The sequence below is a fragment of the Saimiri boliviensis genome, chromosome 2, assembly GCF_048565385.1.
Source record: "Saimiri boliviensis isolate mSaiBol1 chromosome 2, mSaiBol1.pri, whole genome shotgun sequence".
NCBI lineage: Eukaryota > Metazoa > Chordata > Mammalia > Primates > Cebidae > Saimiri > Saimiri boliviensis.
The window spans coordinates 132,118,037-132,225,686 of NC_133450.1; the positions used below are offsets into that span (position 1 = coordinate 132,118,037).

General features: G+C 55.2%; 2 protein-coding genes across 7 annotated transcripts; one reads left to right on the forward strand and one right to left on the reverse strand.

The window, feature by feature from the left end:
* Positions 1 to 30,663: 30,663 nt before the first annotated feature.
* On the reverse strand, positions 30,664 to 96,408 carry BRF1 (BRF1 general transcription factor IIIB subunit). Of its 6 annotated transcripts, none has more exons than XM_039462783.2 (18): positions 95,819 to 96,408; positions 85,487 to 85,567; positions 78,011 to 78,184; positions 64,740 to 64,771; positions 61,650 to 61,722; positions 49,975 to 50,124; positions 48,762 to 48,855; positions 46,888 to 47,014; positions 46,485 to 46,524; positions 46,303 to 46,395; positions 40,868 to 41,134; positions 39,205 to 39,263; positions 38,407 to 38,488; positions 38,256 to 38,311; positions 36,804 to 37,060; positions 33,374 to 33,425; positions 32,433 to 32,604; positions 30,664 to 31,945 (listed from the first exon to the last, which is right to left on the reverse strand). In XM_039462783.2, exons 1-18 carry the CDS (start codon positions 96,000 to 96,002, stop codon positions 31,908 to 31,910), a joined length of 2,031 nt encoding a protein of 676 aa, XP_039318717.1. In that variant the 5' UTR covers positions 96,003 to 96,408; the 3' UTR covers positions 30,664 to 31,907. The 6 variants fall into 6 exon arrangements, with proteins under 6 accessions (XP_039318717.1, XP_039318716.1, XP_010342193.1 ...); XM_039462782.2 differs by having other exon boundaries at positions 39,205 to 39,266; XM_010343891.3 differs by lacking the exons at positions 85,487 to 85,567; positions 95,819 to 96,408 and adding an exon at positions 85,461 to 85,478 and having other exon boundaries at positions 39,205 to 39,266.
* On the forward strand, positions 57,713 to 60,294 carry BTBD6 (BTB domain containing 6). The gene is made up of 4 exons (XM_039462784.2): positions 57,713 to 58,221; positions 58,302 to 58,392; positions 58,495 to 58,613; positions 58,777 to 60,294. Exons 1-4 carry the CDS (start codon positions 57,848 to 57,850, stop codon positions 59,807 to 59,809), a joined length of 1,617 nt encoding a protein of 538 aa, XP_039318718.1. The 5' UTR covers positions 57,713 to 57,847; the 3' UTR covers positions 59,810 to 60,294.
* Positions 96,409 to 107,650: the final 11,242 nt, after the last annotated feature.

A 107,650-nucleotide genomic window follows, 5' to 3' on the forward strand; every position in this document is an offset into this window, starting at 1 on the left:
GAGCCGCGCGGGGTGAGAGCAACAGTGCCAGCTCCCCAGGGCTGCCCACCCCGAAGCTGGGAACAGCACAGCCACGGCCCTCCAGCCCTGGAGACGGTCCAAAATGCACCTCACCAGGCGAAGGTCAAGGGTCACTGCGTGGGCTCCCTCTGAGGGCTCCGGGGGAGGATTTGTTCCTCATCTTCTCCAGCTTCTGGAGGTGCCCCGGCCCCTCCTCACCTTCAAGGCCAGGGGCGGCCCCTCCATTCTCTCCCTGACTCTGCTGCCACCCTCGGGTCTCCGCCCTGAACCTCCTGCGCCCTCTCCTGAGGCCCTTGTGACCACATCTAGGGTCCACCCGGGTCATCCAGGGCCATCTTCCCGTCTCGGGGTCCTTGTGTTAGTCAAACCTGCTGAGTCCCCTTTGCTATAAAATGTCCATACTCGAAGGTTCTGGGGATCCAGGTTTGGACTCGGGAGGATGCTTCGGGAGGAGAGCAGCACCAGGGCAGGACCCTGTGGGGCCGGGGTGCGGGGCCTGGGGCCTTGCCCTGCAGCAGGCGGGGGGGTTTCTTGCAGACCTGAGGAGATTGCCATGGGCTCCGTCCTCTTTCCTCTGTAAGGCAGTGTAAGGTCCCCCGCCAAGGATGAGATGGGAGGGAGGGATCGAAGTGGCCTCCGGTGGCAGGGGCTTGGGTACAGGCCCAGAGGGGGACTGGGGAGCAAGGCTTCCTGGTGGTGCTGGGCCGGGGATGCTCCTGGGCCATGCTGGATACATGGCAGGTGCAGGGGACACTGGGTTCATCCCGGGATCAGCTCCTTCCCAGTAAGCTCACAGGCAGCAGATGGGTCAGAGAGTTGGGGATGCTGGGCAGGGAGCTACAGGCATGACAGAGCCGGGTGAGAGGCCGAGGGGCTAGGAGAACGTCCGGGAGTCTGAGGTGAGGGCAAGAGTGTCCTGAGAGAGGCTGGGCTGAGGGTCGGGGGGGTGGGTCAGGAGGTCGGGGGGGCAAGGAAGTCCACTGCGTGTGGGCAGGAGTTGGGTGCAGGGTGCTCATGAGTGAGCAGAGTGGCTCCAGGGCTGGCAGTGGGGCTGGGATACAGCAGAGACCACACCAGGAGGTACGGGAGGGGGCTGCACTGTGTGTGTGTCTGAGTGTGTAAGGGAGAGTGTGAGAGAGCATGTGTTGAGTGGGTGTGGGTATCAGTGTGTGTGTGAGTGGGGTGAGGGTGTGAGCATGTGGGGGTGTGTAGAGGTGTGTCTGAGTGTGTAAGGGAGTGTGAGGGAGCATGAGTGAATGTGGGTGTGGGTGTTGGCATGTGTGAGTGAGTGGGGGTGCTTGTGTGAGTGTGGGGTGTGTAGTGTGTGTGTGTGTCTGAGTGTGTAAGGGAGAGTGTGAGGGAGTGTGTTGAGTGTGGGTGTGGGTGTTAGGGTGTGTGAGTGGGAGTGAGTGAGGGTGAGTGCTTGTGTGTGTAAGTGTGGGGCGTGTAGGGGGATGTGAGTGTGTCTGAGTGTGTAAGGGAGAGTGTGAGGGGTTGTGTTGAATGATTGTGGGTGTGGGTGTCTGTGTGTGTGTGAGTGGGGGTGAGTGCCTGTGTGAGTGTGAGTGTGGGGGTGTGTAGGGTTGTGAGTGTGAGTGTGTGTGCAGCTGAGCTTCTGCACCAAGTAGGAACAGGGCAGCTTTCCTAAGCAAAGGGGCTGAGCATGTGGGAGCGCCTGCAACCCAGGAATGGCCGCGGGGGAGGCCGAGAACAGAAAGGCTCCTTCCAGGTGGAAGGTCCTGCCTTGGTGAGGTGCTCAGCAGGGAGAGCTCGGGGAACTGCTGGTTTTTCCAGGCACTGGAACAGCCTTTTCTTTTCCCCTGCAGTAGGAGTTTTAGGGAGGGTTAGGTTTTGTGGTGTTTTGGGTGGTAGGGGGCTGGTTTTTGTGTCAGGGTCTCACTCTTGCCCAGGTTGGAGTACAGTGGCACCACCTTGATTGACTGCAGCCTTGACCTCTTGCGCTCAGGTCATCCTCCCACCTCAGCCTCCTAAGTAGTGCGGACTACAGGTGTGCGCCACCATGCCCAGCCAATGTTTTGTATTTTTGTGGATCTGGGGCCCTAGGCTGGGCTCAAGCAGTCCTCCTCCTCGGCCCCACAAAGTGCTAGGATTATAGGCGCAAGCCAGTGACCCAGCCTGTTTTGCATGTCCTAAGCTATATTATCTTTCGTCTTACCTCACCTCACAGTGGGCTCAACCTTACCCTGTCAGCTGAAAGTCTCAAGAGAACTGAACAGAGCCTGGGGTCAAGGTGTCTTCAGCCTCCAGGTACTTCACAGGAGCTGTTCAGGGCCATCAGTGGGCAGGGACTGGGGGATTCTAAAGATACCCAGGTCCCCACAGTCAGGGCATCTGACAAGGCTGGTGGGGACTGCTCTGCAGTTGTGCTTCTAAATCCCCACCACCCCGCCACGGTCTCCCAGGTCCCAGGCATGAGTCACAGCACATGCAGTTCGGAAGCAGCATCCTTAGCTGCAGCACAGGCACCACCAGGCGTCACACTCTCTACTCTAAATGGCCAACTACCACGTGGCCACAGCTGGCCTTCAGACACCTCCCTTCACAGCCCTCTGAAGGCTCCCTTCCCCTTGCTCTGGTGGAGCCCATCCTGCAGCTACTTCTTGAGTCAGGATGCATGGGAGACACATTTTGAACACCGTGCCTATCTGAGAATGTCTATTACACTCTCATCCTTGAATAATAGCTGGGCTGGGTATAGAAGTCTAGGCTGGGGCTGGCACCATGGTTCACACCTGTAATCCCAGCACTTTGGGAGGCTCAGGTAGGTGCATCACATGAGGCCAGGGGTTTGAGACCAACCTAGCCAACATGGTGAAACCCCGTGTCTACTAAAAATACAAAACATTAGCCAGGCATGTGGCACACACCTGTAGTCCCAGCTACTTGGGAGGCTGAGGCAGGAGAATCCTTTCAATCCAGGAGGCAGAAGCTGCACTGAGCTGAGATCGCACCACTGCACTCTAGCCTGGGCAACAGAGCGAGACTCCCTCTCAAAAAAAAAAAAAAGTCTAGGCTGGAAGTCACTTTCCTCTGGCATTTTGCAGGCATTGCATTGCTGTCTGTTTGCCTCCAGATGTTGCTTCCACGTCTCAAGCCATTCCAAGGCCTGTTTGGGGACCTAGCATATGTCCACGTGGAGAATGCTCCATATGCCCTGGGAACAAGCACGAAGTCTCTGTTCGCAGCATCATAGCATTGTCGCATTGTGGCTTGTGGATGCTTGCGCTGGCAGTTTCTGAGAGAGAAGTTAGAGGTAAAACTGAAATAGGAGGTGACATCTGGAATTGACTTCAAAATAATTGCATTGTTGGAGGGAAATGAGATGGTAGAACTGGCCCCACGCTGAAGACCACCAAGGCCTTCTCAAAACCAAAAAAAAAAAAAAAAAAAAAGAGTAGAGTGCAGAGAGGAAGTGTGGGAGCTGCAGTCAGCCCCACAGTGCTGGTGGGGGCATGTGGCTCTCACTCCTGTGGCTTCGGCCGCTGCGTGGGATAGAAACCCTCAGAGCGGGGTGGTCCCCACACTGTCTGCCACAGGGCCCGTGATGAGCTGCGGCGGGGTCCAGGATGTGTCTCAGCAGCAGATCTAAGAAGAGTTCAGTGTGCAGGAAACAGGAGAGCCAGGGATATTCCCCAGGTTTTCCAGCCCAAGCACCTGGGAGGAGGGCCCACCTGCAGCAAGGGCAGATGTGGTTTGTTTGTTGTGGAGCTGGGTAGAGTGTGAGGCATCCTTGGGGAACTGGGTATCCACAGGCAAAGGAGGGAGCTGGATCTTCACCAGCCACCCTCATCAAAGGGTAACTCCAGCCAGGCGTGGGTGGGGGTGCACGTCTGTATTCCCAGCACCCTGGCAGACCAAGGTAGGGGCTGCAGTGAGCAGAGATCACACCACTGCACTGTAGCCTGAATCACAGAGTGAGACTTGTCTCTAAAAAAACCAATGGATTAACTCAGAATGGATGAAAGACCTAAATACAAGAGCTGCAAGCATAAAACTCTTAGAAGGAAACAGAGGAAGAGCTTCAACACATTCCATTTGATGGTGATTTTTTGGGACATGACACCAAAGGCAGAGGCAACAAGGCAATGAATAGACAAATTGGGCTTTATGAAAATTTAAAACTTGTACATGAAAAGGCTCAAGTCCATCAATGGAGAAATGGATAAGCAAAGTGTGACCTACACATACAGCGGAAGATTAGGTAGCTTTAAAAAGGAAGGAAATTCTGACCCATGGATGATGCTTGAGGACATTATGCCGCGTGAAATACACCAGTCCCAAAAAGACAAATCCTGCTCAAGTTCACTTATGTGAGCTCCCTGGAAGAGTCAAATGTACAGAGACAGAAAGCGGGTGGTGGCGCCAGGGCTGGGAGCGTGGAAGGGGCGCCGGCGTTGTGTGGAACAGCTTCAGATTTGGAGGATGAAGCTCTGTGAAGAGCTCTGGAGATGGATGGTGGTGAAAGTTGCCCGCCATCAGTGTTCCTTAACACCACTGAGCTGTTTACTTAAAAACGGTTAGGATGGCCAGGCGTGGTGGCTCATGCCTATAATCCCAGCACTTTGGAAAGCTGAGGTGGGCACATTGCTTGAGCTCAGGAGTTCAAGATCAGCCTGGGCAGAATAGCAAGACCTACAGTCTACAAAAAAGTAGCCGGACATGGTGGTGCACCCCTGGTCCCAGCTACTTGGAGGCTGAGGTAGGAGGATCTTTTGAGCCCAGGAGGTCAGGCTGCAGTGAGCTATGGTATGCCACTGCACTCCGGCCTGGGCAACAGAGCAAGAAACAAAAAGAAAGAAAGGGTTAAGATGGTAAATGTTGTTACTGCATGTTTTAACACAACGTAAAGTACACAGCACTGTTAACAATGCCGGCTCTGCCCATTGCATACTTATAAGTACTATTTACGTTTTACCATGGCATGTATTATGCTTTCAATTTAAAAATACTTTTAAAAAGTGGTTACGGTGGTAAATTTTACATTGTGTATCTTTTACTACAATAAAAAAAAGATGGGAAACCTTGTGAAGCGTCAGCAGTACATACATGGAAGCCGGAGTGCGTGCGTTGGCCCTGCATTTGGGGAGGGCCCTGAGCCACCGCTCCAGGGGCCTCCTTGGCTGAGACGAGCTGGGGAGCCCACAGGAAAGGTGGAAGGCCCCAGAGCAGAACCCAGGAGCAGCAGCATCGGTCGCTGAGCAATGGGGAGGGGAACAGATGGGCCACTGAGCCACAGGGACTGGGCCACTGAGCCACAGGGCCTGCTGCCAGATGCCGAGATGGCTTGGCCCCCACCCTCCTGCTTGAGCTCTGCGCCCTTCCTGCCCGAGTCTTACGCCTTTAACCTAGGGAAATTCTGACTTTGCATTTTCAGAGACAACTCCTCCACCGACCTCTTCTCCCTGGGGTATACAGGAGGATGCCCACACCTCCCTGGGCCCGTGCCCCTGCCCCCACCACCGTGCGTTCTGGGGAGGTGTGGGCATCCTCCTGTATACCCACACCTTCCAGCCGTGTCCAGCTCTGGCTCCTTCCTTGGGGCACCTCCAAGCCTCCGGGTGGTTCTTCCCGAGCCTCTGCCCTGCCCCCGTCCCTCTGTGCACAGCTAGTCCACCTCTTCTTGCTGGCACGGGCAGGCACTTTGCTTCTTTCTCTTCTAGGGCTGGGTACCTGCCATGCCAGCCGCCTCCCATGTCCCATCTCCCCGGGAACGGACCTATGGCATGGGAGGTGAGAACACCCGCCGGCCACACACAGGCCCTCCGAGACCTGCAGAGCTGACAGTGCCTTGGGGGCCGGGCCTGGTTCTCGCTGCCCACGCGCGCTCTAAGCCTGTGGACAGTTCACACTGGGTTTTGTCTCCTCTGTGGGTCTGTTTTGTTCCTGACTGTGGTTTCCAGGTACTACAAAACAACACGAGGCATCGTGTGCATGTGCCCGTGCGTTCTGGGTGTGCTCCGAACACCCCATGGCTCCTGGGACACCAGGGCAGCGAGGCTCACAAGAGGGTCCCCGTCATGGGCTGGGGAGTACTTGGGGCAGGGCCCGCGGGTGCACCCCAGGCCAGCAGAAACCACCCTCACTGGGCAGTGCCTTCTGGAGAGTGGGGCAGCGGGCCCGGTGGCGGATGAGGTGCCAGGATGGGCCTCAGATGCCAGGCACAAGCTTGGAGGGCAGAGCTCAGAAATGAAGCGGCTCTGGCCAGGGCCAGGGAGTGTGGCCGAAGCAGAAGACCAGTCACTTCCTCTCCCCAGCCCAACTCCCAACCCCCATGGAGCTGGGAGGGCGGGGGTGACTTCTTCCTCCCACACCCCGGCTGCCAGGTGCTGCTTCTCCTGGGCCTGCGCACCTGGCACCCTGGTCCACCCCCATCCGGCATCGCCCTAAGGATGAGGGAGTGGTGCCCGCTGCCCCTGGCCTTTGCAGATGATGCCCCGGCTCTCTGGGCAGCACGTCAGCTCATGACATTCCCATGCCGACCCGTGCATCCCGAGAGGACTCTCCGGTTCCCCCTCCTGCTCAGCCCGGCAGCATTCCCCACATGAGGGTCTCCCAGCAGCCAAACTGACCCACAGCAGGGTGGGGGCTGCAAGCCTTGCCTGGGGCGAGGGCTGGGCTGGCCTCACAGTCCTAGGGGAGGCCTATGGTCCCTTCCTGGGAAGGAGAGGGAGGGTGTGTTGAGGCTTCAGAGGACACACCTGCCCTCCTCTCCCCGGCCCACCCTGTACATGGGGACTCCAGAAACCACCGTCAGGCATGAAACGGACATGCCTGCAGTCAGGCCCACCCAGCCCCTCCTTCCATAGGCCCCTGGCCCTGCTCCTGCCGACACCCCCCTTGTGGACGTGCTATCACCTGGGGCTGGCGGCTGCACCGAGGCCCCACGTGCCCGGCCTCCAGGCGCCCCTGGGTCTCGAAGGGAAACAGCTCAGCCCAGGGCCCCAGCTCCAAGCGAGCCCGGCCCCAGTTACAGAGCAAGCCCACCCGGAAAGCACTGGCCTAGGGAACAATGCCCTTCGTGTGACAGACTTTCCCCTCTGTGAGAGAAAATAGAGTTCAGTCGAATGGCAATTTCCTGCATTTGTGCCTGCGCCCAAAGGGGTGATTTACACAGGGACCTCCCACAAAGAGAGCCCTCACCCCGAGCCCCAGCCAACTCGGCCAGGCCCAGTGTCCCACAGCCTGCTCCACGGCTAGCTCCCTGGGGCCAGGCCAGGGTCTGCCAGCCTTTCAGGGATCCCTGCCTTCTTCCTAAGTTTTAGTTCCACACCCAGCAGCCAGAACACAGACATCAACACAGCTGGTATGAAGCATGGAGGGCTTCCTGAAGGAGGCAGCCCTAGTCGGTGTGCTGCCACCATGTGGAGTCAGGAGACATGGGGTGGGCTCCATGGGGGACAGAGGGTCCCTGACACTGAGGAGCCAGCACAGGGCGCTGCAGGCCTGGGTACTGAGGGGCTGTGGTGAGGGCAGGCTGTGGGTGCTCAGGCAGAGGCAGCAAGGACAGGGTGGGAGGGGCGGGCTTGGAGCCCACAGGGCTGGGGAGTGAGGGGAGTCCCTGAACATGGGGAGGCCCATGGGGCCACTGTACAGGGGCTATGGCTGCAGGTGCCTGAGGCCACCAAGCCAGCTGGGGCACCAATGGGTCCCAGAAACCGTGTGGTCCTGAGTGGCCCCAGAGCCCATGGGACATGGGACATCTGACCTGCCAGGGGACGGTCCCTCAGGGTAGAGGTTCTTCCCTTCTGGAGAAGAGAGGTGGAGGGCAGTGCCCCAGCGGGAGGAGACAGATGAAGGCGCGGGAGAAGTGAGTAGGGGTTCCTGCCAAGCGAGGCGTGGCTCCTATGCGCCCTCCCAGCTTCCGGGAGAATCCGCCCAGCTCCGATGCTTTCCTCTGAGGGCCCAGCCGCCGCCAGTCTCTCCCCAGCCCTGTACACAACCTGCGTGTGGTCCCCAAGCCTGAGGGGCCCACTGCCCTCCCTGGAACCGCTCACCTCCTGCCCTCTCTTGGGCAGGGCCCCGGCCAACCACCCTGGGGCCTCTGGTCTTTGGGGTTCTCACCCCACTCCCGTCTTCCTTCCATCACCCAAGTCTACCCTTAGGAGCCCCTCAGCACAAGAGACTGTGGGCACCCTGCCTCCGGAGACACACGTGCCCTCCTCTGGGCACCCCTGCCACCAGGTGCCAATGGCTGTGATGAGGCTCTGCGCTGACATCCTGATGCAGGAGCCAGCGAACAACGCCCCGCTGCCAGCTCTGGCCCTGCATCACACTGGCACCGTGCCCAGGCTGCCCCAGCTCTGAGACTCCTCCCACCCAGCCCTCTTCTCTCCATCCTTCCCAGTGCCCCTGCATCACGGCCAGGCTCTCCCTGCTCCTGTGCCTCCTCCCTGCTCTATCCTTCACCTCCATGTCCCCAGCTAAGCCACACCCACCCAGGATCCTGGCGTCCCCTTCTCAGAGGACCCGAGCTAACACAGGAGACTTGAATTCAGGCCCCCATTCCATCTCCCAGGCTGTGTGGCCTCCGGATCCTCGTGCCAAGGGCTGCCTTCCCCCTTCTCTGGTTCACAGGCAGCGTGGCTGGGCTCCTCAGGGTCCCCTGATCAGTACCAGGCCCTTCACAAACACATGCTGCCACATGTAGAATCCCCCTAAGCTCTGGCACCTCCTCGCATCTGCCTGAACTCCCCAGGAGCCTCAGAGACAGACTTGTCCAAGGGACACTAAGCTGGGCTGGGGTGGCCACTGGCTTGATCTCATCAAGTTCCCGGCAGCAGCTGGAGGTGGGAGTTCCGAAAACCATGTGCACACGGCTCCCAGGCCCACCGTGCCCGTGAGCTGGAAGGTGGGGGGCGTCTCCTCTGCACCCAGGCCCACCATGCCTGTCGGCTGGAGGATGGGGGGGTCTCCTCTGCACCCAGGCCCACCGTGCCCGTGAACTGGAAGGTGGGGGGGGTCTCCTTTGCACCCAGGCCCACCGTGCCTGTCAGCTGGAGGATGGGGGGGTCTCCTCTGCACACAGGCCTACCATGCCCATGAACTGGAGGGTGGGTGCCCTCCTCTCCACCCAGGCCCACAGTGCCCGTGAGCTGGAGGGCGGGGTCTCCTCTCCACCAGGGAAGCCTGCTTCTCCATCCCCCACAGCCTCTTGCTGACTTCCCTGGAAGCTCTGTCCAAGGAGGGCCGGCAGGAGGAGGGACAGGCCATTTCTGTCCAGCAGTGGCAACCTCAGGTGATGGTGGTGGCAGCAGCCATGGGAACAGAAAGAGGCAGTGGTAATGGTGGCAGGGACATCAGCAAAAGGAGACACACCACACCACTGGCCAGGCCAGGCCTGTGGGGACACAGCAGCAGGGGGGCCTGCCTAGCCATGCCACCCCCTACCCCCTCCACATGCCTGCTTCTTGCAGCAGGAAGTTGATTTCCGGGTTGCCAGACTGTTCTCTGGGTGCCCCTGCAGCCCCCTCCAGCCCTTTGCATTAAGTTCTGCTGTCTGAAATCCCCGTGGTGGCTTCCGTTTGCTGACTGAGTCACCTGAGTCAGGGCAGGGCTTTGCTGGGAAGGCACCGGAGGTTTCTGGAAAGGAACTGCAGGAGACCCCAGGGCATGTGGTGGAGAGTTAGCAGCGCCTGTGGCCACCCTGCGCCGGCTGGCTTGGTGGCCTTGGGTGCCATGGTGGGCACTGGTGGGCTCTGGCACGGGGGCCAACTCCCCACTCCCAGCAGCTCCCATAGATAGACCCGGCGTCAGCTACGAGTTAGGTACCACCGAAGGCCGGCCAACAGCGTGCTGCGCTGGGCTAAGCTGTGGGGCCTGGCGAGTGAGCGGCCTGAACGCAGGGCAGACAGGGGACGGGAGCTGGAGTCGGCCTCAGATGGTGGGGAGCTCCGACAGCCCAGGGGAAGGAGGGGCACACCTGGCCGAGCAGGGTCCCTCACCCCGCCCAGGCTTCAGCCCCTCTTCCTGGCCCGCAGTCCTGGGCGGGCGTCTTCTGCACGGGAGGCCGCGGGAACTGGATTTCCACGACCCTGAAACTTGAGCCTGCCCTGCCCTCTCCCACCGTGTCATCCAGCAGGGGCAGAGGAAGACCGCAGGCCTGGGAGGGGACCCCTCTGTCTCAGGGTCTTCCTCCTACCCCGCCGCCCCCAGCGCCGCAGGATCTGGAGTCGGGAGGCCCCCGCCCTCACGATGCCGCCCCAGGAGGGGACACCTCGCCCGTGCCCCCGCCCTGCAGCCCCAGCCGCACCCCGCACCCCTAGGAGCCCTGGGCCGGGTCCGCCGCCGACCCTGACCCCAGGCTGGGCCGGCCTCCCCGTCTGCGCCTGGGCTCGGAGGGTTTCCTGCCCGCCCGCCCCAGCCCCGCAGGAAGCGGACACCTCAGAACAAAGGCACCGGCGGACAATGGCCATTGAATTGGGCCGGGGCGTTCGCGCAGGGACCGGCCGCCAGCTGCCCGCGCTGATAAGACCCTCCCCGCGGGGGCGAACGCCCGGCTCGCCTTCCCTCCTCCGCAGCTCGGCCGGGACTCGGGGCCGCGGGCCGGGAGCGGGAGGCTCAGCCGCGGTGAGGCCGTGCCCGCCCGTGGGGGCGACAGGAGCCAGCGCCCGGGACCCATCCCAGGAGCGCGCCGGGGGCCACCTTCGCACCTACACTCGACCCGGAACCCCGATCTGGCCCCGCCCCTGCACCCGACCCCGCCCTGCGATGGGACCCCCCACCCAGATCTGGCCCTGCCCCGCGATGGGACCTCCCCGATCGGGCCCCGCCCCGCGATGGGACCCCCCAGATCTGGCCCCGCCCCGCGATGGGACCCCCAACTCCCCAGATCTGGCCCCGCCCCTACTGCCACCCACGAACAGAACAACCTGGATCCGGCCCCGCCCCTTGCACCTGACTCCGCCCCTTGCACCTGACCCCGCCCCGCGATCCCAACCGCCGGGAACGTCCCGTCCCGCAGTCTGGACCCCCTGTGGTCTGATCCCACCCCTGCCCCTGAACCCGCTCGGGTATCTGGGGGTCCGGCCCTACCCTGAACTGGCGGGGAGGCGGGAGATGCGGGGGCTGGGGGATGGGGTGGGCGGACTACTCCCGGCTGCCTCAGAGCCTGGCCCTCGTGCAATTCGAGGAAGCCACGGTTTTAAGAGGGCGCGATGTCTGATATTTCCCAAAAAATGCACCAGACGTCATGATACTAGAGAACGTCAGCGCTTGGCAGCGTTTCCTTCACATTGTTTGGGCAGAATGACAGCAGGGAGGGCTGGCCAGGTGGGTGCAGCATCTCCTGGCTTTCTGCACCGTCAGGTCACTGCTGCCCTAGGGGCCACCTGGGCCTCACGCAAGGGGACACAGCTGCTGGGGAGGGAGGGTCTGCTCCAAAACCCATCCTCCCCCGCTGGGCCTCAGGGCAGGGCCGTCGGGACGGAGAGGCCACATTCCTCCCTCAGGGACTCTGCCGGACTGTCCGACAGCCTCCCAGGCCTGAGGGTTCTATTTCCTCAAGACCCTCCTTGTAGATTCTACCTCCTCCTGAGGCCTGGGGCAGCTCTGTTTGCAGAGGCCGGATCTGGGACCAGCTTCAAGTGAAGGGGTGGCTCCCCATCCCCCATCCCCAGGCCTGAGCACCCGGGGAAGTCAGGAGTCAGCACTGGGCTGGCTCCGGAGGGCCCAGGGCACTATGTTCCCACCCTAATCTGGGAAGGCTTTGTGCGGGCAGGTGCAGAGCCATCTTTAGGGCAAGGGCCGGGAGGGGTTGGGGTGTCTGAGCGTTTCCCGGCAGTAGCCGGGCACCTGGCTGCCCCAGTATTAGAGAATCACTTGGGAGGGGCCGAGGGCTTGGGGCTGAAGGAGCAAGAACTTAAGGTTGGGGAAACTGAGGCAGTCCCTCTCTTCTGGGCAGGATGAGATAGCCCAGGCCCACTTCTGGTCTTGGCAAGCCCCAGACAGATGTCCAGGCGCAGGGAACTTCCTGCATCATCTCCACCGGCCATAGACCCCTCCCTAAACAAGCCACTGGCCAAGACAGGGATGACACAAGGTGGGCAGTCAGGACAAAGAGACACCTGCCGGCTGCAGAGGTCCCAGAGGGCTCTGGCCCAGCCACGGGGGTGAGGGTGGCAAGGAAGGCTTCTTGGAGGTGGTGCTAGGGTTCAATTTGCCAGGGGAGGAGGTGACAGAGGAAAGGCTTAGTAGGTGGGAGTAGCTGGCCATAGCCCACAGTCAGGAGAGAGCCGGGTGCTGACAGGGAGAGCAAGGAGTCCTGGGGCACAGGTGGGGACAGCAGGGGCTGAGGGCATGCCAGATCAAGGGCAGGAGCGAGGCTCTGGAGTGGCCACTTGGAGGTGGTGGGCAGGTGGGTAGTGGTGACCGCTTCGTTGCTGGGGTCCCCAGAAGTCAGGTCAGAGGGGGTGCCAGGTGGAGTGTCCTGGGGCTGTGACCTGGTTGGTGACACAGGACCACCTTGGCAGTGGTGGTGGTGAGCATGTTCATGCTGGGCCCCTGCTGGTGAGTTGGGGTGGTGGCCACAGCATGGCAGAAGCGCTGGGGTGCTGCAGGCTGTCCCCTGGTTCAGGGCCATCCAAGGAGCCAGCCCCAGCCTGCCCTACCATGTGCTGTGAGCACCCCATCTCCTGGGTGCCGCGGAACCCTCTCTGAAGCCTGGTCAAGTGGATACCCGCCTGCCATGCCCTCCTCCACCTCGCTGGCCTGGCCCTGGTTGTGTCCCTGCTGGACAACCGCCTCCACTCCGCCTGATCCCCAGCCCTTCTGCGGTCTCCTTCCTGCGGGAGCTGGAGCCACCTGGGTCTCCTGCACCCACCGGGACAGATCCTGGCGCACCCCCAGTGCACAGCGAGGCAGGTCATGGCGCATGCGCATTCCGTTTTCTGAGACGTCCAGCCCGGGCTGTGGACACCCGGTGTCCAGCCCCAGCACTCGGGCCGCAGGAAGTGGGAGGTCCAGTGGCTTCCATTCCTGCCCTTTATCAGCCCCTGCGGCTTCCTGCGGCCAGGCCCCCCTTGGCGCCGGGCAGCCTGGTGAGCAGTGACTCATCCAGAGCCCAGCACCGGGATGTCCCACTCCCGGCTCTCAGCAGAGGACCCCGCCCCCACCTTGCTCTACCATCTGGCCTGGGCTGCAAGGACTGCTACAGCCCAGCACACAGCTCCGCCTCAGTGGCCATGCACCTGCTCCCATCCAGCGACTGGGGACCCCACTGTAAATGGCATGACACCCCATTCTCAGGGACTCCAGCCCCCCACTCAGAGGCCCTCACTGTCCCTGGCTGTGGGGCTCTGTCCACCTCTGCCCTGCTCTCCCTAGAGCCACCAACCCTGCCCTAACACACCCTCTGTCATCTGGGGCCTCGGAAGGCGTACCTGCCTCTGTACACCTGGGACCTTCTGTGCCCCATTTCAGCCTGGCCAGCTCTGGGAAGCCTTATGGGCCCCCAAGGGCCTTCTCAGCCAAACTTCGTGAAGGCTGCCTCCACCCCATGGACCTTGCCTTTGAGCCTGGTGTGTCCCCAAGGCAGAACTCACCCTCCAACCACCCCCCGCAGCTCCACCCTCCACGGGCCAGGTGAGAATGGACATCCGGCCAGGGAGCAGAGAAGGCTCTGGGGAAGCTCCCCTATGCACGGTGCCCTGACCCCGAACCCAGGTGGCCACTTCACTTAAGTGGCAAAGGAGCCGGTCACTTCAGTGGACTCCTTCCCTCCCTGGAGGCCTCTGGTCAGAGGGGTTCCTGCCCTACTCATGGCACTGTCACACACGCCCAGCACCCGCAAGCAGGCTGCACCCACACAGACACCGCGGGCCCCCAGGCTCCCATCCCAACCCAGCTGTCCCACAGTGCAGTGCCTCCACTCCAGCTTCCCGTGCATGGTTTGTGCAGATGTACCTGTCACCCAGGGGCCTGGGCCATGAGACCACACCCCTTGTGGGTGACAACCTCCACAGGCACGGAGGAAGGAGCAGACCCCAGGCACAATTAGTGCCTGAAGAATATCTTAGTTTACAGTGGTATTACTTGGCTATGTCCTTTACATAATCCTTTATACATAATCATATATTAGTCTGTAGAATTAGTGCCTAAAGTATAACTTACTGCTTACATATACCTAGCTTATATCATCATACTCAATACTTATATCTAGCATACTTAGTTCTATATAATCTTTCTATATAATTATATAGGTATTGTAGTCGGAGCTGTATTGACACATTTAGTGCTGATTTATAGAATCCTCCTATATAACCATATAGTACTTTGTAGTAGGAGGAATGCCTAGAGCAGTCACAGAACAGAAGCAGTACATGGGAAAACGGCCAGACCAGGACGAGAACCCAAGACCCAGGCGGTGGCGTTCCTGCCTGAAAGGGCGTACGCTGTATGGCAGGCTTGGAGCAGGAGCCTCTCCTCCTGATAAAGGAGTTGTAGTATCTTGCATCCAGTTCCTGTGGAAAGTCGGCCTCAGGCCTGAGGTCCTGGAAGTAACCGAGGGAGAAGAACCCCTCTGGTGTGACCAGTCACGGTGGCTGGACACCCTGTCAGACTTTTCTCGCTTCTGTGCTAGCCCAAATCATCCTCCCATAAATATCTTAAGAGAAGAGCACAAGTCTGTCAGCCCCCACTGCATTGGCTTACAGTATCCTTCTATTAGAAACCCTTTGAAGTCTCCAGCCCCCAGATAAGAAGTGTTGCCCACGACACCTGTTGCACAGAGCCTGCCTCCTTGCCTCGGTGACCTAATGGGGGTGGGCCTCTTTTCTGTACATGACCCTCTACTACTGCAAATGGCACGGCCCCCTGCTGCACATGGCCCCACCTCTCTGCCCAGGTGAGGTAACGGGGTGGCCCCCTCACTTGTGACTCATGTGATTATTTATGCCCTATCACTAAGCCTATAGATGACGACCTCACTCGTGACCCTGCTCCCTGCTTGTAGGTAATAAACACAGATGCTTCTGGGCATTTGGGGCTCTCGCTGGTCTCCGCTCACAGGTGACCCCTGGAGTCCAGATGCTCTTCAGCAGTTCTTCAGTGTTCTGTCTCTTTAATTCTTGGATCCCGCACCTCAGCACAGCATAAGGGACACCCCACGACCCTGTGGGGCCCAATAGCCCCACACCTGCATTAGACCCCCAACCTCCTAAGCCTACCGCTGTCGTTTCACCTGCTTCTACACCTAACACAATTTGTCCTCGTTGTCGGAAAGGTTATCACTGGGCCACACACTGCGGTTCTCTTAAGGACACAGAAGGCCGAATTCTTCCTCCCCTTCAGGGAAACGGGAAACGGGGCCGGCTTCAGGCCCCAAAAAGTCTTGGGGCGACTTTTCCTCGCAGACCCAGATGGGAACACATGACCAATCCACAGAGTCACCAAACATTTCAACCCACAGCTCAGAATCAGCACCCTCAAAACTGCATTCCCAGTACAGACCAGCAATGTGCTTCCAACCCCCCGTCACAACCTTCACAAACCTGTCCGAATTCTCTTTCGCTTGCACTCTCCCTCCTTCACAGGGTCGCCAGCAGTCATTCTCAGCTCTGTTAAACATATTTCCCTGTTGCCAGGTGAGCCTCCTCAGGGGGTACCCACAGGTGCTTTTGGCCTCTTACCAGCTGGCACCATTGGACTTATTCTTGGTCACTGTGATGTTACTTCACAAGGTGTCCAAGTGCATCCTGACATTGTGGACCTGACCACTGCGGAGAGATTGACGTCACCCTCTCCGCTTCAGTCCCCGGTCTACGGCGGCTGGAGATCACACTGCTCACTTACCCCGACTGCCTTATCTGCCTGTCGCACACTCCTCTGCTTCTCATACAGGCAACTACACAGACACTCTCAACAACAACACTCAGAGAAAATTGGCTCACTGGGCTCGTGTTATTTCAGATTCCCGCCCCACGTGTACTATCAACATTCAGGGAAAAAGGTTTCAGGGCAGGGTGGACACAGGTGCCGGTGTTTCCACCCTTGAACTCCATCAGTGTCCTCGGCAATCGCCCAAGGAGAGGGCCGTGATTGCTCTTGTAGGTGTTGGTCAAGCATCTGAGGTTTATCAAAGCTCTTTAATCCTCAGCTGTGTTGGGCCTGAGGGACAAACGGCTACTATTCGCCCCCTAATCACTCCCATTCCTGTTCATCTTTGGGGACGTGGTTTATGACAACAATGGGGTTCACGTCTCTCCTTTTCTGAAGCTGTTTATAGCCCACAGAGCGCCAATATCATGGCCCAGATGGGTTACTCCTGGTCGAGGCCTGGGAAAACATGGGCAGGGCAGTACAGGAACCTGTATATTCTATTCCGAAAAATAAACACCCTGGGTCTCGGTTTCTTCACTGGAGCAGTGGCAGTGAGGCGTCCAGAACCGAGAGCTCTCACTTGGTTGTCAAATCCCCAATATGGCTTCCCCAAGGACCGCTGTCTCTGTCAAAGCTGGAAGCCCTTCGCTCTTTAGTACAAGAACAGTTAACATTAGGACACAGTGAACCTTCCTTCCCCCTTGGAATTCGCGTTTTTCTAATACAGAAAAACTTGAGGAAGTGGCGAATGCTTGCTGACCTTGGTGCAGTTAACAGAGTTATTCAACCCATGGGAGTGTTACAGCCTCGTCTCCCATCTCCCTCAATGATACCAGACTCCTGGCCTTTACTTATTATTGATTTAAAGGATTGCTTTTTCCACATTCCTCTGGCTTCACAGGATTGTCATAAATTTGCTTTCACAGTGCCCTCCATAAACAATGTTGCCTCGGCAACAAGATTCCAGTGGAAAGTTTCGCCACATGGTATGATCAATGGTCCTACAATTTGTCAACTCTATGTGGGAAAAGTTCTTTCTCCAGTTAGAACTCAGTTTCCCCAATGCTACCTGATCCACTATGTGGATATTCTGTGTGCAGCCCCCACGTGTGATATTCTGATTACTGTGTACTCTATGCTGAAGCAGCTGGCTTAAGTCTCTCTCCAGAAAAGGTTCAGCTCTCTGCCCCTTATCAGCATTTAGGAATGCAGTTAGAAGACCACAAAGTTAAGCTGTGGCTAGTGGAGTTGCAGCAGACAGCTTACAGACCTGGAATGATTTTCAAAAACTTCTCTGTGGCATTAATTGGATCCGACCCATACTAGGAACTCCTCTGTATGCTCTCTCTAACCGTTTTTCTACCCTGAGAGGTGATCCTAATTTAAACAGCAAACCAGCCTCTCCCCTGAAGCAGAACAAGAATTATGTTTTGTGAAACAAGGAATCCCCGAGGCTCAGGTATTTAGGATTCCACCCACTCAGCCTTTTGTTATTTTATTTTCTGCTACTCCCCACTCCCCTACAGGGGTAATTACACAAAATGATCATATTATTGAATGGTGTTTTCTGCCTCATGCCGCCATAAGAACATTATCAGTATATTTGCATCAGTTTTCTGCCCTAACAGGACAGGCTCGAACCAGACTTTTACACTTATCAGGCCTAGAAGCACACAGACCAGTGGTCCCCCCTCTCAAAGCCAAGTCAGCCAGGCGTTTGTTCATTCCACTTCTTGGCAAGTTAATCTGGCAGGACTCTCACGCATTATTGACAATCACTGCCCCAACGTGAAGCTTTTTCAATTTCTCCGGTTAACTTTTTGGATGTTGCCCGAGGTTACCCGGGATGCCCCTTGGAGGGAGCAGCAGCGTCTTCACTGATGCCTCCTCTAATGATCAGGCTGCTGACATGGGCCCCAAAGAAAAGGTTATCCACACTCCAGCCGCTTCTGTTCAGCTGGCAGAGCTGACAGCAGTGACTGCAGCCTTGGAAGATTTTCCAGGCCCTCTTCACATCACTTCAGAGTCTGCCTATGTAGTATATGTTACTCGAAATACAAAAACTGCTTTTGTAAAATTCCTGCCTGATGATTCTCTTAGATCACGCTTCCTGCACTTGCAAACCGTTGTCAGATTTAGGGCCTCTCCCTTTTACATTATACACGTTAGAGCTCATACATCTTTGCCAGGCCGGTTAACTGTGGCTAATTCTCGGGCAGACACCTTGGTAGCTGTGGCCTCACAAGAGGCCCGCAACTTTTATGAATTAACTCATATCGACGCCTCAGGTCTTAAAGAGCGTTATGCCAGCCGGGCGCGGTGGCTCAAGCCTGTAATCCCAGCACTTTGGGAGGCCGAGGCGGGTGGATCACGAGGTCAAGAGATCGAGACCATCCTGGTCAACATGGTGAAACCCCATCTCTACTAAAAATACAAAAAAAATTAGCTGGGCATGGTGGCGCGTGCCTGTAATCCCAGCTACTCAGGAGGTTGAGGCAGAAGAATTGCCTGAACCCGGGAGGCGGAGGATGCGGTGAGCCGAGATCGCGCCATTGCACTCCAGCCTGGGTAACAAGAGCGAAACTCCGTCTCGGAAAAAAAAAAAAAAAGCGTTATGCCATTACTTGGGAAGAGGCAAAAGGGTTGTTTGCAATTGTCCTTCTTGCCAAACTATCTCCCTCCCCTCATAACCAGCCGACACCAACCCTACGGGGCTTGCTCCCACTGCCTTATGGCAAATGGATGTAACTCACTATCCTGCCTTTGGAAAGGTTTCTTTCATTCATGTTTCTACAGACACCTTTTCCCGCTGCAGGTGGCCTACCTGCCCTACTGGGGAGCCTGCTGCTCACATTAGAAGACATACGCTCTCATGCTTTGCAGTTACGAGTAAACCCACAAAACTAAAAACTGGTAAGGGGCCAGGATACACTAGCAAATCATTTCAGTGTTTTCTAGAGGAGTGGGATATTCAACATACCACTGGCATTCCTTATAATTCACAAGGACAGGCCCTGCTGAAGAGAGATAATAGAACTCCCAAGGAACAGTCAAATAAACAACAACAACCAGACAAGCGGGTTTGCTTTCCTCCCCAGGCCCGACTAAATCTGGCGTTGTTCACTTTAAATTTTCTCACTCTCAGCAGATCTCAGCCTTACACACCTGCCGAAAAACACTTCACAGCAGTTAGACACAAAGGCAGGCGAGTGTGGTGGAAAGACTCATCTGCAGAATGGATGTCAGGAACTCATAACCATGGGCAGAGGATTTGCTGTGTTTCCAGATAACTCCTCTGATCCTGTCTGGATTCCTTCAGGGCATCTTAAGCTCATCCCTGAAGAGCATCATGAGCTCACAGCACAGACCCCACAGATTTCAGAGGAGAGTTCCGCCCTCCACCAGCCGATTTCTGCATGAGTGTAACACCCACCCCTCTAATCCTCGCACCCCTCACCACCATGCCTCGTTTTACCCCCGTGACTACTCCACCCCCCACCCCCTTACTCTCCCTAATGATGATCACCTGCCTGTATATGAGAATGAAGAAGGCGACCATTACAATACCTCTCTTGGATTTACAGTTCATCTCTCGTCTTGGTTACACCCGGCTGTCTCCCTACAGCCCCTCAAGCATGGTTACGGCTGTGCCTGAGTTCAGTAATGCCTCTTTTCGGACACAGTATATGTTCTGGTCTCTTTCTCTACACACAGCAGCACCTGACCGATCTGCTTCTCTTCTGTCCTTCATAGCAAGACTAAAGGAGGGCCCCGCGACTCCTACTGAGGGCCCATCTGACATTCATGGTGTTTTCTGGGACCACTGCATTGCACCCACTGGAGCAGTTCTGGGCTGTCGAGAAGGCTGTCATTGTTGACTGGGCCCCAAAAGGCTTTTATTGTATGACTGTACCGGACAAGCCTCGCAGTGTCTGCAGCACCCTGTCCCCTCCTCAGATGACACAGCACCCTCACCACTGCCTTCCACTCCTCGCCTGAGGGCAGCACCTTTTCCTTACACGTGGTCTCACTCTGGCATCATCTCACCTCGTCCGAACACGATTCACCCCTTGGTTGGACGCGAACACCCGGAACTGTGGAAACTGGCTGCTGCCTGAACCGGACTGCAGTGCCGGAACCTTTCCTCTACCTCCCACCTTCACGACTCCAGCCTCCTTCCCAAGAACTTGCTGCCTATTCGCAGCTGTTAATGGTCGGCAATTTTTCTATTTCTTTTGTTATTGATCTGACTGATTGTACTGATTGCGACTTGTTTTCCTGCTTGGATGCTACTTTTTCCCCCACCTCAAATGTGCAGTTGTTAAGAGCGAGGGAGGGGGTTCGGATTCCTGACTTGTAATGCCGTCCGTGGGAACCCTCTCCCTCCGCACGTACTGTCACTCAAATCCTCACAGGCATCTTCGGTCGCACCCACCACTTCATTTCCACTGACAGCAGCAGTCATTGGACTCACTGCCGTCACAGCGTCAGCCGCTACTGCTGGTGTGACCGTTCACAACTCGATTCAAATGGCTCACTTTGTTGAACATTGGCAAAAGAATTCCGACACTCTCTGGAATTCTGTCTCAAATTGATCAGGAATTGGCTAACCAAATTACTGACCTCCGCTGAAGCATTATTCGGTTGGGTGACAGGGCACTGAACCTTGGACCCCGAGCTCAGTTACAGTGTGACTGGAACACCTCGGACTCACTCCACTCATGGGACAGTATACGTCGTCACCTGCTGTCCTGGAGGGATAACCTCATGTTGGACATAAGCAAATTTGTGAGGCCTCTCAGGCACATCTTACTACTGTCCCAGATTCAGAAGCCACACAAGGCATTGCTCAAGGTTTATCTGATTTAAATCCCTCTATTTGGTTCACAAAGTGGTCTACACCCTTTGGTGGCCTCTCTCTGTTCATGACCGTGCTGGTCATTGTTTGCCTCTGTACCCTATTCATCATTCGTTACCGTGTTCCTGGATTCCGTAGAGACAACCGTCAACAACTACAAGCCATGATGGCCATGACTGTTTCCACAAGTCACAAGAAGTGGGGAAATGTGGGTGACACCCCGCCATGGGCACCGAGGAAGGAGAGCTGTGCAGACCCCAGGCACAATTAGTGCCTGGAGAGTATCTTAGTCTATAGTGGTACTACTCAGCTATTTCTTTTATATAATCCTTTATATATAATCATATATTAGTCTGTAGAATTAGTGCCTAAGTATAACTTACTGCTTACATATACCTAGCTTATATCATCATACTCAATACTTATATCTAGCATACTTAGTTCTATATAATCTTTCTATATAATCATATAGGTATTGTAGTCAGAGCTGTATTGACACATTTAGTGCTGATTTATAGAATCCTTCCATATAACCATATAGTAGTCTGTAGTAGGAGGAATGCCTAGAGCAGTCACAGAACAGAAGCAGTACATGGGAAAACAGTCAGACCAGGACGAGAACCCAAGACCCAGGCGGTGGCGTCCCTGCCTGAAAGGGCGTACGCTGTATGGCAGGCTTGGAGCAGGAGCTTCTCCTCCTGATAAAGGAGTCATAGCACCTTGCATCCAGTTCCTGTGGAAAGTCGGCCTCAGGCCTGAGATCCTGGAAGTAACTGAGGGAGAAGAACCCCTCTGGTGTGACCAGTCACAGCTGCTGTACACCCTGTCAGTCTTTTCTCGCTTCTGTGCTAGCCCAAATCATCCTCCCACAAATATCTTAAGAGCACAGTCTGCCAGCTCCCACTGCACTGGCTTATAGTATCCTTCTATTAGAAATCCTTTGAAGTCAGGCCGGGTGCGGTGGCTCAAGCCTGTAATCCCAGCACTTTGAGAGGCCGAGGTGGGTGGATCACGAGGTCAAGACATCGAGACCATCCTGGTCAACATGGTGAAACCCTGTCTCTACTAAAAATACAAAAAATTAGCTGGGCATGGTGGTACGTGCCTGTAATTCCAGCTACTCAGGAGGCTGAGGCAGGAGAATTGCCTGAACCCAGGAGGCGGAGGTTGTGGTGAGCCCAGATAGCGCCATTGCACTCCAGCCTGGGTAACAAGAGTGAAACCCTGTGTCAAAAAAAAAAAAAAAGAAAAGAAAAGAAAAATCCTTTGAAGTCTCCAGCCCCTAGATAAGTGTTGCCCACGACACCTGTTGCACACAGTCCACCTCCTTGCCTCGGTGACCTAATGGGGGTGGACCCCTTTTCTGTACATGACCCACTACTGCTGTGAATGGCACGGCCCCCTGCCGCACACGGCCCACCTCTCTGCCCAGGTGACATAATGGGATGGCTCCCTCACTTGTGACTCATGTGATTATGTATGCCCTATACTAAGCCTGTAGATAATGACCTCATGCACAACCCTGTCCCCTGCTTGTACCTAATAAATACAGGTGCTTCTGGGCATTTGGGACCCCCGCTGATCTCTGCACACAGGTGGCGTAGACCCCCGAGTCCAGATGCTCTTCACCAGTTCTTCAGTGTTCTCTTTACTTCTCGGATCCTGCACCTCAGCACAGCATAAGGGACACCCCGCAACCCGGTGGGGCCCAACAGTCCTACACCCCTCCTTTGAATTCTCAGTCTGGGCTTAGGGTTGGTGGGCTGGAAAATCTATTCTCTGAATAGCAACCTCCTGGGGGCCAGGAAGGGACACGCCAGCCCAAGGACATGCCCAGGGCCCTCCAAGGCCACCAGCAGGCTGCTGAGCCCCTTTTCCCACCTCCACCATCCCAGACTCTTCCCGCCCCAGCCCCTCCTGAACCCCTTCCCCCCACTGCACCCTCCCCTAATGACAAATTCCTGCTCAGAACTTCACCAGGGAGCCAGCCTCACCTCCTCCTCCATTCACCTGCTGGGCCACCCAGGGGCACACCTGGCCTCTGTGCCCTTCACTCCTCCCGGGAGTACTCTGAAATTGATGAAGCATGCACTCCGCTTGCAGCCCACTGCCCACTTCTCCTCTGCCGACCACCATGCCTCATGCCCTGATTTCTCTGCAGAAACTTGTGCCTATGGATCTTGTCGGGGAGGATGTGGCTGGAGAGGTCGCCAGCCTGAGGGCAGAGCTCCCCGGTTCCCCACGGCGGTGTCCTCACCGCCTCTGCACACACGCTTGGCTATCAGGCTTTCTCCACACTTGCTGAGTGAGTCCGTGAACAAATGAATGAGAAACACAAGTCTGCCAGAGTCCATCTGCAGCCGGAGGGAACGCTCTGGTCAGGGATTTGCAGGAGAGGAACTCGGAGGGGGTGAGGCCTGGAGGGTGTGGTGATGGCAGCCCCCTCCCTGTCCTCCTAGGAGCTGTGAGGCAGAGCACAGACTTGGAGACTTGAACATGATTTCCATGCTGGGCACTGGTCTCCTAGCATGCTCTTGTGCCTCCGGGCAGGTGAAGCTGCAGCCTGCAGGTGCTGACCCAAGCTCAGCCTCAGCCCAGAGTGCTGCCTCCGCCCACTGGGTTCTGCAGCCCAGCCCTACACTCTTGCCCAGGACCCCTCGGTGGCCAACTGAGCTCTCAGGTGGTCAAGGCCACAGCAGGGGCAAGGGGGCCACCCCCTGAGGTGTGCTGGCAGCAGGGTCAGGCTGGGGTCATTTTCCCAGGCTCCACCAAGGCGGGCACTGGTAGACAATGCCATTGTCCACAGGGAGGCGGCAATGACTCCGTCGGGCTGGTGCAAACGCCCCCGGCCGCCAAGGAAAGGAGGGTCCCCACATCGTCTGGCAGACTGGGCACCGCCTCCCTTGGGCAGGCATGACTGGGCCTTCTGCCCAGTTTCCTAATCCAACCTCCATCCAGCTAGGGCCTCCTAGGCCTCTACTGACCCGCAGGGCTGGCCTCTGGTCCCAGCTTTGCTGTTAGGTGGGTATGTGTCATGACGGGGATCTGCCCTCCACACCCTCTGCAGACCCTCCCTGTCTGCAAGACGGCCTGAGCTGAGGGCCCTTTCCCAATCTAGGCCCCCAGCACAATCTTGGACTGCCCAAGGGCACCCCGGCCCGGCTATGATTCCGGGAGTCAGGTGGGGTGGCCGTCCCAGAGGGCACGGTGCAATGAGTATCAGACATGGAACAGGGTTGGGGCTGAGGTCAGGGTTGGGTCCCCCAGCCTAGAACCCCTGACCTCACAGTCCCAGCCGTGCTCATTGTGTGGGGACAATGGCTTCCTGAGCTAGGTTCCTCTCCCTCCGGAAGACCACACACAGCCTCCTCTTTGCTGCCGCCCACGGCCCCTTTGAAGGGGCTGGGCTGGCCTCAGGCAGACTGCGGCCTTGGGGCCAGTCCTCCGGCGTCACCTCTTACCAGCCTAGTCCAGGCCTGGGCCTCCCCAGGGCCCCGCCAGCCCTCCAAGCACGTAGCACAGGCAGCAGGGACAGGTACTATAGGCCCAGGAAGCCACCGCCCGGCCTGTGCAGGCAGTGGCCTCCTCAACATTGGCACCAGAGCTCGAAAGGACGCAGTCCTGGGCCAGGACTCCCCACAGGCTGGAGACGAAGGCAGCCGACACCTCTCGGTGGCCCCCAAGAAGCCAGGGGGTATCTGCAGGGCGGCTGAGCCTGTGGGGGCTGACAGCCAAGGGACCCTGGAGGGTGCTGGCCCTAGGGCAGGTGCCCTGAGGCTGGGAAGGAAGGAGGGTCCTGGCATTCAAAGCCCAAGAAGGGCTGTGTGCCCTCATGCAGGACGGGGGACTGGAATGGGGGCTGCCTCAGGACATGTGTGTGCCTTGCCTCCCCAGCCGGTCCTGGGGTGCCTGTGGAGACGCAGAAATTGGGGCCAGCCCTGAATGGGAAGGCATGATTGGGGCTCTCTAGAGCCACAGGTGGGAGTGGGTGTCTGGCAGAGCTCTGGGCTGAGGCCTTGGCACATCTGCTCTGCTTGGTGGTGGAAGTCGTACACCCCAGGCAGAGGAGGGTAGGAGGTGCAGGCCTGGGGTGTGTCCAGGCCCTCACTGGGGTCTCCGGGGCCAGGACTGGGACCGTGACTGGGACGCTGCAAGGGTGAGTGATCTCCTGAAGCCCCCAATGCTCAGGGTTCTTTTTCCTCTAAGCCTGTCTCCCTGTCTTGTTGACCAAGGAGTCCTGGGACCCTGACAGGGAAGGGACTGAGAAGGAAGGCGAGAAGACCTTGCCTGCGTGGTGTTGGGGGGCCCAGCAGGGCTCCAGGATTAGAGACACCTGACACAACAGTCAAGAATATAAAGGCATCTTCGTGGTCCTCCGGATTCACAGGATGGGGTGTGAAGTAGGCTCGATGACCCAGGGAAAGGGCGGGTGCTCCAAGGACGTCAATGTCCACCTCCAGATGGTGCTGCCCGTGGCCGCCAGGGGGCAGGCCGGTCCTACAGGAGCCTGGATCCCGGGTGCCCGTCCCTTGGTGGGTCCATGTCAGCCAGCTGAGTCTGGCTACCACCCCAAAGCTCCATGGGAGAATGGCATGGTGGCCCCCACCCAACATCAACCAGCTGTGGGGCTGAGAAGGGTGTGCTCCCTCACACCAGGGGGGTGGGTGGTGGGCCCAAGAGCGGGTGGCAGTGCCTGGTGGCACTCAAGACACCAGGCAGTGACAACAGAGCCCCCCATTCCTGGCCCTAGGCCTAGCAGCCCCTCATGTAGCAGCCCCTGCCCCACCTGGAACAGGACCAGAGGGCAGCAGAAGGGCCTAGAAGAGGGTGCAGCCTTCTGTCAGTGCCTGCGAGGACGCTGGAGACAGACGGTGGAAAGAGGGGCTGGGAAGCAGGAGGTGGAGGGAGGGGCTGAGGGGCGAGAGGCGGGGGGGGGGGCAGGAGGCGGAGGGAGGGGTGGGGCAGGAGGCGGAGATGGAGGGTGGTAGGTGGAGGGAGGGGCGAGGGCGGAAGGCAGTAAGTAGAAGGGCAGGGTAGGAGGCGCAGGGAGAGGTAGGGGCATCCTCAGGGGCTGCCACATCTGCCCTTGCCGAGCCTCAGACATGCAGTGGGAAGCAAGGTCGTGGGGCAGAGGCCACATAGGTGCCCCTTCCAGCTCCAGTAATGCTCAGCCCAGGCCCTTCCTGACCCACTGTGCCTGGGCTGACCAGGGACCTGTCTGGTGGAAGAGCAGACGTGGGCAGCAGAGGACCCCTGGGGGTGAGTGGAGCCTCAGGCTGCCCTGGGCCCCTCTACTGTCCCCTCTTCCAGGGGCCTGAGGAAGTAGGGGGCTACACTGGAGTGCTCACCCACCCTGGTGCCACCTCATTCCCCACTCCCTGCCCTGGCAGAAAGCTCCCCTCACTCCCCACTCTGTGGCCAAGAGACGGAACGGGTGCCAGGTCACACAGCACTGGTACGGGCTGGGTGGCCAACCAGTGCTGTGTGACCATCAAGTGACAGTCACCAGACACAAACCCCATAACCATTCCTCCCCCACACCCCGCATCTGTGGGGAGTGGCTGCAGGAGCAGGCCTGGTGATTCCCAGGCCCTGTCAGTATGCCCTGCAAGGAGAAACTCCCAGAGCATCCCCAGGACGGTGGGGGCAGTCCCAGCTGCTCTGGGGGCCAAGGTGGGAGGATCGCTGGAGCCCAGGAATTGAAGGCCAGCCTGGGCAACATAGCATGACTCAAGCTCAATGAAAAGATTAACAATTAAAGAGGTAATGCACAGGCCCACAGGTGTCTGAGGGCTCTGCTACCAGATGGGTGTGGATTGTGGCCAGTTGGAAGCACTCCTCTGGTCTTCCCAACATCCTGAGCTGGTTCAGAGGCCCCAGGCCTTTAGCATCTGTGCATCCAGGTGTGGGTCAGGGCACACACGCTCGTGCTTGTGCACATGGCGGTGAGAGATGAGTGCAAGCAGCATGCATGTGATCAATGTGCACACATGTGTATGTGTGTACTGGGTGCACATGAACGTGTGCTGTGCCTGAGTATCGAGCCTGTGGGAGGGTGTGGTGTGCACGGAAGGGCATGCGCACGTAATGGTGTGCACAGGCACATGTAAGAGCATTATGCATTGCTCTGTGGATGGGCATGTGCCTGGACATGTGTGCCCCCGTGGCTGCGAGCTCCATGCTCACTCTGGCTGGCTGACACTAGCTCAGCAGCCAGAAGCCATGTGGCCCTCGGGTCCTGCCCTGCCTTGACCTCCCCTGTGGCATTCAGGCAAAGGTGACTTGGACTTGGGGCAGGTCAGGAAGCTGCCCAGGAAAGCTCAGTGGCTGCCTGAATGGGCCAAACCCGCCCACTATGCCCCACCTGAAATTGGGCTGGACACTGGTGCTTCCTGCCCCCTTGCCCTGAGCAATGTGTGCTGAGCTGGGGGCTGAACAGAGGGGCCTGGCCGGCCTTGGGTCCTGGCCCTTGGTCCCAAAAAGTTCCCAGTACACAATACCAAATGCCATGACAGGCCAGAAGTCCAGGACACTCCAAGGCTGTCCTGGCACACACTCACATGCAAATGTGCTCAACCCCCATGGAAGGCCAGTTCCTGGCTGGTACACGCCCAGCATAGCCACATCAGGGGCACATGAGGCATCCTGGGGACTGTGGAAGGCTGGGGAATTTGGGTATCCCTGGCAGAGACAACAACGGCAGGCTGCCAGTCACACTCCCAGCCTGAAGCAGATCTTGCCACATCTGGGACAGCCCCCAGCCTCAGGAGAACCTCCAGGGCCTGGTCCCTCCAGTGTCAGCAGAGGCTCCCCAGAACACAGCTCTGCTCACCCAGGGTTCTTGGGGTTCCTTGGCCCCGTGCCCCTCCCCAACAGGGCCAGCTGCTGTCCTCTGCCCTTGCAGAGCCTCAGACATGTGGTAGGAGGCTGGGGGTGGGGAGAAAGGCCATGCAGGTATCCCCCTGCCACCCCAACAATGCCCCGGCTGCGCAGCCCTGAGCCTGCCAGTTGGGACCACTCCCCAAGACACCAGAGGGAGAGAAGCCGCCCAGGCCAGCAGCTGGAGGCGCCAGACCCCAGGTAAAACATCAGCCAGCCTCCATGTGGACATGCTGCCACGGCTGGGGCCACTGCCTCTGCAGTCCCTACTCCCCTGCCCTCCTTGAGGCCCTGCGTCTGCTCTTGGCAGCTCTGGGAAGATGCTCGCCTGCCTCAAACACAGCCTGCGCAGGCAGCTTAGGCCAGTGGGGAGGGGAGTGTCTGGCCTTGAACACCACACTGGGAGCAGCAGCTGGGCTGGACCTACCCCCAACCTCACTCCAAGCTACAGAGTCAGGCTCTAGGCACCCACCCAGCATGAGGCAGCCAGCTGCGGAGGGGAGCTGGTCACACTCGCTCACCTCTTCCCCCACTCCTCAGCACTAGACAGAGCTGCTGGGTCACCCACTGTCAGCTGGGTTGGGCACGGGGGTTCCACTCCGGCACGGTCTCCTGCAAAGCACCTCCACTCAGCAAGGCCTGTAGATGACCAGTGCCTCTGCAGGGACTCGAGGAAGCCAAGGTCAGGGACACAGATGGCCAGCCTGTCCCTCCCCTGGCCAGTGTGCCCCCCAACATGGTCAGGCCACGGGCACGTGGGCAGGCATGGGCAGCCCCTCTGCTTGGGGCACCGGGGTTGTAGGGTGTGGCCCAGCTTGTTTTCTGGGTCAGGGAGTGAGGTCACTGGGCAGACCTCCCAAGAGATTTGGCGAGGAGTTGAAGGGTCAGACCTCATGCCCCACTTTCTAACTCTGTTGCTTCAGGGGATCCCCCCTGGGGCCCTCCCCACCCCAGCTCCATGGGCTGCACAGGAGGAGCCATCTGGGCACCAAACAGCTGGACCAAAACGACGGCACTCAGGGCCGAGCTTCGGGCCTGACCCCACCCCGAGCCCACAGGCCCACCTCCTCGCTCTATGGAGCTGTGCAGACCACCACTTCCCCTGGGCACCCCCACAGGTGGACACACGCTCTGACAAAGCCCTGGAGCCCCAAAGTCACGGCACCCAACTGGCTACTCTCTAGTCCTGTCTGGCCTGTAACCTGGTATCCACAGGGTGGTGGCGGCCACCGAACACCAGGTCCCTACACCAGCTGCCAAGAGTCTCGGACAGCCCCTTTGAGCAGGCAGCAGGGGGCGGCGGTGGCCACTCAGGGCTGGGGTGTGCCCACCTGGCAGGCCCAGCCCGGAAGGCAGCGTTCAGGGGGACAGCTGGCAAGCTGAGCTGAGCCAAGCTCCCCCTTCCCTGAGGCTGCAGCGTGGTCTGGCTGTGGCACTGGAGAAGCCGCCCCAGGTGTTGCTGGGTAGACTGGCAGGCCCCGAGCAGCTGCAAGCTCATAGCTGGCCGTGCAGCACTCCCAGCCTGCCATCCTCTGGGCTGAGATGTGGTCCCCAAGCCACCTACAGGACAGAGGGGTACTGACCCAAATGCACCACCTGGGCTCCCAAGTCGTGGCAGAGAAGGCCCAAACATGGGGCTCAGGTCAGCACCCAAAGGCGTTCAGACACTGGCTGTCCACTCCTGGGCCGCAGCCTCTCAGCACCTCGGCCACCCAACTGTCCATGTGGCACTGGTCCCCACGGCTCCGGGACCCAAATCATGTGTTCCTCACCCCACCCTCTGTGGAGTCCTCTCCCCACCAACCCCGAGATGTCCCATCGCCCTTCCAGCCACCGTGGGGCTTGACTCTGGCACACTGGTCACCATCTGGCCCCTCAGCCCCATAGCCGAGCCGTCCCCTCCAGTGCCCAGCCCGAGCCCCACCCCACTTGCACTTCCCAGTGTGATAACCCCTCCCCCTTCCATCCCCAAAGTGTGGACAGCCACTGCCTCTGGGGCCTCTCCTTCCCCTGGCCCTCACCTCCCACCCACCTCTCTACTCCTCCCTCTCCCAGCCTCAGGCAGGCCTTTCAGCCAATATCCTAAACCACCTGTGTGCCAAGCCACTTTAGCACATGCAACCTGGAAATCCTTTCCCAGCCTCCCAAGCAGAGGTGCTCAGCCAGGGCCGTCTGTACTGAAAAACCCCCTCCAACACCCAACTGCCCCTAAAGCAGCTCTGCCTGGGAAGGGGTTCATTCCTTCCTGCGGAGCTGTGGCCCTCCTGTGCCTGGGGCCCCAAAACCTGGCAAACACGACCACCCAGCACCCAGGCCGAGGGCTGGATCCTGCACAGAGCACTGCCCACCTCGTCTGTGCCCCTCAGCCGCACACTTGGTCTCCCTAAATAGGATCCAGTGGCAGGTTTCACCCACCCCCTAATCCACCCTCTTCCAACAAAACCTCCACTCCATGCCACCTGGCTGTCATCTCTGGCCTGGCCCAGTAGCATCTGCCAGGCCGGGAGCCCCTCCAGCTGGTCCTCAGGACTCCTCTAATAGCACCCTCTCCAAGCTCCCCCACCATGAGGCCCCATGGCCCACCTGCAACTCCCTCAGGGCCTGCGGGTGGCAGCTGTGTCCCCCAGGCCCATCCACCCTGGCCCAGTGCAGCTTCCTGTCACCACAGCCTCAGTGACACCCCTGTGGGCTGGTCCTGCAGTTTCCCCTTCTTCACAGCACTCACCACCCAGTGCCACACTGCGCTGGGGGTCCACGCGGGAACTTGTCCACTCAGTCCCCCGTGGCACACCCACGTCCAGCCCACATTCAGCCCAGACCGATACACACCCACTTACAGCTGCTGCAGTCAGGGTAACCTACAGACCCTGCACCCCTCACTCAGGGCAGCCTCTGGGCCTCAGGGGCTAATATTCATGCCAAACCAGGTGGCCAACAGCCCCAGCTCTTGACCTGAGAAACGGGTTGGGCTGCAAAGTGCTGGCTCCAGCCTGGCGCTATGTGGCCCCTGCTATACCCAACCAGACAGCTGGACACAGATCGCAACATGGAATCAGACAGGCCTCACGTGATTTCTGTCAAGTATGAGTTCTGCTTTACTAAATCTATTCTTCCCCTGAGCCTTCAAGACACTCTGGCAGGAACCCGGCTGGCTGCTAAGCTCTGGGCAGGGGCAGGGGGGTCTGGCCTGCTTCGGGCCAAGTGAAGGCAGGATATACAGCCCATTCCATGTGGAGCCTGAGGCCCCCCGGGGGTCAGTGCAGCACAGCTCTGCCTCAAGACCACCCTCTCCTAGGGGCACAGGGTGAAGCCCCCTCCTCAGCCACATTCAGGGCAGCCATGCCAGAGCTGAGACCTCCTATGGGTGGTACTGGGGCCTTTACACGAGGAGGCCTCCGCTTGCCCTCCCTCCTGGATGGGGGGGACCTGACCCAGCTCTGAGAGGGAAGGACACTGCTTTCTGGACAGCTCTGGCTCTGTCCACAGGGCACCCCCAGCGCCAGGGCACTGAGCAGGCTGTGCCTGCACCACCTGCAGAACTATGCACAGTCTCAGCTCACCTGCTGGCAGCTGTGAGGCTCCCAGGCACACAACTCAGGTGGACCTGGAGCAGGGTCTGACCCCCTTGTCTGTCCTCCGTAGTGCTCTGGGTGGTACAGGCTGTAGGGAGGGGAGGGAGCCTGGAGGAGGCAGGGTGCGGGTGTCTGCCTCGGAGGAGGCCAGGATCTGGATGCAGGGCCACAGCTGGAGGCAAAGGACCTTCAGACAACCTGCCGCCTCTCAAGTGCTAAACCTTCAGCTCCCACTGCCATGCCACTGCCATGCCAGACACAGCAGGGCTCCAGCTTCCTCTCTGGCAGAGGGCGCTGGCGCAGTGCCGCTCGGGAGGGGACGGTGCGGAGGGTGGGCTTGGGGCTCCAGAGCTGGTCCTGAGTCGCAGGGTCAGCACACGCAGCCCTCCACACGCACCTGATCAGCGGTGGGGCTGCCCCGACTGTTTCCCTACAGTAGCAACGCCAAAGTGCCAGCCTTCGAGGATCCTTGGGGGCGTCGACGGCAGGCAGCAGGACCCAGATCTGGGCACGCCAGGCCCACAGCTGAACAGACGCACGGAGACACTTGGTCGGGTTTCCCTTGCCGGAGAGAAACACGATTCCAATGGAGAAGTCCACGTGGGACGAGGGCCACGGGGCAGGCGCCACCTGTCACCAGGAGTCTTGGCACTAGAGCCTGCCTGCTGCGGCCCTGGGGGTCCGCCTGATGCGGAGGAGACCCGAGAGGCCCCCCAGGACGCCACCTGCCTGGAGGCTGCGCTTCAGTAGCCGTCGTCCTCGTCGATGTCACAGCCGTAGTCTGCAGAAGAGTGCAGTCATGAAGCCAAGGGTCTCTTAAGGGCCAGGAGCCCAGCCCCACCCCTACCAACCTTGGCCCCTGTGCCCTGCTAGTGCCATCTTGGGCTCCTCTCTGCCTCCCAGGACTGGCACCCAGAGCAGGGCCTCGCTCCTCATGGAGGGCACCTGAGAGCAGCAAGGGACCCCTCGGCCTCCCTCCCTAGGCGTGCAGGTCCGTGGCCAAGTGTACAACCCAAGAAAGAACCCCATGTTGCTGGCTGCGCGGACCTCATGGGAGGTACCTGACCGTCCCTAACCTCTCTGACCCTGGCTGGCTCCAACCTCACAACTGACATGACCAATTTACAGAGTGTCTTAGCTCAAATTTCTTTCCAGAGAGAAACAGAATTTCAGTCTGAAGCTGACAGGCCTGCGTTCAGGGATGCTGAAGGGTAGCAGCCGATGCCTTGGCTTCCCTGGACCCCTCTCTGCCGTCAGGCCACACCCACCGTTGCCACCCATCATCTGCAGGGCACTGACGCACAGTTCCCCGTCCTCCTCGTCGGCTTCCTCCTCCTCAGCCTCCTCATCAGCGTGGTATGACACGGGCCCACTCTCCACCAGCACCGCCTGGGGCCTGGCAGGCTCAGCTCCGAGGGCAAGGGAGCTCGGGAGCAAACCCTAGAAAGAAGCGGGGCTCTGACACACGCAGAGCGGGGCTGCCTTCCCCGGCCCCTGGAGGGAGGACTTCCGCTCAGCAGACCCCTCATGACCCCAAGGGCAGGCCAGGGCACTCAGCCACTCCTGCCACTCAAGCGGGTCCCAGGGTTGGCCAGGGTTCCCAGGCCCACTGGCCACTTGCGGCCTCCTGGGGGCTGCACCATGAGCTGTGCCAGCATCAAGATCCCACCCTCAGGCCTCTGCCAGCCCCTCTTCCTGTATCCCTGGGGCCCCAGACAACTGTAGGCCAGTGTCCTCAGCCTTAGCACCTGGGGGCGGGACCCCAGAACACAGCACTCCAGAAAGGCTGCTGCTCCAGCCCCGCACCACTGCCCCCGCCCCGGCCACCAGCCGGCACCTTCAGGTGCACCGGGACCCTCCCTGCTGCTCCCTGGTTTCCTGGGCTAGACCAGGCCCTGATAATGAGTGATAGCCCAGGTAAAAAAAACCCTGAGCCCTGGAGGGCCAGGCTCTGTAGCCTGGCAGCGCCTGCTTCCCACACAGAGGCTCCGTGCAGGCACCAGGCCCACCCTTGGCCAAGCGCTGAGCAGCAGACACACAAATGTCCCCACCTTCCTTGGGCCCCGATTCTCTGCCCATGCCAGGCCAGTGTGGGGCAGCAGGGGTGGGTGCTGTCCCTGGGTTCACAGACTGAGCATCTAGGCCCAGGAAGGAATGGGTGGGCTGCCTCCCGAGGTCCCCCTGCCCCTGGCTACGTGGGACAACGCACCTCTCCCATGGCGGCCTTCTTTGCTGGCTGCGTAGACACCAGAGGCCTCAACCTGCAAAAGGAAGCACAGCGCAGCGGCCTCAGCCTGGGCTCCCGGCACACCAGTCCCACTGGCTTGCTCTTGCCCGTCTTCACTCTCCTGTGTTAACTGACTTCTCGCTCCCTCTGGAAGTCTGGGTCTGTGTCAGCCTCTGTGTGCTCCATCAGTGCTCACCGCACAGCAGCACAGCACTGACCCACTCATTCTCAACGGGGGCACACTTCACGCAGACGCAGATGCCGCAGACGCCCCCCCGGCCTCCTTCCAACAGTGCACGAGCCCCCAACAAGCCTCCCTGGTGCCCCACCTCACCCACGGATGGGGGAGGATGAAGGGGGCACTGTAAGACCCGAGTCTGCTGCCCCAAACCCGCCAGGCCCAGGGCACTCCCTACTCCTGCTGACAACACTCTGCACAGGCCCCTCGACAGCCCGCCACACACAAAGGCCAAAGGTGCCTTCCACATGCCAGTCTTCTTGGAGACTGCTGGATCCCCCAGGGAGACGGGAACCCACGGGAGGCATCCCTCCCAACCCCTGGCATGGCCACACAGGGCTGTGGGGTGGGCAATGAGAGGCCTCAGTGCCTGTGGGGATAACTAGGAGGGGGCAGAGCCCTTCCCTCCAGGCACAGCTGTGTGGGAACGTGGTAGGGGGCCTGAGGCCTGGCCCTGCCTGGCTATGACTTGCCAGATGAACCCTCGGGACACTGGGAATGGACCCCGTGACAGGTGGACATTCGCAGAACACCTAGCAACGGATCTCTGTGCGGGGTGAGGCCGACAGCAGGTGTGGGCCGGGCTGAGGCCCCAGGTTCCCCATGAGGCTCCCCAGAAGCCTCAGCTGCTCCACTCCTCCCCACAGTCTGCAGGCAGTGGGTGCCTGAGTGCCCCTGCTTGGTGGTGCTGCAACCGGGACCTGCCCTTCTGTCCCCAGGCAGCCCCCTTCTCTCCCCTGCCCAACTGGAACTGCCAGAGCCGCCCAGGCCCAGGTGGGGGTGACGGTGCAGTGAGTCGGGGTATCCCCAGCCCTGAGGTCTTCATGCTTCTTTCTCAGAATACTAAACATTCAGGAATCAGATCATGACCACTTGGGGAAGATCAATGGGTTTCTAATGTAGGAAGCAGTGCACAAACACGCAGATATGTGTATACACACTGCACACATGCAGATACACAGATGCACGCATTGTGTGCACACTCACAGACACGCACACATACTGCAGACACACATGCCCCATGCACACAGAGAAACAAACATGCACTGTGTATACAGAGACATGAATGTACACAAGTGTACACACAAGACACGCACACACTGCAGACCTACAGGCACACATGCATTGCATGTACACACGAACACACACTGCCTGCACAGAGAGACACAGGCATGCACACCTGCATATCACACAAAAATTTACATGGACGCACACACACTGTGTGCAGACACACAGATGCATGCACACGCTGCATGTCGACATAGGTACACATGCACACACACATGCACTTAGTGCACAAATGCACTGTGTGCACATGCACTGTGCACACAGATGCGCACAAACACTACCTGCATACAGACGCAGGCACACACGCACACACTGCATGCATACGGACAGGCACACATGCACTGCATGCATACAGAAACAGGCACACGTGCACTGTATGCATACAGACAGGCACACACACATCCTACATGCATACAGACAGGCACACACGCATACCACATGCATACAGAGGCACACGTGCACTGCATGCACACAGACACAGGCACACACACACACTGCATGCACATAGACACAGGCGCACGCGCACTGCATGCACACAGACACAGGCGTACGCGCACTGCATGCATACGGACACAGGCGCACACACACTGCATGTATACAGACACAGGCACAGGCACACGCACACACACACTCTGCATACTGACACAGGCACACACACACACTGCATGCAGACAGGCACACACACACGTACTGCATGCATACAGACACAGGCACATATGTACACAGAGACACAGACACACAAAAGCACACCCAGACACTGTCTGGGCCAGCTGGTCAGATGAGATAGACGGGAATGTGACCCTGTAACCAGGCACCAGAATCACCCACACCAGGACAGGACAACCCCAGCGCTAAGAGAGGCTGGCTGGGCAGGCAGAGGACACTGAGACTCAGGCCTCAGATCCAACCTGAGTGCTGGCCCACAGGGGAACCAGGCCACCGGGCCTGTGCCGACTTCACCTCTGCCCCACTGGCCTCCTACACGTGCCAGGAGCTGTGCTAGGAACGAACCCCCAGAGGGCCACCATTGGCTGATGTGGAGGAGACAGCCCACGTGGCCCTCTTGAGGGGATGAGATGCCAGCTAAGAAGCAGCAGGCTGCAAGGAGGTCAGGCTCCCTCAGGGAGCAGCACCTGGGCATCCTGGGGCAGGGGCAGGGGCAGGGCCACAACACAGTCGATTCTTACTGGGGATGGAGTGGCTGGCCTCACAGCTCAAAAGGCCAAGGAGAAACCGCCACGAACAACAGGAGGCCCTGATGGGCTGCAGAGGCTCAGCACCGCCCCATGAGAGGAAGCAGCTGGAAACAGCTCGAGAGATTCTGAGGAGGAGCAGCAGGACCAGCGAACACTCTTGGCCCAGAGCCAAGCCTTGGGGATGGACCCAGGAGCTAAGCTGCCAACCCCATCTCCACTGCCAGGGAAACACATGGACCAGCCGTGGTGTGGTGAGCACCTAAGATGCAGCAGGTGAGCCCAGCCACTCATGGCCTCGTCAGGATAGCCTGCAGCTGCCACCCAATGGCAAGCCAAGCACAGAGGGCAGGCTCCCCACAGGGCCACTTGTGGCCAAGCCACCCCACGGCGGCCCTGCATGGAGCTGCGGAGACCCGTGACTCCGCACACCGAGGCCAGCACATCCCACCTTTGATCGTCCCTCAGCCCATGTTCTCTACGCACATCCTCCCTCCTCAGCAGTGGGCTGCTGTCACCCACCACCTTGGCAGAGATGGCAGTGGAGCCAGGGCGCACAGAGCAGGCCCACGGCAGCGGGGCTGGGGCTCCTCCAGGAACCCAGGCTGCAGAAGGGGCCAACCCCACTGTGAGTGTCCCGTCTCATCCTTGGGACAAAACAGAGCCTGGCCTGCAAGACCCCTCTGACAGCTGACACCTCCACTTGGATCACAGTCCGCCAAGCCACAGAGAGTCGAGACCGTCAATGTGCCCGAGGCTGGACCACCAGTCCCCAGCATGCAGGTGGCACATGCCACTCCAGGCACTTCTGTGGCCCCAGCTGGCCCCCAGCACCTCCAGGACCCAAAGCCTCGGCTCTCTGCCTACCTTCAACTGCTGCCCCGACACCCAGCCGCTCAGGACAGGATGGTACCTTTTCCCCGTACTGGTCATAGGGTCAGCTGCACCTGTGCTGGCTGGCGTCCTCCTCCGTGACAGCTTCCTGGCGCTGCCGCTGTGCTCGGGCCGTGCCTCCTCCCTGTGCGGGCTGCCCCCGCCGACGTTGCTGAGGCCCCGCAGCACGCTGTAGTTGATCTTGCTGGAGATCTTCTTCTGCTCCAGCATCTTCTCAATGGCTTCTCTGGCGGTACTGGCCTGAATTGGCTCCCGTCGCTTGCAAGACTTCTTGGGCTTGATGGAAACACACAAGAATGACTCCCATGAGTCACGCCCCCGTGCTCAACCATCAGAGGCTCCGTGTTAGGCCAGGAGTGCAGGCAGGGGAGGCCTGGCTCAAGGCCTCCGAAGGGCTGCTCCTGCCTCCTCCTCCCAGAATGTGGGCCAGCCTCGAGCTCTCTGAGTGTGCCCACATCAAATCCTGCCCTCCCAGGTGAGTGGTGCATCTGGGCTGGCACGGGGGCTGGCACGGGTGCTGGCAGGGCCTCCAGATTGCAACAGCAGCAAACCTGCCACAGGTGCAGCCCTCAGGGCCCTGCCACACCTGGGTCCTGGGTCACACACACAGCAGGTGACGTGCTGCTGCGCTGTGATGTGATGTGAGGGCCGTGGCAGAGCTGTTACCCGGTGAAGACAGACAATCCATCCCAGCACTGCTGCCCAGGTCAAAGGCCTCAGCTGCCCAAAGACCCTGGATCTCATTCTAGGAGCTAGAGCCACAGACCACTTCAGGGCAATTAGCCAGCACCACCCCTACTGCCCTCCCTCCATGTGGCCCAGCACAGCCTAGGATGTGCTGCTGGGTGGGCGGAGACCCTGGGCTCCTAAGTCCCTATCACAAGCTCCCCGGGTCCTCCCAACTAGGCAGGCCCCATATCTGCCCTCCCCACCACCTACAGCTTGGTCCAAAGGACGCTGTCTCGCAGGCAGGGGCCTGGCTCCCGGTTTTCTCCTTTCACTCACTCAACCACTGCTGACTGCACAAGGCTGAAGTCACACTCAAACCATGGAGCAAGCAGCTGAGCCACGTCACCGCAATGTGGGTGACGGGCAGGGAGGCACCACATTCAGACCTTCCCAGGTCATCAGAAGAGCAAACCCAGGTTACAGAGGCAGGGCTCAAGCCCAGGGACCCCAGTGACCATCCCCGAGTCTCAGCACAGTCTGCCCTGTCGCTGCGTCTGGAAGCTCACCCCAAGGCTGAGCACAAGCCCTCTAGAGTGAAGCCGGCAATTGGGCGCCTGTGACCAGCACGGGGCAGGACTCAGTGGTTAGGGTCATGGGTCTGGGGTCCAGAGCACATGGCTTCCAACAGCCTGCCCTGGGACCTGGCCCCTCCTGTCACATGGGGAAGGAACACCCAAAGACATTTGTCCCCCATAAGCCTGGACACCCCCGAGAAGGCCAGGCCCGTGCCACAGGCACCCACCTTGTGCTCCTTGTAGATGCCGAGCTCCTTCTCTTTGGCTATTCTTGCTTCTTTTTCTAAAAGTTCAGAAAAGGGGCCAGCGTCACTAAGGGCCCACACCCCAGGCCTGGGGACCTCGTGTCCTGTGTCAGGGTGGGCGGGTGGCGCTTACCCCTCTGCTCCCGCAGGTACTCAGCGTTCTCCCTCATCCACAGCTCAGCTTTCACGCGGGCTTCTGACTCGTTCAGGATGTACTGAGCACAGGAAGTGGGGCATGCTAAGGCCGCGCCGGCCAGCGGGAAGTCTTTCCACCGTTAGAGGAAGGGGAACCAGGGCCGCCTCTATTTAGTGCAGAGCCCGGGCTGAGGCCTCACCGCTCAGGGTGAGCTGGGGACCCATTGCCCTTTGCCCGTCCCAAGTCCAGCCATGCAGGCCACCTCTGTGAGACCCTCTAGGGCAGCTTGCAAGCCTCACTGGCACCAGGACCCTGGCCAGCCAGAGTGCAGGTCACAGGTCCCCACAAACGGATGAAGTGAGGGTGTGAGCTGCCCACTCAGGAACAGAGGGGCCAGGCTGAAGGGGCCTGAGGCACCACGTGGCAATGAAACCAGGAAGACTTCCTGCCTGACACAGAGCAAATCTGTTGAGATCAACTGCAAAGAGCCAGTCCCAATGGCTGGAACCCCTAGGTTCTGGGGGCACACAGCACATGCAGAGTCAGAGGGCCAAAGGGCCAGGTGCGAGCTGGGGGCCTCTCAACAGCCTGCCCTGGAGCCCATACTGGGTAAGAGGATCTGGGGGTGGGTCCCAGGAACAGTGGCTAGAAGGTCATGAGCCCACTTCACCCAGCAGGGTGGGCACTGGGCACTGGGAAGGGCAGATGGCCAAGCCTGCCCAGCCACTTGGGGCTCCCTGGGCTGCAGTGCCCTCCCAAGCCATGCTTCTGCTGGGAAGGCGTGCTGCCACTTACCCTGTCAATCTCCAGGTCGTCAATGCCACTGAGGTCCAGCTCGCCGTCTCCCGAAGCGTCTTCTGGAAGGAAGCGCAGCATCAGCATCGCTCGGGGCCAGCTCTAATTACGGGAGTGTGGCTGCCACCTGGGCTGGCTCAGGACTGAGTCTGGGCCGAGGGCCTTCCAGAACCCCACTCCCTCCTCTGCACCGGTGGGTCACGCCGTTTCCCCACATGGCCACGTCTCTTTAAATGCTAAGCTCAGGACACTGAGTGAAGACAGCAGGACGCTAAACTGACGCCACAAGGGGAAACCCAGCACTCCTGTGCTTTCTGTAAAAAAGCAACTTTTTAAGATTGGGAGACGCAGGCTCTCTGGCCCCAAAGACCGAGGGAGGGCACGGAAGCTGGGCAGGAAGGAGAGGCCAGGCTATGAAGAGAGATGCGGGTCTGTGCTGGGGGGAGCCAGCTCCCCATCACTGAGCACGTAGGTCTTGGGATAGAAATGATGGAAATGATTCCAGAGTCCAGGCCCGAGGGAGCCTTCCATGATCATGCTCAGGAGACCCCAAAACCTGCCTGTCACCCTGTCCAGCCCCACGCGGTCCAGACAGCAAGTGCACAGCCTGGAATTGGGACAGCCCCTCCTCACCACAGCGCCCTGCCATAGCCACCTGCCCTGTGCTGCCAACTCAACTCCAGCACCGGGCCAGACTATCTGGGGTGCCCTCCTGCCATACTGCTCCATGGCCAAGGCCCAAGATGACTCCTCTCAGCACTCACGAGCAGTCCTCAAGGCCCCCACTGCCCTTCCTCGGCTCCAGCCAGAATGGCCCTTTCTACTCAGCGTCACTGTGACTTGGGCTGCCCCAGGGCCTGTGCACGTCCCCTCTGCCTGTTGCTCTGTGTGACCCACCCATGTTCCACCAGCACAGTAGCCCCAGCCATCAGGCCAAGTGCACAACCATCTCCACCCCTGGCCCAGAGGTCACTCGATAAACACACGCCTGGTGACCCTGCAAAGGCTCCTCACACAGAGGCCAGGGCCTGGTGCCCAATGGGAGGGAGGGCCTGAGGGTGAAGCGTCACAGAGGCAAGGGCCTGATGGTAAAGCCTTGCAGGAGAGTCCAGACTCTCAGCCAGGGAAGCCTGTCCTGGCAGGGATGGGGGACAGGACCCACCTTTCTCCTAGAGCTCCCAAAAAAATGGGCAGGGTGAGGGGGGCAGGACGGGCATGGTGGCCTGGCGTGGGCCCTATGGGACAGGGCTGCTTCATTATTGCTGTGCTCAAGCTCAGCAAGTGACGCTCCCCTAACCATGTTGGACAAGCGGAGGAGGGGTGGAGCCATGGGTCCCTGCCCCAGGGCCCTGTGGGACTCCTGGTGCAACCTGTGGGCTCCATCCTCATTTGGCCCCTGCGGCCTGCAGGCCATCGCAGTGAGGGTGACGAGACCCACCACATCCTGGCGTCGGCACACACCCAGTTCTTCACACTAGGACCACTGACGCTCACACAGTCCCACTGGCCATTGGGGGGGCTGGTGGTGTCCTCACCCAACCCCACCCTTTGAGAACACCACACCTCCCAATAGAGGATGCAGCACCCGGGTCTTCCCATGAGAGGAACAAGCCGGAAAGCTCTCCCATTGTCCCCAGCACCCCCATACCACATCAAAACTCACTGGGGTCGCTGCTCTGGGAGGAGATGCATTCGCGGATGGAGTCTGAGATGCCCAGGCTGGCTGCCGTGGGCAGGGGGTCCAGCAGGGACTCCAAGGCCGGGGGTCTGCCACTCCACTGGGGGCTTCCTGCTGCTTCTGAGCTGCCGGGGGTGGCACCCAGGAGCTCCCGGTATAAGTCCTTGTTCAGGTGGCTGGCCGCAGCCTCCAATTCCTCGTCCTCCGTGTCCTCCTCGCCACACACACTGGATGCAGTGTCCTCAGCAGAGCCTAGGCATACACAATCCAAACACTACCTGTTAACCAGGCAGAGGGCCAGGGCACCCACTTATGTCACAGGAAACGATGCTGCCAAGCTGCCAGGTAACCCGGAGAACGGCTGTTGGTGCACGGTGCCTGGCAGCTGTGTGCCAAAGAACGAGCCTCAGCCCATGCCACGCGCCGCACACGTTAAGACAGCTCAGGCCGGGCGCAGTGGCTCAAGCCTGTAATCCCAGCACTTTGAGAGGCCGAGACGGGTGGATCACAAGGTCAAGAGATCGAGACCATCCTGGTCAACATGGTGAAACTCCGGCTCTACTAAAAAATCCAAAAAAATTAGCTGGGCATGGTGGCATGTGCCTGTAATCCCAGCTACTCAGGAGGCTGAGGCAGGAGAATTGCCTGAACCTGGGAGGCGGAGGTTGCGGTGAGCCGAGATTGTGCCATTGCACTCCAGCCTGGGTAACAACAGCGAAACTCCGTCTCAAAAAAAAAAAAAAAAAAAAAAAAAAAGACAGCTCAAAGCAGATGACAGACCTGGCGGGGCTACAAGTACAGACATTTCAGACAAAAAAGTAAAAGAAAAAGTTTGTGGCCTTGGATAAGGGAAAGGTTTCTAATGGCTCTAAAAGCAGAATCCATAAAACACCGATAAAACAGATTTCCAAAAAATTAAGAACTGCCCTCTAAAAGCCATCGTAAGACAATGAAAAGACAGTGACAGGCTAATCTGCAAATCTCACAACTGATAAAGGACGTAAATCCAGAACAGATGAAGAATTCCCAAAACTTCACAAGAAAACACAACCCAATTAAAACGTGGGAAAAGACCTGAACAAAGACTCCAGCAAAGACAGGTGGTAAACAAACACATACAAAGACCTTCTTCGGTCCTTAAGGAAATGCAAATGAAACCACCACAAGCTCCTACTTCACAACCATCAGAACGTGTAGCCCTGACCAGATTCCAGGCCATGTCTCCAGGACGGAGGAACGCAACACCCCTGCGCTTCCACGCAATGGCGCCACCCCTCTGGAGACAACAGAGGGGTATTAGTAAAGACAGGCAGGTGAAGACAGGCAGGGTGTGGGGGCTCACTTGAGCCAGGAGTTCCAGACCAGCCTGGGCAACATAGCAAGATCCTGCCTCTACGAAAAAATTTTAAAACTACCTGGGCATGGTAGTGCCTGACTGCAGTCCCAGCTACTTGGGAGGCTGAGATGGAGGACTGCTTGAGCCCAGGAAGTTGAGGCTACAGTAAACTACAATCAATCCACTGCACACCAGCCTGGGTGACAGAATAAGACTCTGTCTCAAAAACAACAAAAAAAGACAAACACTTGTTTTCCACATAAGCCAGCAATGTCACCCCAGCAATTTACCCAAAAGGAAATCAACGTCCATACCAGGACTTGCACACGAGTGTTCAGGAGCGCATCAGAAACAACCCCAAAAGAGAAACAATCACTAATGAATGCTACTGCTGTAAGCCAATGACAATTCCTGACAAACAGCTCTGTATGCATCCAACCACGGTCCCTTTTTGCCTTTAAAAATCCATTTGTGGCTGGGCACGATGGCTCACTCCTGTAATCCCAGCACTTTGGGAGGTCAAGGTGGGCAGATCACTGGAGGTCAGGAGCTCGAGACCAACCTGGGCAACACGGTGAAATCCAATTTCTACCAAAAAATATAAAATTAGCTGGCCTGGTGGGTATGTATGTAGTTCCAGCTACTTGGGAGGCTGAGGCAGAATTACTTGAACCCAGGGAGCCTAGGTTGCAGTGAGCCAAGATGGCACCACTGCACTCCAGCCTGGGGACAGGCGAGACTCCATCTCCCAAAACCAAAAAAGTCCACGTGTAAGTGCTGCTCACCAGAGTGTATATTCAGGTGCGTAAGTGCTGCTCACCAGAGTGTATACTCAGGCGTGTCAGTGCTGCTCACCAGAGTGTATACTCAGGCGTGTAAGTGCTGCTCACCAGAGTGTATACTCAGGCGTGTCACTGCTGCTCACCAGAGTGTATACTCAGGCGTGTCACTGCTGCTCACCAGAGTGTATACTCAGGCGTGTCACTGCTGCTCACCAGAGTGTATACTCAGGCGTGTAAGTGCTGCTCACCAGAGTGTATATTCAGGCGTGTAAGTGCTGCTCACCAGAGTGTATACTCAGGTGTGTAAGTGCTGCCCACCAGTGTATACTCAGGTGTGTCACTGCTGCTCACCAGAGTGTATACTCAGGTGTGTAAGTGCTGCCCACCAGAGTGTATACTCAGGCGTGTCACTGCTGCTCACCAGAGTGTATACTCAGGAGTGTAAGTGCTGCTCACCAGAGTGTATACTCAGGCATGTAAGTGCTGCTCACCAGAATGTATACTCAGGCGTGTCACTGCTGCTCACCAGAGTGTATACTCAGGCATGTAAGTGCTGCTCACCAGAGTGTATACTCAGGCGTGTAAGTGCTGCTCACCAGCTCACCAGAGTGTATATTCAGGTGTGTAAGTGCTGCTCACCAGAGTGTATACTCAGGCGTGTCACTGCTGCTCACCAGAGTGTATACTCAGGTGTGTAAGTGCTGCTCACCAGAGTGTATACTCAGGCGTGTAACTGCTGCTCACCAGAGTGTATACTCAGGAGTGTAAGTGCTGCTCACCAGAGTGTATACTCAGGCGTGTAAGTGCTGCTCACCAGAGTGTATATTCAGGCGTGTAAGTGTTGCTCACCAGATTGTATACTCAGGCGTGTCACTGCTGCTCACCAGAGTGTATACTCAGGAGTGTAACTGCTGCTCACCAGAGTGTATACTCAGGTGTGTAACTGCTGCTCACCAGAGTGTATACTCAGGAGTGTAACTGCTGCTCACCAGAGTGTATACTCAGGTGTGTCACTGCTGCTCACCAGAGTGTATACTCAGCAGTGTAACTGCTGCTCACTGGAGTATATGCTCAGGTGTGTAACTGCTGCTCACCAGAGCGTATACTCAGGTGTGTAACTGCTGCTCACCAGAGTGTATATTCATGTGTGTAAGTGCTGCTCGCCAGAGTGTATATTCAGGGAGGGCAATTTGATGTGTTCTCACAAGCTGCAATCCTCAAGCTTGACCCAAATAAATTATGTAGATTAGCTTTTCCTCAGTTTCTTCCTCTTAGGTTGGCAAGACTCATCTTAAAATATTCCACTTTATTTTTTTGTGTATGTAGCAGGGACAGGGTCTGGTTCTGCTGCCCAGGCCTGAGTACGGTGGCTCAATCACAGCTCACTGCATGTCAAACTCCTGGGCTCAAGTGATCCTCCTGCCTCAGCTTTCTGAGCAGCTGGGACTACGGGCACGTGCTCCTATGCCCAGCTAATTTTACTTTTTGTAGAGATTGGGTCTCACTATGCTGACCAAGTTGGTCTCTAACTCCACTCAAGCAATCCATCTGTATTGGCCTCCCAAAGTGCTGCGATTATAGGCATGAACCACCATGCCTGACTCACCCTAAGACTTAGATTGCTTTCTTCTGAATGTGTTCCAATACAAAGTTCCTGGCTAGCACTGAGTCCCGGAGGGGTCCCCCTGGTGAGGAATGGCTCCTTTGGGGAAAGCGCCCAATCCCCAGAGAGCAGATGTCAGCGGGTGAGGACCTCTAGACAGAGCAGCCTCTTAGAAGCCCCTCCCTGGGCAAGTGGGTCCCGGCTGCAGGTGCCAGGAGCCTTGGGGGCTGCAGCTGCCACAATCCCCTGACATGCACATTCCCAGGACTGTTGGCTCTGCCCTGAAAGTACCTCTAGAGTTCAACCAGGTTGGGCCAGGTCTTTCACCCTGGGTTCCTGTAAAAGCCTCCCCACCACCTGCCTCTGCTCTCAGGCCCTCTCGTGGCTCCTACCACCCCCAAGTGGAAAAACACAGTACAGAATACAAATCAAAAATAAAATTCTAAGCCCTAAAAACAACTGAACGGACCCCTTGTCTTGGTCAAGGAGATTTCAAAGAAACCTGAAAAGCTAGTTCAGACCACGATGGGAAGTGGGGCAGGGTCAGAGATGCCTCATTATACTCTCTTACAGCCCTTCCCGTTGGAGTCCAAGCACAGCTGATCAGCATTAACATCAAAACAGAGATCTGAAGATCGACCAAACAATAGCAATCAGATACCAAACTCCAGCCTGACTCTAGCAAAGCAGCATATGACAGATGGCAGGCCCTCAAAGAAATCAAAATATGTTACTCCAGAATATATTTCTTTGACATATTTTGAAATGGCCCTGCAAAGCTATCTTTTGTAGGGGAAACTTATAGTCTGTAGAGAATCCCCTTCCCTTTCCAGGTCTTTTTCTGATCCTGAAAAGATTTGCTGAGACTCTAGCACATTTTAAAGGTCTGAATAGGAATCATTTGCCTGAGGGCAGTGGCTCATGCCTATAATCCCAACACTTTGTGAGGCCAAGGCACGTAGATTACCTGAGGCCAGGAGTTCAAGACCAGCCCCACCATCATGGTGAAACCCCGTCTCTAACAAAAAACACAAAAATTAGCTGGGTGTGGCAGCAGGTGCCTGTAGTCCCAGCTACTTGGGAAGCTGAGGCTCGAGAATCACTTGAACCCAGGAGGCGGGGGCTGCAGTGAGCCAAGATCTCGCCACTACACTCCAGTCTAAGCAGGAGAGAGACTCTGACTCAAAAAAGAAAAGAAAACCTCCATCTATTGCCTCTGAGGGCAGCCACCTACAAGACTTCATCTATGTAACAAACACCTTGGTCTCCACAACCCCTGACCTTAACCCAGACACTTCTATTGACTCCAGGTCTTTAGATAGTAACTCTTTCAACCAATTGCCAATCACAAAATCTTTGACTCCACCTGTGGCCGATAAGCCTCGCTCACTACTTCGAATTGTCCCACCTTTCTGGATCAAACCAATGTATACCTTACAGGAGCTTCTGAGGGGACGGGATGAGGTGGGGACAACCTGTACAAACAGCTGGTGGGCCAGAGCCCAGCGTGGAGCCTGAGCACCTGAGGAGGGAGGAGTGCCATGCAGGAGGCAGCCTCATCCCCCCAGGGCTGTGCACATAGACCCGAGGGTCCAGGAAGGGTGACAGGAAGGACAGGGTCAAAGGTCAGCTGGTGGGAAAGGTGTCGGCAAGGGGCAGGCGGATGGATATTGAGTTCTGAGGCCAGGGCTGGACTCACCGTCTTTCGCCAGGTTGGCCAGGCCCCCCTTGGCCTTTGGTCGGCTATTTTCCAGTTCAATCTCAATTGCATCCTGGTAACTGGATATTTCACCTGAAGTCGTAAGATAAAAGCAAAAAGTCTGCACAAAATCAACTTTCCCAACAAAACAGAAGCATTGTATGGGAAGATCGGTTGGTTACCTTCAACCTCCTCCAGTTTTTTTGACAGGACTTGTTCAAGCTGAAAGGGAACGGGGCGAGAGGCTTAGTGAAGGGAGGCCCTGGGACACAGCACAGCCTCCTGGGTGCCCCATGGGCCCCACAGGCCGCTGGAACTTAGGGGTACGCAGTGGTGGAGGCGGAGCTGTGGGCCTGTATCCCCCACGGGGATAGGCGGCACTTCCCAGAGTCTGTGCAAGGTACGTCCCAGAGCCTCCTCTGGCTGCTCACAGCACTGATGAGCAGCTACGAGGCTTTGGGATGGCACCAGCTCCACTACCACCCTAGTCGGGGGTACAACTTCCCTCCTAAGCTAGGCCTGACCCAGCTCCGAGATGCAAGGCCTGAGGAGCCCAGCACAGCCAGACGGCAAGGCCAGCACTACCTGCTTCATCCGCAGCTTCCTCTGGCCAGCTGTGTACGAAGGGGGGTCGCACTCCTCCTCCAAGTCAATTTTCATGAACTCATCAATGGTCAGCTGACTGGTGGGGGTGTCTTCAAATTCCGTGAGCCTAAAATGGAGCCAGACATGTGAAACAGAGCTGGTGATCCTGAAAACAGCTATTTAAAACTGAGCTTCCAGCTGGGCGCAGCTCACACCTGTGACCCCAGCTTTGGGAGCCCAAGGTGGATGGATTGCTTGAGTTCAAAACTTTGAGACCAGCCTAGGCAACATATTGAGACTCCATCTCTACCAAAAAAAAAAAAAAAAAAAAAAAAAAAATTAGCCAGGCATGGTGGTGCATACCTGCAGTCCCAGCTACTTGGAAGGCTGAGGTCAGGGAGGATCGCTTGAGCCCACGAAGGTGAGGCTGTAATGAACTGTGATGGTGCCACTGCCCTCCAGCCTGGGCAGCAAGCAAGATCCTGTCTCAAAAAATATATAACAAATAAAATAAAAGGCCAGGCACAGTGGCTTATGCCTGTAATACCAGCACTTTGGGAGGCCGAGACGGTAGGATCACCTGAGGTCAGAAGTTCAAGATCAGCCTGGCCAACATGGTGAAACTCCGTCTCTATTAAAAATACAGAAATTAGGTGAGTGTGGTGGCAGGAGCCTGTAATCTCAGGTACTAGGGAGGCTGAGGCAGGAGAATCGCTTGAACCCAGGAGGCAGAGGTTGCAGTGAGCCGAGATGGCGCCATTGCACTCCAGCCTGGACAGCAAGAGCAAAACTCTGTCTCAAAAAAAAAAAAAAATCAAAAACAAGCAAAAATAAAATAAAAATTGTGCTTGCCAGACAGTTCCTCTATGGGGCCTGGTGCTCAGGGCTTGCTCCTTGCCGCCCAGGTCCTTTCTGGTGGCTTCTCCATCCCCACCTGATCCTGCCAGACCTCTGGTCCCGGGAGAAAAGCCCACAGGCACCCTTGTCACTTCCACAGAGAGACCCCCGATCCCAGACAGAAGACTCAGAAGGCTTGAAGAGAGGAGGCTGAGCCAGGACCGCCACGCCTGGCAGCCAGCAGGAAGGTGCCCTGCCCACTGATGACCCAGGGGACTCAATTCTTACATAACGCCTCTATACATTACACCATCTCCAAAATGTTTAATCAAAGGCTTTTCACAGAACCAAAGGTCAGATATTTAAGGTCAAATACTTCCCAGGTGCTTTTGGAAACTGCCACAGGACATGATCTCAGCTGAAAAACCGAAGCCGCATGTTTAAGATTTGTGATAAAGATCTTGGCAGGTACAGGTCGCAGCAACTCCGCTGTCACACTGACCTTGTCAAGTCTGTGAAACAGGGCTGCTGTGCAGGCGAGCCGAGGAACACAGCAACCGCCACAGCAAAGCAGCACTGCAGGCCCCGCCCACCCCAGCCTGGCCTGCTCTGCGGCTCGTTTACGTTTACGTCGACGCAGGGACTCTTACGGAACTCTGGCTTTTCACTTGCACACGGGTCACCTGGGCTTTCAAAGTCCAGGACGGGCCGCACCAGAAAGGAGACGGACCAGCTTCTGACATCAAAGACAGCCTCCGGCCTGACTGTGACTCACGGCAACTTGACACATCACCCTCCACCACAACTTAGAAACACAGGAATCAGAAGGAGGGGGATGCCTCCACGGGACAGGGCCAGCCCCAAAAGGACTAGCAGGGAACTCTGGAGGGAGGCGAGACAGCATGTCCAAGCCCAGTGGGACAGGGGCCAGGCTGGGGACAGCAGGTCCCAGGAGGCACCGCCTGCTCCAGTAAGAGGCCTGAGCCGGACTGATGAAGCGTCTGCGTGGTCCCCATGCCCTGAATGAGAGCCCCTACCTCTTCCGCAGTGTGGACTCACACACTTTGACTACGCTGATGACCTCTTTCACGGTCCTCCTGAAGTCATGCATTCTGGCTGCAACGAGAAGTGCTAGAAAGCAAAGAGACAGGCCTAGTGAAACGCCGCGTCTGGGAAACATGGAAGCAGCGCGTCCGCGGAGGCCGGACGGTGTGCAGACCCTGCTCGGGGAGACAACAACCTGGAAAGGGGTGTGTGTGCCCGCACAGTGAGACCCTTGCCTGGTGTGGCCGCTCCAGGACAAGGCCCTCTCTACCTTACTGTGGGTGGCAGCTGCATCTACTCCATTTTCAAACACAAGGAAAATTAAAATGAAGCTTTCTGAGAACTTCATGTCATCTCTCAAAGCAAACAAACTAAGATGACTTGTGCGGGAAACACAGGTTGTGACAGGAGCTGGGGGGCTCTGAGGATGCAGAGCCAGGCTGGGCGGGAAGCGGGCGAGGTCACCGCTGGCAGCTGACACAGGTTCACCAAGGCCACGGCAGGCCCAGAACCTCCAGTGCAAACGTGGAGACCGTGTGTGCAGATGGAACTGACCCTCAGGTGGAATTCTGCTATCCTATCCCATCCTAGAGTGCAGGGATGCTGGCACCGGGCCTGCTGGGAAGGGTGGAAGCTGGGCACAAGGGTGGGGGCCCTGGAGGAGAGTGAGATCCCAGCCGACGGTTGGGGTAGTTGACCAGACCATGGCCACAGCCATATCCACGCACTAGCACCAAGGGTAAAGTGAGAGTTTGAGTGACAGCTGCAACCTGGGGGGCCACAGAGGTCCAACTAGAACAACCGCCCAGCTGGGGCCGGGGTTCAGCCCAACAGCCCTATAGAACCCTCACAAGCAGCAACCTGGTGTCTCAAGAGAGAGGCCACACCACTATCTGCATCAGGAGCTGGGCCCTCCAAGACCACGAACAGGGATGGCCATGCAACCGCTCCCCAGAAGCAGACAACCTTATCAGGTCAGGGCCCTCTGGGACCCTTATCCCAGGACATGAAGAGGACAAAAGGGTCGTCAGGAGGTCCTGGAGGGCCAAGGACCCCGTAGGCCAGGCCAGTGTCGGCCACGGGAGGCTGGAGGCAGCTGTCAGTACTCTGGAAACACATGCCCTAGCCCACCAGCGCTCAGGAGTCCGGACGGTGTGATGCCAGAACCCAGACCATCATCCCACAGACAGGCAGGGGCCACTGTACCTGCTCCGCAGAGGCCCGAGGGGCGCCGGCCTGTGTGCATCCAGTCCCGCTTCATTCTCTGCAGGAGCCTCAGGGCCGTCATGGACACCTCATGGTTCTTCTCCCCGAATTCCAGCAGGTGCGCAAAGCGTGGAATGTACAGGCACGGGTCTGCGGCAGACACAGCGCCTGAGGGCCCACCTCGAGGTGCCACAGCATGTGCACATGCAGCCCACCCAGCCCAGGGGCAGGGGACCTGCACTTGTTTTTCCAGGCACACGGGATCCCCCACATCCCCCTCCCTGGACAAAGTCTCTCTGACCCTCAGCTGGGACAGCCACGGCACTGAACCCAGGAGAGGTCCCGGCCACCTGCCACTGACCACCTGCTGCAGCCACGCTGGGGCACTAGGCAGCGTGCCCACTGCATGGCCATCCTGCTCAGGGCACAGAGGGGCTCACACTCAGCAGCCTTCCCTCCAGACCATGCAGACGGCAGCACTCCTACAATGGTCCCCAGGACTCTAAAGCAGGACAAGCATGGCTGGGCACACAAGCCATCAGGCGGCTGGCATCTGCTGACACTCATGGTTGAGTGTAGGACCCGCTTCCAGCACCTCTACCAGCATGGCTGTGCCCTGGGGGCTGTGTGCACACCAAGGCCTGGCGTTGTGCACCTCTCCCAGCATGGCACAGTGCCACAGGGGACGTGCCTGGAGCAGGACAGCCCTGGTGCTGTGCAGCCTGGGCCGAGCGACTGCGTGGACCCAAGCAGCGCCCCCTACACTCACCACAAGGCCGTGCTGTGAGCACACGGGGCTCTTGCCGTGTCCCAGCAGGGCTCAGTGGCTGGTTCACACTCACGGGTGCAGCCCCCTATCCAGGTGAATGCAACGTAGCATGAGGTGTGCCCACGGCCACACGGCCACCATGGATGGGGTGGACTCGGGATTAGTCTGGGCAGTCCAGAGCCACAGCTCTTTTCCACCATTTAAACAATAATTTTTGGGAAATGGGGATTAGTGAGTACAAACACACAGAGAGATGAGTAGGATCTCGCGTTTGACACACAACAGGATGGCGCCAGGCAACAATTTCTTGTACATTTAGAATTAACTAAGTCAGTATAATTGGATTGTCCGTAACACGAAGGATAAATGCTTGAGGTGACAGATGGCCCATTTACCCTGATGTGATTGTTATGCACTGTATGCATGCATCAGAACACCTCATGTGCCCCACAAATATACACATCTGCTATACACCCACAACTAAAGATAAAAAATAATTTTTAGTGATTTGGCTGCTAAAACAGATCTTATTGGAAGAAAAAAACAAGATATAATTTAAATTAACATAATTGTTAAGATTTTTAATGATTTCCAATAAGAAACAATCATTGGAGCTGGAAATGTAAAGAATGATAAAAGATATGTTTATAGGCCAGGTGTGGTTGCTTGCGCCTGTAATCCCAGCACTTTGAGAGGCTGAGGCTGATGGATCACCTGAGGTTCGGAGTTCGAGACCAGCCTGACCAACATGGAGAAACCCATCTCTACTAAAAATACAAAATTAGCTGGGTGTGGTGGCACATGCCTGTAATCCCAACTACTTGGGAGGCTGAAGGAGAATCACTTGAACCCAGGAGGTAGAAGCTGCAGTGAGACGAGATCGTGCCATTGCACTCCAGCCTGCAAGAGACCAAAACTTTGCCTTTTAAAAAAAAAAAAAAGGGCCAGGCGCAGTGGCTCACACCTGTAATCCCAGCACTTTGGGAGGCCAAGGCGGGTGGATCATGAGGTCAAGAGATCGAGACCATCCTGGTCATCATGGTGAAACCCCATCTCTACTGAAAATACAAAAAATTAGCCCGGCATGGTGGCGCGTGCCTGTAATCCCAGCTACTCAGGAGGCTGAGGCAGGAGAATTGCCTGAACCCAGGAGGCAGAGGTTGCGGTGAGCCGAGATCGTGCCATTGTACTCCAGCCTGGGTAACAGGAGCGAAACTCCGTCTCAAAAAAAAAAAAAAAAAAAAAAAAAAAAAACATATGCTTATAGACTGGGCAATAGCAAGACAAAATCTATACAAAAAAAATTTTTTTTTTAATTTGGGGCTGGGCACTGCGGTAGGCGCCATCCCATCACTTTGGGAGGTTGAGGTGGGTGGATCACAAGGTCAGGAGTTCCGAGACCAGCCTGGCCAACACAGTGAAATCCCCATCTCTACTAAAAAAAATACAAAACAGCTGGGCATGGTGGCAGGCTCCTGTAATCCCAGGTACTAGGGTGGCTAAGGCAGGAGAATTGCTTGAGCCCGGGAGGCAGAGGTTGCAATGAGCTGAGATCAAACCATTGCACTCCAGCCTGGTGAGAGTAAGACTTCATATCTTAAAAAAAAAAAAAAAAAAAAAAAAAAAAAAAAAAAATTTCGTCGGCACCAGGTGCTATGGCTCAAGCCTATAATCGCAGCACTTTGGGAGACCAAGGTGGCAGACTGCCAGAGATTGAGACCACCCTGGGCAATACAGTGAAACCCTGTCTCTATTAAAATACAGAAAATGAGCCAGGCGTGGTGGCCCTATAGTCCCAGCTTCTCAGGAGGCTGAGGCAGGAGAATCACTTGAATCCAGGAGGCAGAGGTTGCAGTGAGCGAAGATCATGCCACTGCACTCCAGCCTGAGTGACAGAGTGAGACTCTGTCTCACACATAAAAAAAAATTAGTGGGTGTGAGGCCGGACATGGTGGCTCAGGCCTATAATCCCAGCATTATGGAAGGCCAAGGCAGGTGGATCAGCTTAGCTTAGGAGTTCGAGACTATCCTGGGCAACATGGTGAAACCCTGTCTCTACTAAAATACAGGGGAAAAAAAAAAAAAAAAAGCCAGGTGTGGTGGCAGGCACCTATTAAACAAAAAAAATTCAAGACAAGCCAGACAGAGTGGCTCATACCTACATTCTCAGCTACCTGGAAGGCTGAGGCAGGAGGATTGCTTGAGCACAGGAGTTTGAGGCCACCCTGGGAAACACAGCAAGACCCATCTCTTAAAAATAAATCTGGGGCCAGATGCAATGGCTCACACTGGTGAGTCCCAGAACTTTGAGAACACAAAGCAGGATTGCTTGAGCTCAGGAGTTTGAGACCAGCCTAAGCAATACAGTCAGACCCTCATGTTTACAAAAAATGAAAAATTTAGCCTAGTGTAGTGATGTATACCTGTCATCTCAGCTACTTGGGAGGCTGAGGAGGGAGGATTTCTTGAGTTGAGGAAGTCGAGGCTGAGTGAGCCATGACTGTGCCACTCACTGTACTCTAGCCTGGGTGACTGAGACCCTGTCTCAAAACAAAAAAACAAACAAGACAAAAAGTGTTTCTTCAAGACAAATGTCAGTGACTAGGGTGGTGTGGGCGGCACCGGGCAGTGGCGGCGCTGTGGGCCAACGTGGAGCAGCAGAACGGCACAGACGGGCATGAGCATTTCATGACGGAAAGGAGACAACTGTAAGCAGCCTCGACTCTACAGGCGCACAGTGAGTGACACAGAGAGAGTTAAATGAAGGAAAAGGACCGGAAACAACCTTCAAAACCACAACAATGGGAGACTTCAACATGGTTCTCTCCAATGTGACAGACTGATTAGAAAACGAAGTCTAAGGGAAGACTCAGACACATCACCACAGGCTCAACCTGACAAGGATGTTCTGAAACCCTTACCCCATGGAGTCACCATGCTTTCCCAGGGTCTGTGGGACAGTTAGGAAAATGACCAGAACCAAGAAACCTTCAACATACTCCAGGTAATAGCACATAGGACATGCGCTTTGACCCCACGTGCGAAAAACTAAAAATAAGCAAAAACACAGTCCCCTCACCTGCAAACACTATTGGAAATTAAAGTGAAATGCTTCAGGTAACTTTATTAACTTAAGTGCTTTGTACAATTAGGGAAGCAATGAATGGGCTAGGCATGGTGGCTCACGCCTGTAGTCCCAACACTTTGGGAGGCCGAGGCGGGTGGACTGCCTGAACTCAGGAGTTAGAGACCTGCCTGGGCAACACGGTGAAACCCCATCTCACCAAAAAATGCAAAAATTCAGCCGGGCATGGCGGCATGAGCCTGTCATCCCAACTACTTGGTAGGCTGAGACAGGAGAATCGCTTGAACCTGGGAGGCAGAGGTTGCTGCGCCACTGCACTCCAGCCTGGGCAACAGAGCGAGACTCCAGCTGGAAAAAAAAAAAAAAAAAAAAAATTAAGGAAGCAATGAAAATAATGAACTAAGTCAAATAACAGAAAACTAAAAATTAATGAAATTATTGGCCGGGCGCGGTGGCTCAAGCCTGTAATCCCAGCACTTTGGGAGGCCGAGGCGGGCGGATCACGAGGTCAAGAGATCGAGACCATCCTGGTCAACATGGTGAAACCCCGTCTCTACTAAAAATACAAAAAATTAGCTGGGCATGGTGGCGTGTGCCTGTAATCCCAGCTACTCAGGAGGCTGAGGCAGGAGAATTGCCTGAACCCAGGAGGCGGAGGTTGCGGTGAGCCAAGATCGCGCCATTGCACTCCAGCCTGGGTAACAAGAGCGAAACTCCGTCTCCAAAAAAAAAAAAAAAAATTAATGAAATTATTTAAAGTAGGCAAAGGGACTAATAAAAAAAAGCAGCAAATAAATTACCACTATCAAGAAAAGAATTAAAAAGCCTAACAGCCAGTATGGTGCTGACATAAAGAGAGACCTACAGACCAGAACAGGACCAGAAATGATATGGACGGGCAGGGGACCTTCCACGAGTGTGACAAGAACGCACGAGGGGGAAAGGCTGGTTCTTCAGTAAGCAGCACTGGACAAACTGGATATCCATACGCAAAGGAATAAAGACACCCTCACGTCACACACAAAAACTAACTCAAAACCCATCAAACACCTGAACGCAGACTCCAAACTATAAAACCCTTAGAAGAAAACATAGGGAAAAACTCTGTGACACTGGTCTTGGTGTCATGTTTGAGAAATCATTGCCAAGAGCACGGGCAACCAAAGTAAAAATAGACACGGATGACCTCACACTAAAGCGTTTCTGCACAGCAAAGGAATCCCTTCACAGAAAAGATCTACGAAACGGGAGAGAGTATGTGCAGGCCATCTATCTCATAGCGGGTTATCATGAAAATACAAAAAACTCGGGCCGGGCGCAGTGGCTGACGCCTGTAATCCTAGCACTTTGAGAGGCCGATGGGGGTGGATTACCTGAGGTCAGGAGTTCAAGACCAGCCTGGCCATCACGGTGAAACCTCGTCTTATAACGACAACAAAAAAAACCCCTCCTACAACTCAGAACAAAACCGATTAGAAAACGGGCAAATCACGCTTTCGTAATCCCAGCTTTTAGAGAGGCTCAGGCATGAGAATCGCTTGAACCTGAACAGCGGAGGCTGCAGTGACCCCTGACCACTGCACTCCAGCCTGGGCAACAGAGCGAGACTCTGTCTCAAAAAAGAAAAAAAAAAAAGCACTTGAACAGATGTTTCTCCAAACATGACATGCAAATGGCCAACAAACACATGAGAAAATGCTCCTCACTACTATTTATCAGGAACATGCAAACCAAAACCATATGGCACTACCTCATACCCATTAGGATGACCATTATCAAAAACAAAGAAGAAAGACAGGCGGGGTGCGTTGGCTCACACCTGTAATCCCAGCACTATGGGAAGCCTAGGCAGGTAGATTACTTGAGGCCAGAAGTTCAAAACCGGCCTGGCCAATGGCGACTCGCTCTGTCACCCAGGCTGAACCTCTGCCTCCCTGGATCAAGCCATTCTCCCGCCCTGGCCTCCCTAGTAGCTGGGATTACAGGCACCCACCACGCCCAGCTAATTTTTGTATTTTTAGTAGACACGGGGTTTCACCATGTTGGCCAGGCTGGTCTCGAACTCCTGATCTCAGGTGATCCGCACATCTCAGCCTCCCAAAGTACTGGAATTACAGGTGTGAGCCACTACACCCAGCCAACACTGTAATTTAAAAATCAAAGTGCAAAGGATGGGTTTTTTTCTAAGGGTGAGAATGATTATTCACACACCCCACACCACTACGAAGATCAAGACACTGACTACCTCTGAGGGCTCAGCAGTTCCATCCTGGCACCCTCTCTGAGACAGCCGTCACCCAGTTCTCGCATGTAGCTGTAAGTTATTCCTTCTCACTGTATTATGGATCCACCACAACCTGTTGATCCTTTCTGTTGCTGACGGACACGTGGACTGTCTCCACTTGCATTTCTCCCGGAAACTGCTTATGCCGTTACCTTTTTCTATGGAGACAGACGACTGGGATGGAAACTACAGCAGCCAACCTGTCTTTGCCAGTGAGGTCCCACACTATGAAATCGAAGCTGTGGCCTCTGTGGGTGTGTCCTTGGCAGATGCACCTACACTTTCTCTTCGGACCTTCTGGGCCCTCGTGCAGGCTGCAGTTTTCCAAAGGGATGAGCTGTGCCGAGCGAGTTACGCGCCCACCTGCAGCAGGTGATCTCCAGCGTCTCCTCGTTCCAACACTGGCATTCCAAGTCTCAAGTTCAGCAGCCTAGGGGCCGGGTGCCCCATTCCCTGGAGAACTGATGACGTGTGCACCTTTGGGCCACCGCATAGCATCTGCACATATCTTTCGCCATTTTTTTTTTTTTTAACTGGGTTGTCAACCTTTTTCTTCCCTGACTTGTAGTCCCTCATCCATCCTGAAGAGTGCTTTGTTGAAAATACACCAAATATCTTATGAAGGGGATTCTCCCAGGGATCATTTACTACAACTGTAACCACCGCCGAGCCACCGAGCTCCTGTTCACTGTTTAGCCCAGGACCAGGGCGATAGGTGCGCCCACTGATCCGAGCTGCTGGCTGCGTCCTGTGGGGTTTCCTGTACACGGAGGTTTTCAGAGTCTGAAGCCTGAGGTCCAGGAGGCTTCGTGTGCGTCCTCGGGAAGGAGCCCTCCTGACAGCCAGGCCTCGCACGTGAGCTTGGGGCGCACCAGCTGCGCGGCCGGGCCAGATGACACCGCCTCTGAAGCTTGGTTTCATCCGCAAAGCCAGTGCCAAGCACCTCCCAGGTTTAGTCGCAGGCTGCGAGACCAGAGGCCCCACAGGGAGCGAGCCGCGACTGTGATCCACAGGCAGAACCACGGAGGCGGGGCGCGCCCCAAGGCCAGATCCGGACCTGCCCACCCGCACGCTGTGTGACCTTCAGAACGCGACTAACCTCTCTGTGCCCGTTTTCTTGAGGAAAATAGCAGCGCCTACCCCTGTAAAGTGCTCAGACCAGGATGGACCGCGCTCTCTGCGACCGTTTGCCGCTGGCGTCCGCAATGAGCAAAATCGCGAGGCGTCTGTACGAACGAGGAATGCCACGGACCATACAAGCCGCGGCCGAAGACACAGACTCCAGAAGGCAAACGGCCAAAGTCACAGACAAGCAGGTCCCCCTGCGTTCCCAAAGCGTCGCGAGCTGAAGAGCCGGCGGGCGCAAGTTCCGGCGCACGGCACCGCGAGGCCGGGGGCACCGCCGGGCAGCCAGGTCCTCAGCGCGCGAGCAGCTTGCCAGCCGGGGGCCGCCTTCCGCAGGGCAGAAGCGTCGGCGGCCTCGAGGCGGCAGAGTTTGGGGGTGGGGCCGCGCGGCAGCGTCGTCGCCCGAAGCACGGCCCTGACGCAGCGTGACGCGACGTGACGCAGCCTGACGCGCCGGCGCCGCGGCGGGTACGAGCTCGGGCGGGCGGGACGGCGCCCCCTGCGGCCGGGCCTGGCCGGGCTGCGCTGGGCTGGGCTCGGGCAGGGTCGCAGGGGCGGGGGTGCGGCGCGGGCGCGGGTGGCCGTCCTGCGGGTCGCGGCGCCGCCGCCCATGCTGCTGCCCCTGGCCTGCCTGCACGGCCGCGTCGCTCAGTGCCTGACCTCCCTGCTTTTGCTTGCAGAGCCGCTCCCGAGGCCCCGGCGCGGCGCGAGGGCGCGGGGCGCGGCGTCCACAGGCGCCGAGGCCGCCCCCGCCGCCCCGCCCGCGAAGATGGCGGCGGAGCTCTACACCCCCGCCAGCACGACGGCCGCAGACCTCACCAACAGCAACGCGGGCGCCACCACGGGCAGGAAGGCCGGGCCGCGCAGCCCACCCAGCGCCCCCGCGCCCGCGCCGCCGCCGCCCGCACCCGCGCCGCCCACGCTCGGCAACCACCACCCGGAGAGCCCCGGCTGGCGGTGCTGCCGCCCCACACTGCGCGAGAGGTGAGCCCGCCCCCCGCGGTCCCTGCTCGCTCCGCGCGCGCGCGCGCCCGCGCCCCCAGCCCATGCCTCTGCCTTTGCAGGAACGCGCTCATGTTCAACAACGAGCTCATGGCCGACGTGCACTTCGTCGTGGGGCCCCCGGGGGCGACCAGGACGGTGCCCGCCCATAAGGTGGGTAGCGGCGGCCCCTCCGGGAACGCGTGCCCCGCCCACTGTGCGGCTGCCTTGCAGCCCGCGGGACAGCCAGGCTCACGCGGCGCTTTCTCCTCCCAGTACGTTCTGGCGGTTGGCAGCTCAGTCTTCTATGCCATGTTCTACGGGGACCTGGCGGAAGTCAAATCTGAAATTCACATTCCAGATGTGGAGCCTGCAGCCTTTCTGATTCTGTTAAAGTAGGTCCACTCTGTGCTGGGGAACGATGGGTGGGTCCGTTGTAGGCAGCTTCCCGTGGCTTCTGAGGGGAACCCTGCAGGAGCTGATGGGCTCCTTACGCACTCGCATCCCCGCAATGGATGCTCAGGAGCCAGCCCCTGACCCGGGCCCTCCCTTGCCTAGGTACATGTACAGTGATGAGATCGATCTGGAAGCTGACACAGTGCTGGCCACGCTGTACGCTGCTAAGAAGTACATTGTCCCAGCATTGGCAAAAGCCTGTGTCAACTTTCTGGAGACAAGTCTGGAAGCCAAGAACGCCTGCGTCCTGCTGTCCCAGAGCCGGCTGTTTGAGGAGCCTGAGCTGACGCAGCGCTGCTGGGAGGTCATCGACGCACAGGCCGAGATGGCCCTGCGGTCCGAAGGTTTCTGCGAGATAGACCGGCAAACGCTGGAGATCATCATCACTCGGGAGGCCCTCAACACCAAGGAGGCAGTGGTCTTCGAGGCCGTCCTGAACTGGGCTGAGGCAGAGTGCAAGAGGCAGGGGCTGCCAGTCACCCCACGAAACAAGAGGCATGTTTTGGGGCGAGCCCTCTATCTGGTACGAATTCCAACGATGACCCTAGAGGAGTTTGCCAATGGCGCTGCCCAGTCAGACATCCTGACTCTGGAGGAGACCCACAGCATCTTCCTGTGGTACACCGCCACCAACAAGCCCCGCCTGGACTTCCCCCTGACCAAGAGGAAGGGCCTGGCCCCGCAGAGGTGCCACCGGTTCCAGTCTTCTGCGTACCGCAGCAACCAGTGGCGGTACCGCGGGCGCTGTGACAGCATCCAGTTCGCGGTGGACAGGAGGGTATTTATCGCGGGGCTGGGCCTGTATGGGTCCAGCTCTGGGAAGGCCGAGTACAGTGTGAAGATTGAGCTCAAGCGGCTTGGAGTGGTCCTGGCCCAGAACCTGACCAAGTTCATGTCGGACGGATCCAGTAACACGTTCCCAGTCTGGTTTGAACACCCAGTTCAGGTTGAACAAGACACCTTCTACACGGCCAGTGCCGTCCTGGACGGCAGCGAGCTCAGCTACTTTGGGCAGGAGGGGATGACGGAAGTGCAGTGTGGAAAAGTGGCCTTCCAGTTCCAGTGCTCCTCGGACAGCACCAACGGGACAGGCGTCCAGGGTGGGCAGATCCCGGAGCTCATCTTCTACGCCTGAGGAGCCCAGGGAGGCCACAGCAGGTCGGAGTGAGTAGAGGGACCGTCAGATGGCGACTGCTGCTCGACACCACACAAGCCGCAGTTCACCTTGTGTCTCTTTGGCATGTAATCAGCTGAAGCTTGATTCTGGGAAGCAGACGCCTTTCCACGCAGCCAGAGCCCGGGAGTCCTTGTCTTTGGCATGTAGCCAGCTGAACCTTGATTCTGGGAAGTAGATGCCTTTTCCACACAGCCAGAGCTGCAGGAATTGGGGTCTCAGGCATCTCTGGTGTGCTGAGGTGCATGTCTCAGGTGGAAGAAGATTTAGGGCACAAGACAGGCCCCAAGATCCCACGACACCTGCTTTGAGGGGCCGGATGTTCCTGCCACCCTCTTGGATTCTAAGTGTTCCAAGCTTAACTTGAGACCCTCCCTTTAAATCTAAAATTGGCAAAGTCACTTAAAATAGTGGACTTGTGTAATAAAGGTTGTCTAAAATAACAACCATGTGTCAGTAATGGCTACGGGAGTTGCACAGTGGGGTGTTCTCTTTCTCATGCAACAGAAGAGCTCCTACCCATCCCCAGGAGAAAACCTTTCATGCTGAACACGCTATATGGTTAGAAGCAAAGTGTGCCCCAGCGAAGCCCATCCGTCCCCTGGGTCTCTGGTGCTTGTGGGCCACCATGGAAACAAAAGGTGCCTGGTTGTATGTCCTAACACATCACTAGCACCTCAGAGTCCCACACTATGAATGGGCTGTCAGAGGGAGCATTCTGCTGGGCCCAGCGATCTGGACCCATGGGGACACAGTGTCACTAGCTGGGACGCTACTATGGGACGGCTTGTTGCAGGTATGGACTGGGGTGGAGCAGGCTCTCCCACCACTTGCCACTGTCCTCCCACTCTGCACGCCCTGGTAGGCAGTTGCTTTCTGGAAAACCTGTTTGGCCCCTGAAAGAAGGGACGACCCCCCCTTAGCACCTGGGAGAGAGCCCAGGCCGAATGCCTCTGCTGCTGCAGCTCACGCTGCTCAGTCCTGCTGGTCGCCCAGCCCCACTCGCTTCTCTTCCACAAGGACAGACACTCCTAGATGCAGACAGTAAAGTAAGAAAGGGATCTAAGCGGGCCGTGGAAACCAGTTATCCGCTTGGTAAAGAAAGAAAAGGTCAGTTGGAACCATCAGGTGGTGAGTGCTGTTCTGGTTCTTTCCTTCTAGACTTTTCCCCTTGGTCGGATTCTGCACACGTGAACACTGCTGCTGCCTCGAGGGGGAGACAGGACTTACATGTAACACATGTCGAGAAAGGCATACAGGAGCTCCATAAGCTCGCACACACTGGACACTCAACACAGAACAAAAGCAGCAGAAAAAAACACACAAGAGGGCTGTGGCTGGAAAGCACGTCCAGGAGCTGCCCCACTGTCCCCATCTGTCCAGGGGCACCTGGTGCCAGGTGTGTTCCTTAAACCCTGTCCACACAAGATGCTCCCAGCACACGGCACTTGTTTCCTGCGCACCTGACAGGCACTGACAATGGGCCTTCTGGTTTTGCAGCAGAAAGAAAGCCCCAGGCCAAGTGTGGTAGCTCATGCCTGTAATCCCAGTGCTTTGGGAGGCCAAGACAGGACGATTGCTTGAGGCCAGGAGTTTGAGGCTACAGTGAGCTGTAACTGTGCCACTGCACTCCAGCCTGGACAACAGAGCGAGCCTCTGAGCTCCTAGCAGCTTTAGGAGACATTTCTTACCTTGAGGGGTCCCGTACTTGGACAGGATTTCCCTCTACTGCTCAAAAGATATTTGTCACGCTGGTCCCTACAGCAGCCTGCTGGACACCCCATCTTACCCAGATGCCTACCTATGGCCGGCGCATTGATGCAGAGCTCTCTTGCCAAGAGAAGAAACGTCTTTCCCAGCACGTACACATTCACCTGAGAAAGAGATCACAACCAGAAACAGCATTGGTATTTAAGGATATGTTCACTTTTTTTCTCTTAAAATGCCTCTCTTGTTCAGTCTTGAAAGACTCCAATGGCCTGTGGAGCAGCCACCCCACACCCGCAAACCTGGCCGTCCTCCCTCGGCTGCTGGGGCTCCCAGGGCCCTGCCTTCTTCCTCTAGGCCGCTGCTTTAGAGCCCGCTGCCGTCTCGCCATGATGACATCTGTTTAGAAGAAAACCTGGCTGCAGGGTCCCTCCCAGGGCGTAATCACACTGTGCACCTGCATTTCATTCAGAATCGTGCACCCACAACACAACTTCCTGCTCACATGTGCTCTTGCCAGCTACATCTCCAGCCTGGGCTCCAATGGGCCCAGGGGACCTGGCCTCAGCCCCCTTGCTGGGATTGAGATCTGTGTTCCTCAGTGACTCCCCCGCCCCCTGCACTGTTCCCACCTCAGGTCCAAATCCACCTGCCATCGCTCACCTCAGGGCAGCGGAGGTTAGGCCCAGACCGAGGGGGCAACCCAGAGGGCTGGCAGTGATGGAAGTACCATTGCTTGTCCTCAGCAAAACAAGGACTCCAGCCTGCGTACAGACCCTGTGCACAGCCCTGCCACAGCAAAACCATGACCTGCTGCCAGCCTCTGCCGGCCCACCTTAGACTCCGCACCCCCAAACTTGTATGCCAGAGACACAGGAGTCGATGAGACCCGAACGCTGCGAGTGAGGAATCTCCAAAGGGCCTTTACATGGAAACTCACACTTAAAAAGCCATGCATGTAGAACTCATGTAGTTGTTTGTTTTTTGAGACAGTTCCGCTCTTGTTGCCGAGGCTGGAGTGCAATGGTGGATCTCAGCTCACTGCAACCTCCGCCTCCCAGGTTCAAGCAATTCTCCTGTCTCAGCCTCCTGAGCAGCTGGGATTATGGGCGTCCACCACTACACCCAGCTAAATTTTGGTATTTTTAGTAGAGACAGGGTTTCACCATGTTGGCCACACTGGTCTCAAACTTCTGACCTCAGGTGATCCACCAGCCTCAGCCTCCCAAAATGCTGGTGTGAGCCGGGCGCGGTGGCTCAAGCCTGTAATCCCAGCACTTTGGGAGGCCGAGGCGGGTGGATCACCAGGTCGAGAGATCGAGACCATCCTGGTCAACATAGTGAAACCCCGTCTCTACTAAAAATACAAAAATTAGCTGGGCATGGTGGCGCGTGCCTGTAATCCCAGCTACTCAGGAGGCTGAGGCAGGAGAATTGCCTGAGCCCAGGAGGCGGAGGTTGCGGTGAGCCGAGATCGTGCCATTGCACTCCAGCCTGGGTAACAAGAGCGAAACTCCGTCTCAAAAAAAAAAAAAAAAAAAAAAAAGTGCTGGTGTGAGCCACTGTGCCTGGCCTAAACACATGGGGTTCTTTCCAGAGCTGCTAACATGAATGAGGACCATTTATCAGAAATCTTCCTACTAACAGTCTAACTGGCTGCTCCCTGAGGGCAGGGGTCAGGGTAGAGTGTGGCCAGACTTCCCTTGTGGGTGGGTGCCTGAGGAGATGTGTGCCCAGGCCAGCGAGCAACGTGGGTGTGCCCTAAGGCAAGGATCAAGAGAGTGACCCCGTGAGCTCTCCACGGGACCATCTGAGTCCCCAGGAGCCTGACTACCTCCGGAGCAGCTGCCCTGGCCCTGGCCTCGTGCTCATCCTCCCTGGGAGTCACAGGGCTGGAAAAAGGGTTATGTGGTTTGCCCTGAACCAAGCACAGCGCACCTGAAACACGGACTTGCTGGATTATCACAATTCCCGAAGAGTATTTTTAGCCTGACCACAAAATATTTCAGCATAGCTTCTGAGGTGCCATTTATTAAGACAGCTGGGAGGACAAGGACCCCAGGTGCCACCTGACATGGGCAGAAGCCTAACTGTGGGCTGCAGCCAAGGGCACCAGGTCCCCGAGGACCTGAGGTGGCAGTACAGCCAATGGGTGCCCAGAACCCCTGTGGGCACCTGGGTCTGGACACAGCTCCCTTTAAGGAGTGAAATCTACATTAATTCTGCACTGTGGTCACGACTGTTTTTCAGTGACATTTCTCTTTTTGAGTCAACAGCATGGTCACCGAGGACCTGTGGTGCAGCCCCCAGCACTGTCCCTACAGACACAGTGCAGAGCCTCAATGTCCTCACCCTGGGTCTTATCTACACAGGGGTCCTTGGGGTTGGTCTTTCCACTCTGTCACTTTGTTCAGTCACGTGGAAAGAGGGATGTAACTGATTAAAATGCCTTCTGTGGTATCCAGAAAGGAAGTGTCTCCAAAGAGACTGTAATACAAGACTTTTCTGCAATTTAAAATGCATGCAAGAGGCCAGCTGTGGTTGTTCATGCCTGTAATCTCAGCACTTAAGGAGCCGTGGTGGAAGGACTGCCTGAGCTCTGGAGTTCAAGACCAGCCTAGGCAACATGGCAAGACCCCATCTCTACTAAAAATACAACACAGCCAGGCACGGTGGCAGGCGCCTGTGGTCCCAGCTACTTGGGAGGCTGAGGTGGGAGGATTGCTTGGGCCTGGGAGACAGAGGTTGCAGTGAGCTGAGATAGCACCACTGCACTCCAGCCTGGGTGACAAGTGCAAGATTCTGTCTCAAAAAAAAAAAAAAAAAAAAAATTTTAATGCATGCAAGCCCAAAAGAAATAATCTCCTATACCTAACTATGTTACTCACAATTTGAATTAAAAATAAAATAATCTCCTTTGTGTAGGATAGAAGTGCACTGTTCACCCAGGCCTAGGTAACACCCACCTGTGCCCACCACAAGCAGCTGCCCTCCTGCCATGGAGACCCACACTCCCACGAGTCTCAGACTGTGACCCCCAGGTCATAAAGGCCCCTCATCCTACAGACCAAAACTTCCCGTCCGGGCAGGCAGCATAGACCAGCCACTGAGGTGCATGGGGGCACCCAGCGGTGCCCCGGTCACAGCCCCAGGTTGGGAGGGACGCAGGACGGAGGTTGTCTACCTGGAGCAGGTCACTGAGGTCCAGAAGCATGTCTGCGGTAGGAGTCAAGGATGCAGCCGCGTGGCTGGCAAGCTTGGGTTACCCGCCCACCTTCAAACGTGCAGGACGGCAGGGCTGCACCCCAGGGAGCTGGAGTCGCCCCTCCAAATGTCAGCTCCGCCTCCGATCAGGAAGGAAAGGCGGGGTGCCGCGCTCAGGCCTCACCAGAACCTCCTAGCCCCACGCATGAGGGAGACTTCTGTGAACCCAATACGGGGACAAGGGAATGTAAGAAACAGAGAGCCAGACTGGGGGAACCAGAAACGTGGGGGCTTCAATCTGATCCTAGAGAGAACGTGCACCCCCACACACCCACCTGCCCAGTCAGGTGTCCACTGCATGGTGGGTCCGCTGCCCACACACAGCACAGAAGACAGTGACACTCATGCTCCCTGCAAGGGCACTTCCTGAGCACTTATCAGGCACCAGGCAGGCAGTCCTCCTGGGAGACAGAAACATAGACCTGGGGCCCCCTTGGTGAGCAGTGAGCCTACAGGGAGCACACCAGGGGCTGTGCTTGAGTGACGGGCGTAGGGACCCTGCGCGGGACCTGTCCTCGCTCAGATGAACAAACAGAACCCAGAATGTGTCCTAAGTGATTCACACCTCAGATGGATCCATAAATTATCAAACACCAGCCACTGCTTAGTACAACCTGCCAGACAGCTAAGGTGCACATCATTCACGGCCCCACTGTAGCTTCGAGAAGTCACTCTGGACACCCTCCTGGAGCTGGATCAGGAGCCCTCACAAGCAGTCGGGTGGCTAGGACGTTGGCTGGGACGTGAGTGGCTGGGACGTGAGTGGCTAGGACGTGAGCTTCGAGGCCTATGAACAAAGGCGCATCTAAAGGCAGGCAGTCCCTGAGGGCTGCAACTATGGGCACCGAAGCACAGCCAACAGCCAGCAACAGACTCAGGAGAGGCACTGTGACTGGAGGTGGGGGGCGGGACCAGTGACATCAAAGGAAACCCAAGGGCGGCAGTAAGAACTACCTGGGGAAATGCCCACGGCAGCCGACGTGCACAAACGGGAAAACGAGGCCAAAAGGCTACATCTATGGGTGACTCCAAGCATATACCTTCTGGAAAAGGCAACACTATGGAGAAGACACCAGGCCAGTGGCCGCCAAGGGCTGGGGGGAGGGAGGGTGCTGGGCGGAGTGGAGAGTTCCAGGACACTGCAAGCGCTCTGCACCATACCACACTGGGGTGTTTTGCGTGTTTGTTAAAACCCAGTAGGCAAGGCACCAAGAGTGAAAGTTAATGTGAATCGTAGACTTCCGTTACCAATAACTTGGCAAGACAGGCTCATCAACCCCAGCAAATGTACCAGCAAGATGTTAGCAACGTAGAGAAATTGGGGATTGAAGGACGAGTATGGAAACTGTAGTTTCTACATAATTTTTCTGTAAACTAATAAGACTGCTCTAAGAAATGACCTCTATTTGAGGCCGGGCATGGTGGCTCACGCCTGTAATCCCAACACTTTGGGAGGCTGAGGCGGGAGGATCACTTGTGATCAGCAATTTGAGACCAGCCTGGCCAACATGGTGAAACCCTGTCCCTAATAAAAATACAAAGATTACCCAGGCGTGGTGGCAGGCACCTGCAATCGCAGCTACTTGGGAGGCTAAGGTGGGAGAACAGCTTAAACCCAGGAGGCGGAGGTCACACTAAGCCATTATTGCACCACTGCACTCCAGCCTGGACAACAGAGCGAGACTCAGTCTCAAAAAAAATGAAATGAGCCGGGCGCGGTGGCTCAAGCCTGTAATCCCAGCACTTTGGGAGGCTGAGGAGGGTGGATCACGAGGTCAAGAGATCGAGACCATCCCGGTCAACATGGTGAAACCCCGTCTCTACTAAAAATACAAAAAATTAGCTGGGCATGGTGGCGCGTGCCTGTAATCCCAGCTACTCGGGAGGCTGAGGCAGGAGAATTGCCTGAACCCAGGAGGCAGAGGTTGCAGTGAGCCGAGATTGCGCCATTTCGCTCCAGCCTGGGTAACAAGAGTGAAACTCCGTCTCAAAAAAAAAAAAAAAAATGAAATGAATTCTATTTAAATAAGAAAAAAAGCAAAACAATTCAACAGAAGCTTCATAAAGACAAAAAGGCCAACAACCACATGAAAAAGTACTCAACTGCATTAATCATCAGAAATGCAAACAAAAACGTGACACCGCCACATGCCCGTGACGTCACTGAGTGCCGGCAAGGATGTGGGACAAGCACAGCTCACCCACGCTGCTGATGGAAGCATGAAGTGGTACAACCGCCTTGGGAAAAGGCCTGGAAGTTTCTTATAAAACTAAACACGTGCCTCTGACCCACCTACTCCACTCCTAGGTATTTACACGAGAAATAAAAACGGGCTGGACGCGGTGGCTCACGCCTGTAATCCCAGCACTTCGGGAGGCCAAGGCTGGTGAATCACGAGGTCAGGATATCAAGACCATCCTGGCTAACACAGTGAAACCCTGTCTCTACTAAAAATACAAAAAATTAGCCAGGTGTGGTGGCATGCACCTTTAGTCCCAGCTACTCAGGAGGCTGAAGCAGGAGAATCACTTGAACCTGGGAGGGAGAGGTTGCAGTGAGCCAAGATCGCACCACTGATCTCCAGCCTGGTCGACAGAGAGAGACTGTCTCAAAAACAAAAGAGAAATAAAAACAGATATCAGCCAGGTGCAGTGGCTCACACCTATAATCCCAGCACTTTAGGAGGCTAAGGCCAGCAGATCACCTGAGCCCAGAGTTCAAGACCAGCCTAGGCAACACAGTGTGACCCTGTCTCTACAAAAAATCCAAAAATTAGCCAGGTATGGTGACAAACACTTATCGTCCCAGCTACTCAGAGGCTGAGGTAGGAGGATTGCTTGTGCCAGGAGGTTGAGGTTGCAGTGAGCTGTGACTGTGCCACTGCACTTAGCCTAGGCCACAGAGTGAGACTGTCTCTAAAAAGAAAAAGAAAAAAGAAATATGTCCACAAAAAGAATTGTAGAAGAACGTTCATAGTATCTTCATTCAGAACAGCCAAAAATAGGGAGCAACCCAGGCATCCATTAATACAAGAGTACTCTGGCTTATATTCATACAGCAATAGCAGTCAGCAAACTAAACAACATGGATGCCTCTGAAAATCATGTCTGCCGGACACAGGGGTTCACACCTGCAATCTCAGCACCTTGGGAGGCCAAAGCGGGCAGTCACTTGTGGCCAAGAGTTGGAGACCAGCCTGGCCTACATAGCAAAACCCTGTCTCTACTAAAAATACAAAAGATTAGCCGGATGTGGTGGCATGCACCTGTAGTCCCAGCTACTTGGAAGGCTGAGGCATAAGAATCACTTGAACCCAGGAGAGAGGCTGCAGTAAGCTGAGATTGAACCACTGTACTCCAGCCTGGGCAACAGAGCAAGATTCTGTCTCACACACACACACACACACACACGCACACACGGCGTGTCAAGTGACAGTTTACAGAGCATTCCAGAACAGGCATAACTGGTCTGTACAGGAAGGAAACAGCGCAGTTGCCTCTCGAGGGGCTGGACTGCTGGAAGGGGCACAAAGCCTGTCCACTGAGCCGGCTCTGGCCTGACATGACCGGACGCAGAGGTGTGGCCGATTCTCAGAACTCCCCAGATGGAGCAGTTGGGGCCTGTGCATCTCACCTTAAGCCAACTTCACCTTCAAGGGAGAAAAAGAAACGGGAACGATCCTCTGTTCTACTCACTGGAAGGGCTGCCTGCGGAAGGGCTGTGGGCAGTACAGAACCAGGGACTATCCTCCCTTCTACTCAGCGGAAGGGCTACCTGCGGAAGGGCTGTGGGCAGTACACACACATCTGCAGCTTGCCTTGAAATGTGCCGAAAAACAGGGCGGTGAGGGCAGCATGGCTTTGGGAGTGGACCGCAAGTGTGAGCGAGAGACTTCATGATTCACTTCAACTTTTCGGGTGTTTAAAAAAAATTTTTTTTTTGAGACAAAGTCTTGCCCTGTTGCCCAGGATGGAGTGCAGTGGCGCAATCTTGGATCACTGCAACCCCCACCTACTGGGTTCAAGCGAGTCTCCAGCCTCAGGCTCCCGAGTAGCTGGGACTGCAGGCGTACACCATCAGGCCTGGTTAGTTTTTTTGTATTTTTAATAGAGATGGAGTTTCCCCATGTTGGCCAGGCTGGTCTCAAACTCCTTACCTCAGGTGATCTGCCCACCTCAGCCTCCCAAAGTGCTGGGATTACAGACGTGAGCCTCCGAGCTCAGCAGAACATTTTCTTAATAAAACAAATGGGAGCAGGTGTGTACATTTTTAAAAGGAGCTTGGAATTAAAACATTTAAACAAGTTAAAATGACTGTTCTCCTTGAAACAAAAATCACCCTCCACTGATCCTCGTTCACCTGGCTCTATTAGGAGCTTTCAGGAAAGTTTCCAGAGAACATCACATTCCCTCTGGCTAATCCTAAGAGGGCCCATTAATGCCTTTGGGGCCCACCCTACAGGTCCCCCAACTAATGAGCACCAGGGGCTCTGGAGGCTCTCCTGGGTCCACACAGTTCCTGTGTCCTCCCAGCAGCCCCTCCCTTCTGCTGAGCAGCTGTTTCCGACCATCTGGGAATGACAGAAGAGGACTGTCTGAGGGCCCCAGCATGTGAGAGCCTTGATTCCACCAGCTGGGGCCTCTTTTTGCCTCCCTCCTGGCCCCTGCCACGCTTTGCCAGGTGGCCTTCTGGTCAGCGCACCTGAGTGCCAGCTGGAGGAGAGACACGTGAGCACAAAGGAGGGTGGGTGACACACGCCTTCAAAGGGCACCAGACGTTCTCCAGCGTGGCACAGGCACGCGAGGCTCCCATCAGTGGCCAACACTGCCCAGAAACGGTCCAGTCGCAACGGCGCAGCCCTGCAACCCGCTGCGGAGCCACTGCGCAGCCCAGGCCCCAGGACCAAACCAGGCTTCCCCACCACAGCTGTGGCCAACACAGCGAGGGGGCACAGGGAAACTGAGGCCGCCCACACCACCTGCCTGGTTGCACAATGCTTGCAGGGAGGAAAAAGTACAGAGGGATCTTCACTCAAACAGACACATTTTCCTTAAATCTCTAAAAGTTTAGAGATTTAAATAAGACAGAGCTAAAACATAAAAGAACAAGATACTTCTCTCAGGAGTCTTACATAGAAATGTTTTTACTAGATATCCAAAAAGAGAATCCAGAGAAACTGCCCTTGTATATAAGCCCCATAGAAAGGGCTGTGTCTGGTCGGGCGCGGTGGCTCAAGCCTGTAATCCCAGCACTTTGGGAGGCCGAGGCGTGTGGATCACGAGGTCAAGAGATCGAGACCATCCTGGTCAACATGGTGAAACCCCGTCTCTACTAAAAATACAAAAAAATTAGCTGGGCATGGTGGCACGTGCCTGTAATCCCAGCTACTCAGGAGGCTGAGGCAGAAGAATTGCCTGAACCCAGGAGGCGGAGGTTGCGGTGAGCCGAGATCGCGCCATTGCACTCCAGCCTGGGTAACAAGAGCGAAACTCTGTCACCAAAAAAAAAAAAAAAAGAAAAGGCTGTGTCTACAAGTCAGCAGTGGAGATGCCAGCAGGGGCCCCCCGAGTGGACATCACCATTCCCGGCCCCATGGGACTGGAGAGAGGACCGCAGTGCTAGGACAAGGAGCGAAACCTGAACCTTCCAGAGTTGTCCAGCCGTGCACTGGTTCTCGACTCTCGGCACCCACCCAAGCGACACCCGCCTTCTGCAAACCCCCACTGCTCTGGGTGCTCCCCACCAGCAGCCAACACCACTGGACTTAGGAACCCACGGCCCAGCCAAAGCTCCATGGAGAGCAGCAGCCCCAGCCCCGCCCCGCCCTGCCCTGAACGCAGGGCCCAGCCAAAGCTCCCCGGAGAGCAGAAGCAGCTGCAGCAGCCCCAGCCCCAGCCCCAGCCCCAGCCCCAGCCCCAGCCCCAGCCCCAGCCCCAGCCCCAGCCCCAGCCCCAGCCCCAGCCCGAACGCAGGGCCCTGCCAAAACTCCCTGGAGAGCAGCAGCCGCAGCAGCCCCAGTCCCAGCCCCGCCCCGAACGCAGGGCGCAGCCAAAGCTCTGCGGATGGCAGCAGCCCCAGCCCCAACCACGCCCCGCCCCGCCCCACCCCACCCCAAACCCACAGCCCAGCCAACGCTCCACTGAGAGCAGCTGCCCCAGCCCCAGCCCCAGCCCCGCACCGCCCCGCACCGCCTAGGACAAGGCCCAGGCAGCACTCAGCACTAAGTACCCGACCAAGCACCCACATGGGAGCCTGGCAGGCAGGCGTGCCTGGACCAGGCTCTGAGGTACCCTGGCTTGGGAGTGGGGCCGCTCACCCCAGCACTCAGCACTCAGTACCCGACCAAGCACCCACATGGGAGCCTGGCAGGCAGGTGTGCCTGGACCGGGATCTGAGGTACCCTGGCTTGGGAGTGGGGCCGCTCACCCCAGAGCTCAGATGCCCTCAGCACCCCGAGAGCAGGCCCCATCAGGACCCAGGCCCAGGCCATGAGCAGCCCTGCACCCCCTAAACTTCCCAGGGACCACCCTGCTCCTCCGCCTGGAAGCATGGCAGAGAGTAGGTATGCTGGAAGTCCCTGAGTGACTGATTCAGGGTGGAAGGCCTGCTGGCTTTTATTCTTATAATAAAGCAGTGGCTCATGCCTGTAATCCCAGCACTTTGGGAGGCCAAGGCAGGCAGATCACCAGCTAAAGAGATCAAGACCATCCTGGCCAACATGGTGAAACCTTGTCTCTACTAAAAACACAAAAATTAGCTGGGTGTGGTGGCGGGCACCTGTGGTCCCAGCTACTCGGGAAGCTGAAGCCCCTCTCCAGACCCCTCGGGTCTCCAGGTAAGAGCACGTGTGTCACTGCTGGGCCTCGCCCACCCCCTGCACAGTGACCAAATCCCTGAGCCACTGCTGGCTGCCACCCCCACAGTGGGCTCCTGTGTGCAGGACACCTCAAATAATCTAACACCTCACTGCTGTGTTCATGCATGGCCTCTGTAAAGTTCAAGAATACCCAGGTGCCTTCTCAAAGCTCCCTGCTCTGAAGACTGAGCCTCCCACACAGCTGGGAGCCTGGCTCTGTCCCACCCACACCAAGATGGTCCCAAGGATGATGCTGCAGCTGTCCAGGCAGCCACCTTATCTTCCCAGCCCCGGGCTTTTGGGCACACGCATTCGACCAGGCATATGGATGGTCCCAGGAGGAGCTCAGGGGCACGGGGGTAAGGTGCAGTGTCTCCGCCCAGGGCTCCTTCCAGTTCTCGCCAATTCTAATGAGCTGTCATAGTCTAGGAGTGCCAGGCCAGAATGCCTAAGGACAGGAGTTCAAGACCAGCCTAGACATCATAGTGAGACCCCATCTCCATTAAAAAATACATATATATGGCTGGGAGCGGTGCCTCATGCCTGTAATCCCAGCACTTTGGGAGGCCGAGGTGGGCAGATCACAAGATCAAGAGTTCGAGACCAGCCTGGCCAATATGGTGAAACCCCATCTCTACTAAAAATACAAAAATTAGCCAGGGATGGTGGCGCATGTCTGTAGTCCCAGCTACTCAAGAGGCTGAGGCAGGAGAATCACTTGAACCCAGGAGGCAGAGGCTACAGTGAACCGAGATTGTACCACTGCACTCCAGCCTGGCAACAGAGCAAGACTCCTCAAAAAAGAAAAAAAAAAACAGCTGATCCTTGAACAACAATATGGGTTGAGGCACCAGTCAGAAATCTGCATATAACTTTTAACTCCACCAAAATTTAACTACTATAGCTTACTAGTGACCGGAAGCCTACCAATACAGAGAAATTTATAGCCTTGAGTGCTTATATTAGAAAGAACAGGCCAGATACAATAGCTGACACCTGTAATCCCAACACTTTGGGAATCCTAGGTAAAGGTAACTGGAACCCAGAAGTTTGAGAGTAACCTGGGCAATATAGTGAGACCCCATCTCTAGTGCGCCAATGGTCCCGGCTACTCAGGATGCTAAGGCCAGAGGATCGCCTAAGCCCAGGAGCTGGAGGTTGCAATGAGCCGTGGTGGTGCCATGGCAATACAGCCTGGGAGAACAGAGGAAGACCCTGTTCTAAAAAAATTTTTTTTAATTAGGCCGGGCACGATGGCTCAGGCCTGTAACCTCAGCACTTTAGAGGCCGAGGTGGGCGGATCATCAGGTCAAGAGCTCAAGACCATCCTGGGCCAACATGGTGAAACCCTATCTCTACTAAAAATACAAAAATTAGCCAGGCGTGGTGTTGACACCATTAATTCCAGCTACTCAGGAGTCTGAGGCAGGAGAATCGCTTGAACCTGGGAGGCGGAGGCTGCAGTGAGTTCGGGTCACTGCACTCCAGCCTGACAAGAGAGTTAAGACTCTGTCTCAAAAAAAAAAAAACTGCTTTAAACAGTGTTATTTCCATTAAGTAACAGATTTAGGGGAAATGTACATGATATAATCAATACCAACAAATATATTAAAAGCATGTGTTTGATAAAATTCAGTACTTTTCATGACAAAAACTCTTGGAAAATTAGAAAACCAGGTAACATCCTTAAGCTGATAAAGAGCCCTGTACACATAAGTCTACCGCAGACACATACAGGGAAGAGCAGAAAACACCCCTCCCGGGACAAGAGAAAGCCAGGCATGTCCCCTCCCCAGGCCCATGCTGAGTCCTCAGCATACAAAAGGCAGGACAGATATTGAGAGGTATGTGGGTTAACAAGGAAGAACCAAAGCTGGGTGGGGGGCTCACACCTAGAATCCCAGCACTTTGGGAGACCGAGGTGGGCAGATCACTTCAGCTCAGGAGTTTGAGACCAGCTTGGACATTATAGTGAAACCCTAGCTCTACAAAAAATACAAAAATTGGCCGGGCACAGTGGCTCACGCCTATAATCCCAGCACTTTGGGAGGCTGAGGCAGGCGGATCTCCTGAGGTCGGGAGTTCAAGACCAGCCTGACCAACATGGAAAAACCCCGCCTGTACTAAAAAATACAAAATTAACCAGGTGTGGTGGTGCATGCCTGTAATCCCAGCTACGCAGGAGGCTGAGGCAGGAGAATCACTTGAACCCGGATGACGGAGGTTATGGTGAGCCGAGATTGTGCCATTGCACTCCAGCCTGGGCAACAAAAGCAAAATTCAGTCTCAAAGAAAAAACAAAAACAAATAAACCAGTGTGGTGGTGCATGCCTGTAATCCCAGCTACATGGGAGGCTGAGATAGGAAAATCGCTTGAGCCTGGGAGGCAGAAGTTGCAGTGAGCCAAGGTTGGGCCACTGCACTCCAGCCTGGGCAATCAAATGAGACCCTGCCTCACGGAAACAAAGAAAAGAAAGGAAGAACTGAAACAGGCATTATAAGCAGCAGCCACAGCTTCGTACATTAAAAGACAGACTCCAAAGCTCAAATAGTAAGACCGACAACTGAATTCAGTAGGAATGAATATATTAATAATGTCAACATACGAAACTCGGCTACACCTCTGCTATGCCAGGAGCAAGACACCACTGATGGGCCCCCTAGGGGTCCGTGCTGGGCATGCCCCTGTTTCCAGGTCAGCCTTTTGGAGGCTTGAAATGGCCACTTCTTTTTTTAGACGGGGCTCACTCTGTTGTGCAGCCTCGACCTCCTAGGCTCAAGCAATCTTCCCACCTCAGCCTCCCCGGTAGCTGGCACCACAGGTGTACACCACCAGCCATGCTTTTTTTTTTTTTTGTAGAGACAGGGTTTCACCATGTTGCTCAAGCTGGTCTCCAACTCCTGGACTCAAGTGATCCTCCTGTCTAGGCCTCCCAAAGTGACAGGATTACAAGCATAAGCCATTGCACCTGACCTGAAATTGCAACTTCTTCATGCCTAATGATGTGGGCACCTTCTGATTCCCTCATCAGCCATGCTCCTGATACCTTCTTCTGACCACCTCAACCGTTATCAAGGCCCTGTCCTTGAGGAGGCAGCAGAGGGGGAGGAACAGGAATACAGGGGTTTGTGGCAGAACGAGGTGCTCGCCAGAACAAAGGGGCAGAGAAAGGAGCCTGGCTTGTCAGAAGTGTGGGCTCTGGAAGCCCATCCCAGACCCCAGAATGAGCCGAATGCACATGGCCCCTGCTGACCCGATGCACGTTTCTGCAGCCTGAGAGAGGAGCAGGTCCGAGTGGAGTGTGACGGCTGGCGGCAGAGGCCTTGCTCCCATGCATGGCTAGGTGTGGCATGGAGGTTGAGGCTGGAGGGCCATGGGAGCTAGGCATGTTCTCCGCAGACCTGCTCTGTGGAAACGGGTGATGGCACCATCCACAATGCTGGCCCCAGGGCTCAGGCGCCCTCTGGGGCTCACTGGCCTGTCATCATCCCAAGACATCCTCTCCCATGCAGGCCTAGGGAAGCCTGGCTGGACAGGAACAAATGTCAAAGACTCACAAACCAGCCGTGGGCAAAAGCTGCAGTAACAAATAGAGACACACAGCGGAAAAAGCACACTGGCCAGAAACCACCTGCTCAGCAATGGCATGGGTGCCCATTCCAGCCCCAAGTCTCTGCCTGGCATGTCCAGGTCCTGCATCTCAGCTCTGCTGCCCAGGCAGCCTCCCTGGGCTGGGAGCCAGGGGCAGACTTGGGCCTGGGGTCAGCTGGGCCTCGCCAGACTCGGTGGGACTCAGCAGTCTACTCCTCCTCCAGGAATCTGGGACTGGCCGCAACAGCCGCCAAGGTGTGGAACCAGGAGGGGCGGTGTGTGTGCAGAGCCTCTGGCACTTTTGGGGGATGGTGGATACACCTGAGGAGGAGACCACAGTGAAGGGTGGGCAGGAGGAATGAGCTTGGATGTTCTTAAATCAAGCCCTTGTTCCTTCCGAGCGAGGACCTTCTGTGTCCAGTCCTGGGCGCAGGGCACTAGTCCCACCCATGGGCTGGACGATGTGACAGGAGGATCCTGGGGGTGCCTCTCCTGGGGTGGGGAGCCACACATCCCACAGCGTGAGCTCACTGCACAGGACCCTCTGTGTCCTGTTGGTGGCGGAGCTGGGGTGGGGTGGCGGGTGCTGTGGTGCCCTGGCTAACCGGGAGGCATCCAGAAGTTGAGTGGGAGTGGGCTCTGCTCCTCAGCCTGCAGGGGCTGCCTGGGTGCTGTGCATCACCCCTAAAGGCACATGTGCACTGTAAACACTTTAACGCAGAAATGACAAATTCCAAATGTTAAAAGGACATTTTAAGGATTGAGTGCAGTGGCTCACGCCTACAATCCCAGCACTTTGGGAGGCTAGGGCAGGTGGATCAGTTGAGGCCAGGAGTTTGAGACCAGCTTGGCTAACACGGTGAAACCCATCTCTACTAAAAATACAAAAAAATTAGCTAGGCATGGTGGCGCATACCTGTGATCCCAGCTACTCGAGAGGCTAAGGCATAAGAATTACTTGAACCTAGGAGGCAGAGGTTGCAGTGAACCGAGATTCTGCCATTGAATTCCAGCCTGTCTGAAAAAAAGGGGGACATTTTAATGAAACCTCCTGATACTGAGGGTTGCCTGGCCAGAGGCACAGCCACTGTCTTCCAGAGCTGATTACCCAGCTCACCGTCTCCCGGAGCCCTCCCCATAACCCACTCAAAAGAGAAGCCAGCCACCAGGATCACCTGGTACCCAGGACAGTTCTCGAGGGGGACCAACTGGAAAAACACAGACAGGAAAGAAAAGAGTTCAAGATAAGAAACTGCTACACTCAGGAAGACGGGAGATTACAAGAAAGATTCAGAAAACACAGAGAGCTCTTAGAAATTAAAAATATGAGAAATAAAACAGCTCTGCTGGAAAGTCAAGTTCAGGCACTGTCCCAAAGCAAAAAGACGACAGTGTGCAAAAGAAGGAAGAGATAACCACGTCAGTGTGGCAGGTGGAGTAACCAGAAGAAGGGAGAGAAATCCAACAACCAATCAACAGAAGCTCAGGACAGGAGGCGGTCAGATGCCAAAGGCCTGCTGGCCTCTCACTGCCATGAGATTTCTGAACGTGGAGATCAGAGACAAGGTGCTAAAGCGCAGCAGCCGCACAGCAGGGGCCGGGAGCCAGAGGGCCACGGAACTGCCCAGACAGAATGCTAGGGGCAAGGCGACACAGCAGGGGCAAAACCTGGGAGGCAGACGTGTGGCCCGGCACGCTGCCCCCACCAGACACAGGGCGGGGACTGAGAGGGGGACCGCCTTCGGAGGGTTGCAGCTCAGAACCCATCCCTCTCTGAGGAGCAGCTGCAGAAGGCACCTCACAAGACGAGGAGGGCGTGGTCCAGGAAGCAGAGTTCCATGCAGTGGAGATGAAGGGAGCCCCCAGGGAGCAGGGAAAAGGTGCAGGTGCACGGCAGGTGCGGACAGCACAGAGCAGAGGCTGGAAGGCTCTGGGCTCCCCGGTCCAGGTATGGACAGCACAGAGCAGAGGAGGCTGGAAGGCTCTGGGCTCCCCGGTCCAGGTGTGGACAGCACAGAGCGGAGGAGGCTGGAAGGCTCTGGGCTCCCTGGTCCAGGTGTGGACAGCACAGAGCGGAGGAGGCTGGAAGGCTCTGGGCTCCCCGGTCAAGAGGCTGAAGGCAGCTTCTGACCCATGTGTGTGTCTGCAGAGGGCAGCAGTGGACGCAGGGCCAGATGCACACGCCGGACACTGGATCCTCTGCATGAGGCCAGGCTGCACAACACTGCTCAGCCTAGCCCCTGCCAGCCTCTCCTCTAGGAGCCAGCAGCCTGGCCTCAGAAACAGCCAGCCTAGCACCATGAGATCCTGTTCTCACCCACCGCCCACAGCCGCAGGCACTCAGAGCCCACCTGGCTGTAGCCCACTCAGTAGCAGGACCCCACCTGCTCAGACCAGGGGGCGGCCCAAACCACAGGGGATGTGGAGACAGCACCCAAGGCACGGCAGGTCCACGGGTGGGAAGAGTGCAGGGCATGACTCCCGGGGACCCACAGAACCCTGGCTCTGCATACCCAAGGGCTGTGTGAGGAAGGCAGGTGCCCAGCTCCCCAGTTCTTTAATCCAGTAAAAGGAGACTCCAAATTCAGAAAGCCCTGCATCAACTGAGAAGTTCCTCCCACAAGGCGTTTTTCAGTAAAAGACAAACATCAAGTTACTGCAACTACCAAGTCCCAGTATTTGACGGGAGCCAACTAAGCAACAAGACGGGGCCCTCTGAGAGGCTCCCAAACCAAAGGATACGTGGCGTGCCCTCCGTGCGGCAGACCAGGTAGAGGCAGGCAGCGATCACGTGGGCCATCTTCCGGCCGCGGGTCAGGTGCCGGCTCACGGCCATCTTGAAGAAGTTGAAGGCGGTGTCCAGGCAGTGCTGGTTCAGCTGCAGCTGGTTCCCCAGGTGGTGGATGTGGCGCCGCCCTAGGACAGCACGAGACAGCTCTTAGTAAAGGTTCCTGCAGAACGTGGCACGGACCGGACCACAAGGCCGCAGTCGCAACTTAAGAATACAGATTTGTGCTTTTCCGCATAAGTGTCTGCACTCACTTTTGTATGTGGGTTCCACTTTTTATTTATGGACAGTAAAATGTTAATTTCCTGTGACCTCCACGCGCCATGAGACGCGGTTCCCTAGATTCCAGGTGGTGTGTGCAGTGTGGCTGAATGTGCCTCTCTCCAGGGACCTGAGGTGCAGCGTTGTCTGCCAAGGGCTCAGTTTGAGCTGGCTGGCCAGTACGACGCCCCTGACTGTCCTGGGCTGCAGTGGGAATGCCCCTTTTCCTATAGCCACATGTCCCAGTGCCACCTCTCCTTCCCCAACTGCAGGGAGGCCGGGTCAGCCAACCCCTCCCTTTGTCAGCAGAGCCCACTCTGCTCAGCCCAGCCCCCGCCAGCCTCTCCTCTAAGAGCCAGCGGCCTGGCCTGAGAAAGGGCCAGCCTAGAACCATCCCCTGCACCTGCCCAAACGGAGGGCCGTGGCAAGAGCACGCCCAGCAGACCAGAGGACACTGGACCCTCCTAGGGGCTGAGGTGCTGGAGCTGGCTGGGACAGCAGCATCCGAGCGCACACACCTCCTTGGAGCAAGACCTTCCCAAAGCTGTGGGTCACACACGATGGCATCAGGAGGGGAGCGGTCGGTGGAGGTGCCCCGCAGGCAGGAGAAACCTCAGGAAACAAAACCCAATGCAGAGCACAGGCTGCATGGGAAGCGCCTGGATCAACCTCACAGCTCCACTCTGTCTGCAGTGTCATGGGCAGGCAGAATCCATGGGCAGGCAGAAAGAAGCCCAGTGGGGTACCCAGAGGACACATATGGTGGGTCAAGGCTCGATTCAGAGGAAAGCTGCCATCATGAAGATTCCAGTTCCTACTGCATCCTCCAGCACCCAAATCCACAGTCCTGCAAAGACTACCCAAGGCGGCCGCCACCCCCATACAAAGTCAAAAACTGACCTCCCAGATTTATTTAATAAGGGCTCATGGGCTGGAGGAGGTGAGGGCTGATGCTCTGCTCATGCCACATTTCACTGACGATGACAAGCAGCAGAGGTGGGCAGCTGCTGAGCCTGTACCCCAAGGAAGCTGGTGGCCAGGGTATACAGTCTGGTGGGTCTGGGTCAAGCCTCACACTCTGCCAGGCCCCTGGCAGTCAGCAGCACCACACGGAGCCCAGCCCTGCTGTGGCCCTGCCACTTTGAGCACCCACGGCGGCCTGGATGGAGTTCATGGAGCTCTGAGGCCTGCAGTCCAGTTAAACTGACATGGAAGGCTGGTCACTGTTTCCAGAGCTGAGGCCTGGGCAGAGCCAGGACCCTGACAGAAAAGACAAAAAGGCCGCAGTTCTAGCTGCCGCCTGTGCATGTGCAGTGCCGGCCAGACGGACCAGCACAGACAATCCCCAGGGCCCAGCAAGGCCCAGAAAGAAACAGAGTCAGCTGTTTCTGACTCTGTTGGGTGACCCACTGAAGCTACAGCTCCTTACCTACCAGCTCTCTGGGGTATGTTTGGAAAATTCCGTAACAAAACGTGAGAGAGAGGTCCTCTCTAGAGGCCACACACTTGAGGCTGGTACTGGATTGGATCCCAAGCCCCAACCCCACAGGCAGCAGCTCATGCTCCCATGCAAGGGTGCTACGATCTGAATGTCTGACTCCTCCTAAAATTCCTATGTTGAAATCCTAACCCCTATGGGGATGGTATTAAGAGGCAGGGCCTTTAAGGGTGATTAGGTCAGGAGGCAGAGCTCTAATGATGAGCTCAGTGCCTTTAAAAACGGAACCCCAGAGAACTAGCTCAGCCCTTCAGCCAGGTGAGGCCACAGTGAGAAGGGCTGTGAGCTGGGAGGCAGCTCTCACTAGAGAGCTGGGGAGGAGGCAGCTGTCTTCTCCATCTCCATTTCCATTTCAGACTTCCGGTTCCAAAGCGTGAGAAACACATTCCTGCTGTTCCTGCTGTTTTGTCTGCTGGTCTGTGGTATCCTGTTACAGCAGCTCAAAAGGAGCTGGGGGCTTATGATGACTGCAGTCAACTATTACCATCTTCTTTCAATACAATGCACATACGGTAAAAGTTACCCTCTGAAAGCACACATGGTGTTAGCACAGTCACAGAGCCGTGTGGCAATCACCACAACCCTGCACATTTCTCATCAGCCAAAAAGAAACTCCATCCCATCACACTTTCTCCCTGCCCCAACCCCAGTAAATTTTTTTTTTTTTTTTTTTTTTTGAGACGGAGTTTCGTTCTTGTTACCCAGGCTGGAGTGCAATGGCGCGATCTCGGCTCACCGCAACCTCCGCCTCCTGGGCTCAGGCAATTCTCCTGCCTCAGCCTCCTGAGTAGCTGGGATTACAGGCATGTGCCACCATGCCCAGCTAATTTTTTTTTGTATTTTTAGAAGAGACGGGGTTTCACCATATTGACCAGGATGGTCTCGATCTCTCCACCTCGTGATCCACCCGCCTCGGCCTCCCAAAGTGCTGGGATTACAGGCTTGAGCCACTGCGCCCGGCCTAACCCCAGTAAATTTTTAACTCATGAGCTGGGCAAGCATCATTAGCAAACTGAATAAATAACGACTTAGGCACGTGTACAGTTTGCAAATGCACAAAGATGTTATTAATAAACACAAATAACATAAAAACCAACTACTAGTTAGCTAGCCATAGCCTTCATTTGTTGGAAATCTAAGGAGACTCACAGGCTATGGCTAGCTAACTAGTAGTTTACTTCTAAAAGTAAACTCAGGCCAGACAGCGTGCCGAAGAAGGTGGATCACTTGGGCCCAGAAGTTCAAGACCAGCCTGGGCAACACAGTAAGACCCAATTGCTAACATAAACAAATAAGCAGCTGCATGTGGTAGTGCAAGCCTGCAGTCCCAGCCAAGGTAGGAGGACTGCTTGAGCTTGGAAGGTTGAGGCTGTAGTGAGTCATAATTTCGCACTGCAGTCCAGCCTGGGCAGCAACTGAGTGAGATCCTGTCTTCAAACAAACAAACAAAATAAGGAAAAGATCTGAGGCATATCACCACCTAAATAGAAAGTATAAGGCAATAAAGCTTTCAGAGGAAAACACAAGAGAGTATCTTCAGACCTTGGAGTAGACAAGAATTTCTTAAACTAGTCACAAACAGCCCTAACCATATAAAAACTGATATACTAGGACTTCATTAAAATTAAGAAATTTCTAGCCAGGTGCAGTGGCTCACATCTGTCATCCCAGCACTTTGGGAGGCCAAGGTGGGAGGATTGCTGGAGCTCAGCAGTTGAAGACCAACCTGGCCAACATGGTAAGACCCCCCATCTCTATTTAAAAAAAAAAAAAATTAAATATTAGTTAATGTGGTGGCATGTAAATGTGATCCCAGCTACTCAGGAGGCTGAGGTGGGAGGATGGCTTTGGTCTGGGAAGCTGAGGCTGCACTGAGCCATGACTGCACCACTACACTCCAGCCTGGGCGACTGAGTGAAACCCAGTTGTTAACAGAAAAAAACAACGAACAAACAAAAAAAAACAAAAAAAAAGAACAAAAGAAATAAAAAAGAAATCCAGTCATAGAAAAAAAAAATTCTGTTCATCAAAAGACAATATGAAGAGAGTGAAAAAACAAGCTGTAGACATGGGAGGCGGTTTCGAAACATGTATAACCAACAAAGAACTCAAATCCACAACAAAGAACTCAAATCCGCAACATGTAAACATGTATATCCAACAAAGAACTCAAATCCACAACAAAGAACTCAAATCCACAACATATAAACATGTATATCCAACAAAGAACTCAAATCTACAACATGTAAACATGTATATCCAACAAAGAACTCAAATCCACAACATATAAACATGTATCTCCAACAAAGAACTCAAATCTACAACATGTAAACATGTATATCCAACAAAGAACTCAAATCCACAACAAAGAACTCAAATCCACAACATATAAACATGTATATCCAACAAAGAACTCAAATCTACAACATGTAAACATGTATGTCCAACAAAGGACTCAAATCCATAACACATATAAACAAATATGTCCAACCAAGGACTCAAATCCATAACATATAAACATATACATCCAACAAAGCACTCAAATCCACAACATACAAACATGTCTATCCAACAAAGGACTCAAATCCACAACATACAAACACGTATATCCAACAAAGGACTCAAATCTGTAACACATAAGAACTTCTACAAATCTGTAAGAAAAAGACAACTCAATTTTTAAAAACCAAACACGGACAAAAGACGCCAATAGGCACTTCACACAGAAAGGATGTCCAAATGACCAAGAAGCATGAGCAAAGCTTGTGGTCATATGACTCACCAGGGAAAGCAAATTAAAGCCACAGTGAGAGTGCTACGCATCTACCAGAAAGACTAAAATCGGAAAAATCCATTTCGCTGTGAACCTAAAATGCTCTAAAAATACATCTTTTTTTAAAAAAAAAAAAAATCATTTAGCTGGGTGTGGTGGCTCACGCCTGTAATCTCAGCACTTTGGGAGGCCGAGGCAGGTGGATCACGAGGTCAAGAGATCGAGACCATTCTGGCCAACACGGTAAAACCCCGTCTCTACTAAAAGTACAAAAAAATAAAAATTAGCTGGGCATGGTGGTGCGTGCCTGTAAACCCAGCTACTCAGGAGGCTGAGGCAGGAGAATTGCCTGAACCCAGGAGGCGGAGGCTGCGGTGAGCCGAGATTGCGCCATTGCACTCCAGCCTGGGTAACAAGAGCGAAACTCCTTCTCAAAAAAAAAAAAAAAAAATCATTTGTGTGATTCCCACTGTGTGAAGCAGAAAACCAAGCAAAGGCAGTGGGCAGCAGGTGGTTTCTGAGCTGCTGCAGGCCTCACTCCCGCAGATTTGTCAGGTGGTTGGAAGTGTGCACATTTCATGCACTTTACTACACAAGCTATACCAGGAAAAACAGACCAAAAGAACAGAAAAAGAATTTCCCTGAGAAATGCGTCCCAAACCAAAGGCTCATCAGGTCAATGAAGAGAGAGCCCCACCAAGCGACGTTTCAGAACTGTGGCTCAGTGACAGACGAGGAGGACCAAAGCCAGCGGGGAGGACGAGGGATGCGCGGCGCTGTGCCCCCTTCCTGCAGAAAGGCATTCATGTGCCCGCCGCACAGGCACTTCTACAAAACTGGCCTTCAACCGGGCCAGGAAGCACTGCTCGAAGCATTTCAGAAGACTGATGTCATAGGTGCGCTCCACTGCGGGAGAGTCAGGCCGGAAGGCAGGAGGAAAGGGCCGAAATCACACACACGGTGCTCGCCACTGCGGGAGAGTCAGGCCGGAAGTCAGAAATAAAGGAGCTGACACTCCTCTACTGAGAAGTCCATGGTGAAAGGGGCCAGGAAAAAAGCACAACAGAAGCGTAAGGTTCCACTCTGATGTGAGGGATCATCACAAACCCAACTACCCCTGCCAGCCTCGGTGTGTCGGTACTGGCCATCTGTTGGCAGCAGCAGCCAGGAGCAGAGACAGGTGCTCCAGAGCCCACCTCCTGGCGATGGCCCAGGAGAGAAGCCCATGGCCAGGTGCTGTCCACACAGAGATGTTCTACCTGTCCAGACTGCCTCCCAACATGCAGACCAAGACTGTGGGACATGGCTGCACCGATCACAAGGATCCCTCATGTGCTCCTAACATTCCTGAGAGTGTCCTTGATGAAACAGTGAAGGTGAAGAGCTCCTAGCAAAAAGTATCCCTGCCTGGACTGACCCACAGCCAACACCACACTCAATGGTGAAGACTGGATGCTTCCCCAGGATCAAGGACAGGAAGGTATCTGTTCACACCACGGTGATTCAATGTGGTAAAAACAAACAAAAAACAGGCACTAGATTGGAAAGGAAAGATAACACGATCTTGTACAGGAAAATACTAAGGAATCTGCTAAAAAACTATTAGGACTAAAAAATTAGTTCAGCCAGGCTGCAAGATATTAAGATCAATACCTATCAACTGAGAATAAATTCAACGAAAGTATAAAACTTATACTCTGAAAACTACTAAAATTGTTGAAACAAATTAAAGCCCTAAATCAATGGAAAGACATCCCATGTTCAGGTATCAGCAGACTTAACATCATTTAAATGCCAGTGTTCTCCAAAATGATCAACAGATTAATGCAATCCTCGTCAAAATCCCAGCTGACTTCTTGGCAGAAACACAAGCTGATCCTAAAATTCATATTGCCATTCAAGGGACTTCAGACAGGCAACATAACACTTGAAAAGGAACAGTTAGAGGACTCACACTTCCTGACTTCAAAACGTACTGCAAAGCTTCAGTGTCCTGAACAGAGTGGAATGGGTGCAAGGATCATGCATTCACAAAGCCAAACTGAGGATCCAGAAATAAACCTTCAGGTTTACGGCCAACTGATTTTCAACAAGGGCACTGAGAGGACAACAACGGGGAAAAGACAGTGTTTTCAACCCCTGGTCCTGAGGAAACTGGGTGTCCACGTGCAAGAGTGAAGGCAGGCCCTCACCTTACATCACATGCAAACATTAACTCAATACGGAGCAAAATCTACAGGTGAGGGCTGAAGCCACAAAACTCCAGAACATCCTAAGCACGAATCTTCACGATTTGAACTGCATTAGGCAATATTTGTTAATTATACCAAAAGCACAGGCATCAAGAGACTAAATAGGTAAACTGGACACTATCAGAATTTTAAACATTTGTGCGCCAAAAGATACCATCGAAAAACAAAAAGACAAAAGAAAATGAAAAGAACACATGAAATAGCTGAAAATTTCCTATAACTCATACTAAGACTTGTACCTAAAATACTTAAAGAACTTTTTTAACTCAATAATGAGACAACCCAGCAGACACTTCTCCAGTTTGTCAACTGGCACTTTTACAAAATGCGATGAGACTGTCACTACAACATCCAATAACTTTACATGTGTTGTTTCTGCCTCCATCTCATTGAGACCAGCAACCAGTAGCTGTGGACCCTGCAGGATCCACTGAGCTCACCCCAAGCAGCCCTGGCAGAGTCTGCAGGACACCCAGGAGGGGACTCAGGGCACGATTCCTCCTGGAACGCAGCCTGGGCCAGGTGTGCAGGGTGACCAAGTGGCAGGCCATGAGGCCCATGGCTGAGTCAGCGCCCCCACCCCAGCACCACCACCCCTATCTCTGGGACCTGCCACACACTCAGCAGCATCCGCAGTGGGAAATACCATTCTGCAGGGTCTGCGCTCTTGACTCCTTCCCCAGATTCACGTGGAAGCCGCCACCCAGAGTCGGGGTTTTGCCAGCACCTGGAAACACAAAAAAGACAGATCAGCCAAAACCTGGAGAAGTTCTGCATTTACAGCCCTTTCACGACATCCACAAACACAAAGTGAGAGCAAAGCGGTGGTCAGCACTCACACGGGAAGCAGCAGGTGGGCCCCTGACTCCCCCATCACACAGCCCCAGTGGGGGAAGCATCGCTCGCTCTGCCCAGCCAGCAGGATTGAGGGTGGGCCAGCAGCAGTTTCTGCATTTTCTAACCGTGTCCCTAATACTGCCAGTACAGATGCTGCCACATGGCCGCCAGGCAAGATCTGCCTCCAAACCTCCGCAAGCGGTGTGCACAGCATGGACTGGCCCTTCTGTGCCCCAGGCCAGTCCACCCAGATGCCACTCCTACACAGTGACCAATGTAAATGCACCCACCTCCCTGCTGCACTGCAAGCTCTGAGGTACGCAGGTGCCCTCCTGTGTGCCTGAAGGCACTGCAACCAGCCAGTCTGTAGAAGGCCCCATGCCTCAGCCCACCCATGTGCAGGTGCCTATAGCTGAAACTGCTGGGCACTCTGCTCTGGACCTCTGACAACTGACAGCAAGCCCAGGACATCCACCACACGCTGCCCTGCAGGGGTCCGGGGTTAAGACCTGGGCCTGGTATCTCTGGAAACATCAGGTGGACATTTGGATTGTTCACCAGGCTCTCAAGCTCAAGCACTGCAGCCTGATCTTCCAACGAGCACAGCAAGGTGAAGCCTGAGGCAAGGCCCTAGGCATACCCAAAAGTGGAGGAGCTGGATAGGGTGTGTGTGTCCCGTCCCCCCGCCCCCCCCCCCCGGCCCCCCGCAGCATCAGCCCTCGGTGGACAGCACAGGAGCCAGCACATTTGTGTCAAAGCAGATACAAGGACTGGATGCTGCTGAATCACAGGACACATGGACAATCTCGGCCTTGTGGGGGAAGGCAAGAGTGCAGGGCCGGTCGGAGGACAATAGAAGGATGGGATGCAGACACAGAAAGCCAACTGCTGGAGCCTGGGGACAGCCCTCTGGGAAAAGCACACGGCAGGGACCTCAGGGTCACCCAGGGGCAGCCACCAGCACAGACAAGCGAATCCCAAACAAATACTAACAAGACTCTTTAAAGACCCCAGGAAAATGATCCTAAGTTCAGCTGGAAACAAAAAGAAACAAGCATGGCCAAGGAAGTTTTGAAGAAAGCAAGGGGCAGCTCTGGGTCCAGCTGGGAACTGAGAGCTGAACAGGGTCAGGCAGCGCTCCGCTTCCCCTGGTGGCAGCAGAAGCAAAGCCTGGGCCTCCTTCAGGCTGAGGTCCACAGCCAGCCTCCTGGTGGGTAAGCTGGCCACAGAGCCAGCTGGCAGCAGGGGCAGCGGCACTGAGCACGGGCCTCTCCAGCAGAGGTGGTCCTGGGAAGGGGCTGTGCCCAGAGACCGCCCGGGCTGTCACACTAGGATCTGTGTACTGGTTTTCTGTGGCTGCCATAAGAACTGCCGCAAACCTAGTGGCCTTCAAGAAGCTACAGCAGTGGCCGGGCGTGGTGGCTCACGCCTGCAGTCCCAACACTTTGGGAGGCCAGAGCAGGAAGACTGCTTAACCCAGGAGTTCAATACCAGCCTGGGCAACACAGGGAGACCCCATTTCTACAAAAAAACAAAAAATTAGCTGGGTGTGGTTGTGCCTGCTTGTGGTCCTACTACTCAGGAGGCTGAGGTGGGAGGATTGCTAGAACCCAGGAGGTCACAGCTGCAGTGAGCTGTGATCATGCCATTGCAGGCCAGCCTGGGTGACAGAATGAGACCCTGTCTTGAAAAAAAAAAGCAGCTAGAACAGGCCAGGCATAGTGGCTCACACCCATAATCACAGCACTTTTGAGAGGCTGAGGAGGAAGACGGCTTGAGCCCAGGAGTTCAAGACCAGCCCGGGCAACACAACAAGACCCCATCTCTACAAAAAGAAAATCTTAACGGGGTGTGGCGGGGCACGCCTGTGATCCCAGCTACTTGGGAGGCTAAAGCAGGCAGATGGTCTGAGTCCAGAAAGTGGAGGCTGCAGTCATCTGTGACGGCACCACTGCACTCCAGCCTGAGCAGCACAGTGAGAATCTGTCTTGAAAAATAAAAAAATAAAGAGTAGCTGGAGTTGCCCACAGGGGTGTCTGCTTGTCGGGGCTAGAGAGGACATCTGCTCGCCGCAATCTCTGCCTCCCAAGTTTAAGCAATTCTCCTGCCTCCATAGTAGCTGAGATTAAAGGCATGCACCACCACGCCCAGCTAATTTTTTTTTTTTTTTAGCAGAAACGGGGTTTCTCCATGTTGGTCAGGCTAGTCTCGAACTCTCGACCTCAGATGATCCACCCACCTCAGCCTCCCAGTGTGCTAAGATTACAGGCGTGAGCCACACCACCCGGCTACATCACAGTTATTCTAATTAGTACATATAATGATTTTAATAAATAATTCATATAATATTGCATTAGAAAAAGAATGCTGATCAAAGTATAAAAAACCCCTGAAGCCCCACCTTCGAAGAACAGGGACGTCATGTGGCCTCCACTCTAGCCATGTTACCCTGTCTCAGTACAGTGGGCGCCAGGCATGCTAACAGAGCAGGGCAGCAGCGAGACACCACACTAAACTACAGCGATAACTTTGATTCTGGTTGTGCTTCGTGCAATGTCCTCATTCCTTGACCCACACCCATCAGCATGCACCACAACGCACTGCAAAGCTGCGTGCGTCAGCAGCCCCAAGCTCCACCTGCCACCTCTGCCCTCCCTCCTCCTCCTCCATCACTCTCTCTCCTGCACCCTCCAGACTCCCGTCCCCACGTCACACCCTAGAACCTCTATTTTCTGTCCCTGTGTTGTCCTCCCTGTCCCCCCACACTACGGTCAGTGTCTCTGGGGCCACGCTGCTGTACCTGCTCTGGGAGCACCTTCTGGCTTCTTCCCCCCACACCCTGGTTCGTGCACACTTACAGGCACATGCACGGGACGCATGTGAACGGTGCGAACCCTCAGCACACTAACCACAGGGAGGCTGACAGAGGAAAGCCTCAGTACCACCTCTGGCTGAAACTGCCACGATGCTTCTACCTCTAAAACATTTGATATTTTCCCTAGCACGTTTCTATAACAAAAAATACAGTTCCCGGGCCGGGCGCGGTGGCTCAAGCCTGTAATCCCAGCACTTTGGGAGGCCGAGGCGGGTGGATCACGAGGTCGAGAGATCGAGACCATCCTGGTCAACATGGTGAAACCCCGTTTCTACTAAAAGTGCAAAAAATTAGCTGGGCATGGTGGCACGTGCCTGTAATCCCAGCTACTCAGGAGGCTGAGGCAGGAGAATTGCCTGACCCCAGGAAGCGGAGGTTGCAGTGAGCCGAGATCACGCCATTGCACTCCAGCCTGGGTAACAAGGGCGAAACTCCGTCTCAAAAAAAAAAAAAACAGGGCGTGTATCACACTGCAGACAAACCAGCGGCTTCCTTTCTCACCCAGATGCCAACAGGACAAAATGCACCCTGTCTCCTGCCTGGAGAGCTGTTTCTTAAGGGCAGGTGCCTTCAGCCACAACTTAGGGTTCTGAGGGCCACAGGGCAGAGGCAGAAGCCCAGAGGCTTCCACCCTCAGGACAAGCGCAGGAGGCCAGGCCTACGCGCTCAGACCCCCAGGCCGCAGGCCCCGCCATGCCACAGGCAGAGGCTGGTTGGTCCCAGCCTTCTGAGGCAGAGGGAGCTCCCCAGCAGGCGAGCAGCTCCGCCTCCCGAGCCCCTCTCCAGGGCCAGCGCCTGGTGACATGGCGCCATCAGTCACAAGGCAGGTCTGGCTGCATCATGGCCCCAAATGGAAAACAGCAGCACTCACCGACACCCCGGCTTCAAAGGCCTAAATGTGAAGCCACCGAAAGCTGTGAATATGGGAAACACTCCCCACCCCCACAAGTTCTGGTGATACTGAGGTGTGCTGCTCCCTGCACAGGAAGATATGGGACCCCCTGCAAGCAGGAGCCCTGGCTGCCTGGTATGGGGGTTCCCAGGTGCTCAAACTCCCACCTGGAGGGCAGGGGCATGGGTGCCATCACCATCAGCTGCTGGCAGAGGGAAGCCTCAGGACACATGCGGCACAGGACACTGACGTGGGCTCACCTTGCCTCGGTGGAGCGGACAGCCTCCTCAGGGCACTGCCAAGACCCCAGGCCAACGATCTCCAACACTGAGCCTCAGTCCTCACACACTGCCCGCTTCTCTCTGCACAGTCTATGCTGGGGCAGGCCCCCGGACAATGGAACACTGGTGTGGCTTCCCCAGTTGGGCCTGGCTCCTGAGGTCAGGGCCCTCGTGGGACTCTCCCGAGGCTTCTGGCCACCTGCCCTGATGCCTTAGTTAAATATTCCAGAGTAAACTGCGAGGCTTAGTTCTCAGTTGAGTCAGGCTTAGTTCTCAATTAATAGGCCAGACTCCTAGGAAAGACCGTGGCCTTGGGACCCAGAAAATGACAGCTGAAAGAGAAAGCTCAGCTTTCAGGGTGAAGCTGGAGCAAGGGGTGGCCGGGGCCTACTTGAGTGCCAGGGAAACTGAGAAGTCCCCAAAGATTCCAGCCCTGTGTGATCACCACTATGACAGGGAGAGAGGATGCTGGGTGGGCACCTGGAGAGCCTGCCTGGGAGACAGAGGGGCTGCCCAGAGCAGCTGATGCCCTCTCTCCTTCCCCCTCTCGCCTCAGACACCGCCTGCGCCATTCCCGAGGGGCTAAGAACCTGCTGCCTGGAAGCGCTTCCCCCAGGGCCACCACAGATGGTTGCTGGGCCTGTGCCTCCCTTGAGAGAGTGTGCCTGGGCTCAGAGGTGTCTGGAGCTGCCTGACAGCGCTGGCTCTGAGCTTGTTCTGACAGCATGTGGGTGACAGACTTTCAGCTCTGCACTGCTCCACACCGCCATCCTCCCCAGCAGGGCACAGGGAGGACAGGGCACCATCTCCAGGCCCGGACGCACTTAGCACTGCGCCTGCCAGGAAGCCCCGAGTCTGCTGCCATGATAACTTGCTTTCATTACTGTTGTTATCATCCCAACAGGCATCAAAGTCTTGGCAACTGTGACACAGCTGCAAACTCTGTGCCCAGCAGTCCCAGGATGATACCCCAGGGGTCCGAGCACGGCAGACAACGGGGAGGGAAGAGTGGGAGAGAAAACTCAGTGAAACCCAAAGCCAGTTCTTAGAAAAGATTAAAAAACTGACCAATGGCCGGGCGCGGTGGCTCAAGCCTGTAATCCCAGCACTTTGGGAGGCCGAGGCGGGTGGATCACGAGGTCGAGAGATCGAGACCATCCTAGTCAACATGGTGAAACCCCGTCTCTACTAAAAATACAAAAAATTAGCTGGGCATGGTGGCTTGTGCCTGTAATCCCAGCTACTCAGGAGGCTGAGGCAGGAGAATTGCCTGAACCCAGGAGGCGGAGGTTGCCGTGAGCCGAGATCGCGCCATTGCACTCCAGCCTGGGTAACAAGAGCGAAACTCCGTCTCAAAAGAAAAAAAAAAAAAAAAACTGACCAACTTCTAGCAAGAGGACAAAGGGAAAAAAGACACAAAACACCAACATCTGAAAAAAAAAAAAGGGCAGCCACTAAAGCCCCCATAGATATCAAAAGGACAAGGGAATGCTTCAAACAACTCTCTGGGTAAATTCACCGACTAGGTCAAGTGGGCCAATCCCTCACAACACAAGCGGCCGACTCACCCCAGTGAAACCGATTATCTAAAATATAACCAGAACCTCAGCAATGGGAGAAGCCAAAACCACAGAGAAGAATCTTCTGAGAAAGAAACCTCTGGGCCCAGATGGCTACACTGACGAATTCTACCAAACATTTCAAAAAGAAAGAACACCAACTCTACACAATCGCTTCCAGAAAATAGAAGAGGAAGCATTTCCCAACCCATTCCATAAGGAGCAGGACCTTGATACCCAAGACAAAACCATTACAGGAAGAACCACAGCCCAATATCTCACGCAAGCATCAACAGGAATCCTCAAGAAAACAGCAGAGGCCAAGCAAAAGCAGCTTACACCTCTAATCCCAGCACTTTGGGAGGCCGAGGTGGGAGGATGCCTCGAGGCCAAAAGTTTGAGACCAGCCTGAGCAGCAAAGCAAGATCACATCTCCACACACAAAAATAATAATCATAATAATAATTGGCAGCGTTGGCTCATGCCTGTCATTTGAAAGACCAAGGTGAGAGAATTATTTGCACCTAGGAGTTCAAGACCAGCCTGGGCAACATGGCAAAACCCCATCTGTATAAGAAAAATACAAAAATTAGCTGGGTATGGTGGTGCACACCTGTAGTCCCAGCAACTCAGGAGGCTGAGCTGGGAGGATCACTAGAGCCCAGGAGGTTAAGACTGCAATAAGCCGTGACCACTGCATTCCAGCCAGGGTGACAGAATGAGACCCTAGACCCTGTCTCCCCCATCAAAAAAATTTTTTTTAATTAGCTGGGCATGGTAGCACATGCCTGTAGTCCTAGCTACTCTGGAGGCTGAGGTGGAAGGACCTCTTGAACCCAGGAGTTCCAGGCTGCAGTGAGCTGTGATCATACCACTCCACTCCAGTCTAGGCAACAGTGAGACACTGTCTAAAAAAAAAAATCCAAAAAACACTGAAGGAGTGTATTAAAAACTCAGAACTGGCCAGGCGCGGTGGCTCATGCCTGTAATCCCAACACTTTGGGAGGCCAAGGCGGGCAGATCACCTGAGGTCAGGAGTTTGAGACCAGCCTGACCAACATGGAGAAATCCCGTCTCTACTAAAAATACAAAATTAGCCAGGCATGGTGGCACATGCCTGTAATCCTAGCTACTCGGGAGGATGAGGCGGGAGAATCGCCTGAACCCAGGAGCTGGAGGCTGCAGTGAGCTGAGATCGAGCCATTGCACTCCAGCCTGGGCAATAAGAGCGAAACTCTGTCTCTTAAAAACAAAAAAAGGAAGAAAGAAAGAAAAACTCAGAACTAACAAGTACGTGGCAGGCCACAGTGGCTCACACCTATAATCCCTGCACTTTGGAAGGTGGAGGTGGGTTAATCACCTGAGGTCAGGACTTTGAGACCAGCCTGACAGACATGCAGAAACCCCAACTCTACTAAAAATACAAAAAAGCCGGGCGCGGTGGCTCACGCCTGTAATCCCAGCACTTTGGGAGGCCGAGGCAGGTGGATCACGAGGTCAAGAGATCGAGACCATCCTGGTCAACATGGTGAAACCCCGCCTCTACTAAAAATACAAAAAATTAGCTGGACATGGTGGCGCATGCCTGTAATCCCAGCTACTCAGGAGGCTGAGGCAGGAGAATTGCCTGAACCCAGGAGGCGGAGGTTGCGGTGAGCCGAGATCGCGCCATTGCACTCCGGCCTGGGTAAAAAGAGCGAAACTCCATCTCAAAAAAAAAAAAAAAATTAGCCAGGCATGGTGGTGCACGCCTGTAATCCCAGCTACATGGGAGGCTGAGGCAGGAGAATCGCTTGAACCCGGGAGGCAGACATTGCAGTGAGCCGAGATTGCACCACTGCACTCCAGCCTGGGGGAAAGAGCAAGGCTCCATCTCAAAAAAAAAAAAAATCGCGGTGGCTCAAGCCTGTAATCCCAGCACTTTGGGAGGCCGAGGCGGGTGGATCACGAGGTCGAAAGATCGAGACCATCCTGGTCAACATGGTGAAACCTCGTCTCTACTAAAAATACAAAAAAACTAGCTGGGCGTGGTGGCGCATGCCTGTAATCCCAGCTACTTAGGAGGCTGAGGCAGGAGAATTGCCTGAGCCCAGGAGGCGGAGGTTGCGGTGAGCCGAGATCGCGCCACTGCACTCCAGCCTGGGTAACAAGAGCGAAACTCCGTCTCAAAAAAAAAAAAAAAAAAAAAAAAAGAAAAAAAAAATCTCCAGAAGCTGTATGCTGAAAACTACCCAACACTGACAGACTATATCAAAGAAACCCTAAATGAATGCAGACACACACTGTGTTCATGGACTACGAGACTCAACAGAGAAAAAAGTCAGATCTCCCTAAATTTACCAGGTTTAATGCAATTCAAATGAAAACCTCAGGAGGACTTTTGTACAGGTTGAACATCCCAAATCCAAACATCTGACATTATAAATGCTCTAAAACCCAAAACTTTGCGAGCATCAACACGATGCTCAAAGGAAATGCTCACTGGGACGTCTCAGATTTCAGATTTTTGGATTGGGGATGCTCAACCAGAAAGTGTAATGCAGGTATTTCAAAAGCAGAAAAATCCAGTTCCAAAACACTTCTGGTCCCAAGCATTTCAGGTAAGAGTATGTGACCTGTAGATACACACGATATACTCTAAAATTAAAAAGGAAAGGGAAATTAATAACCACAACAACTTTGAAAAGGAAGAATAAAGTTTGGGGAACTCACAATATCCGATTTCAGGGCAATATAACATGTACAGTAAACAAGAGCATGATGCCGAAAAGGAAACGGCACCTGCTCGACAGGGCAGGACACAAGGCCTGGAGGCGAACCTAAATGGATGGGGCCCAGTGAGCACCACCGAAGGAGCGAAGGTCTTCAGTAGACAAACGGCAGTCTTTCAAAAACCGTGTTGAAACAACGAGACCTCCACATAAACAATGGGCCTCAGCATACAAAACACACCTTACACAAAACTTAGATCAAGAGGGGCCACAGATCTAGGCCGGGCATGGTGGCTCACGCCTGTAATCTCAACACTTTGGGAGGCCAAGGCGGGCGGATCACTTGAGGTCAGGAGTTCAAGACCAGCCTGACGAACATGGTGAAACCCTATATCTACTAAAAATACAAAAATTAGCCGAGCAACTCCCAAAACTCAACAATAAACAACCCAAATGAAAAATAAGAGCTAGGGTGCCGTGGCCCACACCTGTAATCCCACCAGTTTGGGAGGCCAAGGCAGGAGTATCATTTGAGCTCAGGAGTTTGAGACCAGCCTGGGCAACATAGAGATCTTGTTGTTACTAAAAATAAAAATAAAAATAAATTATCAGGGCGTAGTGGCATGCAGCTGTAGTCCCACCTACTCAGAAGGTTGAGGTGGGAGAATTGCCTGAGCCTAGGAGTGAGCCATGACTGGACCACTGCACACGAGCCTGGGCCAGAGAGTGAGATCCTGCCTCATGATTAAAAAAAATAGTAAGACGCCTGTAATCCCAGCACTTTTGGGGGCAGAGGTGGGCGGATCACGAGGTCAAGAGATCAAGACCATCCTGGCCAACATGGTGAAACCCCATCTCCACTAAAATACAAAAAGTAGCTGGGCGTGACAGAGAGTGCTTGTAGTCCCAGCTATTCCGGAGGCTGAGGCAGGAGAATTGTTTGAACCTGGGAGACGGAGGTTGCAGTGAACCAAGACAGTGCCACTGGACTCCAGCCTGGCGCCTGGCGACAGAGTGAAACTCTATCTCAAAATAGTAATGATAATAATAAGACTTGAACACACATTTCAACAAAGAGGATTTGGGCATCACAAATAAGCACACTAAATGAGGTTGAACATCGCTAGCCAGTAGGGAAATACACAATACAACCATGATAAGATGCCACACACCTGTTAGAACAAGTAAAATAAAAACATCAATCACAGCAAGTGCTGGTGAAGATGTGGGGCAACTGGTGAGAATGCATAATGGCACAGCCACATCACAAAACAGTTTACGACAGTTTCCTACACAGTTAAACATACAGCTAAGTTCCCCAGAGACATGAAAACGTATGTTTACACAGAGAGCTGCACAGGAATCATTGTAGCGGCTCTATTTACAACCACCTGAAACTGGCCACAGTCCAATTTCTTTCACAGGCGGGGGTCCATCCCCAGACCGCAATACTGCTCGTCCCCGAAACGTCCTCTCCCACGCCTACAGCAGCCTGAGTGGCCCTAGGGCATCCGCCCGGGGCAAGGCCAAGGCCAGCAGCAATGGGAGTCTAAGTACCCCGCAACTGCTGAAAACAAAACTGCAGGGACGGAAGAGCGACGGTGAAGGGCAGCCTGAAGCGCCTTCCGAGCTGTCCGGGCGCTCCTCCTCCTTCCCCGCGCCTGCTGGTCTGGTCCACGCGCGGGTCGAGGGAGTCCACGCGCGCCAAGAGAACGCAGACCCGCGCGCCGGACAGAGCCGGCGGTACCTCGCCGCGCGGTCAGCGCCTCCAGCCCCTGCAGCCGCAGCAGGAAGTCTGCGCAGCGCCCGCCCGCGGGACTCACCGTCCAGGGACACGAACTGGCCCACGGCCGAGGAGCCGCCGCCGCTGCTCTCCACAAACTGCACCTCGGACACAATGATGTTGTCCTCCAGCACCGAGCCGCAGGCGGTGCACACTGCGTCCCCGCGCGCCGCGTCCAGCTCGATGTCCGTGCCGCCGCAGCCGCGGCACACGCGGCCCGTCATGCCGGCGACCGCGGGGGCCGGGCCCGAAGCCTCCCACGCCGCCGGAGCCGCCCGCGCCGCCTGCCCAGGCCCAGCCGCCCACCCAGGCCTCGCCGGTCTCGCGAGGCCCTGCGCCCGCTGATTCGCAGACGCAGATTCGCCACGCGCCGGGGCTGCGCTGCCCGTAACGGCGGCGCCCGCGGGAGTGGGACAAACACCTGGACGGCGGCGGGTACGCGAGGACTCGAGCCGCGACCTCCCGGCCCGGCGCGGCCAAGGCCTTCACACCGCGAACCAGCAGGCCTCCCCGGCGGCGCGCCGGCGTCGGAGGGGCGGGCCGCGGGGGCGGGGCGGGCCGCGGGGGCGGGGCTTCGGCGGAACCAGAGCTGGGGGCGGGCCCTCGCAGTGAGCGCAGCCGGGGACTAGCGCTGTGGGCGGGGCCTCGGCGGCGAGCGACGCGGGGGACTAGAACTGGGGGCGGGGCCTCGCGGCGAGTGCAACCGGGACCGGAACCGAGGATGGGAACGGGACCTGAGGCGGTGGGCGGGCCTCGGCGATGAACGCAGTCTGGGATTAAAGCAGAGCAGGGGTGGGGCCTCGGATAGTGAGCACGGTCTCACACCGAGAGCAAGGCCTGGGGCGAGGACTCAGAACCGGGGGCGGGGCCTCCGGTGGAGAGAGCTCGGCCTGCAACGGGAACTGGAGCCGTGGGCGGGGAAAGGGGCGAAGCCTGGGCCTGGACCCGAACTGTGGGCCGAACCAGAGGCGAGGAGCTGCGCGTGGTGGACGGGGCCTTGGGTGCTGAGCGCGACCCGGCTCTGGGCGTTGTGGGGCGGGGCCGGGGCAGCTGAGCTAGGGACCTGGCCGCGCAGGTGGGACTCCAGCCCGGGACCACCCTGCTCCACCCTCTGCATTTGCGGCGCGGGCCCGGCGGCGCCCGGGTTCCGGAGCCTCCCTGTGTGTCCCGCTGTTTCCCGTTGTCTGTTCCCCTAGAACTCCGCTTCTGTCAGTCATTCGCGGCCACCTGTGGTTTCCCGTGAGTCATCGCTGTGCTCGCTGCCCAGAGCGGGGACCCTGGCTGCGCACGCCCTCAAATATCTGCAGAAGCCTTTCAGTCACCACAGGGCCCATGACATACCTATCCAGGAATAAGCCTAAAAAAAAAAATGCACGACTAGGTCCGGTGGCTCACGCCTGTAATCTCAGCACTTTGGGAGACTAAGGCGGGAGGATCACTTGAGGTCACGAGTTTGAGACCAGCCTGGCCAACATGGTGAAACCCCATCTCACTAAAAATACAGAAAAATTAGGCAGGCGTGGTGATGGGTGCCTGTAGTCCCAGCTACTCGAGAGGCTGAGACAGGAGAATGGCTTGAACCCAAGTGGCGGAGGTTGCGGTGAGCCAAGATCGCCATTGCACTCCTGCTTGGGTGACTGGTGACAAGAGTGAAACTCCGTCTCAAAAAAAAAAAAAGAAAGAAATGTGCAAGACCCCCCCCACACACACACCCCTTTTTTTTTTTTTTTTTTTTTGAGACGGAGTCTCTGCTCTGTCGCCTAGGCTGGATTACATGGCGCAATTTTGACTCACTGAACCTCCACCTCCCAGATTCAAGCGATTCTCCTGCCTCAGCCTCCCCAGTAGCTGGCATTACAGGCTTTCGCCACCATGCCCAACTCATGTTTGTATTGTTAGTAAAGATGGGATTTCGCTATGTTGCCCAGGCTGGTCTCGAACTCCTGACATCAAGTGATCCATCCACCTCAGACTCCCAAAGTGCTGGGACATGAGCCACCACGCCCAGCCAAGATCCCGTTTTTTAAAAACTCTAAACCTTGACTGTAGGACCTAAAAGGAGCTCCAACTAAATTAAAAATAAAAATAAACCACCCCATTCCCACGTGGAAGCAAAGTCGTGAATACGTAAATTATGCAGAAGTCGGTGAGTAAAATGATGTAATTCCCATCAAAACGTCAACAGGGTCTGCAACAGAGGCACACGCCTGCAATCCCAGCACTGTGGGAGGCGGAGGAAGGAGGCTTTCTTGAGCCCCAGGTTGGAGGCTGCAGTGAGTCATGCACTCCTGCCTGGGCCACAGAGGGAAACCTTGTCTCTAAAATTAAAAAAAAAAAAAGGGCCGGGCGCGGTGGCTCAAGCCTGTAATCCCAGCACTTTGGGAGGCTGAGGCGGGTGGATCACGAGGTCGAGAGATCGAGACCATCCTGGTCAACATGGTGAAACCCCGTCTCTACTAAAGATACAAAAAAAAATTAGCTGGGCATGGTGGCACGTGCCTGTAATCCCAGCTACTCAGGAGGCTGAGGCAGGAGGATTGCCTGAGCCCAGGAGGCGGAGGTTGCGGTGAGCCGAGATCGCGCCATTGCACTCCAGCCTGGGTAACAAGAGTGAAACTCCGTCTCAAAAAAAAAAAAAAAAAAAAAAAAAGTCAACAGGATTTTTCGGAGAATTTAAGCTGATCCTAAAGTCATCTGGAAGAGATAATCTGCAAGAATAGTAAATAAAAATTCTAAAAAGAAAAAACTCAGCTGAACACGGTGATCCACATTTGTAATCCCAGCATTTTGGGAAGTCGAGGCCTCAGGATCACCTGAGGTCAGGAGTTCAAGACCAGCCTGGCCAACGTGGAGAAAACCTGTCTTTACAAAAAAATACAAAAATTAGGCCAGGCGTGGTGGCTCATGCCTGTAATCCCAGCACTTCAGGAGGCCAAGGCAGGTGGATCATGAGGTAAGGGGTTTGAGGCCAGCCTGGCCAACACAGCAAAATGCAGTCTCTACCAAAAGTATAAAAATTAGCTGCGTGTGGTGATGCGTGTCTGTAATCCCAGCTACTGAGGAGACTAAGGCAGGAGAAGTGCTTGAACCCGGGAGGCAGAGGCGGCAGTGAGCCAAGATGGCACCACTTTACCCCAGCCTGGGCAACAGAGTGAGACTCCATCTAAAAAAAAAAAAAGGCCGGGCGCAGTGGCTCACGCCTGTAATCCCAGCACTTTGGGAGGCCGAGGCGGGTGGATCACGAGGTCAAGAGATCGAGACCATCCTGGTCAACATGGTGAAACCCCGTTTCTACTAAAAATACAAAAAATTAGCTGGGCATGGTGGCGCATGCCTGTAGTCCCAGCTACTCAGGAGACTGAGGCAGGAGAATTGCCTGAACCCAGGAGGCGGAGGTGGCGGTGGGCCGAGATCACGCCATTGCACTCCAGCCTGGATAACAAGAGCAAAACTCCGTCTCAAAAAAAAAAAAAAAAAAAAAAAAAAAAAAAAAAAAGCCGGATGTGGTGGCAGGCCCCTATAATCCCAGCTACTCCCGAGGCTGAGGCAGGAGAATCAATTGAACCCACAATTGGAGGTTGCAGTGAGCCAAGATGGTACCACTGTACTCCAGCCTGGGCAACAGAACAAGATCCTGTCAAAAAAAAAAACCTGAAAGAGGGCTGAATTGCCCTTCTGTTTATCAAAAATTACATCAAATTATAGCCATTAATCCAGGGAGTATTTGTGCAGGAACAAGTGGAATAAATCTAAGAGTCCAGAAACAAACCCAAGTATACAGGAAATTTAGGGACCTCAAATCAGTGAGAAAAAAAAGGTAGACTCCTCAGGAAGGTTGGGATTTCCATGTCTATGAGGAAATGGGTAAATTGAACCCAGACCTCACACTGTTCGAAAACCAAATTCCAAGCAGCATTCAGAGCTAACAGTAAAAACAAAACCACAAGACTATTGGAATCAAATAGAAAAGAATATTTTAAAATTCCAGCAAATATCTGTCACGGGAGGAGTGGTGCTGTCATCTGAGCCCCCTCCTCAGGGTGGTGCCTCCTTCCCCTCCCGAAGCCACCAGTGTCAGCCCGACACCCCCACTTCGTGGATGGGTCATGGGAACATGCAAAATACCCTAGAGGCTCAAGCCAGAAGAATTTCTCTGTTCCAAAAGGCCTAAGCTGGTGGCTTTTCTTCTTCTTCTTCTTCTTTTTAATATATTTTAGTAAGATTTGGTTTTTTTGTTTGTTTTTTGTTTTTTTGAGACGGAGTCTGACTCTCGCCAGGCTGGAGTGCAGTGGCGCGATCTCAGCTGACTACAACCTCCACCTCCCTGGTTCAAGCGACTCTCCCGCCTTAGTCCCCTGAGTAGCTGGGATACAGGTGCCTGCCACCATGCCTGGCTAATTTTTGTATGTATTTTAGCAAGATTTTTCAAGCATATCTAAAAGTAGAAAATAAAAACCCAGGGATCTCAGCCATACCAAAGCGTATCATTTTCACATATTTGCTGTTTGGCTCAGTTCTTTCAGTTTGGGATGCTGCCTGTTTTGTTTTGTCTTGGAGGTTCTCTAGCATTGCTGAAACACAGCCCCCGAGCCTGTCAGAATCAATTCCCCCTCCTCCCTGCCCAAAGGTAACCATTACCCTGACTTTGGATGATAGTCAATGCCAGACAGGTTTTATCCTATCCATATACAATACACAATATTGTCTTTCATGTTTTAAAACTGTTCATAGATGACCTCATACCTAACCTTCTACCATATGCTTCGAGCCACACGTCCGGCCAGCAAGGCCTTCTGTGACTCACCTCCCCTCTTGGCTACCACACTCTTTGTAACAAGCAAGTCACTGCACCCTGCCACACTCCGGGGCATAGGAAGCTGCACTCCTGGAGAGAGGGTTTGGAAACACACTGAGAAGCATCCCAGCTACACACCTTACCCCACCCAGACAAACACACGTGGCTGTTGGATTCCCATCGACCGCACACAAGGCTCTGCAGACTTCTGAGAGAGAGGACCAGCACCAGCATGCCACAGCCAGCCAGAAGGAGAGGGTACTGGAGCTGCAGAGGGGGCTGGAGAGCCTATCACTGCCTGCTCCAGTGCAAGAGAATGGTTTGTTTGTTTTTTTGAGGCGGGGTCTTGCACCGTCGCCCAGGCTGGGGTGCAGTGACACGATCTCGACTCATTGCAACCTCTGCCTCCTGGGTTCAAGCGATTCTCCTGCCTCAGCCTCCCAAGTAGCTGGGATTACAGGAGCCTGTCACCACACGCAGCTACCTTTTTGTATTTTTAGTAGAGACAGGGCATCGCTATGTTGGCCAGGCTGGTGTCAAACTACCAACTTCAGGTAATCCACCCACCTTGGGCTCCCAAAGTGCTGGGATTATAGGCATGAGCCACCGCACCTGGCCAAGAGAACAAGGGACTAGAAGCAAATAGGCAGAACCAGGACAGAGCCCCACTGCAGGGAGCTGCGAAGGAGAGAAGCAGCGGAGAACCGGGGATGCTGGCGTCTCTCTGTCTGTTTCTCTGTCTGTCTGTCTCAATCTCTCTGTCTCTCTGTCTCCCCTCTTCTTGTTTTGTTTTGTGTCAGAGTCTCACTCTGTTGCCCAGGCTGGAGTGCAGTGGCACAATCTTGGCTCACTGCAGCCTCTGCCTCCCAGGTTCAAGTGATTCTCCTGCCTCACCCTCCTCAAGTAGCTGGGACTACAGGTGCCTGCCACCATGTCTGGCTAATTTTTGTATTTTTAGTAGAGACAGGGTTTCACCATGTTGGCCAGGCTGGTCTCGAACTCCTGACCTCGCGATCCACCCGCCTCGGCTTCCCAAAGTGCTGGGATTACCGGTGTGAGCCACCGTGCCCAGCGTTGCCACACACTTTTAAACGACCAGACTCCTGAGAACTCTATCCGGACAGCACCAAGGGGTGGTGCTAAGCCATTCATGAAGGACCCACACCTGTGATTCAGTCACCTCCCACCAGGCCCCACCTCCCATTCTGGGGATTACATTCCTCTTGAGATTTGGCTAAGGATGCAGATCCAAACCGTTATCAGGTGGACTTTTTCAGCAGAGATGATGGAGGTGAGAAGATCATGGAATGATGTCTTGCAGATGCTGAAAACGAACAGCACCAGCCTCAGTTCTGTGCTGGGCATGAGCAGTGCAGGCCCCTCCTCTGGACTTCTCTCCTCCAGTCGCCCTGGCTGCTCCAGCAGGTGCCCTCACCAGGCTGCTATCTCCCCAGCACATCCCACACTCTGCACCCCTGGCCCTCCTCACTGCCCCCAACCCTGAAGGAGGCACCTGTTGGCATTATGGGTTTCTGCAACACAGCAGGTCCCTCAGCAGGGGTCAAGAGGGCAGGCTCAGGCCGGGCACGGTGGCTCAAGCCTGTAATCCCAGCACTTTGGGAGGCCGAGGCGGGTGGATCACGAGGTTGAGAGATCGAGACCATCCCGGTCAACATGGTGAAACCCCGTCTCTACTAAAAATACAAAAAATTAGCTGGGCATGGTGGCGCGTGCCTGTAATCCCAGCTACTCAGGAGGCTGAGGCAGGAGAATTGCCTGAACCCAGGAGGCGGAGGTTGCGGTGAGCCGAGATCGCGCCATTGCACTCCAGCCTAGGTAACGAGAGCGAAACTCCGTCTCAAAAAAAAAAAAAAAAAAAGAGGGCAGGCTCCCTGACCAGGCAGCCCCATTTTCCAGGGTGCTTCCTTGGGGTTCCTTGCACAAGGCCCATCTGGGAAGACACCCACTTCTCTCCAAAGGGATGGGGAAGATAAAATCCGAAGTCATCACTGCTCCCAAGAACACAATGCAGGCTGACACAGCTCCCGCCTGTGTCACTCCGCAGGGCTGGGGAGGTGTGTTGCCAGTCTACTGCTCTTCCGGGGGAGTGCCAGGGATCAGGCCTGGTGAGCGGCTCCCTATCCGGAGTGGGGAAACTGAAAGCCACCTGTTCCTAGCTCTGGGGCTTCGAGTAGAGGGGAGTCCCATTCCACACCCTAGCTCCATCCTTGCTGTCATCCAGATGACAGGTATCAAAACACCGAGGGGGCCAGGCGCGGTGGCTCACACCTGTAATCTCAGCACTTTGGGAGGCCAAGGCAGGTGGATCACTTGAGGTCAGGAGTTCCCGCCCAGCCTGACCAACATGGTGAAACCCCGTCTCTACTGAAAATACAAAAATTAGCCAGGCATGGTGGTACCCACTTGTAATCACAGCTACTCGGGAGGCTGAGGCAGGAGAATCGCTTGAACCCTGGAGGTGGAGGTTGTGGTGAGCCGAGACCACGCCATTGTACTGTAGCCTGGGCAACAGAGTGAGACTCTGACTCAAATTTATATATAAAACTTGAATATGTAGTTAATACAAAATTTTTTTTAGTCGGAGTCTTGCTCTGTCAGCAGACTGGAGTGCAGTGGTGTGAAACTGCCTCACCACAACCTCCGCTTCCCAGATTGAAGCAATTCTCCTGCCTCAGCCTCCCAAGTAGCTGGGACTACAGGCGCCTGCCACCACGCCTGGCTAATTTTTGGGGGTTTTTCTCTTTTTTTGTTTTTTTGTTTTTTGTTTTTTTAATTGAGATGGGGTTTCGCCATGTTGGTCAGACTGGTCTTGAACTGCTGACCTCAGGTAATCCACCCACCTGAGCCTCCCAAAGTGCTGGGATTACAGGCATGAGCCACCGTGTGCCTAGCCTAATTTTTGTGTTTTTAGTAGAGACAAAGTTCACCCTGTTGACCAGGCTGGTCTTGAACTTCTGGGCTCAAGCAATACTCCTGCTGCAGCCTCCTAAAGTGCTGGTATTACAGGCATGAGCTGCTGTGCCCAGCCTCTTCCGTTTTTAATTTCTGTTATTTGAAAATCAGTTCTGGGATTTTTACATGATTCTTTTTCTACAGATTCCAACTTTCTGATTGAATTCTCCATCTTGGCCTGGCACAGTGGCTCATGCCTGTAATCCCAGCACTTTGGAAGGCTGAGGCGGATGGATTACCTGAGGTTGGGAATTTGACACCAGCCTGACACCAACATGGAAAAGCCATCTCTACTAATAATATAAAAATTAGCTGGGCGTGGTGGCACATGCCTATAATTCCAGCTACTTGGGAGGCTGAGGCAGGAGAATCACTCGAACCCGGGAGGTGGAGGTTGCAGTGAGCTGAGATCATGCCATTGCACCCCAGCCTGGGCACAACAGTCAAATTCTGTCTTTAAAAAAAAAAAAAAAAAAAAAATTCTCCATTTTAGCATTTTTTCTTTAACATATTGATCACTTTTTTTTTGTTGTTTTTTTGAGACAGAGTCTTGCTTTGTTGCCCACGTTGGAGTGCAGTGGCTCGATCTCAGCTCACTGCAACCTCCACATCTCAGATTTCAGCGATTCCCCTGCCTCAGTGTCCCAATTAGCTGAGACTACAGGCGCATGCCACCACACCCAGATAATTTTTGTATTTTTTAGTAAAAACGGGATTTCACCATGTTAGCCAGGATGGTCTCAATCTACTGACCTCGTGATCTGTCCACCTCAGCCTCACAAAGTTCTGGGATTACAGACATGAGCCACCATGCCCAGCCTGTACTAGTAATTTCAGTACCTGGCAACCCATGGATTTATGTCTGTGGTTTATTCTTGGTTTATATGATCCTGTTTCCTGGTACACCTGGTCATTTTGGCATAAGTGATCATCATTGTGACTAAAAGCTGTAGAGATTCTGGGGAATATTCTTGTTACCCAAGGAACATTTTTTTTTCTTTCTTTCTTTTTTTTTTTTTTTTTTTTGAGACAGAGTCTCCCTCTGTCACCCAGGCTGGAGTGCAGTGGTGCAATCTCGGCTAATTTTTGTATTTTCAGTAGACATGGAGTTTCACTATGTTGGCCAGGCTGGTCTCAAACTTCTGACCTCAAATGATCTACCCGCCTCAGCCTCCCAAAGTGCTGTGATGACAGATATGAGCCACCTCACCTGGCCTGAACATTAATTTTTCTTCTGTCAAGCAAATAGGGTTGTGGCAGACCCCTTGATATAGTCATGTGTTGCTCTGATTCCAAGCTTTATTCAAAGTTTTGGGAGCGCTAGTGTATTTCTTGTTCTGAGACTATCACCCTTCAGGGGTCAAACTGGAAGTCTGATGTGTTTACCATGGACCTCCCTTGCAACTTGAGAATTCCATAAATCTGTTCTGGAATTAAAAAAAAAAAAAAAAAAAAAAAAAAAAAAAAAAACCTTTTGGCCAGGTGTGGTGGTTCACACCTGTAATTCCAGCACTTTGGGAGGCCGAGGCAAGCAGATCACGAGGTCAGGAGATCGAGACCATCCTGGCTAACATGGTGAAACCCCATCTCTATGAAAAAATTCAAAAATTAGCCAGGCATGGTGGCGCGATCTCAGTTCACTGCAACTTCCGCCTCCCGGGTTCAAGTGATTCTCTTACCTCCGCTTCCCAAGTAGCCAGGATTACAGTTGTGTGCCACCATGCCCAGCTAATTTTTGTATTTTTAGTAGAAACAGGGTTTCACCATGTTGGCCAGGCTGGTTCTGAACTCCTGACCTCAAGTGATCCACTCGCCTTGGCCTCCCAGAGTGCTGGGATTACAGGCGTGAGCCATCACACACAGTCCCTTTTTCTAGCTTTTTTAAGGTGAAAGATGAGATCATTGATTTAAGATTTTCTTTTATAAATAGGCATTTTATTGCTGTAGTTCTCCTTGCAATTACTACCTTAGCTGAATCTTGCACATTTCAATACGCTGTGTTTTCATTTTCATATCAGCTCAAGATTCTCTCCACTTTTAATTTCCTCTCGGATCCAAGGGTTATTAGGAAGTGTACTGCTTTGTTTCCAAATAACTGGAGATTTTTCAAATATTGATTATTGATTTCTATGCAAAATGTTCTCTGTCCATGATGGCATTTCATCTTCATGGCAATACTAGCTTCCAGACACTATCGTCTCCATTTTATGGAGAAAGCCCCTAAGGATTTGAGGGGTGACAGCCCCAAATCTTATGCCAATAGGTGACAAAGCCAGAGTCCAGTCTGAGTCTGTGTGGCGACTGGATCCCTGCTCTCACCTGATAGACTAGGGAGGTTCCTCTGTGTGCACCCTCGCCAAAGCCTGTGAGGTGCCCTGTAGGCTCAGGGTTTGGGGGGCATTCCTCCCAGGCCTCAGCACTGCCTCAGGTGGTATGGGACTGGACTTTCATTGGCCAAAGGAGCAGAAAGTGGGGAACACAGCACCCACAATGGTGAGAGGTTTAAAGGGTATGGCTCCTTTGGGCAACGGCCCAAGGTGGGTGCTGCCAGAACTAAGCCTTTGCTCAGATGGGCTGCAGAGCAGGGATGCTGTGGTCTGAATGTGTTTTGTATTAGTTCATTTTGCACTGCTGATAAAGAAATCCGTGGGACTGGGCAATTTACAAAAATAAAAAGAGGTTTGTTGGACTTACAGTTCCCTATAGCTGAGGAGGCCTCCCAGTCATGGTGGAAGGCAAGGAGGAGCAAGTCATGTCTTATGTGGATGGCAGCAGGCAAAGAGAGGGAGCTTGTGCAGGGAAACTCCCTGATGGTCCCTAAGACTGTCAGATCACTTCGTGCAGTGGCTCATGCCTGTAATCCCAGCACTTTGGGAGAGAAAGGTGGGCGGATCACTAGGTCAGGAGATTGAGACCATCCCGGACAACATGGCAAAACCCCATCTTTACTAAAAATAAAAAAGGAGCTGGGCATGGTGGTTCACGCCTGTAATCCCAGCTACTCGGGAGGCTGGGGCAGGAGAATCGCTTGAACATGGGAGGTGGAGATTTCAGTGAGTCAAGATCGCATCATTGCACTCCAGCCTGGCGACAGAGCCAGACTCCATCTCTAAAAAAGAAAAAAACCATCAGATCTCGTGAGACTTTTTCACAATCACAAGAACAGTCCGATAAAGACCAGCCCCCATGATTCAATTACCTCCACAACACATGGGAATTCAAGATGAGATTTGGGTGGGGACACAGAGCCAAATTGTATCATGTGTGTCCCCACTAAGTTCATATGTTGGAGTCCTTGCCCAAAGGTGATGGTTTTAGAGAGGTGGGGACTTTGGTAGATGAGGTCATGAGGGCTGATTCCCTTGTGAGTAGGATTAATGGCCTCATAAAAGTGGCTGGCTGGGCACAGTGGCTCACACCTGTGATGTCAGCACTTTGGGAGGCCAAGGAGGGAGGATTGTTTGAGTCCCAGAGTTGGAGACCAGCCTGGGAATAGGGCAAAACTCTGACTCTACACAAACTTAGCTAGTTGTGGTGGCTTCTGTCTGTAGGCCCAGCTACTTGGGAGGCTGAGGCAGGGGGAGTGCTTGAACCCAGGAGGTTGAGGCTGCAGTGTGCTGAGATTACGCCCCTGCACTCCAGCCTGGGTGACAGAGTGAGACCTTGTCTCAAAGTAAAAAGAAACAAGAAAAAAGACAAAACACGGCGGGAGGGAGCTTGTCTGCCGCTTCCCCCACGTGAGGATGCCGGGAGAAGGTGCCATCTATGAACCAAGAAGTGGCCCTCGCCAGACACCGACTTTCTGGGTTATAAGCCACTTGGACTGTGGTGGTTTGCCATTGCAGTGTGAACCGACTGAGACAGGGAGTAGGGCTCCCCACACGACATGAAGGCATAAGGAACGGAACCAGCTGAGAGAGGGGAAGAATGCAGGGAACCGGCCTGGGCAGCCCTGTCCAGTGAAGGGCCCCCAGCTGCCAGCGCCCCAGGAAGCTTGGCGAACGTTTAGGACTGACTGACAAGCGTGAGCCTGGACTGACAAGCTCAGAGTCAGGTGAGGGCGGCTGAGGGGCACCAGCGCCCTCAGAGCACCCTCAGTGGGCA

What these genes read in the sequence shown, in the direction of transcription:
- BRF1 (XM_039462782.2), bottom strand. Translation starts at nt 96,002, where the DNA reads ATGACGGGCCGCGTGTGCCGCGGCTGCGGCGGCACGGACATCGAGCTG. An exon ending in GGCCAACCTGGCGAAAGACG is followed by an intron (nt 41,135 to 46,302) that starts GTGAGTCCAGCC and finishes GTGTATGCCTAG; the next exon opens with GCTCTGCTGAGGACACTGCA. An exon ending in CTCCCAGAGCAGCGACCCCA is followed by an intron (nt 39,267 to 40,867) that starts GTGAGTTTTGAT and finishes GCTTCCTTCCAG; the next exon opens with AAGACGCTTCGGGAGACGGC.
- BTBD6 (XM_039462784.2), top strand. Translation starts at nt 57,848, where the DNA reads ATGCTGCTGCCCCTGGCCTGCCTGCACGGCCGCGTCGCTCAGTGCCTG. An exon ending in CGCCCCACACTGCGCGAGAG is followed by an intron (nt 58,222 to 58,301) that starts GTGAGCCCGCCC and finishes CTGCCTTTGCAG; the next exon opens with GAACGCGCTCATGTTCAACA. An exon ending in GGACGGTGCCCGCCCATAAG is followed by an intron (nt 58,393 to 58,494) that starts GTGGGTAGCGGC and finishes TTCTCCTCCCAG; the next exon opens with TACGTTCTGGCGGTTGGCAG.